General features: G+C 42.4%; 1 protein-coding gene, 1 non-coding gene and 1 pseudogene across 2 annotated transcripts; 2 read left to right on the top strand and 1 right to left on the bottom strand.

The window, feature by feature from the left end:
• The first annotated feature begins 27813 nt into the window (after window positions 1–27813).
• ARHGAP31 (Rho GTPase activating protein 31) lies at window positions 27814–141376 on the top strand. Its single transcript, XM_047099665.1, has 12 exons — window positions 27814–28051; window positions 92710–92812; window positions 95477–95621; window positions 107966–108048; window positions 108990–109097; window positions 110239–110381; window positions 114901–115102; window positions 117149–117273; window positions 123972–124034; window positions 126089–126664; window positions 129975–130255; window positions 134201–141376. The coding sequence occupies exons 1-12, from the start codon at window positions 27952–27954 to the stop codon at window positions 136628–136630; spliced, it is 4359 nt and encodes a 1452-aa protein (XP_046955621.1). The 5' UTR covers window positions 27814–27951; the 3' UTR covers window positions 136631–141376.
• LOC124527427 (small nucleolar RNA SNORA42/SNORA80 family) lies at window positions 113861–114002 on the bottom strand. Its single transcript, XR_006965877.1, has one exon. It is a non-coding gene; the product is annotated as a small nucleolar RNA SNORA42/SNORA80 family (small nucleolar RNA).
• Window positions 132373–132471, top strand: LOC124527398 (uncharacterized; annotated as a pseudogene).
• Window positions 141377–144179: the final 2803 nt, after the last annotated feature.

Here is a 144179-nt window from a genome sequence, read left to right as displayed (position 1 = left end):
TTGCCTTTCTCTGACTGACTAATTTCACTTAGCATAATACCCTCTAGTTCCATCCACATAGTTGCAAATGGCAAGCTTTCGTTCTTTTTGATTGCTGAGTAATACTCCATTGTATATATTTACCACAACTTCTTTTTAATACTTTTTAATTTATTTTTGAGAGAGAGAGAGAGAGAGATCATGCGATGTCGGGGGCGGGGGGGTTGGAGGGACAGAGAGAGAGGGAGACACAGATTCCAAAACAGGCTCCAGGCTCTGAGCTGTCAGCACAGAGCCTGATGCAGGGCTTGAACCCATGAACTGTGAGATCATGACCAGAGCCCAAGTCAGATACTTAACTGACTGAGCCACCCAGGTGCCACTATATACCACATCTTCTTTATTGCTTCATCCATCAATGGATGGATTTGGGCTCTTTCCATACTTTGGCTACTGTTGATAGTGCTGCTATAAACATTGGGGTGTATGTGTCCCTTTGAAACAGCATGGATGTGAAAGATCTTAAACTGAAAAGGACAAAACATTGCTGAGAGAAACTCAAGAGACCTAAATGAATGAGATACATACTTTGTTCATGGGTCAGAAGACTCAATATTGTCAAGATATCAACTCTCCCCAAATTGATCTATAGGTTCAATGCATTTCTAATAAAAATCCCAGGAGATTTTTTTTTCTTCAGAAATTGACAAGCTGAAAATCATAATAAAATGCAAAGGACCTAGAACTCCTAAAAACAACTTTGGAAAAGAATATTAGATGATTATGAGCATTACTGTAAAGCTACCGTAATTAAAACAGTATAATATAAGCATAAAGATAGATTAATGGACTATAACCAAGATTCCAAAAATAGGGTCAGTTGGCTGGTTCAGCCAGTAGAGCATGCAACTCTTAATCCAGGCTCTTGTGTTCAAGCCCCATGTTGGGGGTAAAGGTTACTTAATAATAATAATAAAAGAAGAAGAAGAAGAAGAAGAAGAAGAAGAAGAAGAAGAAGAAGAAGAAGAAGGAGAAGAAGAAGAAGATTCCAAAAATAAAATCATGTAAAAATGACTTTTGACAAAGGTACAAATGCAATTTAATGGAGAAAGGATGGTTTTTTCTTTTTTTTTTTTAATTTTTTTTAACGTTTATTTATTTTTGAGACAGAGAGAGACAAAGCATGAACGGGGAGGGTCAGAGAGAGGGAGACACAGAATCTGAAACAGGCTCCAGGCTCTGAGCTGTCAGCACAGAGCCCAACGCGGGGCTCGAACTCACGGACCGCGAGATCATGACCTGAGCTGAAGTCGGCCGCTTAACCGACTGAGCCACCCAGGCGCCCCGGTTTTTTCAATAAATAGTGCTTGAACAACTAAATATTCCTTAAAAAAAAAAAACCCCATCTCAACCATGTACAAAAATAACTCAAAATGAATGACAGACCTAAATGTAAAACCTAATGTATAAAATATCTAGAAGAAAATCTTTTAAACTGGACTTAAACAAAACCACTCTTTGAAAAACACTTAAGAAAATGTACAAACACCAAATCAAATAAAGATACCACAAAAAACAAGAACTACAGGCCAATATGTCTTATGAATATAGATGCAAAATCCTCAACAAAATATTAGCATACTGAGTCCAACAATATATTTTTTAAAAATCAAACATTATGATCAAGTGGGATTTATTCCCAGGATGCAAGTGTAGTTCAGTATTTGCAAAACAATCAATATGATACATCACATCAATAAGAGAAAGGATAAAAACCATATGATCATTTCAATAGATGCAGAAAAAGCATTTGACAAAGTACAACATCCACTTGTGATAAAAACCCTCTGCAAATTAGGTCTAGAGAGAACATAACTCAACATAATAAAGGCCTTATATGAAAAAAAACACAGCCCAAATCACACTCAATGGGAAACAGCTGAGAGCTTTTCCTCTATGGTCAGGAACAAGACAGGGATGTCCACTCTACCACATTTATTCAACATAGTACTGGGAGTCCTAGCCACAACAGTTAGAAAACCTAAATAAAAGGCATCCCAGGAAGGATGGTAAGGAAGAAGTAAAACTCTCATGATTTGCAGATGACATGATACTATATATAGAAAACTCCAAAGACTCCACCAAAAACATACTAGACTTGATAAATGAATTCAGTAAAGTCATAGGATACAAAATCAATGTATAGAAATCAGTTGCACCCTATACACTAATAATGAATCAGCAAAAAGGGAAATTTAAAAAACAATCCTGGGGTTGCTGTGTGGCTCAGTCGGCTAAGTTTCCGACTTTGACTCAGGTCATGATCTCACAGTTAGTGGGTTCGAGCCCTGCACTGGGCTCTATGCTGACAGCTCAGAGCCTGGAGCCTGCTTCAGATTCTTGTCTCCCTCTCTCTCTGCTCCTCCTCCACTCACGCTCTGTCTCTCTCTCTCAAAAGTAAACATCTTTTTTAAATCTTAAAAAAAAATCCCATTTATAATTTCACCAAAGCCAATAAAATACCTAGGAATAAACTTTACCAAAGAGGTGATGAAAGACCTGTACTCTGAAAACTAAAACACTGATGAAAGAAATTCAAGATGACAAAGAAATGGAAAGACATTCCATGTTCATGGGTGGTAAGAATAAATATTGTTAGAATGTCTATATTACTCAAAGCAATCTATAGATTTAATGCAATTCCTACCAAAATATGAAAAGCATTTTTCACAGAACTAGAACAAACAATCCTGGGATGCCTGTCTGGCTCAGTCAGTAGAGCATGTGACTCTTGATTCCAGGTCATGAGTTTGAGCCCCACATTGGGTGTAGAGATTACTTAAAAAAATGGAGTAGAACAAACAAACCTGAAACTTTTGTATGGAACCACAAAAGACCTCAACTAGCCAAATCAATATTGAAAAAGAAAAACAAAACTGGGGGTATCATAATTCCAGATTGCAAGTTATATTAGTTATATTGCAAAGCAGTAGTAATTAAAACACTATGAAACTGGCATAAAATATACATACAGATCGATGGAATAGAACAGAAAACCCAGAAAACTGGTCAGCTATGTGTGAAAGAATGAAACTGAAACACTTTATTTCACCATATACAAAAATAAACTCAAAATGATTAAAAACTTATTTATTTTTAGAGAGAGATTGAGAGAGAGAGAGTGCAAGTGTGGGGGTGCAGAGAGAAGGGAGGGAGAGAGAATCTTAAGCAGACTCCACACCCAGAGCCCAGCAGAGCCTGATGTGGGGTTCAATCTCATGACCGTGAGACCACGACCTGAGTCAAAATCAAGAGTCAGATGGTTAACCAACTGTGCCACCCAGGTGTCCCAAATGGATTAAAAACTTATATGTGAGACTTGAAACCATAAAAACCCTCGAAGAGAACACATGCAATAACCTCTCTGACATTGGTTATAGAATCTTTTTTCTAGATAGGTCTCCGGGGGCAAGAGAAACAAAAGCAAAAACAAACTATTGAAACTACATCAAAACAAAAAGCTTCTGCATAGTGAAGGAAACAATAAAACTAAAAGGTAACCTACAGAATAGGAAAATATATTTGCAAATGATATACTCAATAAAGGGTTAGTATCCAAAATGTATAAATAACATATACAACCCAATATCTAAAAAGACAAATAATCCAATTAAAACATGAGCAGAAGATGTGAACAGACATTTCTCCAAAGAAGACATACAGATGGCCAATAGACACATGAAAAGATACTCAGCATCACTTATCATCAGGGCAATGCAAATAAAATCCACAGTGAGATATCACCTCAATACCTGTCAGAATGGTTAAAATGAAAAACTCAAGAAACATCAAGTGTTGGTAAAGATATGGAGAAAAAGGAATCCTCATGCACTGTTTGTGAAGATGCAAACTGGTGCAGCCACTATGGAAAATAGTATGGAGGATTCTCAAAAAATTAGAAATAGAACTACCCTACAATCCAGCAATCACACTGCTGGATATTTACCCAAAAAAATACAAAAACACTAATTTAAAGGGATACATGCATCCCTATGTTTATTGAAGCATTATTTACAATAGCCAAATTATGGAAGCAGCCCAAATATCCATTGATAAATGGAGTGGATAAAGAAGATATGGTATATACATACAATGGAAATTATTCAGCCATAAGAAAGAATGAAATCTTGCCATTTGCAACAAAATTGATGGTTCCAGAGAGTATAACGCTAAGCAAAGTAAGTCAGTCAGAGAAAGACAAATACCATCATGATCTCACTCAAATGTGGAATTTATGAAACAAAACAAATGAGCAAAGGAAAAAAAAGAGAGACAAACTAAGAAACAGACTTCTCTTTAGAGAACAAACTGATAGTTACCAGAGGGGAAGAGGGTGAGGAGATGGGGGGGATATAGGGAATGAGGATTAAAGAGGAATGAGGATTAAAGACTCAGGTGCCTGAGTGGCTTAGCTGGTTAAGCATCTGACTCTGGATTTCTGCTCAGGTCACGATCTCACGGTTTGTGAGTTTGAGTCCCATATCAGGCTCTGCGTTGAGTGTGGAGCCTACTTGGGATTCTCTCTCCTTCTCTCTCTGCCCCTTTCCCACTCTCAAAAATAAAATTAAAACTTAAAAATTTTTTAAAGAGTACATTTAACACGATGAAAAAAATTTTAATAAAGAAAAAATAAATAAAAGAAATTTTAAAATAGAAAAGAAAATGGAAAAGCAGGCCCCAGATGAGGGAGAAATTCTTGCAACAAATGTATTCTGATAAAAAACTTGTACACAAAATATACAAAGAACTCTCAGAACTCAGTAACAACCAAAACAAAACAAAACAAAACAAAAACCCCCAAGTTTTAAAAAATGGGCAAAAGGTTTCAATAGACATTTCACCAAAGAAGATACGCAGATGGAAATTAAGCTTATGACAAAATACTTAACAGCATTAGTCATTAGAAAAATGAAAATCGGGGGCACCTGGGTGGCTCAGTCAGTTGAGTGTGGACTCTTAATTTCAGCTGAGGTCTTGATTTCATGGTTCATGAGACTGAGCCTGGCTAAAATTCTCTCTCTCCTCCCCTTTGCCCCTCTCCCCTGTTTGCTCTCTCCTTCTCTCCTTCTCTCCCTCTCTCTCTCTCTCTAAAAAAATAAATAATAAATAATAATAATAATAATAAAATAAATCAAATCACAAGGACATATTACTACATATCTATTTCACATGGCTAAAATTAAAAATACTGACCAAAGCAGGTATTGGCAAGGCTATGGAGCACCTAGAAGTCTCATATACTTCCAGTGAGAATGTAAAATGGTACAACCATTTTGGAAAACAGTTTGGCAATTTCTTAAAAAGATAAACACACACCTACCATGGGATCTAGCCATTTCATATTTAGATATTTAATTGTAATTAAAAAAAATTTTTTTTTCAACGTTTATTTATTTTTGGGACAGAGAGAGACAGAGCATGAACGGGGGAGGGGCAGAGAGACAGGGAGACACAGAATCTGAAGCAGGCTCCAGGCTCTGAGGTGTCAGCACAGAGCCCGACGGGGGGCTTAAACTCACAAACCATAAGATCATGACCTGGGCCGAAATCAGACATTTAGCTGATGGAGCCACCCAGCCACCCCCCATTTTTAGATATTTACCTAAGAGAAAAAAAAATATATGTCAATACAAAGACTTGTACATAAATGTTTATAACTTCTCTACTGATAATCGCCAAAACCTGGAAACAGCCCAAGTAACCATCCACAAATGAATGGATAAACAAATTGTGGTATATCCACATGATGGACCTTTACTCAGCAGTAAAAAGTAATCAACTATTAATAAATGCCACATGTATAGATCTCAGATTATGCTGAGTAAAAGAAGTCAGACCAAAAAAAGAATACATACTGTATGATTCCACTTATAGAAAACTCTAGAAAATTTGAACAAATCTATAGTGAAAGAAAAGAGATCAAATAGAAAAAACAACAGTTGCCTAGGGTAGGGCCTGGGACATACTAGAGGGAGGAATAATAAAAAAGGCATGAGGAGAATTTTCAAGGTGATAGATATGTCCCATGTCTTGGTGGTGGCAATGATTTCACATGTGCATACATAGTCCAAAACGTATCAAATTATGCATAGCACTATGGAAAAACATGGGAGAATATTGCTATAATCTATAAGTGGAGGGTATCTTTAGAAGCATGATTCAATACTCATAAGTTACAAAGGAATATATGTATAAATTTAAAACACTTTAAAATTCCACGGCAAAAGCATAAAAAAGTTAAAAAGATAAATAAATTTGGGGAAAGTGTTAGTAACTCATATTACAGATGAAACCTTAAATTCCTTAATGTAGAAGACTTCTACAAGTTACTGAGAAAGTTCAACTAACTGATAGTAAAATGGGAAAAATATGTAGTAATATGAAGTAAAACTTACAGTTAAGGAAATGTAAAGGCATCTTTATTTTATGAAAAGACGCTCATTCTTATAAAATAAATGAAATTCAGATGCCAATTAAAACTACACTGGGAGGGGCGCCTGGGTGGCTCAGTCGTTAAGCGTCTGACTTCGGCTCAGGTCATGATCTCGTGGTTCATGAGTTCAAGCCCCAAGTCGGGCTCTGTGCTGACAGCTCAGAGCCTGGAGCCTGTTTCAGATTCTGTGTCTCCCTCTCTCTCTCTGATCCTCCCCCGTTCATGCTCTGTCTCTCTCTGTCTCAAAAATAAATAAACGTTAAAAAAAAATTAAAAAAAAAAACACTACACTGGGAGAATTAGTGGCACTGATTTTTAGCAATTGCACTGATGTGAGTGTGGGATAACAGGCAATCTTTCTTTTATTTAACTAGTAAGAGTGTATTAAATTAGTATGACTTCCAGTGAGGACAATTTGGCAAAATTATCAAACCTTTAAAAAATACACATTGCCTCTGATCCAACCATTCTCCCCTAGAGATTTATCCTACAGATATTCAAGCATATATGTCTGCAAAGATATTCAGTAAAGTATCATTTATCATAGCCAAATCAGAAACTAATCGCCATCAATAGGACCCAAATATACTTGTATGCTTGTACATGTATAAAACATCTCAAAAATAATACATAAAAACTAATAAGAGTAGTTACTTCTGAAAAGAAGAACTGAATGGCTGAGGGACAAATGTGCAAGAAGACTAACTTTTCCCTCTATGGCTATTAGTACCTTTTAAATTATGTAGTGTGTACATTTATTGCCTCTTCACGAACAAAATAAAAAGTAGTATAATTAAAATCTGGAAGTTCTAAGCGATATTAATGAGGAAAGCATATGTCAATTCAAAGAGAAAGTCAATTGCAAACTCTAGGTAAAACAAAAAAGTTTTTTAAAAATGTAGCATGAAATATGAAGCAAACTATATGATATGATTTGAGCAAGTTATGCAGAATAGGAAAGAAGAATCCATTCAACCTTGATGTTTGTTTCATTCTCCTTTGAATAGTTCAAGTTTAAAGATGTGGAATTAGTTTATCTTCTGAGTGAATCACTCTGTATTCTGTGGGAAATAATATTTGCATGAGCATAAACTGTAAGTCATAAACTAATTTATTGATTTCAATTCTTAGAATCAATCAATAGATAACATGCAGAAAAATTAATTATACTAACAGAAAAAATGCAAATGTTATATAAACCCTAACATTGTAAATGTAAAGGTAGAAGAAGAGAGACACTGGGTGGTGGGTAGGAGCATAGGGTGGAAGTGAGCACACAAGAAGAGGTGAATAGCAGTTTGACGGTGCTATTTTTCTCATACTACCTGGTAGTGAATCAAGATTTACTACCTACATTAAGAGAACAAGAATCATAGGTTAAGCGTGGTATTTAAATTTATAATGACAGGGGCACTTGACTGGCTCAGTGGGTAAAGCGAGGGACTCTTGATCTCAGGGTTGTAAATTCAAGCTCCACATTGGGCATCGAGTCTCCTTAATAAAAAATATACATATATAATGATAAACAATAGGAGAATGGGAAATAATATAATTAAGAAAGCACACGAAGAGAGAAAAAAATAGAGTCTCAATGAGGTATATTTCTCATCCATAGTGTGGGGTTAACAGACACTGAATAAAGTAAATAAATCAAGAAAGTGATATAAGCATGGAGTTTACAGTTACAATACTAACTATCAAAAGAATTAAAAACAAACTCTGGAAGGTGATAAGACACGGGTGTGAAGGAGAGGTTTGAGGAGTGAGGCAGGAAACTTTTCTCTTTTTCCATTGAATTTTTAAACCAACTGCACAGATTACTTTTGTAATAGATATTCCTTATACAATTTTATCACTTCAGTTTTGTTTAACTTTAGGTGTAAGGCACACGAGGAAAATATAATGTACCTAAAGTTTTATGGTCTGACCGTTTGTGTTTTCCAGATAAAGCTACATGCCACTTGATGGCCTGTTTCCACAGTGTTATTTTATCCAAAGAAATGCTAACCTGCATCCAAAGATAACAGTAAGGCAATTTAAGACTTTACTGCACTGCTTGAAAACATGAAAAGGGGATTCCCCTCTTAATATATAACAAGACCTCTTAAAATCTTCTTTTCCTGACCCTCTCTCGATATCTCACACATATGGTGCCCACCCCAAAATCTCTATCCTCCTTCCCTTGAAACCTCCACAGAACATGCCTCCAGTCTCCTTCACTCACCACTTCCCTCCCCTCCCTTTTTGGGCCTGTTCTCTTCTAAGTCTCTGCCCACTCAAATACAAATCAAGCTCCCCCTATATCCATTTCATACCTTACAACAAGAGTCTTTCTTCTTAGTCTGGGGAAACTAACATTTTTGTAATGTTACCCCTAAAAGAAAAAATTCGAATTTCCAAAGGATCTGCCCCAAACAAACATTTGAGACTCATTCTGCTGGACTTTGGTGATAAAGCTTTTGTTTCTCCCCTGTAAGCATCTTAAAGATAGGATCAAAACACATTCTTGTATTTGGGTAGACGAGGATGTGCTTCACACATATAACACCTCACATACTAAATACACATTTTACTGTTGAATTGTAATTTGGAATTGAGCTCTTATGGGAGAGAATGGGGGAGAAGAGGAGGAAGGAAGATAATGTCTACTGAGTATCTACCATGGAGCAGGCACTATGCCTTTATGGTGACAGTGCATTTTCTAGATCAATAATTCTCAAATTGGAGCAAAAAAAGCAGATGTGGAGGAATACATGTAGTTTGAAAAAACCCTCCACGTGCTATTATTCCATACTGTGTGTATAAGCACACACGTCATAAAACATTCACTTACCCTGACAGATATAAACTAAGACACTTTTACAAACAGTAATGTGTCCAAAATACTGTTTGACCTTAAGTGTTGAGGATGGGGGAGTAAGATGAAGAATCATGGATGGAAATTCTGTGTGTGTGTGTGTGTGTATATATATATATATTGTATGTGTACGTACAATGCATATTCACTCAAAGATGCCCACTAGATGGCAAACCCACATTCCAAATGTTGACAATTACTGTGATGCCCCTTCTGGGCGTTTTAATCATTCAAGCCAAATCCCTATAAGGCCACGATATTATGTACAGTTTAAGCAGTGTGGAAGTTAATTTTGTGAAGGTCTTACAAATAATTTCTAGTATTTCTAGAGGCTGAATTTGTAGTTCCATGGTTTCTAAAATCTATTGTGACTTATTTTTCAACCAAGATGTAGTATTAATGAAGGTAAATTAAATTACTTATTAGATCATCTGATTTCATATTTAGGCTTCAATATGAATTAATTGTGGGACTAAAGCAAGTGACAAGGCCAGGATTTGACCCCAACTCCAGAAGCTAGGCATTAATTAGGATGCATCTCCTCCCTTCGCTAGGGTGAGAGGAAGGCTCCAAAGAGGCATGCTAGTGCCCTTCCCCCTAGTCTGGTCTCCTCCCTCTGTTTCTTCCTTCACTCCTACATCACTGCCAGACTTAGCTGACACTGTCTGGCTCAAAATTCTCCAGTGGCCACCCATTATAGGATTAACTCTAAACTAGCATAAGCTACATATGCTACCAATCTCTCCCACACCCAACCTCACTGATTTGTTTTCATTCCCTTAACAAGTTCTGGGCTCATTCACCTCTAAGTCTCTTGAAACACTATCCTTGCTATCCTAAAAATCCTCACCCCTACTATCTGCAGGAACAACTAGTCATTCTTGAGGTCTCCACCATAGTTACTTCATCTAAGGTGCCCACACTGGCTACACCAGGCTACACACTGGCTACACCCACACTAGCCCACCAGGCTACATCAGGCACTTCTATTTCAATACTCCCATTATGCTATTTATCTCATGATTTGGCAATAGCCAGTGTGCCTGGCCCTTTGCCACTAGATTGAGTACTCCATGAAGGCATGGATGGTGTTTTTCCAACGTTGTGTCCTCAGCACAAAATCCTGTGTCTGGTATATAGAGGACACACAGTAAATTTGACTGATTGAATAAATGAACAAATGCGGAGTGTAAATAGTCAAACTGCAGACTCTCTTAAAAGCTCCAGCCTTTAGGTCATGGGATATAGAAGGGAGATAGTTCCTACACTGAATCCCTTGCAGAGGAAGGTGGATGGAGGAACAAGGGCCAGAGCCAGAGAGGCCCAATCAAGGAGGCTGTGGGCTATTACAGTGGGCCCACAAAGCTTCCTTTCTCTGGTGTCCCAAGAATAATCCTTCAAAACATTAAAATACATGAGAAGGATTCCCCCAAACTCCTATATCCCACCATCCTCTGCAATCAACTGACTCCCTGGCTATTTCTGGAACTATTCTCCTTGCCCTCCTTTGGAGTTCTCCTTGACTTCCTTTGAAATGAGTGTTCATTGCTTAACGTCAATACCACCCAGAGATTCAGATATTTTCTGGGAGCTCCACAAAGAGACATCTGAGATTACTTCGACTGTTACCAATTTGGCCATGAGAATAACAGGTTTCAGTGCAGAACTTGGGGGTTAGCTCTGCTCACTAACTATGTTGGCTTCATTAGTCTGCTAGTGCTGCCATAACAGAGTACCACAAACTGTGAGGCTTAAACAACATAAATTTATGATCTCACAGTCCGGAGGCTGGAGATCAAGATCAAGGTGTTGGCAGAGTTGGCTCTTTCTAAGGGATGTGAAGAAGAACCTATACCGTGCCTCTCCCCTAGTTTCTGGTGGTTTCCTGGCAATGCTTGGGATTCCTTGACTTATAAAAGCATCACTCCAATTGCTGCCTTTGTCTTCACATGGCATTCTCCCTGCGTGCATGTCTGTGACCAAATTTCCACCATTCCTACATAAGATACCAGTCATATGGCATCAGGGACCCATCCTAAACCAGTTTGTCCACAATTTAACTTAATTAGTTACATCACAGCCACCCTATTTCCAAAGAAAGGTCACATTCCGAGATTCTGGGAGTTAGAACCTCAACATATGATTTTTGAGGGGACACTATTCAACGCATAACATTGACCATATTTTCCAAAGCAAAAATTAGGACCCCTCCTTTAGCATATGGTTTGACATTGGGACAGACTGTTTGAAATCAGGACTGTCTGGGAAATGAGGGAGTTTAGGGAGCATCATTTTTAAAAGTAAATCCAGGCATGTGCATGTTAATCTGAAGGGTTTTAAAACACTGATTCTCATGAAATCATTTCAATATAAAATGGATAGATGGTAGATAGGTAGTAGACACACACACACACACACACACACACATCTTACTTTGAAAGAGTACGCAAGTAAATGAGATTTGTGTACATTCAACTGGCTTATTTTAGGATCAGTATGAAGAATTAACTACTTGTGTATTAAGGATTGAAAAAAGCAGAATGTTCCCTGAAATAGATGTACGAATTTTCAAGTGTGATTTTTATTACAAACTGGTACCATTTCCCCACCACCAACAAGCCCCACAACTTTGTAAATGTATATCTAAAAGGCATAATGAAAAACAGAAATATATTATTTAGTTTACAAACATCCACAATTTCAGGGATACAATTATATACTGAGAATAACTTATATCTGTAACCTATTATAACTCCTGTCCTCAAACTAATTTCTGCATACTGTGTTCCCAAGATAGAAATAAAAACAGGTCTGGGGACACGAGAGATGCAAGAAAAGTGTGTTAAAAAACCTCACGGGGCCCTAATGGATCCACTTAAGTTAAAGCCCCAAGTCAGTAAACCAAGACTTAATACCTGACCTAACTGCAGTACCCCCCCCACCCCACCCCCAGCAATACAACCTTTAACAAGTTAACATGAGAATTTCCTGGTCAGCACTAAGAAGTTTACTGATAAGCCCCTTTCATTCCCCTTTGGAGGGCAACTTTGACTAAAACAATGAATTCTTTGCTAATAATTTCCTTTTTTCTGCTCCTTCTCTACCTTTAAAATCCTTTCCTTTTCTGCAGCTTGATGGAGTTCCTTTCTATCTGCTAAAGGGGATGCTGCCTGATTAATGAATCATGTAATAAAGCCAAATCTTTAAATTTTACTTGTTTGAAGTTTTGTTATTTAACAGACTTGGTGGCAGCAAAAGAATCCAAAGTGAATTCTGGCCACGTTCAGGAACAACAAGAAACACAGGTGTGGAGCTCTGTGAGCACTTTTGAGTTCACTGTCTTTCTCAACATCTCCAAGGACCACTGGTAGGTTCCTCTCGGTTGAGCTCCACTCTTTTTGCGTTTGAGCTCCCGATCTAATTGGCTTTCCTTTACAGGGCAGATCAGCTTGGGCTCACAGATGGTTCTGCCCAATGCCCAACTGAGCTGGCAGAAGTGCCAGCCAGAAGCCAAGCCCATAGACTATCAGACCACAATTCCCCAAGTGGAAAATCCCAGACCTTTGCTCTGACCCTAGGTTCCATGTTGGGAACTGTTGGTGGCAGCTGCAGTTCTCCATCGTGCTTGAACATGGGGTTTGCTAGATCATTCCCTTCTGCGGTCCAATGTTCCATGGAAATTGATGGTGGTGTGAAGAGGGTCTTCTTGTGGGCAGGATACCACCATGTCTCTCGGTTACTGCCGATATATTAAGGTGCACATTTGTCTGTCTTGTTTTGTGTAAATAACAGTTATTGCTAAGGGAATCTCAGAAACCAGAAAGCAGCAATAATTGGTGGGCACAGGTCAAGTGTTTAAAGGCTTGTAGAATGCTTGCCACTTCAAGAAGACTCCCTTGATAAGATAATCTAACCTGTAGGAAACAGGTTAGATTGACACTAGGTCACCAGCCAACTTTAAGAAAACCTTCATGCATTGAGGTACACTATAAAATATCCCACAATCCCCAACCCAGAGTCTGTCCCTCTTTTAGGTATTCGTTTGGCTCTGAGAAATACAAGTCTAGGTAAAAGAATGGGATCCTTTAAATCCAAAATACTGAGGGGTACCTTGGTGTCTCAGTCGGTTGAGCATCCGACTTCGACTCAGGTCATGATCTCACGGCTCGTGAGTTCGAGCCTTGCATCAGGCTTTGTGCTGACGCTCAGAGCCTGGAGCCTGCTTCAGATTCTGTGTCTCCATCTCTTTCTCTGCCCCTCCCTGGCTTGTGCTCTGTCTCTCTCTCTCGCTCTCAAAAATAAATAAACATCAAAAAAAAAAAAAAAAGCTTTAAATCCAAAATACCGAGCCCGCCACTTTCCAGCACGCCTGCTTATTTTATGTCCAAGCGCTATAGTCCTGGAAGTTGCAGATTATCTAGTAAAATGGCTAAATGCTAGTAAAAGCAACCTAAAATTACATTGACCATTATGGGGAATGTTTCAATTAGATAAAAACATGTAAGAAGGGCCTTAAAAGCAAGGGTTTTTGCTCCACAAATATCAATAACTATAAGGTCTTTATGTCTGTCTATATGTTTGTGCATTATCTATCTATCTATCTATCTATCACCTATTTACATATGATATATATACATGTCACAAAATATATATGTTATAAACATAAGATACTTTTTTACTTCTGGGTGGTATTAATAAAACTAATTTGTAAAAGAGCCCTTGTAGTTGGTTTAAAAACCAGCGCTTGTAGGTATGGGCATTCTAAATCAGCATTTTTTTTTCAACTTTTTAAATGTTTATTTATTTTTGGGAGTGGGGGGGCAGAGAGAGGGAGATACAGAATCTGAAGCAGGCTCCTGGCTCCTAGCTGTCAGCACAAAGTCCAACGCAGGACTTAAACTCAGGAACCACGACACCATGACTCGAGCCAAAGTTTGACATTTAACCCACTGAGCCACCCAGGTGCCCTGGTTTGGGTATTCTAAAAGGCTCAGAAAGATCTAAACTAACCCAAATGTTTCTCAAGTGCACATGACCTGGGAAAATACTCAGTATTAAAGCAGATTTAAAGTTGTTGGTTTAATTACAATAAACAGGTCCTTAGGGTTATCAGCATTAAATATAAAACTTTTATTCTGTCTGGATTTACTGACAGTCAAATAAGTTCATATTATTTATGTTGCAAAAAGTTGCCAGAAAAAATAACTTAGAATAATGGTTGAATTTGTCTAATGTGTCATGAAGTTTTTGTGGGTAACCTAAACATAAGAACAAGTAAATTAAATACATATAAATAAGATAAAAAGTTTTTAGGTAAACTTTCTATATAGTTTCTTCCAAATCTTTTGGGTAACCTGAAATCTAAAAGTTTTGTTAAGTTAAGGGATGAGTTAAGTCCATTAAATATCTAAATCATTTCCAAATAAGATAAAATAGTGACACAGTAATTACTGAAGATTAGTTCATTGGCTTTTGGTTTCCCTATTACAGAGAAACTGAAGATAAATCTGGATCTGTTAACAGACATGTTTTGTGCTTTGTTCAGAGATTAGATGATGAAGCAGCATGTTTCTAGATGTTATAAAATGTATTCGCAAATTTATCTAAAGAATACTGGTGTAACAGTTCACAACTTCTTACTTCTCAGCTTCCACTAAAAATTAAAGCTTCTAAGGGTTAAGAATTCGAATTCATATATGTGGTTAAAACTATTAGAAATAACAAGGGAAACATCTCTGTAGGCAAGAAAGGTAGGATGTGTGTTTTTAGTAAAAGAAGGTACGAGAAATGGAAATGCATTTTTGTGGAAGGAAAAGAAAGTAATTTTATCCCAAAGTGAGGAAGAGGGAAAACTTAGGACAAAATCTGAATGTAAAAAGAAAGTTGTAGAAGATTTATGAAAAAGGAATCTTTGGAAAGAAATTTTATGTGTGGTCAGTACTGGCTAAGATTAAACTAAATTTAATTAAGTAAATGAGTTTTGGGGCATCTGGGTGGCTCAGTTGATTAAACCTCCAACTTCAGCTCAGGTCATGGGCTCTAAGCCAATGAATTAGAGCCCTGCATCAGGCTCTGTGCTGACAGCTCAGAGCCTGGAGCTGCTTCAGATTCTGTGTCTCCCTCCCTCACTGCCCATCCCCCACTCATGCTCTGTCTCCGTCTCTCTCTCTCTCTCAAAAACAAAAATAAACATTTCAAAAAATTAAAAATCAAGTAAATGAGTTTTAATATCAAAAGTACACTGGTGCAAAATTAAAATTTTGCTTTTTTTTTTTGGTAAAAGAACAAAGTTTACTTGAACTACTGGTCTGCTCTTAATAAATTGTAAATGAAACTATTTCTTTACCTTTAACATTATCTCTGTAGAAAATAAGGATTCTGTGTTTTGCCAAAATAATTTCTTATGTTTATCAGGGTTTTTGTTTTTCAGGTCTTTGATTTCTCAAGAACATTAAGTCTTAATATTAAAAGAGTCAAACTTTGCTTTCAAATATATAACCTTCTGCATTTTCCTTTAAAATCTTTTATTGTCATTTAGGTTAAATGGATAATTAGGTATTGTTTCATAATAATCTGTGATCCTACTTAATCAAATGCTGAAATATTTTGATAATTTTGATATACTTCCAAAGATCAAATTCTAAAATGAAATCTTTTGACCATAATCTAACTGAGGAGATCCAGAAGACCCCTGCAACATTTCAAGTTTTGTTTTCATCGTGAGAGATAATAAACCATCTAGGCTTATTTATTTATTTATTTATTATTTATTTATTTATTTATTGTTATTTTAGAGAGAGAAAAAAAGAAGTATGTGAGGGAGGAAGGGGACAGAGGGAGAGAGAGAGAATCCTAAGCAGGCTCCACACTCAGTGCAGAGCTCATGGCAGGGCTTGATCCCACAACCCTGGGATCATGACCTGAGCTAAAATCAAGAGACACTCAACCAACTGAGCCAAACACCCCTAACTAGGTTATTTAGCATGTTAAATCACATGGGAAACATTGTCAAATAAGTGATACTAAACTTTTGATTATATTTGTATAGATATATGTTGTTAAGATAAATGTTCTAGAAATGGCATGAAACTCCTAGAAATCTGATATGTCCTAACATGTTATTAACGTGAAGTGTTGTGTGTCATAGAAATAACCAAATTTCCTTGTCAATTTCAATATAAGGACCTCCTATCAGATCTTTAGCCATGGCCATTTTTAAGTCTTTTGTTACTTACAATTATTGTTTTACTCTGATGCTTTTGCAAATGTGTTTCATCATCAGTGAAATTCATGGGAAGAAATCTGGCAAGTACTCTAGAATACAGATTTCTGATAACTTTCAGCTCATACAACTGAACTGGAATTTAGAAACTCTCAAACAAAGACTGCCCTTGAATCTCCTTGGAAGGGACTATACTAGGTCCTCATCACTAACATATGGCAGCCAAACTTCAGGGACTTACACCTTGAACATACACCTCACAGCTAAATATGGCTCCACCTGACATCTGCTCCTATACAAAAGTGAAAACCTCCAAATCAAATTGACTAGGAAGAGAAGTAGCTGACATCAGGGTAGGCTGCTTCTGCCCAAGATGCTGAATCAAGACTTCATACTAACTAAACATGAAACACTTCCTTCCCCTTCTTTCCTTTACTCTGACCCTGGCCTGGAAAGACAATGCCATCATCTGTATCTTCCAGGTTATTGCTAAAGGAAGTAAGCTTTGCCTTTCAGACTGTTGGATTTGTCATCAAAAACTTTTATCTGTCCATCAACAGCGCCATGTTAGTGAAAGTGGTTTTGTACCCTTAGTGAAAGGATTTTGTCTTCATCTGTGGTGGTTATCATTCTCCTTGGGCCTGTGAATGCTAGATTCCTGGTGCCTGGCCATGCAATGCCTCCTCCATTACCTAACAGTGCTCCTAATTTTTCACAAGCAAACTAAGACATCTCATTGGTCGACTCCCCTGGATTTACATTATCTTGTTAAAAAAAGACCTAGTAGGAGATATTCATGATTCAGGATTTGCTTCCTTTGGCAGGGCCAGACTTCCCTGGTTAGGAGTAAATGTAAATGAGAATATGATCAGGAATGTCCCCTTAACTCTTAAAGATATTGCAGAATCCATTGCTAAGACAATAGCTGCCCGACAAAGATCCTTGATTTTTCTGGCCAAAGTTGTTCTTGATAATAGGATAGCCCCTGATCATCTTTTAACTGAGAAAGGAGGTATCTGTGCTATGGCCAGCACTGCCTGCTGCACATTCATGAACACTTCTAGGAAGTTAAAACGCAACTCATGAGACCACTGAGCAAGCCACTTGGCTTAAAAAGGAGACTCCTTCAGCAAGGTCTTTCTTTTACTTCTTTGATTTTGATTGGTTTGGGTCTTAGAGACTATGGTTTCAAAATGTAGTCCAGACATTGGGAATTATCTTGCTTTTAGTAATCATAATAACCTCCCTGGTGCATGGTATCTCCTAAAAGCTTCAAATGCATGTTTGCAGCTGCTAACATCCAAGCAAATGATCTCCCTGATGATGTTTTTGAAGTGATAGTGGAGTTCATGGGGTCCAGAGCCGGCGACCAAGAAAGAATTCTTGAAGATGTCTTTGGTGCAAAAAAAGAGGTGATTTTATTGAAGCATGGGGATAGGACCCATGGGCAGGAAGAGCTGCCCCAGGACCAGGAGAAGAGACTTGTTTTATACTATGGGGTTAGGGGGTGAGGTAAAGTCCAAAGGAAGTTTCCAGTGAGATTTTCATATGCTAAAGAAGACTCACAGGATACTGGAAGCCTAGCTATTATCAAGCTAAGGTTGTTTTTCCCTCTGGCAAAGCATTAACATTAAGACAGTAAGGAGTTCCTGGAGAAACATTTTACTCTGCCAACCTCAAGTATTTGTCAATCGACTGCAGGTTATAAGGAAATGTAGTTCTATCTGCCATTTCCTTCTGCCTTTGTTTCCCACATCACTATAGAGGGGTGATGGAAACTTAGGTCCTGCAGGACTATGATATCTACTAGTTAACCATTTGTTTTTCCCCTTTCCTTTGTTCCTGGGCAGCCAGGAGTGCCCACAGGAATACCACACATATCCCACCTGGTTGGGGTGGGGGTGGGGAGGTGTTTGCGGCCTGTTAGCTTGCCTTATGCTCCCTCATCATCCCTAAGACTGGAAGGTCAGAAAAGGAAGGAAGTGGATGATGGACTTAAAAACTGTGAGTTTGAAGTCATAATCTGTGAATATCACAGAGATTAAGCAAAAATGTCATGACCTATGAATAGCACACACACAAAACAACAAAAAGCTTGGAGAACTCTGAGAGTGGCACTAATGTCTTAAATTTTGATCACATTTCAGTTAAGCTGAGAGCCTGATCAAAAAGGAGGAATTATTGAAAAGAGAACCACAGGGTCATAATGGAGCTACTTAAGTAAACCAAGACTTAATACCTAACCTAATTGCAGTTTCAACCCCCCAGGAATGCAACCTTTAACTAGTTAACATGAGAATTTCCTGGTCAGCACTAATAAATTTACTGATAGACCTCTTCCATTCTCCTTAGGAGGGCAACCTTGACTGAAACAATAGATTCTTTGCTAATAACTTCCTTTTTTTCTGCTCCTTCTCTACCTTGAAAATCCTTTCCTTTTCTGCAGCTTGATGGAGCTCCTTTCTATTTGCTGGATGGGATGCTGCCTGACTCATGAATCATTTAATAAAGCCAGTTAGATCTTTGAAATTTATTTGTTTGAATTTTTTTTATTTAACAAGTGAGAGCCACAATCAGAACTGCTTCCCCAATAGCCCACAAACCGCAATATATCTTCCCTGTTAGAAGACTGTTTAACAGGAGGCCACTTTACCGTTTCTGAAAAATTTTCTACATTCTAACACATAAATGTAAATCATCACAAATCATTTCTGAAACTAGGAAAGATAAAACAAATAAAATAAAATAAAATAAAATAAAATAAAATAAACTTAAAGTCTTACAAATGTGTTTTATATGGGACACCCTTGTAACAGGAAATAGGAAAAGACCCCAAGAAATTGGATAGTGATGAAGGGAATAGAAGAATTGCTAAGGAAGATGATAATAATCACTCTTCATATATGAGCACTGACCTAGATTCAGGCAAAGCGTAGGTTATTTCCTTATCTTATTTAACCCTCACACAACCCTATGGGTAGCTATTATGACTTCATTTAACAGGTGGGACAACTGAGGCTCAGAGAGGTTAAATAATTTGTCCAACCAAGGCCCTGGGGCAAATAAGTTGCAGAAGCAGGCACAGAATCAAGGTTAGCCTGAACCCATAGCCCATGTGGCCAGAGCTGGCCAGGGGACTGTGGGGATCTAAAGCTTTCATTAAGTGCTTCTACAACATCTCCCTCTCAGAGAGAATAGAGGAGCAACACCAGGCGTCTGGAGAAAGGTTGGAATGGACTGGGAGAAGAGTGAGGAGCTAGATTAAGGGGCATCAAGGTTTCACAACAACTGTGTATTGGGAAAACAATTTTGTTCAAGAGGGCTATTTATAGGGATGTTTTTCCTCAGCACTCCCTGCCCCCATCTCCTCCCTTTTGTGTTAAAAGGCGCCTGGCAGAGTGGTAGAGGGTTACAGGCAATGCACAGGAAACTCTGGAACACAATGAACGGGGCGGGGACAGATCTCCACCCACCTAAGAACATCACTAGCTGCAGTATTCAGAGACCCTGCAGGGGACAGATGGAACTCAGAACTGTGTCTCTGCTCATTTTATCGTCTTTCTCCTAGCCAGAAAAAAGGCAACATGCCCAAAGGGGTGCGGAACAGAGTCAAAAAAGGAAGCAGGGGGCAGAGTAAGAGGCAACAGAACAAAACAAAACACCAACATAACGGAAATCAGTCGGCATCCCCTATCCAGAGGACTCCCGAATTCACGGATCCAGGTTTTTCCACCCAAGTCTCCCTGTAGCTCTCAAACTCAAAAGATGCAGAGCATGAAGGGAGAGAAGGGATCCCAACTGCAACTGCTGATAGGGATGCTTGAACCTACTGTTAGACCCCCAGAACAGACCTAGCCAGGCTTGTGGGGGCTGCTGCTCATGGGAACAGCCTGTCGCATCCTTCCCTCTGGGCCACCAGACAGAGGCCTCCAGCCAAATGGATCCAAATTCAGACTTGGAGGTTAAGGCCAGACCCTGGGCAGAGTCAAATGTCTGTATTACTAGTGATTCAAACCACGGCACTTGGCTCTCCCTCTGGTCTTGTGAAGTCTCCTCTCCACATGAGACTAGGAAGGATGCTTCCTGCTGCTCTTTGGCAGTGCCCTGTGCCCCTGGTGGAGCAGGACAAGGCAGTCTTGTGCTGCCGGGTTTACTCATTGTTTCTGAAATGCTGAAGACTCATTTAGTGCAACACTGTGCATCATGGGTCAAATGTCATTACAGTTTTTAAAACACTCCGCAGAACACAAAAGATTTCCAAACCTCTTGATTTTGAACAACATTCAATGCAAAGAAATTAGAGTGTAACTAAAATACTGGTAGGAGAAGCCTTATTTCTCAAATAATTTCAAACTTTGTGCAGATGTCTCATCTAATTTCTAGTCCCAACCTCTTCACGTCTACCCAGTCCTGCATTTCACATGACCAAAGGGCATTTCCTCCTGAAAGCTCTCATAGTGTCACCACCTGTACCCCAAGACCTGACCTTTACTGCCTACCTGCTTGTACTCACCAACCTTTGTCCCACATTTTCCCTTGAACTCTTCTTTCCAGCTTATCTCTTAACTCAGGCAAAAGACCCAAAGGACACAACATCCTGTGATGGAAACCGAAACTACTCTTGAAGCAATAAAGACTGCCCAGAAAAAGAGCTCCTGCTGGCCCAGACCACCCAGACCAGTATAGGTTTTTTTAAATATATATTTTAAGTTTATTTTTTATTTTGCGAGGGGGAGAGAGAGAGAGAGAGAGAGAGAGACGGGGGGAGGGGCAGAGAGAGAGAGAGAAGGAGAGAAAGACAATCTCAAGCAGGCTCTGCCCTGTCAGCACAGCCTGATGGCTCCAACTCACCAACCTCCAGATCATGAGCTGAGCCAAAGTTGGACGCTTAGACGACTGAGCCACCCAGGTGCCCCAGCACCGGTATGAATTTAACCCCCGACTCACACCTGCCAGGATGGACCATGGAGCAACCGAGTGATCCTTGGAGTGACTGACTGTTACCTTTCTCTCCTTACAAAACTAAAATCTCCGCCCAAGGAAGAGCACAAGCCTCATTAACATAACATATGAAGCATGTATAGGCACGGCTTCTCAAAGTGCTCCTGCCACCTTATGCCTGCCTTTACCTATGATGATAAGGCTTTCCTATCTAAATAGTCATCCTAATCTGAAATAAAAGGAACCCATTGACTCTTGCTGGGGAGTGGTGGCTTTGGAAGTTATTCTCCACGATCACCTTATTTCCTGCAAATAAGGTTTCCTTTGTGCGACAACTCAAATGGTGTAGTTACTATATGTGACACACCATGGAGTGAACTCATGTTAGCTCGGTTACAATAAGGCCCTTGATGTATAGATAAATATATTTTTCTGCAAAAACTAATTTTTTCCCTTACCAGCCCCCAATTTTATAAACTTGGCATCTCTCTTACATTTACTCTTTTACATAAAAGGCTGAGGTTCTGAATTAGTAGGGAGGGAGTGGTCAATGCAATTTTATCATAAAATGTTAGGAGGGCTTCCTTTTTTATGGAGTGTTTTTCTTTTTCACTATTCTCTCACTTTCTGCCCTTTCTATCCCCAAACGCTTGGTTGATGGTGAAGCAACTGAATTGCATTCTCAGCTGGGCAACTGTGGCTGTAGTGTTTCCCAACGCCTTTTTTTTTCCTCCTGAATAATGCAGTTTTGCAATTCTAGGAACTGAAAGGGAACTAAAATATACAATGCTTCAGACAGAGAGAGAGAGAGAGAGAGAACATCATGTGTAATAATAACTATGTCTGTTCTTCAACTTCTGAGCTGGGAGTGGGAGCATTTAAGGCTCTCCTCCTTCTCTGTTCTTATCACTGTGACTGCTTGGTCTTGCAGGCCCACTCAGAACCAAAACTGCCTGGGATGCCCGAGTGGCTCAGTCCATTAAGCATCTGACTCTTGACCTTGGCTCACGTCATGATCCCATGGTTTGTGGATCTCGTGGTTCATGGGATTGAGTCTGGCATTGGGCTCCATGCTGACAGCACAGAGCCTGCTTGGGATTCTCTCTCTCCCTCTGCTCCTCCCCTCGCTCGCACTCTCACTCTCTCTAAATAAATCAACTTTAAAAAAAAAAAAGAAGAGGAAAAACTGACTTTCCTGGTCATAGAGGTGGTGAAGCAATGGGAGCCCAGCTGGCATGTTTCAAGAGGTACTGCTAGCAGGATATCCGTGCTTCTAGGACTGAGAGACTGATCCTGGTTCTTGTTCCTTCTCTTCCATCAGGTGGACCTCTCCTCCACTCTGTTCTGTTTGATTAGAGATTGGTAATGTGGGCCTCCTCCAACCTCACTAGGGATGCTTGTTCCTCATTTGAACACCTAGAAACAACAATTTACAGCATAACCTAGATCTGGGAACACATAGCACAGAGAAATGCAGTAATAGAGCTAGAAGCCCATTTTTTCTAGAAGCCCTTTTGTTGTGGCGTCTTCATCCTCTACTAGCTTTAGACCTTCAGGGCACTGGCATCTGGGCCCAGGGTGGGCACAAGGCCTCTCTCATAGAAGAGTCTCACCCAATATATTAGTCTGCTAAGGCTGCCATAACAGACTACCATAGACAAGGCAGCTTAAACAACAGACATTTATTTTCTCACAAGTTTTGGAGGCTGGCAGTCCAAGATCAAGGTGTCACAGTTTTGCTTTCTCCTGAGGTTTCTCTCCTTGCCTTGTAGGTGGCCACCCTCTCATAGTGTCCTCGCGTGGTCTTTTCTCTATGGGACACATCCTTGGTGTCTCTCTGTGTCTTCATCTCCTCCTCTCACAAGGATACCAGTCAAGTTGGATTAGGACCCGCTCTAAAAGCCTTGTTTTAACTTTCAAGGCCTTATCTCCAAATACAGTCAGGTTCTGAAGTACGGGGGGGTTAGGGCTTTAATATATGAATTTGGCAAGGGAGGCACAATTCGGTTAATAACACCCAACAACCAGTGACAAGACCAACATTTTTAAGCTGGGAACAGGGGAGAGGGAAGAAGAGGAAATGTACCCAGGAAGAGGATAAACTGACATTCTCCACCCCAGAACAGAGAATTCAGAACCTGTTAATCATGTCCACGGACAAGGGATCATTTATGAGTATTTAAGTGGCTGGGCACTAGCACAGGAGGGAGAACTCTAAAATTGCTGATTGATAAGTCTAGTTTTATGGGCAAGTAAAAGAAAGGCTAGCTCACAAGTGATACAAAAATCTCCCAATACCCATCCTCTGTCTTCTGCATCTATTTATTTATGGCAGAGAAGACTACTACCATCATTGGTGAGTGAAGGAAGCAGATGGCACACTTGGATAGGCATCAGTCTTAGTTGCAGATAAATCCTAAGCCATGACAAAACTCTATGGTGGTAGCTCCATGTGAGTGAAGTGCTTTTTGTTCTATCATAATCTGTTGAAGGGATAATTTATATTATCAACAAACAGCTTAATTATTAGGCTGTTCACATTCCTACACAATCTCCATATAATCTTGCTTTCTAGGAAATCCAAAGTCCAACGGAAAAACCCTTTGAAACCCAAATCTGATTTTCTTCCATAGACTCAGGAAAAGGTACACATCTTAGAGTAAGCAACTAGAAAGAAATACGGGAAGAGGAAGAGGTGAGCAGAGGAAGGAAAGAGAAAGAAAAATACAGTGTCCAGAAGAAGGGCTAGATTCAAGTTTGGCATCTATCACAGGGCACACTCAGCAATGAGAGGGGTCAGGGAGCAAATGGGGAGGAGGACAGCTTTCCAGCTTCTTGAGTCTTGCTGTCATTATGTGGTTCATTATCTGGCTTGGTAAATTGTGAGTTTTTCCAACCATAAGGTGTAGATAATTGAGAGTTATCAAATAAAGACAAAGAGCCACCATGCATATATATCAAATGTTCAGTCAGCCAGGCATAATGGACACCTCGCCCAGTGTTCAGTATCATCTCAACCCTGAACTCTATAAACAATGTGAACCCAACTTATCGTGACTTATCATGACACATTGTGGAGTCCCTCTGGGGAATCTTAGGGCTGTGTGGAGGTCACTAGCTTTACTGTTTTACCTAGGCAGTTCTATTTTGTGATAACCTACACTTCTGCATTTGATGGTGATTAAGAGGACCTGGTACATAGCTAATGTTATACTGTGAAGTGTATGTGAATCATTTGTAAATTACTGGTGGACTTTATTGTGAGAAAGACCCTACTTAATAAATATTGTAGGTCATTAAAGTTAATTGATATTTGAATAAGGGCTGTTGATTAGTTAATATTATTGTAATAATAATATTATTGTAATAATAATATTAACTAATAATAATATTATTGTAATAATAATATTAACTAATATTATTTAATATGGTTAATATTAGTTTTATATAGTTAATTTTAGTGTTATATATTTATGTATAAATATATTAATATAGTTAATATTAGTTTAATATAGTTAATGTAGTTAAATATATGATATATTACATAATATATTATATATTAAAATTATTATATTAATATAGTTAATATTAGTTAATATTATTGTATAAATTAAATATTATTGTATAATATAAATTTCCTAATTTTGGATTTTGATAACTGTATTCTGATTATAGCAGACATTAATATTAGGGAAAGCTGCGTGAAGGGTAAATGGGAATTCTTTGACTATTATTTGCAAAATTTTTATAAGCTGAAATTACTTCAAAATGAAAAGTTAAAAGAATGTTTTTAAAGATTTAAAGAAGCAATTCAAGAACTTGACAATTTATCCATATTTTGTGCCGTGGGGGCCTGCACCCAGGAGAAAAGCACCCCTTTGGCCTCTTTCCTTGGCTACCTAAGCGATGAAATCTACTGTAGGTCAGATGAAATAAAAGAATATGAAAGTCCTTGCTAAAGTAAACTCCCGAACAAATGTTAATAGTAATAATTACAGTCTTGTATGGAAATGCTTCTCTATAAATAAAGGGAGGAATAAGCCATTACACTAAATATCCTACCGAATATTCTCCAAATAGCTTACAAAATGCTTAGAAACCACTGTCCTGGCACTAGAAAACAGGGAGTCCTTCACCGGTTTTGAACAAAGCAGGAATGTAACAAGAACAATACTTCAGGAAGGTTCATCAAGTCTTTAGTACATAGGATGGATGAAGTGGGCAGAGACCGAACTCAGCAAATCCCACTAGGAGTTATTCTGAGGAGTCACCGATCCTCACTGAATGGGCGTGGAAAAGAAGAAAACCAGAGGAGAGGCCTTTTGAAGGACTCATCGGTCTGGGCAGGACTAGCCTGGAGGTGGGGGTGGAAGGAAAGAAATGAGTCAGTTGTTACTTGAAGATGTCTAGCCAAGATGACAGGGCAACGCTGGTGTCGCTGAGAGACAGATGGAAAATGGAAGGAAGGAGCCACCATACTCAGAGCTTGGGTTAGGAGCTCTGGAGGTCAGGCAGGTACAAGGTGGGAAGACAGGCAGTGGGGGCTGTCACAACTGGGCATCAGCAGTCCTTGCCATGTGGGAGTGCACTTTTGGTGTTATCAGATCTGCATCTCATGTGCAAGAGAAGCCAGAAACTCACATCTCTTAGGTGAAATCTCTTAACCCTTTAAAGTTAGCAATTGATTTGAAAAAATTTTAAAGGATTGTGTGTGTGAAACCAAACACCTCTGTGGGCCAGATTTGCAAGACAGGCTATCACTTGTGACCTCTGTCAAAGAGAAAAGGTGAAAGGTCAGAGTTCAGTGTCACCAGAATACACAGGGAGACCGTGTATAAGTGACTATAAAGGGATTCAGTAAGTAAAATAGTATACTTAAAGCTTCTGTCAGCAATCTGAGCTGTATGAATGTCCCTCCCCTTCACGTCTATATATGGATTTGAATTTGTACAGGAAGTTTAATCTAATCTTCCAATGGTTAAATCACAAGGATTTGAGTGCTTACTGTGTGCTGAATACACAGAAGTCAAGGAATTTCAGATCTAACTGGAGAAGAAAAGAACATGCCCTCCTGAAAGCTTGAGGACAAATTATGGAACCTCCTGGGAGACTCCTTTCTCCACATTATGCTGGAGTATCAGTCACCTTAAATCCTGGCCACCCCGCAAATCACTTACATTGTAGTAAACTTGCAATAATGCGTGTGACGTGACGTGATGTGTGTGTGTGTGTGTGTGTGTGTGTGTGCGTGTGCGTGAATCTGTAACCAGAAATCTGATTTCCTGGGCAGTGGTTACAAGGCGGCAGCCTCTAGTCTTCCGTCAGCGTGGGAGGGGAGCTAACTGGGTTGGGGGTACCTGGGCGCGGGAGAGGAGGATGGGAGTGGCCGGCGGAAAACCGCTCCCGGGCAGGTCAGGTTTCTCTGCTGGAATCCCTGTCTTTGTCTCTGTCATTACTCTTGAAGGGTTTGTGTAGGATTAGGCAGGCACCGAAATAGAAAGTGTCAACGAGATGATGACAAGGAGGATGAAAAGGAGGCAGGACTTTTTTTCGGTCCCACCTAGCACCGTCCGTCCCGAAGGCTAGCGCGCCTCCTCCTACCCTCCTCCAAGGGCCGCGGTGGGGCAGGAAGCGGGCGGCTGGGGCTGCGGGTCCTCCTGGGAGCGCGGCGGTTTCCTCCCGAGCTGCCGAGTTATCTCCAGAGCCGCAGACCGGCTCTCCTAAGAGCGCGTCCTACCCCCCCCGCCCCGTACTCCTCAACCCACCCACCTACTTCCTCCGGCCCCATACACACGCAGCACTGAGCTGCCAAAAATTTCCACCCTCCGCCCCCCTCCCTAGCTAACTTCCTTCCAGCATTTCCTGAGCTGGATGATCCTAGGATTTGTAAGACAGGAAAAAAAGGAAGGCGTGAGGGCGGGCGAGAGAGACAGGATGCTTGTTTTTCGCGTTCCCAACGCCGTCTGAAGGCAAGACAGCGGGCGCTGGGCAGAGGAGCCACGCAGCCCCGGGGCTGTCTCCTCGCCCCTGGCTGCTGCCCGCTTCCCGCGCTCTCGTCCTCTCCGGGGCGTCTCTGCAAAAGCCGAAAGGAGAGAGCTAGCCCTCCCTCCGGAGCGGGGGAAGACGCTCGGAGATCCCGCAGGAGCCCGTGAAAAGTCCCTGGGACTCCAAGTGAGGAAGTGACACTCCCGCCAGCCGGCCCGCGGCCGCCAGCTCCGCCCGGCCTCCGGCACCGCGGCCCTGGAGGAGCGCGCCGTGGACTGCAGGCTCCGCGGCCGCGCGGGTCTCAGCGCCCCGCGGGGTCCATGCGCGCTGCCCCGGGCCGCACTTCCTCCGCGCGCCCATGCGGGCCCCCGGAGCCGCGCCGCAGCCAGTGATCTGACCCCGGAGACCATCCTAGGCGCGGTGCCAAGCACAGGGGAGGGAGAGACGGAGGGGCAACCTCTTTGGGACTAACTCATGAAGAACAAGGGTGCCAAGCAGAAGCTGAAACGAAAGGGAGCCGCCAGTGCCTTTGGCTGTGACCTGACCGAGTATCTGGAAAGCTCAGGACAGGATGGTAAAGTACCTTTGCCTTTCCCCCCACCCCTCCTTTTCTTTTTGTTTGAGAGTGAGATGGACTTTTCTGGAGCGTGTTAGATTCCGTTCGCAAGTTAATGTATTCCAGGCCTGTGGGTTCAATGTACTTTTTTTCTTTTTAAAGAACAGATATGATTCCTAAGGTGCACAGCGCTGCCACCTCGACGTGCAGAGGCTGTGTGGGTCTTTCCGTTTGTCGCACACAAGCCGTTATTGGGCGGTGCTGCTGCAAGTTTAACCGGCTACCTCTGCGGGCTGGGGGTGGGAGCTCCAGAGATCCTGATCGAGGATTTTGGATGTCGGAGGCGAGGGATTCGGGCAGGACCTGTGGGATGATGATGATCAGTGGGCTTCTCCGGGTACATAATTACGACCGCCTTGGGTGTCCCTCCCGGGCTCTCCAATTTCATCCGCTCACATCTTTTTTTATTAATGTGCTGGAAGGCAGGGGGTGCGGTGGATCCTGGCTGGGGGAGTGGTTGCACAAACATTTTCTGAATTTCTGAACGGATGCCAAATATATAGTACCTCCCTCCCTCCCCTTCCCAACCCCCCAGACCCTTTACCTCCTCTTGGCTTTCAGATTAGCATTTGGTGTGTCAGACAAGAAGAGTGCTGTAAAAAGGTCAGAAGGCCTGGATCTTAAAATACTATAGGGTATGTAAAAGAAAAGGAGAGCGTCTGTGTTTTCAAGGCCACATTGGGTAAAAAAGGGAATCCTGCAGAGTAGAGACAGTTTAAACATTTGTTGGGGGAGAGGGAAAGAAAACAATTTAGAATACAATAATAGCATTTGAAGTTAGAAGTTTTTAATCATAGGAAGGCTGGGGAAATTGAGCGGTAAATGACTCCTTTTGTAAGGTTGACTGACCCCGTGCATACCCATGACAAAAAGGCCTTGTCTTTAGAAAGTTAAGTGCGGAAAGAAATTAGACCACTATATAGGCCTCGTATTTACACACAGCTAGCTATAACAAAGGAGGAGACTGGAGGGCTGTTTAACTGTGCAGAATAATTCTGCCTCCAGGAAAATAATCTCAAAAATGATTTGATTAGCTCATATCAAATGTGCATCTCAAAAACAGCGCAAAGATTTTGTTTCAATTACGTTTTTTTGAGACTCAGCACCACCTAGTAATTTGCAGTGGTGTGATATTCCTGTGGTATTCTGGAGTTCAGAGTCTGCTGTGTCATTAGGACAAATGGCTTAGTATCATAGAGCTTGGGGTACCACAGGTTTCAAAACTGCCTCTTTTGAAATCAAGGCATAACAGTCAACTCATTTAATCCTCTCCAATAATCCGGGAGAGGGCGATTTGATATAAAATTGCTTGGACTGAATTATTTTGAATGTGAAAGAACTCCACATGTGCATCTTAACCACTACCCTCGAAAGTTCAGAAGGAAATATTTCCCTCCCCCTGTTTTTGTGAGGAACTTGAGGTTCACTACAAATGTTCGGGATGCCCCCTTCCACCCTGTGGGTGTTTTTCTGGGACCCCCTCCAAGCATGGGGGTGCTTGCCATTCCTGCCCCATTCTTATGATGTCATAGATTGTAGGATGAGCCAGGAATGTCAGCATTCTGTGAAGACACCTCAAAGGCTGCCTTTGGCAGCTCTTCGTTCACCTGCTTTGTATTTTGGGCTTCTATATAGGTTGCGTTTGGAAAAGAAGGAAGGGAGCTACTGCTCAGAGGAAAAAAAAATGAAAACCAGTGCCTAATAATCCCAGCCTTGGGGAGGAGGCAAGGAAGCCCAGACAGGTAAATTGACCTGCATAAGGTCATACAGTATAAATCATGAAGGATGCAGAGAGGCTTGGCCTACCAGGCTCCTCTTCCCTCCCTAGCTTCCTTATCCAGGCCAACACTCTCTTCTAATGATTTTGTTTCCCAAATTGAAAGACTACACAGGCAAGATCCTGTCACAGGATCAGCAAACTTTCAAGTCTGACATACCTGAATAGAGTTTAGCTTTAAAACAAAAGGAAACTGACCCACTTAATGATCCAGACACCATTCTTGTGCCACATGAGGATTAGGCATGCATAATAAACAGCTTATATAAATAAGAGTAATTAGGATTTCCTTTTTGCTACATGTAAAAACTAGTTATGTAGTCCTCTTTTAATTTGACTATAGTGTAGTATCAGTAAGCACAGTGCTAATGTTTTTTTTTTTCCTAAAACAATGTGTTTTCCTCATGGACTTTCTGAAACATGTACTAGTTAATAGACAAGGCCTGGACTCTGCTCCCAGGGAGGAAAGCTGACCTGGGCACTGCCCCTTTGCCCACCACCTTGGAAGTTCAACCCCAGAATCCAGGTGACAAGTCAGCATGGTAACTAGAAACCAGAAGGCTAGGGAGGGCCTCACAAGACTGACATCATGATTACTGAGCTTCGGAGTCAAGGGTAAGGTGATGGTCCTGTATAGAGATAAAGAGAAATGCTTTCAGGTCTGGGAGCACAGGAGCAGAAGAGAAGGACCGAGATGTAGGGAAGCCAAGAGAGCCCTTGTGCTTGGACAGGGAGGGAAAGCCCTAAGCTGGGATGGTGGACAGAGCTGGTGATAATAAGCTGTGCTCAGGCCATCCGAATGTGGGGAAGCTACAGCCCTGAGGCTGAACACAGATCATGAATGTCATCCACTTCAGTGATTTGCCATGGCCCAGCCCTGCTACCTTCAGCTGGGCAAATCTGCCAGGACAGGATGTGTGGGTGACAAATAGGTGTTCAGCTCAGAGCAGAAGCTGCCCAGGGCCAAGTGTCATTCTTAATCTTTAGGAAGCTGATGAAAACCAGAAACCCTTTCTTAGAGAAATGTGTGTGTATGTGTGTGTGTGTGTGTGTGTGTGTGTGTGTAGTTTCCACAGTTCAGACCCTGCTGTTGATCATCCCCAGAGGCACACAGCCCTGATGTGAAGGGCCGTTTTCCCCCCTTTCACTTCTTTGAGGACTTTTCTCCAGTCTGGTAAGAACACTCAAGAACAGCACAAAGTTGCTCCTGACCAACGTGGCCGGAACAGTGACCACCACCCCAACCCTCAGCTCTTCCTTAGGAACCAGATAACTTTATCTTCCCATCTGGTATAGAGGGAGAAGAGCATCTCTTCTTCACTGGTATGCTGAAAGTAGTAGTTTTCTTTGTCTTCTTTTTGACAACTGAATTGAAAGAATCCCAACGAAAACCACATCATATTGTCACCTGTGGTTGGGAAGCTGCGGGTGAAGCCGTGTGAGGCCAGAGTGCATCCAAGAGCATTTTTTAAAAATTTTTTTTAATGTTTATTTATTTTTGAGACAGAGAGAGACAGAGCATGAACGGGGGAGGGTCAGAGAGAGGGAGACACAGAATCTGAAACAGGCTCCAGGCTCTAAGCTGTCAGCACAGAGCCCGACGCGGGGCTCGAACTCACGGACCGTGAGATCATGACCTGAGCTGAAGCTGGCGGCTCAACCAACTGAGCCACCCAGGCACCCCGAGCATTTCTTATTTCATTGTGAGCCAAGTGCCCCTGGTCTTCCCACAGGACTTGGAAATGCTGGGGCCAGCAGTCAAGGGACCAGAAAGAGAAGGTTATTGGAAAAGCTGTCTTCTGCCTCCATTTGTGCCTTCTGTCTCCACTCTGAGGGCTAAGGACTTTCTCACCCTTCTGAACAATCTATGTCATTTTATTCGATTCCTGGGAAAAGGTGATATTGTGTCACCCAGTGGTTTGCCATGATGGCAGCACATTAGAATCCCCTGAGGAGCTTTAAAAAAAAAAAAAAAAAAGGTGAAGCCCAGGTCCCCTCTCAGAACAATTAAATCAGAATTTCTTGTTGTGCAGGCATAGGTATGTTTTAAAAGCTTACTAAAGGGGCACCTGGGTGGCTCCATGGAGCCTCCATTGGGCTCCATGCTGACAATGCCTGCTTCAGATTCTGTGTCTCCCTCTCTCTGCCCCTCTCCCCGCTCTCAATCTGTCTCTCTGTCTCTCAGAAATAAATAAACATTTAAAAAAAATTTTTTAAAGCTTCCTAGCTGTTTCTGATATGCAGGCAGAGTTGAGAACCACTGCTTGCAATTTAGGCATTTATAGACCATTTTCCCCTTGGATAAGCAGCTTTGACTATTCAGAATGTCTCCTCTGAATGTTTGGTAAGAACTGTGAGCCTTTTTATTGCTAAAGTTTTTTTTCTAGTTCTTATCAGATTGAAAAGGGAAAAAAATGTGTATATACATATATATATATATATATAATTTCTTTTTTTTTTTAACGTTTATTTATTTTGACAGAGAAAGAGAGCACACATGTGCTCAGGGGATGGGCAGAAAGGGGGGAGAGAGAGAATCCCAGGCAGGCTCTGAGATGTCAGCGTGGAGCCCAATGCGGGGCTCAATCTCACAAACCGTGAGATCATGACCTGAGCCAGAGTCGGGTGCTTAACTGACTGAGCCACCCAGGTGCCCCTTTATATATATTTCTGAGGCTAAATCATTCTCTCAGTTTGTTTATTCATTTATTTCACAAATAGGTACTGAGGCACTGTGGAGGCACAGTGGGAGAGAAAGAAACAAGCCCTCCAGACTTGAGAAATTTACAGTTGAAGGGATGTGAACAGACTTTCAGAAACCAATGGCTCAGGGTGCCTGGGCGACTCAGTTGGTTGAGCTTGGGATTCTCTCCCTTTCTCTCTCTCTGCCCTCCTCCACTCATGCTTTCTCTGTCTCTGTCTCTCTCAAAATAGATAAACTTAAAAAAAAAAAAAAAAAGAGAGAAGCCAGTGGATCAATGAAGCTTTGAAAATAGCTGTCATAACTGAAGGAGAACACATAAAAGCTACTATCTACAAGTAAATAGATAAGATACCCAAACATAAACAGGAACAAAGTCTTAGCAAGGAAGGTAGGTAATATTTTTTTTGTTCAAGACAGGATTTAACACTGACTGGAGAACCAGGGCTGGTACTCTCTTTGGCTTTAGTCTTTTCCTCCCCAGCATCTTACCTCACACATCCTTATCACACCCTCCCTACCTAACTCTTCACTCTTTTTTTTTTTTTTTAAGTTTATTTATTTATTTTGAGAAAGACAGTGAGAGCAGGGGAGGGGCAGAGAAAGAGGGAGAGAGAGAATCCCAAGCCGACGTGGCACTTGATCCCACGAACCAAACCATGAGATTATGAGCTGAGCCAAAACCAAGAGTTGACGCTTAACGGACTGAATCACCCAGGTGCCCCCTGAGTCTTCATTCTTTAGGTCTCCGCTGCTTCTGGAAACCTTCCCTGACCTCCCAAGTTAGGTGCCCCTGCTGGGTATTCCCATTAGGAGTTCTGGAGACTTCCTGTCCAGCACAGAATCCCCAAATCTCAACTTTGCCTGTTCCCAACCCTGGAGTAAATTACTTACCCCCGCTAGGCCTCAGTTTCCTCATTTGTGAAATGGGGCTAAGAGGACCGATGTGAAGATAAATGAATTCATATAGGCAAAGCACTTGGCAGAGGGCATGTGTATATGGAAAGCTATAAAAGTGTGGCTGTTATTATCATAACACCCTGGACTTGCCCTGGTATAACTACATTACACCCATGACTGAATGAGTGAGGGCTCCAATGAAATGGGTAAATGATATGGTCAGGTGGTTTCATCAGTCATGAAGAGGAATGGGAAGCAGATTGGTTGCCCCAGTGAATGAAGAGGCCATTTCATGCAGGGATTTCCCAGAGCTACCGCAGAGTGGATGGACCATCGTGTATAATGGTGGAAGACCAGAATGTCCATCTGAATGGAAAGGGCCCTCAGAAAGATTTGAGAAAGATACCCAGCCACTCCTAAAACCAAAGGGAACCGAAAGAGAAGTCAGGTCTTGGAGGCAGAGTTTGTGCAGACAGAACAACAACTTCATAAGCTTGCGTTTAGAGGGGGATCCCCATATCTGGGTCCCAGAGTTAAATAGGCAAAACCAAAAGAGGAGAAAAAATGCTTTAAACCTGGAGCGAACTGACTGATAACACAAAGCCTGACTGTAACTTACTCTGTAGGGTCTGGATATGACAAACAACCCACACAGAGAATAGAAACAGCCACCTCCATCTACCCACACCCCTCCCTCCTGCCACTCTCCAGACCTATACCAACAGCCCCTTGACCACAGGCACAGCCTCTCCCTCTCCCTCTCCCCACACTCCCCCACAGGCGGCCCCTCAAATGCCTTCCAAGCTCAGGAGGCTCAGGCATTGGGACCGCTAAGGAAGCCTACTCTCTTGTCATCCCAGACATTCCCTGAAGCCAAGTGAACCATCTGCTGGGGTAGAGGGAGCTGGAGGCTGGGCCTTATGCTGGGGCAGAGGGAAACATGTTGAAAGCGGGAACATGTTTTCCCGTAGACCATGCTGTAAGTGGAGGATAAGCCCCTCAATACCAGTACAGCTGCAGTTTTTGTTGCACTGTTCCCCCCCTAATTGTATTAGGCATCTGTAGGCTAGCTGGAAACCTTTTCTGTGGGAGTGGGAGGAGGGGAGAACGCATTCTGAATTCCAGAAGCTGACTGACTTAGGCAGTTCTGAAACGCTTGCTGGGGACTGTTTGTTCCTGGGAATCACCTCCCTGGAGAAAGTTTCCTGGGATTTTGTGGCTGTGTGTGTGGCTGTGCAACAGAGGGTGGAGAAGCGGGTGGGCTGAAAGATCCAGGACTTAAGTCTGAGAATAAGAAGTGCCCCCCCCCGCCTTTTTCCATTAGATATTGTAGCTAAATATTTTTGAGACAAAGTAGTGACAGACCCTTTTAACTGGGGCGACCTGATGCTCGTTCCCTCCAGAACAGACGGAGTGAGCTGAACTGTCTGCCCCCCCCCCCCCCCCCCCCCCCGCCACTGGCCTCTGGGTTTCAGAACTCAGCTGTCCTTTCCGTGGTTCCTTCATGCCAGTCTTGAGGCCCAGGAACATGGAGCTACTTGCTTTTCAAGCCCAATGCGGGGCTGGAACCCACAAACTGAGATCATGACCTAAGCCAAAGTCAAGAGTCAGATGCTCAACCGACTGAGCCACCCTCGTGCCTGGAGCTACTTGCTTTTTTATTGTTTTGTTTTGTTTCTCACTCATCACTTGCCTTGAATTTAAGCCTTGAAGTAGCTTTTTCCCCACTTATCCCACCCTTCAAATTACTTTTCTTTTTGCATATGGATGCATGTCCCATTCAATTGTCTGAGCTATTTCTATGCCCCAGTACAAATGCCAAGCTTGAGTTTAATTGGTCTTGGTGCTCCTCCCTCAAAGGGCAGGCCTGGAGGCTTTACTGAGGTGGGGCCATAGCCTCATAAAGCTTCAGGAGTCTAGATAGTCACCCTGTCCCTCTAACCCTGTCCCCAGCATGCAGTTTTAGGTACAGCTTAAAATAAGAGCACCCAGAAGAAATATGCTGACTACAATTCAGAGGAGAATAGATACTGGTACTGGACTTTTTTCTAAGAGCAACTTTTAATGGAGGAAGAGGAGATATATCATTAAGCTGCTGGATGGCTAAAGGAAGGAGGAGGAAAAGGAGGTCTCTTGGAAAGAGAGAAGGGACGCAGAAATGAAGGCTGAGTCCCACATCAGACCTGCTTGTTATTTTTATTAGTAGAGTTACTGTCTGCATTTATTGCTTACTGTATGCCAGTCACTTTATACCTACCAAGTAATATTTTTGACATCTGTAAGAATGGGGCATTTTTATCCCCTTTTTATAGAGGAGAAAACTAGATGAAAGAGGTTAAAGATCTTACCAAAATTATGAAGATAGAAAAGGGAGGATTTAAATCCAGATCTGCCTGACTCCCAAGGCCAGAATCCTAAGCACAAACACAATTTCTCAGACTAGCATATTTTGTAATTTGGCATTTACACTACAATTTTGTAAAAAAAAAAAAAAAAAAATCTGTAAAAAGTAGCTTTTTCTCTGTTTTTGCCCTAGCCTAGATCATTAATAATAATAATAATAATAATAATGATGATGATGATGATGACAGCGGACATTTGCATGGCACTTTACCCTGTGCAAGGCACTTTTCACACACATCTATTCTAAACCTACTAGCTTTCAAGACCAACCAGACCCCACCTTTTCCTCCTGGCCCATTCCTGCCGGCTGCAGCCCCAATCCTCCTTCCCTTTTGGAACACCCTTTCCCTTAGAGTCAGAGACACGCAATATGATCTTCATTCTCCTTATTACTCTATTTTCTAACTGATAAGCCAGTGATGAGCTCTGCTGAAGGCAGGTGGCATTCAGCAGCTCACACAGATTTGGTAGCACACTGTGCCTCTCAGGGTGAGTCCTATGGCCAGCACACAGCACTTGATTGATTGACCCTATTTCCTCCTCAGGAAGCCAGTGTTAGAGCCCTTCTAGGAAGCTCAGGACCAGTGACACTGCTAATGTGCTGAAATATCAGGAATCCAAGATAATTGAAGCTTCCCCATAGGGACTTACAGCTACTCTAAGATAGAAACTGACCCAGACTTTGCACAGGACGCCCCAGAAACACTGCCTTTTCCTAGTGCCTCACCAGTCACTCCTTGGTATGAACCACATTCTTGGCGGGGCCCCAGAACCAACTGAGTTTCTGGGATGGAGTCTCAGGCACTCTTTGTTCTAGTTCAAGCTTGGCTGATGCATACCAGGCCCTGGTACCACGCCCATGGCCTGATGCTGCCCCAGAATGCCTTTGGGACCCCCTCCACCCCCTCCCCCCCCAGAGACAGGGATGAATGTCACCCCCCACCCAAAGCAACATATACCAGCTCTTACTGTGACAGACACCAGAAAACAGTTTGACATATAAAGTAGGATTCTGGCAAACTATAAATAAATCTATAGCTTTCGTGACAGGCAACTGAGCTAATTTGTGCAATTATGCATATTTCTCTCCCTGGCTTTGTTCACATTTTTATTCAGAAACCATCTTGCGTGGGGTTTTCAATTCAACGCAACAAGTATTTAATGGGACTCTAATGTGCAAGACACTCTTGGATTTATGAAGATGCTCTCAAGTTCTCAGCCTAGTGGGGTCGTGAGAGGGGAAGACAGCTAAAAGAAGTACAAAGAAAAATGAAATGAGGGCTCCTGCTGATGTGCAAGCAGGGGATACCCACATGTAAGGCAGCTGAGTGAGAGAGCCATCCGACAGAGTGGATCTCTTGTAAGGGGGAAATTCAATAAAATGATAGACATCATCTGACCATGAGGAACGACAGGGATGGGGGGAGATGGGATGCTTGGTGTCTACAGACAGGAAACCACATGTTTTTGCCTGATACTTGTAATTGGTCACGCCTTCTTGCACCCTGAAGGGGAAGATACTTTATTCTGAGAAAGGTAGTTGAGTGGCCAGGCTTGGGGGTGAGGGGCCCTGTTGGGGTGACAGAAACTGTCTTCAGTGGCAGAAGAGTCAAGCTAGAGGAGGCAGAGTAGCTGATCATAACAAGAGTAGCCATTGGGTTAGCTGTAGTCTGTTAAAAGAGGGAGTCTGTTAAAAGAGAAAACTTTTTTTGGAAAAATTTTTTTAATGTTTATTTATTTTTGAGAGAGAGAGAGACAGAGCACAAACAGGGGAGGAACAGAGAGAGGAAGACACAGAATCCAGAGCAGGCTCCAGGCTCTGAGCTGACAGCACAGAGCCTGACACAGGGCTTGAACCCAGGAACCATGAAATCATGACCTGAGCCAAAGTCGGAAGCTTAACCAACTGAGCCACTCAGGTGCCCCCAAAGAGAAAGCTTTTTGTAACGTTAACTGACCATCCTAATTATGGGTCAATTAAATCTAGCATTATGGCATCAATGCACAACCTTGACCTGTCCCTGTTGTGTGGAAATTCTGTTTTGTCCCCCATTTTTAAAAAAATGTTTTTTTAAATGTTTATTTATTTTTGAAGAGAGACAGAGACACCATGAGCAGGGGAGGGGCAGAGCGAGAGAGAGACACAGAGTCCGAAGCAGGCTTCAGGCTCTGAGCTGTCAGCACAGAGCCCGACGCGGAGCTTGAACCCACGAACTGTGAGATCATGATCTGAGCTGAAGTCGGACGCCCAACCAACCGAGCCACCCAGACGCCCCTGTCCCCCATTTTTTATACGAGGACCAACTCAGAGAGGTTAAGTAACTTGCCTAAACATCACCCAGCCACAAAGTAGGGAAACTGAAGGCATTAAATTCCCATTCCACAGCTTTGTGTCCTCTTAGCCACAGACAGGTCAGCTGGCAGTAAATCTGATATGCAAAGCTCCATTTTACCATGCATTGCCAAGGTGATAAGTTCAGCAGGATTTAGCTAGACTTTAATAAAACTTCTGGCAATGGAGTTCTCATGCCCAGTTTTTCAAAGTAAAACATTTAGGTTCCAAATGGCAGGCTTCTACACAGAGAGTGTGCCCTGTTACCATAAGTGGTCCCTTCCACCACTTCTTTCCCATCTGTTTCCTGCATGCAGAGTATTATTGGGAAACAATGATGTCAGCTCTTCCATATAAATCTACACCTCCCTGCTTGCCCCTCCCCTACAATGCATATTTTTGTTCCTCTTTCTGGCTTTTGTCTTGCTGTTCTGTTCCTTAAGGACTCACGCTTTTGGCGTCAATTGTTGGCTTTCTTTTTTAATATGTTTTAGCTATTTAAGCTTTTTGTGGCCTTCAAAGTGCACATGCTTTTTTTGGGTCCATATTTGGAAAATCTTTTGTTTGGCTAATAGCTAGAACATGGGCCTGATGTTAATGGAGAGGAGCCATTTTGCTTTATGGGAAAGCAAAGCTAGATGCAGGGCTCTGAATCAGCTCAGAATTGAGGACACAAACCCTGCTTGGGGGCCCTTAGGGGCTGCATTAAAGCTGTTTGGACCCTGGGTACAAAGCCTATAGGTGAAGGTCAAGGATATCTACTCATGGAGTAATCTGTGTTTTCTCACCCCAAGCCTGACTTTCAAATGGGACATGGTTTCCTCAGTTCCCCTTTCTTTACTGCCCCTAATGACAATTTGGTTTCAGAAAGGAAAGGGGAGTGGGTAGGCCTTGGGGATAGGGGGTGGGGAGTACGAGCTTTGAATTCTGGATCTAAAAATTCTGGACCTCTCTTTTTAAGCCTTGGGCAGTGATACTCAAAACTTTACTGGGCATAAGAATGACAAAAAAATGCAGTTTTTACTTTTAAAATTTAATTTAAAATCGAACTTCAAAATTAAAAAGAAATATCGGTTAAATTTAGTACACTATTAGTACACTATAAGGAGCATTAGAAATGTTCCTTAAATTTCATTTCAGTCTCCTTGAAACAAAATGGACATCTAATAAAAGTTTCCTCTAGGCATCTGCCTAGGTCCTATAGTATCTGGGTCTGTGGACATCAAGAGGTTTCACAGAATGAGTGCTACGGTTTACAGGGCTCCAAGCAGTAGAGAGCTGCTGCATAGTAATATCCTGAGGTCAGGCCTCAGAGATTCTGCTTTTGTAGGTCTGAGATGGGGTCTGAATCCCCATTTTTAAAGACGAGCTCCAGGTGATTCTGGTATCTTTGGTCTACTGATCTCACTTTCAGAAACATGGACTTAGCCCACAGAAAGAAGCAGCTAAGTAAAAACCACATGACTTTTATTTTCTTCGTTATATTTTATATATTGCCCAGTTTTTCCATAGTGGACATATATGTTTACGATTTAAGTTGGGAAAATAATCTTTTAAAATTATTATGGGGATGGGATGTCTTGACTCATTCAATTTTTCATAAAGCCTTTTCATTTTAATCCTTGGGGCGCCTGGGTGGCGCAGTCGGTTAAGCGTCCGACGTCAGCCAGGTCACGATCTCGCGGTCCGTGAGTTCGAGCCCCGCGTCGGGCTCTGGGCTGATGGCTCAGAGCCTGGAGCCTGTTTCCGATTCTGTGTCTCCCTCTCTCTCTGCCCCTACCCCGTTCATGCTCTGTCTCTCTCTGTCCCAAAAATAAATAAAAAACGTTGAAAAAAAAATTTAATCCTTATAAAAAAATCTTCATAAAGTCTGTTCGTTCCCTTTCCTGCCTTGATAGGTACAGTTTAGTGATATCAATTAACTTCTTCTCTGAGAAGCAGTGTAGCCAGGTGATTAGCATGTAGCTTTTTTGCTGGTAGTCTGCCTTGGTTCAAATGCCAGCTCTCTCACATGCTGGTTTTGTGACCCTGGACCAGCTAAGAAATCTCTCTGTGCTTCAGTATCCTCATCTGTAAAGTGGGGATTATGATAGTAATAGTACCCATTGTGTAGGGTTATTATGAGGATTAAATGAACTCGTGCACTGCCTGGAATTTTTGTAAATCTTCTGTAAGTGTTGACTCTGTAAGTGTTGAAGTTATTACTTCCTTGGTGATTGGAAATCTTACCCTGTTTCAGCATTACTCAGAGTGTGGTTCCTGAGTAATGCTACAGATGTGGAAGTTGAGAGAGCTGAGAACAAACACTATTCCAAGGCTCCCATATATCCCTAGGGTCTTCCTCTTTAAAAAAAAAATTGTTTCATGTGCACCCAATTATTTATTTTCTTTGGTTGGTGGCATAAAAATGCTGGTTTTAAGACCTTTATTTGTTGATAAATATTTCTGGGGTGGGACTGTGGCAAACTTTCTAAATCTTACATGTCTTTAGTAATCAGAAAAAATAATCTAAAAACGAAATGAAAAAGAAAAAGAAAATGAGGGTTACGGTAAAAGGCCATAGTGACAGCCATCCAATCTTCTGGTTTCCATTTGTATTTCAGGAGGGCTATAAATCTGGAAAATGAGCCCATTTTCATCACTGAGGGAACAATGTAAGGCCTGGGTTCTAGTTGGCCCATATGATATATCTGTCTATTTCTTTGCTCCACAACGTCATTTTGACAGTTTACTGATCTGACTCAATCTTAGGATGTATGAACAGAATCTTAGGCTGTAGAGCATATGGATCCACACGGCACTCTTTGTGGGTTGACTCTGTTCATTTCTCAGTGCTTTATTTGAAGATAGAAGCTTGTACACAGAAGTATATTTAGGAAGATGATCAAGGTGGTGAAGTGTAGACCTTTATTACTTCTCACCTCCAACTTCCACCCATCATAGTTTCCTAAATTGTCTCCTCCCCTGAATAGAAAGAAAATTTTCTCCTTGGAGACTGGGACCATTTTCTGTTTATCTGTGTGTTAGATGTCTGCAGGACTGGTTCCTTTCTGGAGGCTCTCAGAGAGAATCCGTTTTCTTGCCTTTTCCAGTTTCTAGAGGCTGTCCTCATTCCTTGGTTCATGGCTCCTCATCACATCTCTTTGATTTCCTGCCTTTTTCTTATAAAGACCCTGTGATGACATCAGATAATTGGATAATCTCATCTCAAGATCCTTAGCTTGATCACATCTGCAAAAATCCTTCTAGATATATGAGACAGCAGGAATAAGGACATGGACTACTTTGGGGTGCCATTACTCAGCCTACCACAATCTGTTTTCCCCACAGCACGTTGGCTCAAAAGATATTAATAATGTGAATGAAAGGAATAGAGTGGTGATTATGCGAGGGGAGGAAGAGATGAAAATCAGCATTTACTAAGCACTCATCATGAACCAGGCTCTGGGTTAGGGGGGACACAAGGATGAACATGCATTGTCTGTCCTTGTGGGAGCTCACAGCCTCATGCAGGAGATGGACACATCCTCAACAGATTCTTACCAAACCACAATGGGAGGTGGATGACATTAAGTCTGACTCAGAGGAGCTGAGTCTTCTAAAATGAGTGGAATTTGAGAGGTCTCTCTGCCTGAAGGGAAGATATTCCAGACAGAGGGAAGAATCTAAGCAAAGGCATTGGGTGTAAAACAATATGGCAGGATCAACATTCTCAAAAGAAGAACAAAGAGAACAAGGGTGAAGCATGAGCCACCTACCTGCCTGGACTAGGTTTATAGGGACAAATGGCTTATTAAATGACCATTATAAATCTGCCAAAGAAAGAAAGAACAATGAGCACAAATGGGCCAGTTTAAATTCCAGTTCGATAAAGAATCTTGAGCCACATGTCAAGCTTCTGTGTCCTTTTTGCTATTTCTGTTTTTGCTGGTAAGAAAAAACTTGGACCCCAGTCTAGAATAAACTTCCTCCAGGTGGGGGAAAAATGAAGTGCCCCAAGCAGTTATAACCCAGAGTTTCAGTTTATTCCATCTATTTATAATCTTAGGAAATTTCACTTCTCTCTGTCTTGTGGATGATAACCAGAGCGATGTTTAATATTTCAAGTCCAAGTTTTATTTGAGTTGAAAAATATTGTAATGTTCCTTCCCACTTACCTCCTGGCTATACTTTGACTCCATCCCATCTCTTTTTCTTCCAAGTTTCCCTTCATCTTTGTCATTCCTCCAGTATTAGAAACTGTGGAGCAGGGGCACCTTGGTGGCTCAGTCCATTGAGTGTCTGACTCCTGATTTTGTCTCAGGCCCTGATCTGACAGTTCACGGGATTGAGCCCCAAGTCAGGCTTTGTATTGACAGCATGGAGCCTGCTTGGGATTCTCTCTCTCTCCCTCTCTCTCTGTCCCTCCCCTGCTCAGGTGCTCTCTCTCTCTCTCACTCAAAATAAATAAATAAACTTAAAAAAGAAAGAAAGAAAGAAAGAAACCATGGAGCAGCTATCAGATCCATTGTTCTTGTCAGTTTTACTCCCAGGTGCCATTTTGAGCCTGGCCCACTATGCTCCTCCTCCACTGTGGGATGGCTGTCCCCACCTCAGAGCAGTATCCTCCCACCCTGCTACGTCCCCATCTCTGAGGAGACCTCAGGGTCCTTTGGATGTGGGCCTCCCTGTCCAGTGTCCACCTCGCCTCTGCCAGATTCCACAACTCCAAGGACTAAAAATACTTCAGCCTCTGCTTTTCCCTCTGGCAGGAGCTCAAACTGATTTTGTCCCTTGTGACTGAAAAGCACCGAGGACCAGAAGGAAGCGAGACTAGCTGGATGGTCAGCTGCTTTCTGAGGGGCTCCTCCCAGAGGTGTATGCGCTCTGACTCTGGACAGTGGTCGTCTCCTTCACTCCCTCACCAGAATAGTTCCTCTGGCAACTCTGCCAGCACTTGACTCCTGACTAGAATTGGCAGGAATCATGAAAAAATACAGGATGTGATTTTAATGAGGAATAAACACCTGCCGGAGGTGCCATAGGTCCCCTTCTTTTGTAAAATTTTCGAAGTAATTGTAAAAAAAAAAAAAAATTCAAACGACATGGAGACTTATACAGTACAAAGTCCCTTCCTACATCCTTGCAATCCCATGTGTCAGTCTGGGCTGGATTCAGTCAGACTAGTTCTGTCCAGCGGAACTTTCTGAGGGACATGTGTTCTCTCTGCACTGTCCAATTTGGCAGCCACTAACCACATATGGGCTGTTAGCACTTGAATGTGGCTAGTGCCACTGAGGAACTGAACTGTACATTTTAGTTAATTTAAATTTACATAGGGGTACGTGGGTGGCTCAGATGGTTTAGCAGCCAGTTCTTGGTTTCTGCTCAGGTCATGATCTGATGGTTTGTGAGTTCAAGCCCCACATCAGGCTCTGAGCTGATAGTGGGGAAACTGTGTGGGATTCTGTCTCTCTCCCTTTCTGCCCCTCCCACTGTTTCTCTCTCTGTCTCTCCCTCTCAAAATAAATAAATACAAACCAAAAAAATACCCAAAAATTTACATAGCCTTATGTGACCAATGGCTATTGTATTGGACGGCACAGAGACCTTTCTCTGTGTATATGCTAAAAAATATACACATCGAGTGAGTTTGTTTTTTTCCCCACAAAGATAAAGTTACAACATAAATATGTTCTGAAACATGCTGTTTTAAATAACAGCAGGTTTTGGAGAACTATCCATTTTTGTAAGTATAGCTCAATCTCACTCTTTTTCATCACCACATGGGATCCTGCTTAATGGGTGGGTTTTTAATTTTAATTTTATTTTTTTAAGTCAGGTATCACATTCTTGTGTTTCCGAATCTAAAAGACTCTAAAGGGCATAGTAAAAACTGTCCCCCCATCCCTGCCCTCAGCTTCCCTGTTCCTCACCCCGGAAGTAACTAGTGTTAATTTTCTTGGAAATCTTTCTGTAGAAATTCTGTGCATACACAAGCAAATATGTATGCTTTTAATAAAATATCATAATTAATTTAACCATTTCTTTCCCTTTTTACAAGTTCCTATAAGGCTTCTCTTCTTGTCTAAATACTGATTAATTGGGGACACCTGGGTGGCTTAGTCGGTTAAGCATCTGACCTCTGCCCAGGTCATGATCTCCCAGTCTGTGGGTTCGAGCCCCATGTCAGGCTCTGGGCTGACAGCTCAGAGCCTGGAACCTACTTCGGATTCTGTGTTTCCCTCTCTGTCTGCCCCTCCCCTGCTCATGCTCTCTCTCTCTCTCTCTCTCTCTCTCTCTCAAAAATAAACACTTAAAAAAAATTTTTTTTAACGTTTATTTCTGAGACAGAGAGAGAGACAGAGCATGAGCAGGGGAGGGGCAGAGAGAGAGGGAGACACAGAATCTGAAACAGGCTCCAGGCTCTGAGCTGTCTGCACAGAGCCCGACACGGGGCTCGAACTCACGGACTGCAAGATCATGACCTGAGCCGAAGTCGGACGCTTAACCGACTGAGCCACCCAGGTGCCCCTCAAAAATAAACATTAAATGCTGATTAATTGACTTAGCATTTATTGAATATGTTGTATGAGCCATGCATCATTTTCATTGACAATTGTTATTATCTATAACTTATTAAATATTCATACTGCTTCCCTTTGTTTATAATGAGGGTAGAATTGACTAGTCCACATACTTCTAGTTATACTTCAAACTTGTGTTCCAATATTCCTTAGGGATGTCATCTGGCCAATCCATGTTCTGTCCGCTGGAGTCCGGGCCCTGGGTTAAAGCTGAGGCCGGGGGTAGAAGTTAGAAGCTATTTGGCCTGCATGCTGGCATACCCATGGCATCTAGATCACAGTGCTCTGGTCCTCTGAGCCATCCTGGCACAGGCCGTAGAGACCTAGGAAGCGGTAACAACAGTGAAACAGGTGGCAGCTTAAACAGGAAATGTGTCCTGAAGTTGAACATCCATATTTTTGCGGAAATATAGCCAGAGTATATCTTATAGCAGAATTGGAAAAGAGAATGTCTGATAAGAGCCTGTCACTAATATCACTCCCTACACCCTTGAATGGCTTCCCAATGCCCTCAAGACAAACATCTGCTCCATAAACACAAAGATGGTGTTTATTGGTTTACCAGCCGTCATTCTCAGAGAACTGCTTTCTCTGTAGCTTCCATGGATACCACCGCCCCATCTGAGCATGACCCTCGGCCACACTGTAGTTTTCATAGTTCCTCAAAAGTACGTGTTCCTCCTGCCCTCAAGGATTTGTACATGTTCCTCTCTCTGTGTAGAATACTCACCCTATCTCCCTTTTTAGCTCCACCAGGGCTCTTGCCAACTCCAACCCACCATTTGGGTCTCAACGTGGATGTCTCATCCTCCAAGATGCCTTCCCTGATCCTTCTGAGGAAAGGTCAGGTGTCTCTCCTATGTGCTCCCATTCTACCCCATACTGCCCCAGTGCTGCTCTTGTCACACTGAATGGGCCATCCTCACATCCACCCTGTCCCTGCCTCATTCTGGATGACCCTGGGTCAACTCTGTGAGATCAGGAGCCATGTCTCCTGGTTCATCACTTTAATCACTGGTGCCTACCATAATGCTCATCAATATGTGTTAAATGGGTCGAGGGAGCCAGGGAAGGGCAGTGCTTGCTCTCTTGGGTCCTTGCAGTGGTGGGTGGGGATTGAGGCGTGTGTCTGTGTGAATATTTTGCACATATGTGTGCATCTGTCATGTGACTGTGCATCCAGTGTGAAGACTGTGGGGGTGGAGGAGGAACCCACTGGTGGAGTGTGGGGTGGAATCTTCATTCTGCAAATAATTGCCCACTGGTCTTAGGCAAATCATCACACTTTTTGAATCTCAGTTTTCTCATCTGAAAGACAGGAATGAGACTTAGATGAGAAAAGTTAGGCCAAAGAGCTTTTAAAACAGGAGAGGAATTCCAGTATTTATGAATACTGGATACCATAGTTATCCTGCTGTTGAGACAGTTGTGCTCAGGGGACTGAATGGCCCCAAAGGCCCTGTTTCCTGATGTGCTGTGAATGTGAATCCTCTTAGTAGACATCACCTACTGCCATCTTGGAAGGAAACTAGGAGAGCTGTTTCCCTAACACAGCCTTCCCACCCACCCGTTCCCTGCCGGCCTCAACCATCGGCTACCAGCAGGGCTTCTTCTTCAGGCCGGGCGGTTAAGAACATCATGCGGGTGCAGCGCTGGGGCCTCCCCGCCATTCAGTGCCAGCATCATCCCGGGCCAAGGCAAATACAGAGATAAATGAACTAGAAGCTACTGTGTCATTTCAGAGCTGAGAGAATCTTAGAAAATTGTTATCCAAACTTCTCATTTACTATACAGAGAAACCTGAAGCTCTGGAGAATACAGTCATTTGCCTGAGAAGATACAGCTGGCCGGTGGAGTTTGCTGGCTGCCAGGGTGTGTTAGTCAGAAATAACAGGTCAGTGTGTTCCTCAGAAGCGCCCAGCATCAGGAACCCCCGAAAGAGGAGAAGGGGCTCAGATAATGCTGCCTGTAGGAGAGAAGGAGGATTCGTAAGACTACCTCAAAACTTGAGGAAAATATCCTTTATTATGCAGCTGGTTAAAAAGATGACATATATTTACTGGCATAGAAAGATGTCCAACATCTAAGTGAAAAAGCTTACAAAACAGATATACAGTATAATTAATTCTATTTTGGTAACTATATATATTAAAAAAAGTCTGGGGGGATATATGCAAAACATTAACAATAGCTTTTTTCTGGATGGATGCTTTTCTCTTTCTTCTGCATACTTCACTGTGTTGCTGTGTTTTTTGAGTGATTTGGTTTTTTTTTTAATGATGAATAATGTATAATGTTTATACTCTGAGAAAACAATAAGATATGTTCATTTTGTAAAAGTGTACATATTCCCTAAATTATCCCCAACTTTCTTTACTCTGATTTTGTTTTTATCAACAACTTTTATCATCTGCATCTTGCCCTCCTGAGGGAAGCCTCCATCTATACAGAGGCTACACCCAACTGTGAATTCCTATTTTAAAAAGATGAAATTGGGGCACCTGGGTGGCCTCAGTTGGTTAAGCATCTGACTCTTGATTTCGGCTCAGCTTGTGATCTCACGGTTCCTGGGTTCGAGCTCCGCATTGGGCTCTGCGCTGGCAGTGGGGAGCCTGCTTGCGCTTCTCTCTCTCTCCCTCTCTCTGCCCCTCCCAAGCTCGCTGTATAAATAAATAAATAAATAAATAAATAAATAAATAAATAAATAAGATGAAATTGCCATTAGATGTCATAAAGTTATCCCCACTGAACTTGATTGCAGAGAATGGATCACTCTCAGGTGAACTAGCCAAATTCAGGTTCTGATTCTGCCAAGGAGAAGACAAAGAAAGACCCTGGCCTGTGATGACTCCAGAGAGGCCCAGCTTCCCCCATGCCCGCATCCCTTGAGGTCCTCCTTAACACATCAGCTGGACTCACAGTCCTTATGGCCACTGCTTGGGGTTCAGAGTAAAGTACTCTTGGAAGCCTTTCGCAGCACATCCTTGAATCTCCAACAAAGGGAGAAAGAACTTCGGTTTGAGGTTGTGCAAAACTATGGCAGCTGGCTGCTCTGGCTACCTGCTGAATTTCACAGGAGACTTGCACAATATCAACAGACAGTGTGAGCCAAATATCTTTTGGTTTGTAAAAGTGAAGTCCAAGTTAATGGAAGGACAGAGAACCTGTTAAGATCAGGGGTGCGGGGGGTGGGGAGGGGGTAGGGGAGAAGTAACTAACCCTTAGGTGGCGCCTTACAAAGTGCTGTTACCAAATCCTCTCATTTGTCCTGAATAATCCTGTGTGTGAGATGAAACAAATAATTATTACATAGATGGTCCCCAAGGACACAGAACTGATAACCCCAAATCTGTAATCTTTACTTGCTACTCACTAGGATGCAAGATTTGTGTATATAACCTGTATGTTTAAAGCTCTACATTAGGAATCAGAAGACCTATGCATTTGTCATATGACCTTATGGGAGTCCCTTCATCTTTCTGAACCTTAGCTTCCTCATCTATAGAATGGGGATAATAATACCTGTCTAGCTTACTTTGTGGGGTGGGAATCTGACAAGATAATGGACACAAAAATAGTGTGCTTTGAACATAGTGAATTGCTAAAGGAATAAAAAAGTATAACTTTCCAGTGCGGGACTAAGGGATATGTGTTCAAGAGAACTTTCTCTAAATGAAACTATTATTTTAGAACTGGATAAAATTAATACAGCTCCCCCCAAATCCAACAACCTCCAAGGAGTCCTCTGGGAACCCAAACCATCTATTCTCATGCCTCCTACCCTGCTTCAGGTAGAATCTCGGCTTTGAAGATAAGGAACCAGGTTGAAGAGAGGCAACCCGACCAGCTGCCTCTTTTCTCTGAAACCCCCTGGGGTTGGAGTGGGCTTGAGTTAGGGGCTTTTGCTGAAATAGTTGTTTGGGAACCCATACTTGAATCCTAAGAAATTGGGCTAGCTTACTTATTTAGAAAGATATTTAAGTACAAATAAACCTAAATTTGTGCTATTCTTTTCCCATACGAGGGACCACTACAAGGCCTGAAGTGAGGACGCTGGGGTCCCCTACCCTGCTTAAGCAGAGCACTCTTGCTTTCTTCAGTTCTACTTCTTTTATGCTTTGGGGTAAAATTCATCTGAACAAAACAGTTCATGCTTAAAAATAAAGTTTGACCATCACTGCTCCTTAAATCTGCAAGTCGAAACTTTTTTTTTTTTTTTTTTTGTCTGAGGGTCAACCACCCAGCCAATCATTTATCTCTTGTGCCCCCTCCTGACCTCACTAATGCCTCCTTTCTGAGATCTGTTGCCCTTAGGTTTGCCCTGGAATCTTTCCTCTGGACAGTCCAGGTGTCATGTGTATTTTGTTTGGCTTGACTTGGTTTCACAAAGGGCCTATAGAACACCCATTCAAATCTAGTTCTTTGGAAAAAAGTGGTCAGCACCCATATGTAGTGTGCTGTTTTATGTTTTATAGGATAGAGAAGTTTCCATTTTCAATGGAAACAGTATAGAAATAAGGCAGAGAGAAGTGGCTCTTCTCTAGATTTCTACGAATGATTCTGAGCTGTCTTGCCATGGTGGACATAGTTTCTTTTGTGAACATTAGCAACGTAGAATAATTTCTGGCACTATAGAGGCATCTTTATTAATGTGGGAGGAAGGGGAAGACAAAAGAAAAGAGAGGGAAAAAGGAAGGAAAGGAAAGGGGACACAAAGGAAGAATGGAATTAGAAGGTGGTACAGAAAAGTAGCTTTAGAATTTTTGAAGCGGCCAACCAAGGTGCAAGAATAGCCTTTGCTAATGTTGTTTTGTGTGATGGGGAATAAGGAGGCTCCATTTCCTTAGCTATAATAAGAGGATAAAAAATATTTACCTTATAGTCCTCACAGGAATGTGGTGAGGATCAGCTGAAATAGTGAATAGGAAAGGAACTTTCAGATTTCAGTTAAGAGGTCATTGTTGTTCCCTCAGCTGAAGACTGTCATTTTTTTCTTTTCTTTTTTTTTTTACTGTTCTTTGAACAGATGGTTTGAGGGATTAGGATCTTTCCCTCTCTCAATTTAATTTTGGAGCTCTGAAACTAAACCCAGCTGTTTCTACAAAGTTTTCAAATGCTAGGTCTCAATAGTTTTTTACTGGGTAAAACGCAGAATCTTTATAAATGATATCCATTGGAAGTCTCAAATAATTACTCTTAAAAAAGAATATTTTAAAGATAGTACTAATGACAGAGAAGTAACAGTCTAATTTTTTAAAAAATGTCATCTAATAATTTGAATTTTGCCTTAAATGTAATGTTTCCACTCTGCAAATGAAGGCCTGCGTGATTTTTCTTGCAGGAAATATGCTTGAACCTCACATTATTTAGAAAAATGAAAAGATATTTTACTTAATGATCAGCTAATTTAATTGGGTTTCACAGAACTCAAGAACTAAGTTAAGGTAGTTCTTGGCTAAGGTAGTACATTTCCAAATGATATAGATTATTTACATATTTTACTTAGACTTCCTAAGACAACGAGATTTTTTTTTTTATTCTTGCATACTCCTAATTGAATACTGTAGAAACTGTAGAATTAGTCTGTCACTTATGGTTATTTTCAGTTAAACACTCAAAATTCTATCCAAAAATTCAAAAACTAAGCTTAGTGTGGAACGTAGCAATAATTCAATGAACAAATCTTTCTGGGACGAAAATTTGAGAAGTGGTGAAAACAAGCTAAACTACATTCCAATATTGGATGGACATCCATCTCTTGGTCCAGTGACCTACCCCCTCTTTTTTTTTTTTTTTTACATACAGGTCACATTACTGGGGAAAAAAAAAAGCCGTTTCAAAATAAGCAATGCTGCTGATCTAGTCTATCTTGGGACTCATTGTTAAAAATTCTTCTCTTCTGCTGTCTTCTTTTGGGCAATACCAAACAAACATTAACAACTGTGGAACAGATGTTCTCACTGGAGAAGATTCCAAAGCTGGGCTCAAACGTATCCACAACCAGAACAAGACACTGACCACAGAGATTAATCTTCTGGTATGGGTGTTATGAGATAAAAGCACCTTCTGGATTTCATCACGTATTTTTATGAAACAGTCTCTAGAGGGTTATGTGGGTTTGTTGTTGTTGTTTTTTTTGTTTTGTTTTGTTTTTTTGTTTTAAGGATAGAGTCAGAAAGTTCTTATATTTTCTGACCTAAGTGTCATAGAAATGCTTATATTCAGTGTTTTGGTCAAAGTAAATCAAAATGGTTTCTGTTTCTCTATTATAATTTTTAAGTAACACGATTTCTCTGCCACATTCTTTGATTTTGATGCAAGACATTAAGAATTCACTTCATATTGTAGCATAAGGCATTTTAAGAAGATAACATTTCACTGCATTCCATGAGTTGCAGGATATCAAGCAAGATGGGTTCCCACCTTCCATCTAGGCACTAACACAAAGTTAACATCCAACCAAAACATTGTGCTCTTTATTTCTTCATTTAACCAACAAGTGTTTGTAGAAATCCTAACATTGTTTTAGTGCTGAAACATCCTGTCTCCTGGCTCTAGGAGCCTTTCATTTAATTAAATTTTTATTTGAGAGAGAGCATGTGTGCATGAGTCGGGGAGGGGCAGAGAGAGGAAGAAAGAGATTCTCAGAAAGGCTCCACACTCAGCGCAAAGCCCAACAGGGGCTCCATCCCATGACCCTGGAATCATGACCTAAGCCGAAATCAAGAGTCAATCAACTGAGTCACCAAGGTGCCTCATAGCCCTTAATTTTAAAAGTCTTAAGAGAAGCACGAGTGATTCCTCCTGCCCCCCTCTAATGTATTTCAGTGATTGGAAAACAGAGTGATGAAGTTGGGAAGACTAGAGGGTGATGGTGTTGGGGAGACTAGGGTGTTGTTAAGGAAAGGAAGTGAATCTACAAGGCCCTCAACTGAATAGTCCCTCACACCTCATTCCCAGTATAGGATGCACAGCTTTCAATAGATGGGGGAGAAAAAGTGAGATCAGCAACAGAGGTGATATCAGCCAGGTATCCCCCTTGTCAGGGGAAGAACCAAGGAAGGGGAATTGGAAATACCCGAGACATCATTAAGCCCAGAAAGAGAGATTTTTGTATACGGTTTGTTAATTTTCACGTCCACCACCCAGAAAATCCTAGATTTCAATCCCAGAACAAGACTTTTGCCTCCTACCATAACATAGGTTCTTAACATAGTTTATGTTCCATCTGTTATTTTCATACCACATCTATTATTAGATTACTATAGATTAGTATCTATAGGATACTGCTATATTCTTCATTCTACCAGGTCCTTACACAGGATTGGACAGTTGTAAAACCAAGGAAACCTGCTTTTATCAATTAGCACATATTTTCTTGCTGCTACAGAAGGATCTCCAGGAACACGTAGTAGACATACAATTTTCTTGATTTTCTCCCCTTCCCTCCTTATAGAAAAGTTATGGGCCACAAATAGGGGGTTATTTTATTCTTAGGCATTTTCTACCCCCAAATGAACCTATTATCATCTGCTTGGGTTGAGATACCAGTATCAACAATCTTGGGCCAAACATGAACATGTTAAGTCCATTTTGCATATCTAATCTTCATGATTAGAAAATAGTGTCCTGAATTTACAATATATTTATTGTAAAATAAACTTTTCATGATGTCATTACCTTACCTTTTACTCCTTCACCTCCTTTCCTAAGTAATCATGTTTATTAATGTATTCTTTCCTTTGTCATTAAGAGTTCAATTCCAACTTGGTCCCTTCTGCCGATGAATCAGCATGTCCTTGCCAATCAGGAATCAGCTGCGAACTCACCATTTCCTTTTTATGTATTCTAAAGCTCAGATATTTGACCCTCCTTTGGCCCAACAGGGCATGGTCTTCCCTTTTGTTAATGTCTTGGATGTATAAAAATTGCCCCATCCCCTTTGACTTCTATATATGTTTGTTTGTTTGTTTGTTTGTTTGTTTCTTGAGAGAGAATCCCAAGCAGGCTCCATGCCCAGCAGGGAGCCCAACAAGGGGCTCAATCCCACCACCATGAGACCATGACCTGCACCAAAATCAAGAGTGGGTGGCTTTACCAACTGAGCCACCCAGGCAACCCTGTACATATCTTTTAAATTATGGACAATCTTTAAACTGATGGAAAAATCACTCAAGTACACCTTATCTTCTTTCATCCAGGCCTAGTGACTGGATTAGTGATTTCATATTTTATACATATATATATGTGTGTGTGTGTGTGTATGATATGCAAAGTTTTTGAAATAAATATTTTAATATTTTAGTTAATAAGACATATTTATGCTCATTGTAGAGAAATTGGAAAACATATAAACAGGTGCTTGTTGTCAATTCTACCACACAAAGGTATAATTTATTTCCAGGTTTTTTTCTATGTATACTTTCCATAAGGGTTGTGATTACATTGTGTGTATATAAATATTATATATTATATACATATAATATATACAATGTATCTTGCTCTTACTTAACATTATAACTTAAATCTTTATTCTAGTTATCAAACCCTACATTTAGCATTGTTTTAAGGCCTTGTAGTATTTTATCATATAAATAATTTACTCCTCCTCATTATTGGTCATTTAGATCAGAGTGTTTTTAATATTATAAAGAAGGCCACAGTGAATATTTTGAGGCATATGCCTCCTATGTCATAACATTTCTTTAGAATAGATTTCCAGAAGTAAAATGACTGCATTAAAAGGTGTATTATTAGGACCTTTTTGTTTGGAAGTGAAGGAACTCGAACTGCAGGAGAATAAAAGGGGGTGGTGGTGATTGATTCATAATATAAGCAGACCTTGGCAAAGGGGTACTGAGGGGGATTTGCTTTAGGGAGCTGGGACCAGAGACTGAAATTTTAACTTTCTGATTTTTCCCTTGTCTCTGGAATGGGATAATAGTATTGATCTTACAGAGATAAATGAAAACAAAGATAATGCATTTAAACTGCCTAATTCACAGAAACAACCTTGCACCACCTTAAGTCCTTTTTTAGAGCCAACATTTTGTTTCTGAACTTGTCTTGCCTGGAGGTTGAGCTTTTTTCACCCCATTCCCCCTCTTGCCGCCTTTTCTCCTTTTGGCCAGCTTGTGTTCCAGATGGGTTTGTCTTGGATGTCTCCCTTGTGCCCTCATGCAGCTACCCACAAGCTCCCCCGCCTCACACCCCAATCTTTGTTTCCACTGCCCAGCTCTGCCCAACCATCTTCCTCTCCAGCCTCCCACCATAGGGCTTAGAGGCCAACGTTGAAAACAAAGGAATCTCTGATACAGAACCGGCTAGTCTGGGAAGGGAAGGCTGGGAAGGAGAGGTGGGCGGGGGTTCTTCGGAGGAGCCCTCACAGGACTCCACTTCCCTCAAAGCCCTCTTGGCTCAGGGGCCCGGCACTCCTCAGCCTGCTCCTCGGTCATTTGTTTGCTGACCTGAGGCTGGGTCAGACCCTGCGCCTGGCTCCCAGCGGGGGCGGGGAGAGTCACGGGAGGAGAGGGGGGCCCAGGCGGCGGGGTCCCGCGACACCCTGCCCCATTCAAGTCGTCCACCCACCCTTCCCTTGCCCCTCCCTGCCCCCCACCTCCTAGCAGGGGCGGCCGGGGAGCCTCCGGAACAGGCCCTGGGGCCCCGCGTGCGCACTGCCAACGCGCAGTCCCCTCAAGGCCAAGTCTTTGGCTTTCGTTAAGTCAAGGCCACATTCCGTCCGATCCCTCTCAAAAAGGAACAGTGACGCTTGCTTCTGCTCCGCGCGGCTCGGCTTCCTCCCGGGCCACTCCGCCCACGGGTTTCTGATCCCCATTTTGGCGTCGGGAACGCGACACCCTGCGGCTGCGGGGAAAGCCCTGCGCCCCCGCGCGCCTCCCGCCGCTTCCCGGAACGCCTCGGCCCGTCTGAGTCACCGGGAGCCCGGCGGCGCCCCCACCGTGCCCGCGCCGCTCCCGCAGCTGCCCCACGGCTGCGGGAACCCCCAGGGGCCCCCGAGGCTCTGACTCCAGCCGCAGCTCGGGTAGCGAGGCACCCGGGGTAGGGTGGCATCCTCACACCCCGGGCCGAGGTGCGGCAAAGGAGAACACAGGGAGGAGGGGTGCTCTGGACAGCAAACGGGGGTTTCGTTGGTCTTTTAACCACATCCGGGAAAAAGGGAAACCTGCCTGATAACAGGAAAAGAAGAGAGAGAGAATACGTTAAAACTTTAGGAGATTGTTTTAATTGCCTCACGTGACATACTATCCGTTGTGAGCGGGAAGCCGTGGAAACACCAGTGGGGGCTCGTGCAAGCTTGGCCTTGCCATCTGGTATGAATGGCCTCGGGCAGGTCCTCTGAGCTTCAGGTTCTCAGGCAAAATGAGCTCATCTTTAACAGAAAATATTTATATCGCTTTTGTGGCTCATATCCTTACTTTCAAAGGGAGGGATTCTTTTTATTGTGAAAGTTTCAACTACAGTGAGAGAGTTCCTTTTGTTCTTCCTTCCTTGCATCTTAATTACATTCTAGTTTGTGTGTTGGGTTGTTAACACTGTTTTCACATTTCCTCTCCTTCATCCTTGCCCTTTCCTCCAGGGAATGGGGGGGGGGGGGGGCTGCATCCCCAGGGAGGTAGGCAGGGTACACTCATGAATGAAAAAGAAAAGCCCCAGTGCACTTGGCTTTCTTCAGGTGTAATATAGGGGGCTCCTGCCATCCCTGTTTTGTATCCAAGGGATGAAGTTCCCTTCAGATCCAACACAGTAGGGCTCTGTTGTCTATATCTGTACATAATCCTAGTCAGAATTATGGCTACAGAGTGTTCCTCTCTTCTCTTTCCCTTTTTGGAATATATCATCTTCTTTAGCCCCCCCACCCCCACCCCCCACCCCGCCCATCTCCAGGACTCTAAACATTCTCAATTCACTTCACATCCTCCCAGCTGTCTGGGATGGTGGCTCACAAATGGAGAGCCATGGGAGAAGTGGGAGGGATCATCTAATACATTTATCTGTACCTGTCATCACAGTTTTACAATTGCAACTGTCCCTTCTTAGAAAGAACACTCCTTTATTCTGAGATTATGCTCCTACGACTTCATTTATTGTGAACTGTCTATTCTATTATGAAATGGTGATAGTTGTTGTTAGTTGATGTCCTCTCTCAGAAAAATACAAAAATTAGTAATCCCATGAGTCCCCCCAAATCTTGGAAAACTGATTTATAGGGGTGCCCCACTGGCTCAGTGAGTAGACCATGCAACTCTTGATCTTGGGGTTGTGGGTTTAATCCCTATGTTGCGTGTGGAGATTACTTAAAGGAAAAAAAATTTTTTTAATTGTAAAAAAAAAAAATCGATTTACAAAATCCAGAAATCCTGGGTATCATTGCTCTATTCAGCACCTGGTTCACACCAAAGTGCTAGGGCCTTCTTATTGCCCCTCTCAAGGGCATTTGTATCCATTCAAAGAAACTGCCAGAATGAGAACCACAAAGAATTTCTAAAGAGAGATGTGGGGAAAATATATTTGGACAGAGGGGCCTTTCTGTACTCACTTAGCATCTCGCACTTGCTCTACATCAAGGTAGTACAGTAGGATCTAGTTTTAAGTTCTGGCATTTACTGTGACTTTTAAGGTACCATTCTTTTTAGTAAAACAGAGAACCTATGTGGAGTAAGCCAGGTTCTCTTGGTCTTTCAGTTTGCAGATCAGCAGAATGGCTAAATGAAGATGCTGTACTTTTCCTTAAAAGGTGAAACGTAGGTCATGGGGGTAAGCAGTAAGTAGGACTCCTTACTTCAGTAATCTTAACTTAGGCCTCACTGGCTAATATTTATTGAACACTCACAAGGTGTTTGGTGCTAATCGACATATCCTCAAGCCACAGGATCACTTCCTTCTGGTAACTGATGGTGCAGGGAGGTATAATGTGAATCACCCACCCGTGTCAGTTCAGGGACTGCAGAGGCATATTCCTCTCTTTTGGGGACTAAGATAAAAATTCACCTAAAATTCTTGCTTACATTTGAGAAATAGGGGAAGGGCAGATTTTCCTAAGTTTGAAATGGGTATCCTAGGACTCCTGGACAGGAAGCTGTGCCAGCTTTCATGTACATTAATACTCCAGTATTTTAAAAGCACTTTCCCAGATAGCCTCTGTCGATCTTCCCCCAAACCCTGTAACTCCATGAGGCACACTGGAGAGATATTTTTTCTCTTCCATTTCAGACAAGGTATTTAATAGTCTTGTGCAGGGCGCTTACCATAAGGCCACGATGAAGGGGGGCAGTCTGCTTTCTTTCTCCCACTACCCTGCTGACTCCTTCCTATTTTGAGTCTCCACACCCGTGAACGCATCCGCGAGGCCAAGCCCAGGGCCCTTGAGTCAGCGGACAAAGAAAGGGTGGAGGAAAGCCACTTCTGCTGGTTCTTGCCTAAGAATCCACCTCTAGAAAAAAAATGACCAGGCCTGAGATCAGGCTGTTTGCCAGTTAGGGAAAGAACAGTGGGGAGAGGAATTAGAGGGGAATGAAAGAGGAGCTAGCATTGATTTTCAGACTTTATATTAGAATCATCTGGGAAGTTTTCAAAAATCTCAATACCCAGTATCCACCCCATATTGATTAAATCAGATTCTCTGAAGGTGAAAGGAGGCATTGGTATTTTTAAAAGCTCCCTGGGGTTTCACAGCGTGCAGCCACATTTGAAGAAGTGGTTCAGAGCTCCTTAAACTTTAGTGTGCCCTTGAATCATCTATGGATCTTGTTAAGATGTGAGTTCTGATTCAGTAGGTAGAGAGGGGTCCTGCTAGTGTTTGGATTCAGACAAAGGAACCACTGAGTGCTGAGTGGTCAGGAAGAGCCCCCATAAAGGAGGAAAAGTTTGGGCTGGGTTTGGAAGGTGGCAGAAGATCATTCGATGATCTTGCAGATGTATGGGTAGAGGATTCTGGCTCTGTGGCCAGTCACAGGCCTGGAGGTGTGAACAGGCAAGGTGTATTTGGGGGGACAATGGCTGGTCCAGTATAACTAAAGAGTAGAAGTTTTTCAATGATCTGATCTACGCTATTTCACACATGACAGTTGACTGCCTATTGTTTTGAGTGCGGATGTGTTCTTTCCTTTTCAAGATCCTGCGTTACACAGACCTGTGTTTCACTTCTTTTGTTGTACGTGATACTAAGCACTCAGCTGGTGGTGTATCTTTGACTGAGGTTTTGCATTTGCACTTGATATTCCCCCTTCCTGGAATGTTCTTCCAATAGATACTTATCTTGCTCACTCACTTCCTTTGACACTACATTTTAACTGTCACCTTAGTGGGGCTCCTGCCATTTAAATAAAATGTAAAGGGACTTGACCACCCTGTTTAAATTGAAACATCCTCTTTCTTTCCCCTGTCCTCCCACACACTTCACCCTGCTTTATTCTTCTCCTTAGTAAGTGCCACTATCTAGTATATATTTTGTTTATCTTGTATATTTACTTTTTTATCTTGTTGACTGTCTCCTCCACTAAAAGACATCTCCACAGGAGCAGGGAATTTCATTTATGTAATTTACTGCTATTTTCCCAGTGCCTCAAACAATATTGGACACTCCACAAATATTTATTGAATGAATGAATTAATGAACTGAATTGAATGTATGTATGATACTATTGCCAAGGCAAGTAAATTCATTATTCAGGTGTAGGAGAAACTAAAGGAATTCATCTTGCTACTATTCCATTTGGAAGAGGAATTAATGACAGTATTTGGTCACTAAATAGGAAAATTTGGAATAATGTGTTCATAAAAATTAATGTTCCTTGCCAATGGACAAGAGATTTGCTTAAATATCCCATATTAGAAATCTAGGGTAGGGGTGCCTAGGTGGCTCAGCCAGTTAAGCGTCTGTTTTGGCTCAGGTCATGATCTCATGGTCAGGAGATTGATTTCCACATCAGGCTCTGTGCTGACAGGGTGGAACCTGCTAGGGACTCTCTTTCTCCCTCTCTCTCTGCCCCTCCCCCACTTGTGCACGTGTGTGTCTACACACACATCTCTCTCTCTCTCACTCTCAGAAATTAAATTAAATTAAATTAAATTAAATTAAATTAAATTAAATTAAAAAAAAGAAATCTAGGATAAATGTTTGGCTGATCAGAAAGATCAAGCATCTTTAAATTTTTCTTTAAGGAAATCTCATAAAACCACCAATGATTAACTTCATATTGAAATATTTTAAGATAGAATTGATTCAAGTAAAAGGAAAAAGTAAAGCTTACAAGTATTATAGATTAAATGCAGGGGCGCATGGCTGGCTCAGTTGGAAGAATGTACGACTCTGATCTCAGGGTCATGAGTTCGAGCCTCATGGTGGGTGTAGAGATTACTTAAATGAATAAATAAATTAAAACTTAAAAAAATAGATTAAATGCAAATGATATATTAAGAGAAAGAAATACAGAATCTGAGAGGACATTTATGATGGTAAATTAACTGATAAATTGTGGGATTTAGGGATTGGAAGGGACTTTTTTTTATGAGATTTTAAGCATTTTTTTTAAGTTTATTTATTTTGAGAGAGAGAGAGAGAGAGAGAGAGAGAGAGAGAGAGAGAGAAAGCAGGGGAGGGGCAGAGAGGGAGAGAGAGAATTCCAAGCATGACTTTAAAGATCATGGAGTCCTGATGCTTGACTCCCCTCCAGCACATGAACACCAAGTCCTGTCTCTAGTTGGGTATCTCCCAGTGATGGGAAACTTACTATCTCACAAAGCACACTATTCCATCTGTGAATAGCTCTCCAAATATTGGAAAGCTTTTCTTTCTGTTGAGCAGTTAGCAACATTCTTACACTAGCTTTACAAGTGTATGGAACTATTCATTACATACATTGGAGAACTGTATTCTTCCCTTGGACAACATTTCAAACTTCGAAGATACCTAAGATATCCCTTCTCCTTCCCCCACACCCCAACTCCTACATGTCACCAGAAACTCTAACTTTTCTCCATGCCAAATAACCTCAGTTTCTCAGTTTTTCTGCATAGGACATTGTGTAGGTCCACTTGCTTTCAAGGTCAGACTCTTCTGAATGTGGCTCAGTTTGCCTGTGCCCCTTTTAAACTGTGTTTCCAAGAATGGAACATATTGTCCCAGGTGTCAACCAAGGAGTGCAGAGTGGTGTTCTCCTTCCTCTTTCCAGATGCTATACTTCTGGCAATGCAGCCTGCGATAGGTCAATGTCCTTTTAGCCACATCATACTTTGGCCATAGTGTGCTTCCTGTCAGGTATAATCAACAGGACATGACTTGTGCCCTTGGAGATGAAAAGTGACACTCAAAATTGAATGTACATTATATGGCAATTAAGAAATTATAAAATATTTGAGAATTGAATGTAGTGTTTGCTTACTACCTTCTCATCTGTATTTATAATTATAAAGATACAAGCTTTGGGGTCAGACAAACCGAGATTTGAAAGCCATTTCTGCCCTTCCTAGTTGTGCAGACTTCACCTCTGAACCTCTGTGTTCTCATTTATTAGAAGAGATACTAATACCCACTTTCCAAGATTGGTAGGGAGAAGAAACAAAATCATATAAGTAGATGTTTGGTATATCATAGATGCCTTAAATGATAGCTACTAGAAAAATAAGAAATAAATATAGAAAAAAATAAGAAATATCTACTGGACAGTTAAATCACCCATGATGGGACTTCATGACATGATCATATAGCCACCTGACATTCCTTGGAAGGAACTAAAAATCTTATGGCAAGGAAGTCTTCCCAAGAATATAAGTGGGTCTGGCATGCAGAGTTTACCCTGAATTAGAGACTTTAGAAGGTCCTGTCATTTCACTGCCTTTTAGATCATGGCAGCCCATGGTCATAAAACTCATCTTTTTTTACTGCTTCTCTCACTCACCTCGGGTTGCCTGGTGATGCTCATGCACACGCACAAGCCACATCAACGACATGGGCACCAGGTCCTCCTGTGCAAAACCCTTGCAGCCCGTGTGAGTGGGAGCAGCTAAAAGGAAACATTCAAGAGGTGTTGAAGGGTGCTAGAAAACTTGGAGAGCCTATTGCAGTGGATTAATCCTGGCCTGGTCTTTTGTGGGCCTGCCGTTCTGGTCCCTCTTTCCAGTTCTTTTCCCTCCTTCTTTGCCAGGCCCAGAACCCAGCTGTCCACACCCTCCTTCTAGAAAGTCTCCAGGGACAAACAAAGGCCCCTCACAGGGCCTTCCCACCCCCTGCAGCGTCTCCAAGGTTACAGTAGGGAACTTGGAAACAGGGATTTGGCCCTCAGACAGAGGATGCCCTGCGTGCCCGGTCACAGAGCTTGCGCTCATTCCACAGTGGCCAGTGAAAGGACAGACTGTTCTGTGACTGAACCATGAGTGCATTGAGAGACCTCGTCCGCAGCGTCCCCACCGCAGTGTTAGCCAAGCCTCATTGTGTGGGTCTTCGCTGGTGCTGAGGAGCGGGTAAATGACGACCCTGTCTGGGTAAACAAACAGAGACACTGAGGAAGTCACATGGAGAAGAGAATGAGGCTGTGTCTAAGTGAGGCTCTTCCACTGTCATCAGCGACTCAGCCATTTGCTTCATAAAACCTACTGGTGTGGTAGATATTTCCATTCAATTGACTGATTGTTTGAACTGATCTAATCACCCCAGTTAGTATTGTGGTCCAAGCTTTCAGGAAAGGAGCAAACCAGGCTGAAAGGCAAGGGCTACCGGGGACATGTAGGAGGTGGCTTTGTGTGTCTTCCCATTTGACTCTTCATGTACTTAATAGATCAAAACAGCAATGATAGAGAACCCAGGGCTCACAGGAGATGGAGTATGGCGGGGCTAGCTCCGCTGTTTGCAAGCAGGCTGGTGACGGCAGCTCGGCCTGCTGGCTTCATAGGAACGACCAGCCACCTTGCCTTCCACGCCAGTGGCAGGACTGTTCTGTGACCCAGTGTGAGCACCCCTGGTTTTTGTTACAGTGGGACACGATGTGCCTGCCTTTGCTGGGATAAAAACCAGGCCTCCCCGCCCCCAGTGGCTTCACCCGTTTTTTAAAGTTGTTTTGTGATTTATAGCATAGATACTTTCTTTCTGCCGTCACACAGTAAACTCTAGTTTTAGAGTCAAGAAATCTGGGTTGTAGGCCTACCTCTCTGACAACCCTAAAGTAAATCACCTCCCCTCTTGGAACTGCGGTTTCTCCATCCGTCAAATGAGGAAGACTGTGACGGGCTGGAAGTATCTGTGAGATGGGGCATTCCCCTACAGTTCTGTGGAGAGAGGTTTTGCCTTTATCTCTTTATCCTTCACCCCGCAGCACTGGGGAAAACCATCACTAAATGGGCTTTGAAATGCTTTTAAATGGACTGTGGTGTATACATGCCATACGTAGAAACAGACCTGTGCTCTATATGTGCAATATATTTATAAAGTGTGTGCCTTTGAAAGCATCAGAAATAATCTTCGCTGTCAAACTCTCTCCTCACCAGGGCACTTTAAAGCTGCTGTGCTTATCAATAGCTCCTTCAGATCTGCCATGCTGCACATTCCTCAGGAGGTGGCCGGGCTGCTGGTGGGAGTGAGGTTGTTTATAATTTTTCAGATTAAAATGTCATTGGGTGCTCCTCTGAAAGTGCTGACATGTTTCAAATGTCCACTGCTCATGGTCTCGCCCTTGGTCTAATGAGTTTAAGGGGTGCTTGGCTAAGACCTTAGGGTCCCCAAATCTCCTTTAAGCCCCAGGGTCCCCATGCTGAATAATTGATCATTGTTTCAAAACTGAATCACATTTCTAGAGTGCTCCATGCTTGGGACAAGATAAATAATGTGATATACATGGCTCTTTTTAGAGAAAAGAGAGGATCAAAATCAGCCCTTTAATCGTTTCTTTCTATGTGTGCGTTCCTTCTGAACTTCAGAACAATTTCAGAGAAAAGAAGACAATGGAAGTGGTTAAGGAAAGCGATGTTGACATTTTTAGACTTTAAATTAAAAAATACTTTGGGACACCTGGGTGGCTCCATCGGTTGAACGCCTGACTTTGGCTCAGGTCATGATCTCGTGATTCATGAGTTCGAGCCCCACTGCTGCCAGCCTGTCAGCACAGAGCCCACTTCAGATCCTGTCCTCCTCTCTCTGCCCCTCCCCTGCTTGTGTTCTCCCAATAAATAAATAAATATTTAAAAAATAATAAAAGCAAAAAATACTTTAACTTTTGGGCAGAGCACTAATAAATAGGACTCATTGATTCCAGTCTGGATTTGAAGGCTGGAGGAGGAGTCAGGGAAGGTATGTATATAGTGCCTGGAAACTTTAGTTATTCATTAATTCTAGACTGGAATGAAAATCATCAAAAGAATTCTGAATCTAATGATAAAACATAGTCACTATTTCCTCTAACTTTTAATATGTCTCAGGATAATCACCTTCATGAACCATTTTGAAGAACTTAAGATTTATAAAATATGATTTAATTGTATAAAATGTGAACAAAAAATTATAACAGAATTTTTAAAATGGCTTTGTTAAAACAGGGCTGCTGTTGACTCAGAAGAGACCTCACAAGGCAGCTAATCTCAGTCCAGCCCAGTGCAGGAATCCTGGACCCAGGGAGTTGCCATCCGTGACATTCTCTTAGGGCAAGAGCTCACTTGATGGAGCTATCTCTGGGTCCTGAATTGCTAGTTTCTACAGCCACAAAGAATATGTCTTCACCTATTTCCACATAAAATCCTTCAAGTATTTGAGAACAGTTTTTACTTTGCCCTAAGACTTCTCTTTACCAGGTTAAACGTCCCAGTTTCTTCAACCAAATGAGGTAATGTTCAGGCCTTCTGGCCTCCTCTGCACCCTTCCGGATTCCCTGTATTTTAAGATGAATCTCCACATGCTGCCCCCGGAGCTCCAGATGTGGTCTAACCAGAGGAGAATGCACAGGGATGAAACACGCACCCAAGTTCCAGACCCTCTGCTCCCGTTCATGAGGCCTGGGCTGGGTTAGCTTTCTTGGCAGCCTTGTCTCACTGCTCACTCATGATGACTAGTCACAGCTATTGCCTTGTTCTTGGTCCCCAATTTCTTGTCAGTGCAAGGTGGAGGTCAAGGTGCTTTCATAGTGACAATGAAGCAGATGTTAAAATTGGTCCTCCGCAGCAACTACCATCTTCATTCTCCAGGTGAGATCACTGAGGCTCAGAGAGAATAAATAACTTGGATAAAGTCACAGAGAAGCAGGAAGGGCTGGCTTGGAAAGGAGCCTGGGCTTGTCAGATTCCAGAGCCTACACTTTTTTCTATAACATTACGCTGCCTTGATCAAAGGTGCCATTTGTTCCATCTGTTGGAAAGACTGGACTAAAACAGCCCAGCTCAGCATTCTGGTTCAAACCAGGAGTGTTCATTAGAAAGAAAAGCCTGTCCTTCCTTCTTCAAAAGGGGACTCTGAATTTCCATTACTATTTATATTCCATTATGGGTCCATCATCCCTGTATCTATCCCAACCTTTTGGGAAGATACTTGTATTTTCTAACTGTTGTATGTTTTCAGAGGGAGGTGAGGTTAGCAACTCCCACTGATGTATTCAAAGAGTGTGCAAAGGAGCATTTCTTTAGTGTTTGAAGTTGTCATGATTCTAATATAATGAAATTTATTTATTACATTCACCCCAGCTAGAGTATTTTTTAACGTTTTTTTTTTTTTTTTGGGACAGAGAGAGACAGAGCATGAACGGGGGAGGGTCAGAGAGAGAGGGAGACACAGAATCTGAAACAGGCTCCAGGCTCTGAGCCATCAGCCCAGAGCCCGACGCGGGGCTCGAACTCACGGACCGCGAGATCGTGACCTGGCTGACGTCGGACGCCCAACCGACTGCGCCACCCAGGCGCCCCTAGAGTATTTTTTAAATGTAATGTCATTTTTTCTGAGCTTTTTTCTTAATACAAATGATAAATTTTTTTTTATAAAATGCTGCTACTTTATTATCTTGTTGGAGCTATATAGTTTATCTAGCTGTAATTGTCCAGCTTATATGTGCTTGTATATTCATTAACACTCCATTGTCTTTGTAATGCTTGCACACCCAGACTCACTGTCCTCCCAATAGTTATCATCATTGACAGTTGAGACAGAACCTTGTTCTGACTCCTACCCCATTATTTCTTGTTGCCAACTAACCTTTTGATTAGTAGGGCTTTCAGTCATTCCACTTCATTTATGAGTTTTTTTCGACAGTTGCTTTGTGAGAAGTACTCAGGTAAAATTGCAGTAAGCTGCCAGTTCTGTTTCTTCAACGGAGAAAATTGACAGGGGCGGGTGCCAGAAACATTTGCCTCGGGAGGGCTGAGTGGCCCTGCCCACATTATGTTTGGTCCTTGTTGTCACCGGCAGTCTCCTCAGAGTCACTGGTTAACCCTGGCGCGTATGTGGCATCGCAGAGGGTGCAATCACATATGCCTTGGACAGCGCCTGAGCCCCTTTAAAGACTGTGGGGGGACTGACATCCAGAACCCCTTCCCTCACACAGTGAGTCCCATCGCCCTTCCGGCACTTTCCTGACCTCCCTTCCTGGTGTCCGTCGTCTCCTGGCTCACCCTCACCTCCCATTTGGCTTGCCATATTGGCCCCCTCTCCAGCCCCCACCCTGCGCCTGTGGCTCCTTGGCAGGGCTCCTGGCTGACTAGACACTTGTGTGATTGTTGGTTCCTTTGGCTGGAATCCCTAATCCCTGCAAGCTCTCTTCCTGGTTTCGGACCCTCAGCGGAACCCAGATTTCTGGAATCACCCAAATGGTAGCTCTCAGCTTCCTGGTGGTACACTCTTGACAAAGGCCAGATTTTCCTGTGATTAGGGAGCTCCAGCCTTAAGGCTGGCAGTGCCCTGGGGTCACAATTCTTGGGCCCTGCCAGCCAGCCTTCTGCAGGGAGGGTGATTTATCTGTTATCATCTGTATGGGGACACCGTAAGAGTGGAAGGGGGTGCTATTAATAATTTCATCTGCATAAGAGGATACACAAAGGCCATCCCGGCCAATGGGGACATTATCTGGGTTGTAATCAGTCTCACTCCCTTATTAAAACAACATTGCACATCTACTACAGATGGACTTTGTACCAACCATCGCACTGAGCACTTTACATGCCTGCCTCATTAATTTAGTTCTTACAGTATTCCTATATGTGTATAATGTTGCCCTTCTTTTATGGGGGAGGAAATTGAAGCTCAAAAAGGTTAGATATTTTGCTTGAGGTCACATCTAGTAAGTGGTAAGCCCAAGCCTGACTGCAGAGCTTTTGTTTTTAATCCTTTGGGTCTTGATCAGTATAATAATGGAATCAATAAAAATAAAACTTTCCTTGGAGGGATGATAGAGACAGCCCCCAAATTAAAATTGAGTTTTGCCCCAGAGAAACACTTGTACGTTGATCACTTGGAATTTGAAATGCATTTTCCCATGGAAAAAAAAAGTCTAAAATGGTGGGTAGGCTCCAAGACCAACCAACAAAAGTCTATGCAAACTGTAATTTCATTGCGGTTTACTCCTCTGTGTAATACTGAACTGGAATAGGAAGCAGAAACCATAGGCTTCTATCATAGCTCTTTCACTTATTGGCTGTGTGACTTCAGGCACGTTTTTTAACCTCTCTGAGCTTTAGTTTTATCATCAAAACTGAGAAAATATCTAGAAAATGTTCAGCTTCTAAAAATTACAAGAATCACAGGAGATAATGTGCATAAAATTCCTTTAAAAATAGCACTTGTAGTACTATAGGAATGGACCACCACTTATGACACGGCCAGGAGGAAAGTTAGGTTTCCAAGAAGCCTAACTGTGACCCTCAAAGTGGAGGCAAAAACTCCCATAAGCTGGGTGGGGTGGCGGGAAGATAGGTGACAAGGCCAGGGAAGGCCTCAGAACCTCTGGGGAAGTGTGTCCTCCTCAGGTGGAGCTTGTGGTGCTGTGTGTGGAGCAGAGAGGGACTTAGGAGGAGTGTGTGGAGGGAGGAGAACACATAGGTTCCTACAGGGACTTGGGGCTCAGTCAGGAGAAGGGAGGTACATGGCAGCCATGCTGAAGTGGAGATCTGGACTCTGAGGAGCAGGGACTTTGGGCCCTGGCTGGAGGGTGAGATAACCTCAGGAACAGTGTCTCCACAGCTGTGAGAATAGGGGATGTTACTACTTTGGGGGGTGGGGGGGGCAGTTAGAAAGAGCAACAGACACATCTATGGATCAGTCATAGTTCATCAGTATAGGGTGCTCTGTGTTGGTCAAGCGCATAGGGAATTTAGATCCTTGGGTTGAGTTTAAAAACAGTGATTTCTGAGTAACAAGTCTACAGAAGACTCACTTTATATAAAAGTTTTTATTTCTCAACTCCCCCCCCAAACAAGTTTCATCTCAGGTTTTTTATTTAAAATTTTAAGTCCCAAATTATACTTTTTTTCTTTACATAAACAATTTATACCAGCCAGTTACCAGGTGGGCCGTGGTGTAACTATACATTGAACATATCAACAAGATGCAGTGGTGGGAGAGGTCCCTCCTGTGTGGACCTTCCCCATATCCTTCCGCATAATAGTCTTTTATTGGTCCCCACAATTGCTATGTGTATTATTGTTTTTTAAGAAAAAGTTTTGTTGTGATATAATTGACACATCATTCAATTCACCCATTAATGACAAACTGATGGTCTATAGTGTATTCAGAGTTGTGCAACTATCACTGTAATCAATTTTAGAACATTCTCATCACCCTAAAAAGAAACTCTGTGCCCATTAGCAGTCACTCCCCATTCCCCCACCTCTCTACTTACTCCTCCTGTGCTAGGCAACCATTAATTTGCTTTCTGTCTTTATGGATTAGCCTATTCTGACATTTAATATGAATGAAATTATACAATACATGGCTTCTTGTGTCTGGCTTCTTGCACTTGACAAAATGTTTTCAAGGCAAATCCATGTTGTAGCACGTATCAGGACTTTTTTCCTTTTCATTGCCTAATAACATTCCATTGTATGGATACAAGAGGATTTATTTATTTATTCAACAGTTAATGACATTTGGGTTGTTACCACTTTTTGGCTATTATGAATAATGCTACTATGAATATTCATGTATAAGCTTTTGTGCAGATGTATTATTTTATTTATTTTGGGTATACCTAGAAGTAGAATTGCTAGATCATATGGTAACTCATTTTAACATTTTTTTTTTTAATTTTTTTTTCAATGTTTATTTATTTTTGGGACAGAGAGAGACAGAGCATGAACGGGGGAGGGGCAGAGAGAGAGGGAGACACAGAATCGGAAACAGGCTCCAGGCTCTGAGCCATCAGCCCAGAGCCCGACGCGGGGCTCGAACTCACGGACCGCGAGATCGTGACCTGGCTGAAGTCGGATGCTTAACCGACTGCGCCACCCAGGCGCCCCTCATTTTAACATTTTGAGGGACTATGGGTTTTCATAATATATATGCAACTATGTTTAGTATATGAACATACTTTTAAAACAATTTTTTTAAGGTTTATTTATTTTTGAGAGAGAGAGAGACTGTTGGGGAAGGGGCAGAGAGAGGGAGACACAGAATCCAGAGCAGGCTCCAGGCTCTAAGCTGTCAGCACAGAGCCTGAACTCATGAGCTGTAAGATCATGACCTGAGCGAAGTTGGACGCTTAACCGACTGAGCCACCCAGGTGCCCCAATTACGCTTTTATTACTTACCCTTTAATAAACATTGTATTCTACATGGATGTTGAGTTGGAGGACCTCCCACTTATAAGCCATCCCCAACCTATGTGGACTCAACTGTTGTAGGTATTCATTTTTAACAATTATTCATACTGGTTTGAATAGTTTGAGCTCATTTCAGGTGCAGTTTGTGTCTCCAACCCCTTTGGTACTATAGATTCTTGCATTTAAACAGTGGATGTGAAATAAATAATGATAGCACAATGATTACAAGCCAGGAGAAACAGATGTAAGTCTTTGTATGACCACTTGAGGTTTTTTTTGGTGGTTAAAACTTAAAACAGTGAAACAGTATAAACTGCAAGGTATATTTTTGCTTTATAAATGCAAATTTTAGTTCATAAATGAAATTTTTTACAGAATTTGATTATCTTTAAAATAAAGTTTTAATTTTTCCTTTTTAAGTAGATTGATTTAAAACTAAAGAACAAAATAAGAAAATAACTACTGCTATATTACTATTATATTATATGCTAATTACTGAAAATAAGGTCATTATATAAAGGAAGATGGTATTAAAAATGATCTGCTCTGGGGCACCTGGATGGCTGAATCAGCTAAGAGTCCAACTTGGGCTTGGGTCATGATCTCATGGTTTGTGAGTTTGGGCCCCGCATTTGGATCGGTGCTGACAGCTCAGAGCCTGCTTCAGATTCTGTGTCTCCCTCTGTCTCTGTTTCTTACCTGCTTACACTCTGTCTCTGCCTCTCAAAAATAAGTAAATGTTTAAAAAAAAAAAAAGATCTGCTCTGAATGTCAGATTATTTTTATTGATCTCACACTAGGCGTGGCACTGTGCATGAACATGTGCAAGATGACCAGGTTACTTAGAGAGTGTTTCTTGCATAGAGCAAGCTTGAATTGGTGGGGAAAAATGGAAACAGATTAGCCTGGCAGAGTGGAAGCAATTCCTGGCTATGTTCTAGGAATAGGGAAAGGTCCAGAGTCATGAATTACCTGGGCATATCAAGAATGAATGAAAAGTAGAAGTTTGGGGGAGTTTGCAGAAACGAATAAATCTGCGTTTGGGTCTGGAGTAGAAAGCCATTTGAGGCTCCCAGGTCAAAACTTTGTGGAAGAGGATTTGAGGTTCATTATTTTGGCAGCAATATGTAAGAAGAATGGGAACAACAGAAGACTACAATCCAAAGGCAACTTATAAGGTTGGTCAAGTAATTCAGACTGAGCTAATGACATTCTCCTTTGGGTGGTAGTTACAGGAATGGAGAAGGAACAAATCAAAAAAATCTTATGAACTCAGCTTAGGAAAGATGTGAATTTCCCCCTAAAATGTCCTAAAGGTTTAATGTAATTCTTACCAAAATCCCTGCACGGTTTTTTTTTTTTAGACATTGACAAGCTTATTCTAAAATTTATATGGAAAGGCACAGGCCTTAAAATAGCTAAAGAAATCTTGAAAAAGAAGAAGAAGATGGGAAGAATCACTCTACCCAATATTAAAGCCTAATGCATAGCTACCATATGAAGGAAGTGTGGTATTGACAGAGGGATACACACATAGAGCAATGGAACAGAATAGAGAACCCAGTAATAGCCCCACACAAGTACACCTAATTTATTTTTGACAAAGGTGCAAAAGCAATGTGATGTAGGAAGGATAGCCTTTTTGAAAAATGGTACTGGAGCAATTGGATATCCACAGGCCAAAAAATGAACCTGGACCTAAACCTTTTACAAATTTAACTCAAAATGGATCATGGACTTAAATGTAAAATGCAAAACTATGAAACTTTTAGAAAAAAAATAATATCTTTGAGATCTGGCACTAGGCAAAGAGTTCTTAGACCTGAGACCAAAAGCAGGATCCATAAAAGGAAAAATTGATTAACTGGACCTCATCAGAATGAAAAACTTTTGCTTTGCAAAAGACTCTGGTTACAAGGCAACGGAGGCTGGCTACAGAGGAGGGGAAAAAATTTGCAAACCACATTTGACAAAGGACTAGTATATAGAATGTATAAAGAACTTTCAAACCTTAGCAGTGGGGAAAAACCAAACCAAACAAACCCCCCCCCCCAGACAATCCAATTAGAAAATGGGCCAAAGACACAAGCAGGTATTTCACTGAAGAGGGTATACAGATGGATACACACATGAAAAGATCTTCATTATCACTAGTCGTCGGAGAAATGCAAACTAAAACCGCAATGAGATACATGTCATGTAGTTATTTCTTATTTTGCTGAGCCACACATTTATGGCACACGTTGAGGGTCTGGCGTATGGAGACTAATAACTTAGCCAGCAAAAGAGCTTCGCTGACCCCAGTAGCCATCTCCTAAGGTAATTTGTTCTCTTCATTGTATCATACAAATTAAGTGCTCTGGTGGTATCCCCAAATTTGGGGATCTACAAAGGTCTCCAGATGTATCTCTCCCAAATGCCATATATAATTCTAGTAGGATTCAGTGACTAAGTAGACATAGGAGTAGCTCTAGTGTCTATGAAAATCGGCACCATTTGACCCTATCACCAGTTGACTAGCAGTGGCTATGTGAGGTGGTCAGTGTCTGGGCTACTTCCCAGCTGTGTGATATGACAAGGGACCTCTCTCTTTGAGACTCAGTTGCCTCCTCTGGAAATGAGAATGATAATTCTTACCTTACAGGGTGTTGTGAAGCTCAGGTTAAAACCCATGTATTTGAGGTACTCGGCCTAGTTCTCAGCGTGGGTGTGGATATTGTCTCCACATGCAGCCAAGGCCGCGGTCTCCAGGAGGAATTTAAGTGACTTTCTGGAGCAGCTTAATTTTGTTGACCATATGGCCAAGAATATCGGAGTCAATTCCATGTTTACTATTCTGCCTTGTTCTTCTCTTGAGTATTCTAATGTTTATCCAAGCACATACATACCTCAATTGAAAAACCCATCACTGATATTATTATATAACCACCAGAAATCTGTGTGCAAGACATTCCTGCTACCTCTCAGGGATCTTCCAGATGTCTTCTCACTTTCTGACACAGACTTAGGAGTTGTGGGCACTCCTGGAATGTTGATCGAAACCATTCCAGGCTGGATATCACAGCTTGTACCCAACCAGGTCCCTGCCACTTTTTTCTGAAGATGGTGATTGTTTTACTTTTTCATATTCATTGTCACATTCCTTAAAGTAGCGTCCCTCTGTGTTTCACAGCCTGATGTCCTATGACTCTGTGTGTGTGTGTGTGTGTGTGTGTGTGTGTGTCTAACAGAATGTGTGGTATAAATGTATGTGCTTTGAGAAAGCACTTCTATCCTAGGCCAGCAGCTTCAAGGACTTTTCTGTTAATAAGCCCTGCATCTTCATACAACTCTAGCAGTGCTCTGCTAAAACCACACTGAGGTCATTCGTGTGTAAATGGAAACACACTGAGAAAAAAATTAATACCAAATGTACATCAACATCAAAAGAAAAAAATAAATTTCTCAATGGAATATGCAGACCTATCAGAGACCATTGGTTACTGCTGGTTCACATAAAATTGAAGGTCAGAGCATGTTTTAGTAAAGTTTTTTAAAAGGCATGGACCAGCCAGAGGCTATGATTTGAATATCCCACAAGGATGATTTCCCAAAAAGCCAGCTGAATCCTGAATTACACAGGGAATACATTCCCCCGAAACACTATAATAATTGTAAAACATAACTAGGAGCATCAAAGTCTGTGGAACTCAGGACCTATAACCACAATATCTTAATTTAAAAACAAATATACAGAGGATTGTAATGATATTAGCAGCCATGAAATATTTAATCACAAATTATACCCTGGTGACTTTTTAAAATAAAAAATGTATTAGGGGCACCTGGGTGACTCAGTCGGTTAAGCGTCCCACTTCGGCTCAGGTCATGATCTTGCAGTCCGTGAGTTCGAGCCCCATATCGGGCTCTGTGCTGACAGCTCAGAGCCTGGAGCCTGTTTCAGATTCTGTGTCTCCCTCTCTTTGCTCCTCCCCTGCTCTCTCTCTCTCTCTCAAAAATAAATATACATTAAAAATTTTTTAAAAATTTATTAAACACATCACGACAAGTCATCTTCCTGCTGAACATTGTCTAGGGGGTCTATAACGGTATGTGTGGCTCATTCAGTTGTCAGTCATTTAGGAAATAGTTATTGAGAACCTAGTAGGTATGAGAGTGAATTCTGAAAGAGGAGCAGAGTAGCAGGCTGGTTGAAGAGTGGGCTTTGGAGTCAGTGAGACTTAGATTAATCACTGCCTCCACCATTTGCAAACTGAATGATATTCAGCAAGGGAGTAAAACTCCTGGTCCTGATTTCTCATCTGTAAAATGAGGAGACTTATACTTGCCTTGCAGGTATGGGTTGAATGAATAATACAAATGAGCTATTTAGCCCAGTGCCTAAGTAAAGATTGGAAGGAAAGGAGGAGCAAGGGGAGATGGTACTCCACAAATTTATACTTCCTAAACTCAGAGATACCCTGGTTTCTTGCTCCCTCCTTTTCTGAAGAATGCTGCCAAGATACCCCCAGCCACCCGTAGACTCATATCATCAAAAATATACTTGGTAACCAAGGAAAAGAGCCACCAGGAGGTGGGAACATGCAGAGACAGGCTTAGTAGACAAACGTATGGGAAGAGAAATCCTGTTTAGATGCCAAGACTGGCTTTATCTCTGCTATCCCTTTTCTCCCAGAGACCAAGTGGGGAAATAGCTTTCCCTTATCTCAACAGGGAGGAGAGCCCATGGACCCTTCTGGACATCCAGGGTCCTCTGACCAGTGAGAATTCTGGCTCCCTGACACCCATACCTGCTGCTTCTCCCCTTTCTCAGTTCCCCCTCATGTTGGGGTGAGCTCACTCATGAGTGGTGCCTCATGGATAGGTCTAGGGTTGGCCAACAAGGCAAAGAGGGAAGATTTGTGGCAGTGGCTTTGTGAATATGAGGTTGAAAGGGAACACTGCTGCGGGCCAGGCAACAGCCAAGAGTGGGAAATTGACTCAGAAAGAAGGTTACCATACTTAGCAAATAAAAATACAAGATACTCAACTAAATTTGATTTTCAGGTAAACAAAAAAATCATGTTTTGTTTGTTTCTTTTTTTTAAAGTGTATTTATTTATTTTGAGAGAGAGAGGTGGGGAGAGGGAGAGAGAAAGAATCCCAAGCAGGCTCTGCTTTCAGCACAGAGTCTGACTTAGGGGCTCAATCTCATGGATTAGAGATCATGACCTGAGCTGAAATCAAGAGTCAGATGCTTAACTAACTGAGTCACCCAGGTGCCCAAATCATGCTTTAATATATGTCCCATGTTGGGGCACCTGGGTGGCTCAGTTGGTTAAGCATCTGACTTTGGCTCAGGTCATGATATCACAGTTCCGTGGGTTTGAGCCCTTGGTTAGGCTCTGTGCTGACAGCTCAGAGCCTGGAGCCTGCTTCGTATTCTGTGTCTCTTTCTCTCTCTGCCCCTCCCCTGCTTGCATTCTGTCTGTCTGTCTCTCTCTCTCTCTCAAAAATAAGCAAACGTATATATATATATATATATATATATATATATATATATATATATATCCCATGCAATATTGGTGGCATACTTATACCAAAAATTATTTGTTGTTTATCTGAAATTTAAATTTAACTCAGTATTCTGTATTTTATCTGGCAGCCCTACTTAGAAAGGGAATTAGGACAATATTCTCCATTTTCCTGTGCTTCTGTCTGAAACCAGATAGGAAGCAGCATCTCTGGACAGACCACCAATCTACTATTCTGTGAGTTTACCCTACTATGGCTAAAGTCTGTGGTCTGGTGCCTTTTTTGTTGTTGTCGTTAAAGAGAAAAAAAATGTTTAAGAGTGGGGGAGGGGCTGAGGGGAAGAGAGAGAGAGGGAGAGAGAGAATCTCAAGCAAGCTCCACACCCAGAGCAGAGCCTGACCAGGGCTAGATCTCACCGTGTGAGATCATGACCTGAGTTGAAATCTAGAGTTAGATGCTTAACCATCTGAGCCATGCAGGAGCTCCTGGCCTGGTGCCTTTGAGTAGGCTTTGATTCATAATCTCCATTGTGCAGGGCATGTTGCTGGGTCCAAGGAATTCAAAGAGGAGTAAAATAGTCCCTGATATAAGGACCCACTCACTCTAGAGTACCAAAGTCCAAAGGTACAATAATCTCAATAAAAACAACAATGGCGGGACACCTGGGTGGCTCAGTCTGTTAATCTTCCTACTCTTGATTTGGGCTCAGGTTATGATCTCACAGTTTGTGAGTTCAAGCCCTGCATTGGGCTTTCTGCTATCAGCACAGAGACTGCTTTGGATCCTCTGTCCCCCTCTCTCTCTGCCCCTTCCCCACTCGTGTTCCCTCTCTCTGTTTCTCTCTCTCTCTCTCTCTCTCTCTCTCTCTCAAAAATAAATAAACATTAAAAAAAAATAATGGCAATCGTTAATATTTTCTGGGGGCTTTACTGAGATATTGTTCCAAGCACTTTGCAGATTATTTTATTTAAATCTCACAGCTATGAGATTTATTATTAACTCCAGTTTATAAATAAGGAAACTGAACATTAAAAGGGAGGTAACCGTATCATTTTTTTACACAAATTGGGAAACACTTTTAAGTGACAGGGATTACTATTTGTAGTTACACAGAAAACGGGCATAAACGGGAACCAACCAAGGACACCAGGATTACGGCATCTACTTATAGGAGAGATGCCCAGGTCTCACCGGTAGAAAGGGGTAGTGGGAGGATTTGAACCTAGGCAGAATGGCTTCAGAACTTGTTCCCTTAACGAGGAACAGTAGAAGAGGAGATTAATTTCAATGAATTCCTTCCCACTAGATTCAAATCCCTGACGATAGGGCCTCTTGTTTCGCCTTCCATTGTGTTCTTGACCCTAGCACCCACCGCCGACCCATAGAGTGGGAACCAAAAAATACTTGACTGACAAATGAATCTGGGAAGCCGTCTTGGAGAGAGTGGGACACAAGCATAGCTTAAATAATGAAGAGGACTAGGGCAGGGACTCCTTTCTCTTCCTTGACCTGTCCCTGTTCCCAGATGTTTGAGGGAAGGTAAGTGAGAGATGGCCACTAAGTGAGCTAGCAAGTGATGTCAAACCAAAATGTTGGGACATGACCAACGTGAAGTCTGTGCTTGAGACTAAGTCATGAAAGGTTCTTTCAGCCTTTGGTCACCTCTTTTTTGTGGTCACCCATGTGCCCCACTGCTTGCCCTCTCCGGTTTCTCTTAGATCCCATGGATTGAGAACTGGTCATATTGCCTGGGTCCTGTGACCCCAGGGCTGCTCTGCCCTCCATATAGAGCTGATCTTCTCAGTAAGTCCCCCAGAACCTCCCGAACCAGCTCAGGTCTGCTTTCCTCTGTGTTCCGCTCAGAGTCCCTAGCCTGAGGCAACCCTCCCACACCCACGGGCTGGCCACAGCCTGCTCTGAGAGTGTCTTCACAGCCTGCTACTTCCACATCTCTTCAGGGAACTTGAGCCTGGGACAATTCATTGCAAGCCAACATCCTATTAAACAGGAATCAGGAGGTCTTTAAAACAATAAACAAAGCCCTCCTTCTTGCTGAGGATCAGCTACTCACTTTTTAGGAAGAGAAAGCAAATTTGTAGAAGAGAAGAGATAGTCTCTGGCAGCTGACTCCCTTTCCTCTGTCTCCAGAAAGATATCATTAAACCCAACTGACTCCTGCCTGACAGTTGTAGAATGAACAAGAAAGGGCTCTTCTTGACATTTTTGTTCTACCCACAATTTAACTGCATGTAATTGAACTAACTAGACTGTAAGCTGAGGTCATAAGCAGCACCTTATAAGATATTTCTTTGGATCCCAAAAGTTTGGCATAGTGTGTTACACATAGGGATCCAATAAACACACTTAATTTGTTTGACGCTAAGGGTGTGCCTAAATGTAAATGCCCTAAATTACTTCTGACACCAAAGTGTTAGTTAGTCTAGGACAGAGGGAGGCCTATAAGATATTTAAGCCCTAATCCTCAGAATTGAAAAGAGAGGAAATCCTGCTCACTTTTCAGTACTCCTGCCCTCTTTTCTCAGGCTGTCTCCAATTCTAGGACTTTACCACTGTAGAGCTGGGTGACCTTGAATAGGTCCCCAAACCTCCCGGAGCCTTGTTTACCTGGGACTGAATCAAGCAGGTTCAACAAGATAATCTTAAGGTCTCTTCCAGCTCTGACATTCCAAAATTCAAGGATTCTGGCATTGATGGTATAGTGGTGAGCATAGCTGCCTTCCAAAATTCAAGGATTCTGGTCGACCAGGCAATGGAGAGCAGGAATAGAGGATGGAGTAAGTGCTTGGGGGTGGGGATGGGGTGGCTGGGAAGGAGAAAATAAATAAGGGGTTGGGAAGGAAAAACGCACAGGAGACAAAGGTGCATTTCGCCTCTGTTTTGATCTTCATGAAGATGATGACATCTTGCCACGTCCCACGTGAGGTCCAGTTGATGTCTGCACGTGTGGGCCAAACTTTCCTTTCATTCATTCCTCCACGTGCATATGCTGCCTTGTTGCAGGTGCTCCTTGGGAACAGGCCAATTACTAGACTGTAAGCTGAGGTCATGAGCAGGGTAAGTTGGGTAAGATGGAATAGCTCCTCACAGAGTTTACAGAATAGATAAAAAGCAGATGTTTAAAAACACAAAAACAAAAGCCACTCAGTTAAGTATTAACTGTATATCAGTTGCTTTAAAACTATGTAACAAGTGCTCCCTCCTTTTGGGGATCTGAGATGGCTTGCCAGAAGAAGTGACCTGGAGGTGAGTCCCTCAGTGCCTGGATTTTTTCCCAGACATTCTCTCCACCTCTTGGTTCTCCTCACCATAATTGATCCTGATTGATCTTTTAAAACATCACTTTCTTGCCATTGTTTCCTTGATGGAAGCTTTACAGGGGCCTCCTTGCATGCAAGTTTGAATGGAGACTTAGTCTCCATTTGGAACTCCTAGTCTGTTGTACCCAGGAGGGCCTGCTGCCTTCTGGTGTCCAGAATGCCCTGGAGGCATCCCGGACCCCTCCCAGACCCCTTCCACGTGCCCAAAAAGGGATCAGGATTGAGCCTTAGCGTTTAAAAGCTGCCCTTCCCTGGGCTACCCTTGGATCAGATCTGACAGCTGACATTTTCTCCAGCCGTTACGGGAAAAAGTGAGAATAGAAGTTTTAGAAATTTAAAGCTAAAGAGGTCTGTTTGATATCTAGCTCCTCTAACTCTAGAACTGAGGGTATCTGAGTGGTAAACTAGTATCTTCTTTAGCAGTTGTTTACATCTGTTATATACTATTTATAGTATATAAATACACCTCTAAGAAGTGTCCGGAAATTTGACAGCAGTCTTCTGTGTCATCTTCATTACAGGGCCTTAATTCTAGATACACCTGGTGAAAATTTCTTGTAAAGACAGAGGTATAACAGTGGTGAGTAAGGAGAGGAGTGAACAGGTTCTGGGAATTGCAATATACAGTCTCTGAATGAATACTGATTCCTTATAGAAGACATTCAGAGAATAGGAGGTCATTTTTGAGTTGCAAAGCCTCAAGATAAAAACTTGAATGTCATCATCCTTTGCTGTTTTAGCAAAACACAGATTGCTAGTAATTTTTGCCTGATTTTATGTGAAGAGTAGTACATTACCTGCAGAGGTAAACATGCAGTCCCTCTGCAGCAGTGTATCTTTTTGTTGAGATGTGTCTGATTCATAGAAAAAGTTGGGGAAAGGGTGAATGTTAGTCTCCAAAATACTCTACATCATATGCCTCAACCGTGTTCCCTGGGACCACAAAATAGAAACTCCTAGAAATTAGGGTATCTTGATTTGCATCTTAAAATAACATCCAGAATTCTAGAAAATACAGCAGAGCTTTGTGTCCTGTTTTTGGCAACTTATTCTATTGGAGGTTACAGGAAAGTTGTGGGATGGTGCATTTCAAAAGGAGGAAGGAGAATGTAAGGGATGAGCCATGGTCTTCACGGAACTTGGACAGGACTAGAGAAAGTGGTGTTGGGGGTGGGACTACAAAGACCCAGCTGGCCTTGCTATGGACCTTGGTCTTCACAAGGGAGAGACACCATCAGATCTTTGTTTTTGAAATCTCATTCTGGCAGCTGGCAGTGAGATGGATTGAGGGGATTCTGATCCCTGAACACCCCAACAGTGTCACCCCTCTGCCACCTCCCCAATCCCACCTCCCAAATTCTGTTAACAAACTTCTTAAAGAGAATCTCTCCCTGAGTTTCTCTAAAAGTAGTCCTGAGAATTTGAGGAGGAATTTCCTGGAGTCTGTACTTTCCTCAAGCTGCCAAGGCCTTTTGCTTGTTCATGTATGAGAACCTCAGGGAGGCTGGTTTCCAGGCAGGCCTCCTTGCCTCTGTTTCAACCATTGGGAATGAGCATCTCTTCAAGCCCTAAGTCTCTGGGTAAATTCTGTGTATGTAGATGCATGATGCAGAGTTTTAGAGTATGAACACCAAAGAGATTTTAAGTGCTAATAGAATGGGTGAGATTTGGTGATTTTTTTTCCTATGCTTCTCTATATTTTTATATTTTTTACATTTGCAGTACTTGCATAAGCATAACTTTTAGAAAGAAAGTTAAATTGAATAAGTTGAATGTGCGCCTGGTATTTGCAAGCACAGAACAAGCTCATGTAAGAAATGAGTTGCCGCAAAAGGGTTACATACTGCAGGGAAGTGCGGCTGTTTTCAGCAGGAAAGAGAGGCCTTGTAACAACAGGAAGCACTGGGAGGCCAAGGTACCCAGGCTTCCAAGCAGAGCTATTCTGGAAACAATGGCTGCCTGTGGCTCGGGAATATTGGGCAGGAAATGAAAGGATGCTGGGACAGGGGGTACAGCGAGGAGCTGATAAGCACTACCTGGCTCTTCTTCGCATAGACCTAGAGGGCCAGTGATGAAGTTGTTTTTTTCTAAATGCTCCTCATCTTTCATCAGCATAATTGATTTTTAGAATAACACAGAAATGAAAAGAACCCATGGTGCCATGGGTCTGGAAACCATTAGGAAGCTGAGCCTCCTGGGAAACCAGAAGGTACAATAAGCAAGAGAAGGTATTTCTCACCCTCAGGGCATGGTCACATCAGTTGGGGTTGGGGGTGGGGAAGGAGCCTTCAGATGAACTCAGCACCATTTAAAGCTAAGTTCCTGGAGGACTCCAGTATCCATGATAATAAAAATCACATTGGGCTAATAGGAGCCCAGTCATACCAAAAGGAGATATGTGTAGACCTTCTGAGAGAGAAGTTTATATTTATTTAACACAAATTTCTATTCATATGGGAAGGGCAAGTTGTATTATTGAATACAAGTAAGAAACAGAAACAAAACTAACACTCATGCTCATGTTTTGCCTTGAAGACCTAGATATAAACCAGCAGAAGTGCAGACTCGAACACTGCAGGTAGAAGTGAAGTCTGCCTTCTAAATTTCTAGCCTAGCTTCATCCAGGAAATTCACAGGTCATGGGGTGTAAGACCTGAAAGGAACATTAGCAATCATCTAGATCCAGAACTTGTTCCTGGTACAGATGAAAGTCTGGGGCTGGGAGTGGCAGGTTTTTTTTTTTTTTTCCCTGGAAGAGCTGATTCATGTGGCTTTAACTGATAAGTACCCAGCACCTAGTACCTGTGGGGGAATTCATAAAAGGAACAGTTACTTTCTCCTCAGAGGTCTGAAATCTAGTACCTGGGGGTCAGAGCAAAAACCTAGCTTCTTAACTCATTGTTTTATATCCTTCTCCATCATCGGGTTGCTCTTGGACAGGAAGTCATCTCTGCTCCCTGCTGCTTTCTGGTCTTCCCCATGCCTGGGATGTGCCTCAGTTTCCCTATCTTGGAGGTTACAAAATATACTGGAAAGTGTGTGAACTTTGGATTCAACCAGGCGTGTAATTGTATGCTAGGTTTGCCACTAGCTGTTTGACCATGGACTAGTCATCCAACTACACTGAATCCTAATTGCCCATCTATAAAATAGGAATAGGAATGCCTATACCTCAGAATTGTGACAATTTGAGAATTAAATGAAATAATGATTGTTAAGCATGATACCCCACACAGCATTTGATGAGTGCATCCCGTGACCACCCACTAGGCATGTAAAAACAAAAAACAACAAAAAAAAAATGTGGCCAAGACATAGATGAGAGAAGAAGTTACATTGTCCTCATTCTTAAGATGATTGGTGTTAGTGAAGCATACAATTCAAGAAGTGGGTGTATTTTCCATGTTTATCTCTTGTTACCCTGCTGGACTCCTATCCCTTCTCCCCCTGGGACTCTCTCTCGAGGCACATGTGATCATCTGCTTTATCTATTACCGAGGTAGAGCCTCTATCCGTGGCATCCCAAGGAGCAGGTGGCAAGAAAGAGAGGGGCTGTTGGTCCAGGAAACAAAATCTTGATCGTGTGATTGAAGCTGACTGTGATCCTCATGCAGTTAAATTGAGTATTTAAATGATTTGTTGGCAATGAAAAGGAAACTGATGCTCACAAGCTAGGCCTGGGAGTATGCTAGGGGTGACTGAAAGGTCAGCCCCATGAACTGAGTGATGTCTGCCCCACAAATACCCTGGGGACAAAGTCAGAAAGTAGGAAGGATGAGCCAAAAAAAAGTCTGCAAATGACACAAAGTCCAGAGGTCTCCATTTTCAGCAATGGAATGAGATCCTTCTGTACTTTTCTTGTGTACAAGGTGAGCTGGGCCAGCTAAGCCCTGGGCCATGTAGGAGCTCCTCAGTCTTCTTGTCATCATGCCCCACCCTTTTTCTCTACCCGGCACTGTCCTTCCTTGGGGCCACAGCCACCTCCGTTCCCCAACACCCACCTTCACTGAGGCTGTTTCCACTTGCCCATTAACTCAAAGAAATTTCAGGAATCAGCTAGAATCACCTTCTCTTTCATTCTCAATAAAGCATAAAGAGGTCCTTTCCACTAACCTTCATTTTTTTTGGGGGGAGCAATAGGTTTGTGGTCTTTTCCCTCATAGGATCTCCTCTCCCCACTCAGCTTTCTCAAAGGACTATTATTCCCTTGACCGGAAGAATTCAAGGGTCAGCCCTGATGGGACAGCTGAGTCTGGTCCTAGAGCTGCCGGGATTGGACATCATCCTACAGGCAACAGGGAGCCACTGAATGTTCCAGAGTAGGGGAGTTTTATCATCAAGTTAGTTTTTTTTTAGAAAGATTTGTCTGGCAGTGGAGCTCAAGATAGAACAAAATCTTCCTGGGCTGTCATTAAGAACTCCCCTAATTTACCTGAACTCTTCTCCACCAGACTGGTCTAGTCAGCATTCTTGGAATTCACTACATTGTTTCTTGCTTTCCCACCTTGTTTATACCATTCCCTATACCAGAAAGTGGGTGGCATTTACTAAGTGCTTATTATATGCCAGGCGCTTAACCAAGTGTTCTGCATGTATTGTATATATTACATCACGTTGTATCATATCGCAGCATAGCATCTCAAATCATCCCCTCGAACCAGTGTTAGAGTTCTTACTTCATAGCCTGGATTTGCCCTTCTTTATCCACTTATGTCACAACATGTGAGCCCTTCAGGGTGAGGGTCCTGTCTCGGCACCCTCTAGTGTGGTCTCCCTGTACCGTCGGCACCCTATAAATAAATGCACACAGTCTCCTCTTTTTGTTCAGCACATAAAAACTCTGCTTGACCTTGCCTACCATATGTAATCTCTTTAGAAGGACTTCTATCACATTTTTTGTGCCTCTCTAGAGCCCTTAACATAGTTTGCTTGATATTTTCATACTGGCCATGTTATTTATACTTGTGAGCTTCAGTTTCCTCATTTATAAAGTAGGAATAATTCCTCCCTCATAAGGTGGTTGTGCATTGGGTATAAATAATGGATAGAGCTCAGGGATCAGCACAAAGTAGGTGCACAGTTATGCCCATTCCTTTCTTGTCTTCCGAGGACAAAGGTCTTACCTTCTTGACCCTTTGGCTAGATGGCTTCTGTACACATTTCAAGGGGAATCATTGTCACTGGGAGAGAGTAGGTGCATTGATAGTGGCTGGGGTGAGTCAAGGATATGCACCAGAGGGAGGATCCGGTCTGGACACTTCTACAAGAAAGAGCTGACTTGACTTAGCATCTGAGACTCTAAAAGTGGGAAGGGCAGGGGTCTCCAGAATGCAATCCACCATCAGGAGCTCAGTTGTGGAACACAGCTAGTCCTTGGCCACACCAGGCTAACAGGTCAGGCAAATACTTCTATTAAACAAGGAGTAATTATCTCAATGGGGTTTCAACATCTAGATTTCAACATCTAGAAATTGCCTCACTGACTTCAGAAGGCCCTCTGACTTCTTTAATGAAACTTGTTTTTCAAAAACCCATGTCTTTCTTTAAAAAAATTATTATAGAAAATTCAGAAAAGCAAAATTAAAAATACAGAAAAGCAAAAATAATTTATTTTCTACCACCTATAAGTAATTACTATTAATAACATATCAATGTGTTTTATTTTTTATCATTTAAGATTTGGGAAAGGGTGGTATAAAAGAGACACTGTCAGTCTATAGTCTTTATCTTTGTTTCTTGCCTTCCAGCTTTTTTTTATTCTTTAAAAATGTTTTCTAGTTTTATTGAGATGTAATTGACATTACTATATGAGTTTAAAGTATACAGAATAATGGTTTGACTTACATATATTGTGAAATGATAACAGCAATAATTTAGTTAGCATCCATCATCTTATATAGTTAGGATAGAAAGAGAAAACAGAAAAAGAAAAAAAAAACTTTTCTCTGTGATGAGAAGTCTTAGGAAATACTTTCTTACCAACTTGCCTATATGTCATATAGTAGTGTTAACTAGAGTCATCATACTGAACAGACATTCCTAGTACCCACTTATCTTGTAACTGGAAGTCTATATACCTTTTGACCACCTTTCTCCAATTTCCTCTTCCCCTGCTTCCTGTCTCTGGTAACTTCAAGTCTGACCTCTTTCTCTATGAGTTGTTTGTTTGTTTGTTTGTTTTAAGATTCCACAGGTAGTGGGATCATACAGCATTTGTCTGACTTAATTCACTTAGCATCATGCTCTCCGGGTCTACTATGTTGTTGCAAATGGCAGGATTTCCTTCTTCTTATGGTTGAGTGATGTTCCATTGTGTGTATGTGTGTGTTTAATCCATTGATGGACACTTGAGGTATTTCCCTGTCTTGGCTGTTGTAAATATAATGCTGCTATGAAGGGGGGGGCGGTGCAGATATCTTTTTGAGTTAGTATTTTCATTTCCTTTGGTTATATTCCCAGAAGTAAAATTGCAAGATCATATGGTAGTTCTGGTTTTGTTGGGTTTTTTTGTTTTTTTTTTTTTTAGAACCCTCTATACTGTTTTCCATAGTGACTTTACCAATTTACAATCCCACCAACAGTGCACAGTTTCTTTTGTCTCTATATCCACACCAGCATTTGTTATCTCGTATCTTTTTCACAATGGCCATTCTAACAAGCAGGAGGTGATATCTCATGGTTGTTGGTGTTGATTTGCATTTCCCTGATGATGAGTGATGTTGAGCATCTTTTCATGTGTCTGTTGGCCTTTCATATATCTTCTTTGGAGAAATGTCTACTTTTGTCCATTTTTAAATTGAATTTTTTGGTGTTTTTTTGTCTTTTAGTTTGTTTATTTTTGTTTTTATTTTTTGCTTTTGAGTTATATAAGTTCTTTGCATATTTTGGCTATTAACCCTTGATCAGATATATGGTTTGCAAATATTTTTTCCTATTCTGTAGGTTGTCTTTTCACTTGATTATTTCTTTTCCTGTGAAGAAGGTTTTTAGTTTGATGTAGTCCTACTTGATTATTTTTAATTTCTGTTGTTTGCACTTAATGTATCATCTTCAAAAAATCATCACCAAGATGCATGTCAAGGAGTTTTTCCATATGTTTTCTTCCAAGAGTTTCAGGTATTACATTTAAATCTAATTCATTTCAAGTTAATTTTTGTAAATAGCGTAAGATAGGGGTCTACTTCCATTCTTTTACATGTTGGTATCAAATTTTACCAGCACCACTTATTAAAGAAACTATCTTTTCTCTATCAAATATTCTTGGCTCCCTTGTAAAATATTAGTTGACTGTATATGCTTGGGTTTATTCTAGGTTCTTGATGCTGTTTCATTGATCTATTTGTCTATTTTTATGCCAGTACCATACTGTTTTGATTACTATAGCTTGATAGTATAGCTTAGAATCATGAAGTGTTTTTCATTTTTTTATCAACATATATTGCTTTTGTAACTTTCTCAAGAAGAATTTTGGTGTTTTTTTTTTAAGTTTTTAATGTTTATTCATTTTTGAGAGACAGAGCATGAGCAGGGGAGGGGCAGTGAGAGAGAGAGAGAGAGAGGGAGACACAGAATCCAAAGCAGGCTCCAGGCTCCAAGCTGTCAGCACAGAGCCTGACGCGGGGCTCGAACCCACAAACTGTGAGATCATGACACGAGCTGAAGTCGGACACTCAACCGACTGAGCCACCCAGGTGACCCTAGTTTTTTTTTTTTTTTTTTAACATTTATTCATTTTTGAGAGAGAGAAAGAGCACAAGTCGGGGAGGGGCAGAGAGAGAGGGAGACACAGAATCTGAAGCAGGCTCCAGGCCCTGAGCCATCAGTACAAAGTCTGATGTGGGGCTCAAATTCATGAACTGTGAAATCATGACCTGAGCCAAAGTCGGTCACTTAACCAACTGAGCCATCCAGGTGCCCCTTCAAGAGGAATTTTAAAATAAATATTAACCACTAGGTGTTGAATGCCTAAAAGCCATCACTACCATAAGGTAAGGCCTGCAGTGGGAGAATTTCAGGCATTTGAATAGTTAAGGGCACAGAACCAATCAGCTCTTCTTCAATGGTGTCACAACACTTGGCCACCAACTCATGACAAGGAGGCTTTTTCTATTCCTCCCCAATTATACTACTATGAAAAAAATAGGAACTTTGGAGTCAGTCACACTTGGTTTGAGAGCCCAACTCTGCCATTTACCAACTGTGTGATTTGGGGCAGCTTACTTAACCTATCAGAATCAGCTTTCACATTTTCAAAATGGAGAATTTCACCTGTTTCATGGATTGGCTATGATTATAGAATGGGGAATGCCAGTTTTTTTTTTGTTTTTTGTTTTTGTTTTTTGTTTTTTAAAGCGTCTAATGCAGTGCCTGACACATAATAAGTGTTTCTCCTTGAGGGATTCAGGTATCCATGGAGCACAGAAAACCCATCTGGAGAAAAATGACCAATCTTCTGTCCAGTAAAACATTTTGAGCATTCATGTTTTCAATGCTATTCTAGACTAATGAGACAGAGTATTGTCCTCAGTGTCTCCAAGGAGCTCACAACTTAGTGTTGGGTAGGAGTAGGCTTGCAAAAAAATTTGTTAGATTTCATTTTTGTTGTTAAATCTTATTTTTTATGAAAAAATTTTTCTCATAGTTCAACATTCAAAAGTATAAAAGAATATATAATGAGAAGTCTCCCTCTTATAGCCCTAGTCCACCCCCTAGTTCCATCTCCTATAGGCAGCTAAATTTATGACTTCCTTATGTGTCCTTCCATAAATATTTAATGCATAGATAAATGAATTGCATATCTGTTCTAGTCTCTCTTTTTAAGAAACAGATGCTAGGATACCATTATGCCTGTCTGCACCTTGTTCTCTTTGCTTGACAATATGCCTTGGAGACCACTCTGTATCTGTACATGAAAGTTTTCTCATTCTTTTTAATAACTGTATAGTATTTCACTATATGGGTGTTCTAGTATTTATAAGAGGAGCTTCCTATGGATGGGCAATCTTGTGCCATTACAAAAATTGCTGCAATGAAATAAGCTTGCATATATGGAAATATCCTGGAATTGAGACAGTGAAAATGTTCTGAAACGTGATGGTTGCTTACCTCTGGAAATATACCAAAAACCACTTAACTATATGCTTTAAAGGGTGAATTTTACAGCATTTGAATTATACCTGAATTTTTTTAATGTTTATTTATTTTTGATTTTTTTTTTTACATTTATTTTTGAAAGACGGAGAGAGACAGAGCGTGAGCAGGGGAGGGGCAGAGAGAGAGGGAGACACAGAATCTGAAGCAGGATCCAGGCTCTGAGCTGTCAGCACAGAGCCTGCTGCGGGGCTCGAACCCATGAACCGTGAGATCATGACCTGAGCCAAAGTCGGAGGCTTAACCAACTGAACCACCCAGGTGCCCCATGATGTTTATTTATTTTTGAGAGAGAGAGAGACAGAGAGAGAAAGAGAGAGAGAGAAAGTGGGGGAGGGGCAGAGAGAGAGGAAGGCACAGGATCCAAGGCAGGCTCCAGGCTCTGAGCTGTCAGCACAGAGCCCAACACGGCACTCGAACCCACAAACCGTGAGATCATAACCTGAGCCACCCAGGCGCCCCTATATCTGAATTTTTTTAAGATTAAAATAAAAAAACAAAAAACAAAAAACTTTTCTCTAAGGAAAACATGCCAAAGTCAAAATATATTTAAAAGTTTAGAGGGGCGCCTGGGTGGCGCAGTCGGTTAAGCGTCCGACTTCAGCCAGGTCATGATCTCGCGGTCCGTGAGTTCGAGCCCCGCGTCAGGCTCTGGGCTGATGGCTCAGAGCCTGGAGCCTGTTTCCGATTCTGTGTCTCCCTCTCTCTCTGCCCCTCCCCCGTTCATGCTCTGTCTCTCTCTGTCAAAAATAAATAAACGTTGAAAAAAAAATTTTTTTAAAGTTTAGAAAAGTAGAAAGCAATTACTTTGCTTTTTTAAAGAACAGAGAGCATAACACTTTTTAAAATAAATACCACACATTTTCAAATTTCTCTTTAATTCGGCACTAGGCCAGGAGGAAGAGAGTAGAAAGAAATTACAAGGCGGAGGAAGATCAGAGGGGAAATTGAGGGGGACAGCGACCGCTAGGCAAGCGGAGACTCCCAAAGGCTAGGGAGAAGGAGTTGCAGGACAGAAAGGGTAGGACAGAAATAAAATGCAGGAGCTAGCAGAGAGAGAAGTTTCGGGGAGCCACTGTGACAGCTCTTAGATTCCCGGGGTCAGGAGGGGAGGTAGGAAGTTCTCTGCTGACAGCCAAGAGTAATGGAAAAGTAATTGAAATCTTTACTCCATCTCTTGAAAAAAATGCCATTTTGCTGCCCCATTCACAGCATAGCAATGCTGCTTGAAGTCCTCACTCTGCCCTATGCACGGCAGTAGATGTTCAGAAGATTTCTCCCCTGTGCAGTGGCTTGTTTCCCTTGCTCTTTTACCCTCCTCCTGCAAAAATCAAATCTTCTTCACCCACCCTCTTCACCCACCCTTGGCCCTTGGTCCCTTCTAGCACCTCAGTCACAATGAATATATCCTTCATTCCTGAAAGTTTTCCCCAACTGCTTCCCAATTCCTACCTCCTGCCTCTTCCCTGCTTTCTTCCACTATAGTTTGCATTTCTAATATAAATGGAATAGTACAGTAGGTACTCTTTTTTTTTTAAATTTTACTTATTTATTTTGAGAGACAGAGTGGGAGGGGCAGAGAGAGAGAGAATCCCAAGCAGGCTCCGCACTGTCAATGCAGAGCCTGATGTGGAGCTTGAACTCACCAACCATGAGATCATGACCTGAGCCAAAACACAGAGTCGGACCTGAGCAGAAACCAAGAGTCAGACGCTTAACCGACTGAGCTACCCAGGTGCCCCTAGTATGTACTCCTTTATAGTCTGGCTTCTGTTGCCCATATGCTTTATCATTTATCATTTATCATATGCTTTTGATGGCTGAGTAGGATTCCATTGTGTGTATAGACCATTAGACTTCACTTTAAAGATTAGGAATGCAGGACCCAGAGAGGGGATGAAATCTGACCAGTACAAGACCTTAACAAGAATCCAGAACGGGGGCAAGGAGGGCCATGTTTCCCTAAAGCCCAAATGCAGTTTGCACTATGAAATCATACGGTTGCCATGACCACATAAGTAACCAAATAAAACTGTGCTTGTTCCAATCTCTGTCTCCAGATCTGATCAGGTCCTGGCCACACAGGGAACTGGGGCATCTTACCAGACATTTCTTCTGGGGGGACTCAGAAATTATTTAACTGCTGGACTTTTCTGCACCAAATCCTTGAAGAGTTAGGAGTTGAGGAAAGAAGTGCCCCACATTACTTATAAGTATAAAATGTCTGTTAGTTGTACCAGGTTGGATCAAATCAGACAAAGGCTTTAAAATGTTGTGTAAACTATAAAGCATAAATCAAAGGCAAAATTATCTTCTCTATCAGAAACCACCTCAAGATTTATTTTGTGCTCGGATTAAAATTTAACATTTAGGATTGCTGATCCAGGAAAAACAAAACATAAAAGGGTCTTCGAGAACCATCCGTGAAACAGTTCAAAGAAGTTACAACATTCTATCACAATCAGCAACTGAACTGTGTGTACCTCTGTAGGAGGAGACTTGAAGTTCTTTGGGTCCATGATAAACCCTCAGAATTAAACTAGCTCTGTGACTCTGACTTCTAACATTACTCCTGCCCATGCCTAAATTGACAGTGAAAGCGTTCTTTCCATCTATGACTACTCAGCTATTTTGTGTCAAGCTTCTATCGTATCCACAATTCTAGGGTGTCCTCAATTTGGCTGGACCCCGGAGACAATAGTCTACAGAATTCTATAAACTCTTAGTACCCTGTGCAGCACCACTCACCAGTATTACCTTTAGACCCTTGCTACCCTAAGGGTGGGCTGTAGAGGGGCAGTATTCCTATCACCTGGGAATTTCTTAAAAATGCAAATTCTTGACACTCTTCCCCCATTGGAACCCCCATGTTAACAAGATCCCAGTAACCTGGGTCACATTAAATTATGAGAAACTCATGCCTAGACTAGTGGTTCTTCAGCCTTAGCGCGGATCAGAATCTCCTGGAGGCAGCTGCTGCTGGTGCACCTGGTCCAGGGACTGCAGTCTGAGAACCACTGCTATGGCTCTCAAGCTAGATGATTATGGAGATTCAGTGGATCCTCTCCCATTTACTGAGTATGATGGGGAATTCCTTCATCTTCCAACTCAGCCCGAGACAAGAATCCAGGAAAGCTAACACTCCTCAGGGACCCGGAACACAGCCTCCTCCCCTGAGTTGTTTCACTCTTGCCTCTTGTTTAAACAGAGCTGTGGACGAGAGGTTCTAGGGCCTCTGTATCAAAGCCAGAGTAAATTTGTGGTGGAGGCTCCATCCGGGAATGTGTTTTCTCCACCTTTAAATCAAACAGACCTGAGGTACTGCACCTAAGAGCTATGGTACTGGAAGGGCCCTACCTGAGAGTGGGATAGGACAGGTTGGTGACCCCACACTACACCTTCTGTAGAGTGTTTCATAAAGGCCCTTCAAATCCAGGGCTTTGTCTTGAGTCCTTCTTGGGAATGCTCAGAGCTCTTAAGTCCACTTGTGCCCTGCATGGCACAATAGCCATATACCTCGGTACAGAGATGTGCTGTGGACCACACCAAGGCCAAGCATAGCCCCGGGACTCTAACTCAAAATCTGTGCACTGTTGGATCCTGCCGCCTTTGTGTTATAGAAACACACCTAAATGCATAGAAAAGAGACTTCAGACAAGCAAAATTACCTTCAAATAGAAATATTTAATCCAAGAAGGACACAGAAGCCATTCCAAATAGTAGATATGAGTGTCGACTGGTAAGTGGTTGGTCCGCTCTACCCCAATCATCCATTGGATAGGAGGAGGTAAATTATTTTCACCAAGATTGCATCTCACAAATTACGAATTTACATCACAGAGAAGCTTCCAATAGAAATAATAACTGTCGTTGTAGAATGCTTATTATATGTCAGGGTCTGTGCTAAATGTTTACAGGTATTACTTCAATCCTAACTATGAGGTTAAAATCACTGTTATCCTCATTTTACAGATGTGGACACTGAGAAACAGAATTATTACATATGTATCTTGCCTAAGGTTACAAAGGCAGTTTGACATTCAAACCTGTGTTCTCAACCATAGACCAAATGTGGCAGTCACAAAACAATAGCTTGGTGCTGTAGGGAAAGAGTTGGCCATTATTGTGCACAATAGGGATTAAAACAAAAATGCAAAACATTTTTTTTAAAACATTTAACTCTGTTTGCTTGCTTATTTATTTGTTTATTATTTAGCAACATGGGGGTGGGAGACAAAAATCTCACCGAGAAAACTATTTCATAGATACAGAGATCACAGATCAGATCAGAGTATACACAGTATACACAGATCAGAGTATAGCTCTTTTGGGTGGAGCCAGGCAGAGGTCCTGGACCCCTCCCCATTCTCACAGCCCCTCCCCCACCATACTCTGCTCCCACCTTGTATTCACTAATAGTGAGTGGTTCCACCTTGCTGGTTTCTGGTCTCAATATTTCCAATCCCGAGCCCATTGCCTGCCCTCTTCCTACCTGAGATAACTAAGAAGTTTTTCCCCAGTTCCAGTCATGAAAGAGCAGGGCAAAACATGGATGTGTCCTGGAGGGGAATGGTCCTGGGCGTGCACGGCCTTTGAGAGGTGGGTGAAATACTTTAAGGATGATGAATTTTACTAAACATCCAATATTATAGTTGGTAGTTGAAAGAAATGGTGGGAATTGTTTAAAAAAATATTGTAATATAGACTCTAGGAAGAATGTTAAGTCTGAACACCTGGTGTCTACTTATGTAATGTCCAGCCCAACTTGGAATTGTGTGCAGGCATGATCATGCACATTAAGCTTTAATAGATTGGCATTACTCTGATCTAAGGCATTAGTGGATTAGGTATATTTTGGGGGAGGGAGCACAGTGCTAACCCAAGCACTAGTTCATGAAGTTCCATACCACCTCCATGACTGAAGACTTCAGCACCCAAGGCTTTGGTGCTCCATACCAAACCACCATTCACAGCACTGTCATGGAGGGACCTCAGGTGGATCTCTTCAGGGACCAGGGTGGCAAGAAACTTGTTCTCTCCATGCCATCCAGAAGGCCTACAACTGCCATTCTGTCACTGAACTGGCTGGGCCAATCAGGGTCAGCTTTGAGGAGAGGGTGGCATAGTCAGTCTTTTCTACCCAGGCAATGAACTTCTGAAGTGGCAGGAATTCCAAAGGCCATGGTGGTCCCTTTTATGTGGTCCATTCAATCAATGACTGGTTTGGCCCATTCAGTGGTCTTGGTGGAGGGCGGTTCTCACCTTTAAAAAAATACTTCAGGGGTGCCTGAGTGGCTCAGTTGTTTAAGTGTCCAACTCTTGATTTCAGCTCAGGTCATGATCTCTTGGTTCATGAATTCAAGCCCCACATTGGGCTCTGTGCTGACAGCGTGGAGCCTGCGTGGGATTCTCTGTCTCTGTCTCTCTCTCAAAAATAAATAAATAAACATTAAAAAAAAATACTTTAACACTTTGACCTTTTAATCACTTTTAACGTTCTGGTGGACATCTTTAGTGTTTTCTCCTTTGCATTTTTTTTTAACATAGCTAAATTCACAATGTATATTTGATTTTGTGCCTTATTTTTCTTTTGCCTACTTATATCATAAGGGTTTTCCCACGTTAATTACTTTTCATAAGCAACAAATAATCTTGAATGAGGTAAGTAAATCTATCTGCACCTTGGTTTCTTCTTGTGTAGTATAGGCAATTGTATCGTGCTAGCATTCACATCAAAAGCTTTTAAAACACAGATTGCTGGGCACCACCTCCAGAATTTCTGATTCAGTGGGTCTGGAGTAGGGCCTGAGAATTTGCACGTCCAACAAGTTCCCAGGAGATGCTGATGCTGCGGGTCAGGAGACCACACTAGGAGAACCAGTGAAATGAGGAGATTGAGTTGTGGGATTTCCAAGGTCACTGCTGGTTTCAAAATCTAAGTGTTTGCATATTTTTCAAATTTTTTAAAAAAACCCAACCAACTCTTAAAACACATGACTTTTCTAAAGTTTAACAAAACCTCATGATTTTTTAAATACAAAAGAATATCATCTACCATTTAAAAGTAATTGTTTCCACTTGTAACTCACATGCATTCCATACTTGCTTCTCTTTGAAGTTACCTGGAGTTTTAAAAGGATATCTTTAAAGAACAGTTAGACTTATATCTAATACTTTATTGTTTCTCTTTTCATAGTTCCATATGTATTGAAGAGCTGTGCAGAATTTATAGAGACTCACGGCATTGTGGATGGAATTTATCGGCTTTCGGGAGTCACCTCAAATATACAAAGGCTAAGGTGAGCTAAAAGAAGAGCCCCCAAAGAATTCTCCCATGAGCCTTCCTCTGTCCATACCTCTGTTCGCCAGAATTGGGAATATTAAAAACCTGAAGCAGTTGAGAGAAGGGTGGCAGGGCAGAAGATCAAGTGTGATGTTTTCAGATGCCTAACTGTTCTTAATCTAATCAGGAAATCCTCTAGTCTGATGTAATTCTTTCCAACAAAAGCTCCTGAGAGTTTTTAATCTGTTTCTTTGTCTTGCACCAGGTTTAGCCTTCTTAGGTGGATTCAGCTGAACTCAAATGATTTAAAATACAAGTCAGGAAAACATGATTTATTATCATTCACTTGTCTACCCAGAGTTCAGTTAGATCCCAGTTACATAGTGTTCAGAACTTGGAGATGATAGGAGTTTTTCTGTTGGCACACATTCAACATTGGATATTTCACTTGGTCAGGGAATCACAAATCTTCATGATTGTGCATTTCTTTCATTGAGTCTGCTATTTTATTTAATTTTAATTTTTATATAGAGAGAGCACAAGTAGGGGAGAAGGGCAGAGGTAGTGGCAGAGAGAGAGAGAGAGAGAGAGAGAGAGAGAGAAAATCTTGAGCAGGCTCCACCATTAGTAGGCTTGATCCCATGACCCTGGGATCATGATCTGAGTGAAAATCAAGAGTCATTCGCTCAACTGACTGAGCCATCCAGGCACCCCGAGGCTGATATTTAAAAGACTATGGATAGATGGGTTATTTCCAAATGTATTGCTTTTTCCTAAACAATTCTAGAATTTATCCTAGAGTTTTTTGGAAGAAATTTCTGTCACATTGAATTAAGAGTATAATAACCTTCACACAAAACACAGATATGTGTATGTTTTATATGTATTACATATATCAAATAAAGGGAAAAGATATACAGTATATATACAGAGTGTTTTATCAGGTGGTATTTTTATATATTTATTATATGTTTAGTTATAAATAAATGTAGACTTTTGAAACAATAAAAGCATTCGTGTTACCAGAATAGTCTGTTAAATTTAATAGATTGTAAAGTTAATGTATTTTGTCTTCTTCCTCTGACTTGGTTTTCTGTCCCTCCCCCTCAAATCGCAATTATAATGAAATTATACCAAAGGAATAAAACATCTTTTTTATTCCTGGAGAAGTGGTGACTGTTCAAAACTAATCAGCTTATTGTAACCATAGATTTTAACAGATCTATGTGCTTTTATAATTTCACTAATTTACTGACATTTTTTAGAGTTTCAACAAATACTTTTTAATGTTTCACTCTTAGCTCTGAAATATACCAACTACATGGTAGTTAGTACCGTAGGAGAACATTTGAGCAATGGCCAATTCTTTTTCATTTAAGGACCAACCCTATTAGCCTCGACAGGGAAATTTTGGCTAAATAAATGAATAAGCTCCAAATTATTCTTGTTCTGGTATCTTAAAGAAACACACACACACACACACACACACACACACTTGTGAATTTATAAGGCCGTTGCATGGTTTTCTTTTCAGGGCCCCACTCAGCTCCTTTCAGGTTTGGCCACCATCAGGGATTTCCCCACCCTTTGTTGAAGATCTAGAACCAGGTGACAGGAAAATGGGCAGCGAGCTGTTTTGAAATGCTGGTCCCGAGAGTCCTGTTGACTTTGCCACTACTTGGCTGACCAAATGAATACTGTCAAGAAACCTAATTCCTCCTCTATGTTAAAGCTGAAAATTGTCATTTCTTAAACAGATTTTTAACTTATAAGTGTATACTATTTGAGGCAGTGTATTCACATAAGCTTGGTAAGGACATGTTTTATAATCAGAAACAAGGCCTGGAATCTGATGATGTTCCCAAACACCTCACTATACATTGCTTATAAGAAGATATTTATGGGACGCCTGATTGGCTCAGTCAGTTAAGTGTCTGACTTTGGCTCAGGTCATGATCTCACAGTTTGTGAGTTCGAGCCCCGCGTCAGGCTGTGGTCTGACAGCTCGGAGCCTGGAGCCTGCTTTAGATTCTGTGTCTCCCTCTGTCTGCCCCTCCGCTGCTTGCACTCTGTCCCTCACATTGTCTCAAAAATAAGTAAACATTTAAAAAAAATAAAAAAAAAAAAGATGTTTAGAAGCTGGTCTATACTGTGGGAGTCCCTGTCAGGCAGCTTAGAAGTTTCCATTTAGCAGCAAGGAGATAGTTGCTTAAACCTTGGGTTTGAGTCTCCAGATAAAACAAGTTTGTTGACGTAGGTATATGGAGATGAATGATAACAATCTGACTCACTCTGGTTTTGGTCTCTCCTCCAAGAAAGAAAAGTTCATTTGGAACAAAATGTTGCAGAATTGAAATCTCAACAGGCTTTTTTGGCGGATTGTTTTCATATTTCCCCACTGTTCATAACTGAAACTGCAGACATAATGCGCTGAGAAATCCATTTGTAAATGGGCATTATGTTTTCCTAATGACAGCAGCTTTTACAGGGAAGATCCAGACCTGACTTGATAAGTCTTCCCATAGCTTCCTTATGCCAGGAATAGAAGGTCATTTTGAATAGAGGTCAAAATGTAGTCAGATCAGCAGTTTAGGGTCTTTTTACCCCTAAGCAGTCAAGCGGCTGCTTACATAGAACACATGTTCCCGAGGTTGTTATGTCTCTGTCTGTGTTGTTTCAGGCAAGAGTTTGGCTCAGATCAATGTCCAGATCTGACAAGGGAAGTGTACCTCCAGGACATCCACTGTGTGGGCTCACTCTGCAAGCTGTACTTTAGGGAGCTGCCCAACCCCCTTCTGACTTATGAGCTCTATGAGAAATTCACGGTAAGTGTTTGGATTTCCATTATGGTTACTGAGTGGGATATGTGGATGGGCTAAGGAGAGTTTCAGCACTAAAATAACAATAATAATACTCACCAGATGGCTGGCACTGTCTTAGCCAGGTAATGGAAATAGGATGGTATAGGGAAGAAAGTAAGGTAGTGGGTCTATTGGCTAAATTTTTCCTTTCTTAAATTTTCAGAATCGTGGCTATTTGTTTCAAGAGCTGGATTAAAATTACTTCTATGTTTATTTAGCTGAATGTACCTCATAGTATAGGGGGAAAACTAAGAATGAGAGATGTGAAATGACTGGCCCAAGGTCACACAGCAGGACAGGAACCTGAGACTCCAGATGTACACTCACGGCTAGTTCATTTTTATCAGGCGACTTCTTCTGTATTTCTTTTGGGGGTTTGGGAATGAGGTGGGCGGGTAGAGAAGGGAGAGAGAACAAACCCAAGTCAAGAGAGAGATCAGAAAGCTGGAAAAAGAAAATAATCTGGGAAATGCAGCCAAGAGGAAGTGCAGGCCTGTGAGTTGGATTGGTGAAAGATAGATGGACCGAACACCTAAACAGCAGCTCTACGGTTACCAGATAGGGGCACCTATAGGAAAAGTAGAAAGCATAAATGCTTACAGGATGTCTGTAGAGACAGCATTAAAAACTGGGCTTGAGCATTTGGCTGCAGGGATGGAGGTACAGAGTAGGTACATTTGGATTTAACCAAGATTGAGGGTGTATTCAGCTAATAAAGGGGATGAGGAAGATGAGGGTACATACAAGAGAGTGACTGAAATAGTTGACCATGGAATTTTGTCTGGATAAGAAGGGAAGTGAGGCCTTAAGGCAGTGTGTAACAGTGAAAAAAATAGTATTGATGGATTATTGAGGTCAACAGACTGTTAGTATGAGGTGGTCAGAGGTGATGCTTGAAATAAAGATTTGTAGGAGTTGCAATTATGGGTAAGGACCAGATCTAGGCTCTAACATGGGCAGCAATCTTTCTCATGGCTCCTGTTAATAAACTTCCTTTGAGCATATAAAATGTTCTTCAGTTCAAAATGATATAGGACTAAATGGATGCATTTTAAATGTTGAACTTGGACCATTAAAATGTATTTAAGAGTTTTCAATGATACAGAGAAACACTCATAATGATACCTGGAAAAGAACAGATACATAATTGTATATTAAAATATGATTAAAGAAAAAGATGTTCAAAGGATTAACAGCCATTTATTTCAATAATGAGGTTATAGTTTTCCCTGCCTCTTTAGACTTTAACTTTCAAAATCTCATCTACTAAAAGGACATTAACTTTTTAATGAAAAAAAAAATGAGGCCAAAACACAAAAAACTTGGGCTTAGTCGTTGACTACTAGGGAAGCCAACATATACCAGCTGATGTGAAGTGTCAGTGGTTTGTGGACCCTAAGAGAGCTAAGTGGACCTTGAGAACTAAGGCCAAAGCCACTCCGAGTGGCTAAGTCAAAAACAATGGCAGTCTCTGACCATCAAAATCACAAAGGAGTCTTTCCCAGGAACCAGGAAGAAAAGTTGTGGGTCTCATGTGAGTTTGCCAGATTATAATACCATCACCATATGTAATTATTTCCTCATTTTAAAAGTAATCATATTCAGGGGGCACCTGGGTAGCCCAGTTGGTTAAGCGTCCGACTTGTTTTTGGCTCAGGTCACGATCTCATGATGAGTGAGTTCGAGCCCCGCATCGGGCTCTGTGCTGACAGTGCGGAGCCTGCTGGGTATTCTCTCTCTCTTCCTCTCTCTCTCTGTTTCTCCCCAGCTTGTGTTCTCTAGCTTTAAAAAATTTTAACAAAAATAAAAATAAAAGTAGTCATATTTGCTAAAAGACAGTTTGAAAAATGGAGGAAAGTGGAAAGGAACCCTTCGTCTCTTCTTGTAAAGACCAAAAACAACTACGGTTAACATGTGGGGTTTTTTTTCACTCTTACTCCTTGCACAGTGTTTTTGTTTTCCCAGATGAAAATAGAATTTTATTGCAAAAATGAAAGTAATATAGAAACGTATAAAGGAGAAAGTAGAAATCCCTGGAAATCTCACACCCCAGGCATATCTGCAGCTGACATTTTAGGAGACATCATTACAGATTGCTCCCTCTCCCTCCCCTCTGACTCTTTCTCAAGCTCTCTCAATCTGTCTCTCTATTTCACTCTCCCCACTTTCCCTTCTCAATACTATATATCACTGCTTTGCAGTGTTAACTCAACAATGTGTCCATCTTTCCGTGCTGACAAATAGACACTTTTTACAGAGTATTCTCTCATATGCGCAGTGAATTTATAAAGCCAGTTTCCTACTATGGACATTTAGACTTTTTGTTTCTCAACACTTTGCTTTTACAAAACAACATATAATAAACATTTTTGTATATATATCTTTATCCTTTTGCCTGCTTATATCTTTAGGGAAAAAATCATAGAATTAGATTTACTGAGTAAAAAGCTTTTATTTAAAATTTTGTTGGGGGGTGCCTGCGTGGCTCAGTCGGTTGAGCGTCCGACTTTGGCTCAGGTCATGATCTCGGGGTCTGTGAGATCGAGCCCCGCGTCAGGCTCTGTGCTGACAGCTCAGAGCCTGGAGCCTGCTTTGGATTCTGTGTCTCCCTCTCTCTCTCTGCCCCTCCCCAACTCATGCTCTGTCTCTCCCTCTGTCAAAAATAAATAAACATTAAAAAAATAAAATAAAATAAAATAAAATAAAATAAAATAAAATAAAATAAAATTTTCTTGGGGCGCCTGGGTGGCTCAGTCGATAAAGCCTCCGACTTCAGTTCAGGTCATGATCTCAATCTCATGGTCCGTGAGTTTAAGCCCTGCATTGGGCTCTGTGCTGACAGCTCAGAGCCTGGAGCCTGCTTTGGATTCTGTGTCTCCCTTTCTCTCTGCCTCTCCTCCACTTACGCTCTGTTTCTCTCTCTCTCTCAAAACTGAATAAACATTAAAAAAAAAGTTTATTACTGCAACACAGACTTTGGAGAAAGACTTTTATTTTACTAACAGGAAAACATATTTTTCTCAATTGTGATAATTCCTGTTAGTGTTATCTGGTAGGTCTCAAGGTATTTAAGTGCTATTTGTCAATACCTAAACTATAAAAGTTACATTATGTATTTCATATAGTAATTCATAATCTTTTTTTAATCACAGATCCTTTGAGGGAAATGATGAAAGCTCTGGATCCAATTCTCAGAAAAATGCATATTCACACAAAATTGTGCCCAAAACTACAAGTGATTCAGGCTTCAGATTAACAATTCTATGAGTGTCTAGGAGCTACTTGTATCTTTAAATATATGTATATTTCTTAAACATATATCATATAATATTATATATATATATATATATACATATATATATATATATATATATATATATCTCCTCGGCAACAACTTGAGTTTGAGACTAGTTTATAGAAGAAATCACACTTTAATGTTATCATTTATTATAAATTAAGATTACAGTAAATAGAAGCTATTTAAAGTTTATGATCTAACTAGTAGGGTTTCACTGATCTCTGGTGGATAATGTAATAACATAACAGAAAACACTAAACAAAGAGAATAACATTTTAGTAATGAGCAAATTTAGAATATATTAGGATTTGAGAAAACTTACTTTCATTTAGCATAATACACCAAATATCTATGAAGCAAGAGAATATATAAACAAAAGAAAAATCCAGTTTGCTTATTTAAGCAAACAATTATTTTAGGATGCTAACTAGTCTTCCACCCTTTGCTTAACTGTGACATTTGAACTTGTTTCATCACAGGGGCAAGGAAACATTTTTTCATTGTATCCTTTCATTCTGTCAAAAACATCCCCTAGGCGTACCTGGGTGGCTCAGTTGGTTAAGCGTCCTGCTTCAGCTCAGGGCATGATCTTGTGGTTTCTGAGTTCGAGCCCCACACTGGGCTCTCTGCTATTAGTGTGGAGCCTGCTCCAGATCCTCTCCCTCTCTCTCTGCCCCTGCCCCCTCTCAAAAATAAACATTAACGGTTTTTTTAAATCCCCTTATCTTCCATGGAAACATGGATTGTCTCAGCTCAGAAGCTGTCCTCAGAACTCTACCTTGACCATTGTGCCATGTGCTGCTGGTGTGAAAAAAAAACAACAAGGTTAAAATTTTGTGATGTATTGCCAAATTGTTCTCCAGAGAGATAAGAATGGTCTTTCCCTGCAGCCTCACCAACCAACACTGGATATTTTTAATTTGTTAAATTATTTGCAATCTGAATCAACCAAAAATATATTTAATTTTTGTTTTAACTTGTGCATAAGACTTTATTGTTTGTTTTCTACATGGTTTTAATCCTCTTTTCAGTATAATAGTGCATCTTAGAATATGATAGAATAGAATATCATCATGTTAAAGAACAGAATGAGTCTAATTTATTTTAACTAAGTTTAATTTTATGATAGTTGGGGGATAGATAAGAATTCTTTTTTTTAAGTTTATTTTAATGTTTATTTATTTTTGAGAGAGAGAGAGAGAGAGAGAGAGAGAGAGAGAGAGAATGAGTGGGGGAGGGGCAGAGAGCAAGGGAGACACAGAATCTAAAGCAGGCTCCAGGCACAGAGCCCAACGTGGGGCTCAAACCCACAGACCATGATATGACCTGAGATGAAGTCAGACACTTAACCAACTAAGCCGCACAGGTGCCCCAAATTCTTATCTGGAAACTTTAGATATACAGTTTCTTCATAAATCTTGCTTTTAGGCTCAGAACAAAATCTATATTTATCTCTTCTCACTTTCATTCCCTAACATTGCTAATCATTTTGTTCTCCCACAGTAACACAGTAATACCAAAGCAACATTATTGTCAACTTGTCATCATATTTCCAGGAAATCTAACATGGTATTGTTAGATCTAACATGGTATATAACATGGGAAATCTAACACTAAAAAATAAAATAAAAGTATTTTGCTGTGCAACTGACTTCGACATAGGTAGGACCTTAGTGAAGTTAACTATGTTGAAAAATTTATCACTTAACTAATTTCTTTGATCACAATAACAAATTATGATGATATAAGCAAACCTTCTTCAGGAATATAGAAATAGCTCTGTTAACAGTGTCACAAATTCTTACAATGATTTATTTAAACCCACTTGCACGGCTAAAGTAGAATACTATGTCAATGGAATAATAGGACTAGAAAAATATTAATGAAATTATACTAATGGGCTTATTTATTGAGTGCTTACTACATGATAAACTTGATAAACTTATTAAAATGTTATACTTAATCTTCATAATAACTGTATGAAGTAGGTTTTATAGTCTCTTACAGATGAGCCTCAGAGACTCTCTTGTCTGGGTTTGTACAGCTAATAAATAGAAGGAAAGGTTTAATATTCTGTCTCAAAAGTACCATACTATTTTAAAATAAAGTTAACAACTCCTATATAGGCCCAAGCATTCAATAACTTAATATGAAGTAAAGAAAGCATCCCAGAGTAACAAAGGAACAATTCAATCAATGGTAGTAGGAAAATTGACTATTAGGAAAGGAGGAAAGTCCAGTTACATTCTTACCATTTAGCAGATTTTAGGGTAAAGAAAGTCTTTCTAACAACAAAAGCAAAGGGAAAAAGATCAGCAGAGACAAATGTAACAAACTAAACTACATATAAATCATTTTTCCTATGTAAAAAACACCTTAACAAAATTAAAAGGCAAATGGCCAACTATAAAAACCATCTACAGTAAAGATGATGGGAGATTAATATTCTTTAATTATATGGAATCCTACCTATTAATAAAGGGGAAAAAACCCATAAATAACCACATAACAAAAAAGCCATCCGCTAAACAAATGAGTGAAGAACCTCAACAAACAATGCAGAGAAGAAATACAATTTAAAAAAAATTATAAATGGACCCGAAACTGATGTAACATTGTGTGTAACTGTGCTTCAATTAAAAAAAAAAAAAGTCAGATGGGGCACCTGGATGGCTCAGTCGGTTAAGTGTCCCACCTTGGCTCGGGTAATGATCTTTTGGTCCTTGAGTTCAAGCCCCTCAGTGAGCTCTCTGCTGTCAGTGCAGAGCCTGCTTCAGATCCTCTGTCCCCCCCTCTCTCTGCCCCTCTCCTGCTCACACTTTCTCTTTCTCAAAAATAAATAAACATTTTTTAAAAAGTCATATAGGTAGACAGTTTTGAAATGTGAAAAAAAATTATTTATTTATTTATGTATTTATGTATTTAAGTTTATTTATTTTTGAGAGGAGAGAGAGAAAGAAGGAGAAGGCCAGAGGGTGGGTGGGGGACAGAGGATCATAAGCAGATTCTGGGCTAACAGCACAGAGCCTGATGTGGGGCTTGAACCCACAAACCGTGAGGTCATGACCTGAACCAAAGTTGGATGCTTAACCAACTGAGCCAACCTGATGCCCCTAAGAAATTTTTTTAATTAAAAAAAAATTATTAAATGTATTAGAAAAATATATTTGCATATTAAAGAAAATTTTTTAACATTAGTATTTCATGCTGGTGATCCTGTGGTGACAGTGGCTCTTGTATGGTTTTTTATTGGAAGTGTGAACTGGCTGGATATCTCAGAAAGTCATTTGAAATTACTGTCAAGAATCCTAAAATGCTCATATTTTTAATATAGTAACTCTATTTCTAGAACTACATTCTAAGATAATAATCAGATGTGTACATAAATGATTGACTTGTAAATATTTCATTGCAATATTATAATACCAAAATTTGGGGAGTATCTGTGTAACAATAAGGGATGAGTTAAAATAAATGATAATAAATCTACTATTTTTAATCCTGAGTAGCCATGAAAAGTCTCATTTCTTTTTTCTTTTTTTTAAGATTGCATTTCTTAAGTGTATTTATTGGCCACAATATAAAGTTAAATGGAGAAAAAAAAATAGTATATGCAAGTGAATAGGAAATGATGCCAGTATTCATGTTTGGTGCTGGGAAGTCCTGGCAGATTGCTTCTTTTATGTTTCACATGTGAGTAGGTTAACAGCAGTTAACGTCTGTATGGTAGGATAGCAAGTGATGATAATTCCCTCATTGTTCATATTTTAATTTTTAATCACATATTAGTTTCCTATAGCTGCTGTAACAAATGACCACAAACTTAGTGGCTTAAACAACAGAAATTTGTTCTCTCCCAGTTCTAGAGCCCAGAAGTCTGAAATTAGTTTCACTGAGCTGACATCAAGGTGTGTGCAGGGCTGTGCTCCTTCCAGGGAGCCTAGGGGAAACTGTTCCTCACCTCTCCCATCTTCTGTTCGCTTCTGGCACTCCTTGGCTTGTGGACACATCACTCCCATCTCTGCCTCTGTGACTGCACTGCCCTCTTCTCTCTCTGGGTCAGATCTCCCTCTGCCTCCCTCTTATAAGAGTAGCTGTGATTGCATTTAGGGCCATTGAGATAATCCAGGATCATCTCATCTCAAAACCTTTAACTTAATCGCATCTACAAAGATTCCTTTCCCAAATAAAGTAACATTTATGGGTTCCAGAGATTAGGACCTGATATCTTTGGGAGCAATTGCTCAACCTACAACATTACATTTCCTTTGCATCGGAAAAAAAGTTCATTTTAGGAAAAATTCAGTCTTCACCAGATTGATTCAGGTAAAATTATCACGCCCAAAAGAAAAGTTGCTGATTTGGGATTTTTAGAGAAGGCAGTTTGGGGAGGTGTTTAATTTTATACTGAATTTATATTGAAATAACTCTTTTGTGTATCAGTCTCCCTCATTCAATCCTAAGCTTCCTGAGGACAGAAACAGTGTTTATTTTGTTCATTATTATGTTTCCTTTCCCTGCTCTCCAGCTGCTGGAAAATGTTGTCACTGTTTACTTGGTAAATGTTTGCTGACGGGTTTGCGGATCCACACATATTTGAAATGCCACTTGAGGTGGGGAACGAGTGTGTGGCAAAAGCCGACTGACCGTGAGCTCAAGATAGCTACAAAGGGGGACAGTGGCCAGCTGCCCTTGGTTTGCCTAGAACTCCCCCAGTTTTAACACTGGAAGTCCTGTGTCCCAGGAAACCCCTCAATCCCAGACAAAGCAGGATCATGGAGAAATTGGAGATGGGACAGGTCATGTAATTGTAGCCAGGGCCCAGGGGTACAAGAGCACCTGCCTCTGGAGGTCCCACACAGACCAGGTTCCACCACCACTGCTGACAAAACCCAAAGGCAGAGACAAGTGGTGGTGAAGCAAGAGAGGAATTATTTCAGAGAGGCCGACACTGGGAAGACAGCAGCTCGTGGCTCAAAGACTGTCTCCAAAGTGCTGAGAATACTTTCAAGGTTTATAGAAGGAAAATGTGGGGCAAAGGTGGGTGGGTACAGGCACGTAGGTAGTAAAGGTCAAACCGATCCTTGTCCTGGGGTCAGTCACTCCCATCTTGCTGACTCAGGGCAGTCCTTATTGCTTGAGGGGCAGTTTTGTCCCCATCAGGGGATGCTTTGCCCACAGGGTGTTTTTCCTGAGTTAAGAGATAAGCTGGAAAGAAGAAAATCAATTGAAAGTCTGAGGTCAGACGGAGGTAGTTGAAGTTCTCTTTCATAATCATGCTTGTTCCACATGTGTGACAAAGATGGAAAGGAATAACAAGTGCCTGGAAGGACACACTGGTTGCCTCTGGAGACAACCTCTGAAGGTCTGTGTCTGGGAGGAAGACTTTATTCTGTATATTCATTTGAATGCTTTCATTTTTAAAATCATGTGCATCCGGGCACCTGGGTGGCTCAGTCAGGTAAGCATCTGACTTCTGCTCAGGTCATGATCTCGAGGTTCCTTAGCTTGAGCTCAAGTTGGGCTCTGTGCTGACAGCTCAGAGCCTGCAGCCTGCTTAGTATTCTGTGTCTCCCTCTCTTTCTCTCTCTGCCCTTCCCCTGCTCACACACACACACACACACACACACACACACACCCACGCTCTCACTCTCTCAAAAATGAATAAACATTAAAAATATTTTTAAAAATAAAATCATTGCATGAATTACTTTGGAGTCTAATAGCTTAAAATATTTTAAGATAATAAAAATGGCTTTTTAATGATTTTTAAATAATTGATGGAAAGTCAAGGGCAATACTGAGTTGCAGTTGGATTACAGTTGGAAAGGATAGGCACGGGTTGTTTGCCCACCATGGTGACAGGGCTGCGAGGTAGCAGGACGTGAGCTGTAAGTAAGGGTGCTGGTGGTGTTCAGGTAAACAGATAAAACAGGAGCAAGGGGCCCACCAGAAGGGAGAGAGTCTAGTCTTGGACGGAGTCCACAAAGGGCAGAGAAGCAGTCTTCTTGATACTGATTGGAAGAGAGCAAATAGTCGCAGATTCATCCTTAAATCTTTTAAGATTTAATTGCTAGCCAGATTAGCTTGGCAAAAGTTGAGTGAAATTCTCTTTCAGGCAAAAAATTGGCATAGGCAGAGTTTTAACTCCCCTTCCCCAATTTCCCAGTGGTAGGTTCTGCCAACCTACTGGGGAAACATAAAGAGTGCTAAAAACAAGTTTTCAAGGACTGGACCCTCCAGGAGAAACTACAGGATCTAGAGGGCTTCTGAATGGGATGGGGAGAGGCTGTGAACAATGAAATAAACAAGAACCCCAAATGGGACTTACAGGCATCAGGGGATGGGCCCGCCCAGCCTCTCAGAACAAAGATGACTAACAGCTTCCTAAAATATCAAAGAAACTTTCCATGAGGGCTGTTAAATTGACCTGCACCTTTATTCCCCAGACACAGGTTTAGGAGGGTGTGGGCACTTTACAAAGTTCGCTGGGGGGAAAAGAGACCTCCCACCCCTCCCTCCCCCTTTGCAGGATAGAATGTGGGAGGACCCGTACTACATTCCACAGTCCCTCCTTCCTCTGGAGCTTCTCTCCCTTGGCTTCCCTTATGAGGTTCTCCCTGCCTTGGGAGTCTGGGTCTTCTCCACAGATCTACTTTCTAAATGACTTCTCAGAAAGAGCAGAGATGTCAAGGTGCTTACTCCAGGCCTTATTCTTGTTCCCACCCTCCACCTCCTCCTTATCTCAAAAATTGAGGTTTACAACAGAGATCGTGTTTATGCTGGCTCGCTTCTCAGGCTTGCACACCCACCAGAAGATTGGGACACCTGTGACTGTGACCCTCCCGGACCCTCATTTCTCCCACCAATGCTCAGGAAACAAAATCTCAAGTTTTCCTATGTAGAGAATTTTGATTGCCTTTTAAAACAGTTGGTTTCTGTGTATGTTTTATTTCAATTAAATTAAGAGGGGAGAGCAGAGAAAAGAAGGGGGGGAAGAAACCACTTGGTTGACAAAGCCCTGGCATGATGTTCAATAAATATGGAGGGAGTGCCTCCTGGGTGCCAGGCCCTGCTCCAGGCACACGGACTCATCACATCCCTGCACTTGTAGAGTTTATATCTAGCATGAGAGACTGACAATAAGCAATAAACCTAATAAGTAAGTACATTATATTGTATAAGTAATGGTGGTGAATTCTGTGGGAAAAAAATGGAGACAAGTAAAGGAGTTGGGAGGTCCAGGCTGGCCCCAGTTAGGACTCTTTAATTTAGAACAGAACAGACCCAGCAAGTGTGACCTCAAATAGGGCGTGGCATAACAGAAAGTGCCCAGTAAAGTTAATTTCCTTCTACTTTTCTGTGCTTAAAACTTCTCACTACTGAGCATTTGAACTTCAGCCTTTATTCACAAGCACAAAATAGCACCTAAAATCTGAATCGAGGTGAAGGATATAAGAAAACCACACCACACTTAGGAACTTATTTTTGGTTGTATTACAGGGGGCAATATTTATCAAATTAAAGAATGCATTTCCTGATTTTACTTTTTATTATATACAAATGTAAAGCAAGTTTCTAGCACTGGGAGGAAACACAAGACTATGTAAGTTACATACGCCTGTGAATTCAGGGTCATAAGATTGACATGAGCTCAGGAGCCCCCTTTAAGGTGTATCTTGATCTAGGTGGGGGTACATGGGTATGTGCATATGAATGAATTCATGGAGCTCTAGCTTAAGATTTGTACATTTTTAATGTATGTAAAGTGTACCTCAGTAAAAAAAGAAAGATGTGATTACCATTGACCTTGCACTTAGCTACTGCTCCCATGCTTGAGCACTCAGCCACCGCACTGGAAGGGGCTGGGCACAGGCAGAACAGTTTCTCAGGACAAGGCACAGGGGCATCTGCTCAGGGATGCCTACATTGTGCAGGAGTTCTGAACAAGCCTGTGATCACACTGCCTTAACTGATACCCTTGCCTCTCCTTGAGGGCCCTGGGCCGAGAGGAATGATGCAGGATGGCTGGGTCCAAGGACCCAGAGGGGGGCTCACGGGACCAGCCAAGGTTGTCCTCGGCTTCTCACAGGGTGGAAATCAAACTCACAACGAAAGGAAGTGAGAGTAGAGTTTATCGAAGACATAGAGAGTGTAGATATGGAGAGAGTATCACAGAGACTCAGAAAGGAAAGAAGAGTGAATGTCATCTTTGCTTGGGGCCTGGGTTTTTGTTGAGGATGGTTGTCTAGTGCGTGTGTCTTCTCAGTAATCCAGGAACAAAGATAGGTGTTTAGGTGTTCTCCGTAAGTCACTTATGCCCTAGAGCCAGGGGCATTGATGAGTCAGTGGTCTTGGAAAATGGTCGTGATGACCTCACCTGGTCACTCTTTAGATGTCATCTCTTATGCTGAAAGACTCCAAAGAGATCATTAACTCCTTGACCTTTGCAAGGAGAACATACATTACCTGTTCTATAAGGTATGTGTAAGGCGGGGGTGTAGGTCCTAGCAAGAACAGAAGCAGGAATAGGAACAAAGAAAAAAAAACTCAGCTTTTTTCATGAGGTCCCTTCAGTTTCCCTGTCTCAGGAGAACAAAATACCCACACAGGAAACAACCAGAGAGTAAGTCCAGGCAAGACCATCAAGTCGCACCTGTCATCTCCACGTCTCTCTTTCCTTCTCCCAGTGTGAATCTCTGTCACTCTCTCTGCCACACCACACACCCAGCATTCTGCATCTTTACCAGATACCCAACAACATTCTGAGGACACACAGAGACCTAAACAGTCCACATGTCCCCACTCGCACTCACTGTTAGATACTTCGCATCACGAACTGTCAGATTTTAGTTGTTTGTTTTTACTAGGAAAGCATGCTTCTTAGAAAGACGATCTCTAGGCCTAGTTGGGAGGCTGGAGTGCCAGAAACCTAAAGAAGGCCAGCAGACGCAGGTGGGTGGCCACCCTCTCAAGCACTCACTCGCCTACTTCATGTTCTTCTTCACAGGAGGCCGTGTCTCATTGCCCGGAAGAAGGCCAACTGGCCCGAATCCAAAATGTTATCCAGGAGCTTCCCCCATCCCATTACAGGTAAGAATCCTTGGTAAAAGAAGCCCACAGCCTCTCAAAGAGGTGTAATACCAAAGAAGCAGGCTGACATCATAAAAGGGAAAAAGTTCAGCGGACAGTGACTTTCATTTTGAGGTGGATGAGCAGGTCAGCTTTATCAGAGTGAGTTGGTGCCTGACCAGGGACACTGACAGGAAGGGGCAGCCCTCAGAGTCTCACAGGAAGTCGTTCTGGCCATACAAGCCAGCCTCACTGGCTGTGATAGCCTAGGTTCTTACCCAGATTCATAGTATACACAAATCTATGGAAACCAGGATGATTTTTAAATAGGGTTTGGCTGTACCTTTTGAACTTTTGGCAGACTGCTCTCTCTATTTGCTCAGCAGTACCACCCCTCACATCAGCTCACCCTTCCATTTTGTTTTCACCGTTTAGCCCCTCATCTAACCACCTTTCCCAATGTTCTCTGAGCCTCTTTTACAAGGGGACAGATTCTGATGTGGGATAAGAAAGAACTTCCTATAATAACAGATGTTATTCACCCATGAGGTCAGCTCTCTAACAAGAACCAAGTTACCTGTAGCTGGAGTAATTACAGAAGGGGCAGAGATAAGAGCCGGTTTCAAGATTGTGTGGTGGCAATGGTGACCTGCGTAAAAGGAAGCCAAGGGAGCCACTGATATCTCTCGGGCTCTGGGTGCTGTGATTCCCGGGTCTGTCTCTGGCTCTCCAAGGGCCTGAGCTGACTTCTGACAAAACCATTCCCCTTCTCCACCTTCGGCCAGCATGCCTAGGATGAAGAAAATTATTTCCATCAATCTTGTTACCTTCCTGATATTCCTCCAAAATTCATGAGATAGAAATATTTAGACTCTCTTAAATCCAAACCCAGTCGTCAGGCTTTGCACAGGCACTGAAGTTTCTTATTTTGTTAAAAAAAATTTTTAAATGACCCATTACAGGACCTTGGAATACCTGATTCGACACCTGGCCCACATTGCCTCCTTCAGCAGCAAGACCAACATGCATGCCAGGAACCTGGCCCTGGTGTGGGCACCAAACCTGCTCAGGTAGCCACCACAACCTCACCTTCTCATCACCCCAGTGGGCTCAAGGCAGCCCAACAACTGAAACAAAGACCATATTCTTCAACACTGAAGCTACTGGAAGACAAACCTGTAGCTAAGTGGTCATGTGTAACACATGTAAATTAAAGATGTTTTTAGGGGTGCCTGGGTGGCTCAGTCAGTTAAGAATACAACTCTTGGTTTTCGGCTCAGGCCATGATCTCACAGTTTGTGGGCTCGAGCCCCTCCTAGGGCTCCGCACTGACAGTGCAGGGCCTGCTTGGGATTCTCTCTCTCTCCCTCTCTCTCTGCCCCTCCCCTGCTCTCACTGTCTCTCTCAAAATAAATAAATACACTTTAAAAAAAAAAAAAAAAGGTGATTTTCACAGCCTGAGCTCTTTGCTTGCTAACCTGGAAACTCTGGGTTCCAAAGGCATTTTCTGGCTATAATCAGGATGTGGCTAAAGTTAAGGGTCTGTATATTATAATTTCTTGAAAAGGCCTTTCTTGTCTTTGGGGCTTATTGGCTTTTGTTGGTTTTGGTGGGGTCACAGCTTCATGTGGCTTCATAAATGATGACCTGCCCCATAGCACAATTGGATGGGGGTGGAAGGAGATCCTGTGAAGAAAAAAATATATTCCTGCATATTCAGTAATACAGTGTTTATAGTCTAACAATGTATGATACATGGTATACATGGTAACTGTTTTTAAATTTGTTCATGGAGTGCCTGGGTGGCTCAGTCAGTAAAGCATCCCAACTTCGGCTCACGTCATGATCTCATGGTTCATGGGTTGGAGCCCTGTGTCGGGCTCTGTGTTGACAGCTCAGAGCCTGCTTGAGATTCTGTGACTCCCTCTCTCTCTCTATCCCTCCCCTGCTCTCTCTTTCTCTCTCTCTCTCTCTCTCAAAAATAAATAAACATTAAAAAAATTTTTTTAAAATAAGTTTGTTCATTGTGTTAGGCCTTACAGACTTTGTAGAGTCCTTTTAATAGGTCTTACGTAGTTAAAATAATCTAGAGATGAACAAAGCATATACATTTAGGAGATGGGGCTTGTACAAAAGGCCCACTGGCTCCCCTTACTTGCTTTCAGTTATGGGGCAGACTCACTCACTGAGTGTCTTTCGTCCATTGTTTAGGTCCAAAGAGATCGAAGCCACTGGTTGCAATGGAGATGCTGCTTTCCTTGCAGTTCGGGTCCAGCAGGTGGTGATTGAGTTCATACTGAATCATGTGGATCAAATCTTTAACAACGGCACTCCTGGGTCTTTGGAGAACAATGGTAACGGCTCCGTCTGGCAGACTCGCCACCAGGCCATCCTTCTTCCTTGCCTTAGTCATGGGACCCAATAATAAGTTAAGCTTCTAGCTCCAAGTGTTGGCTGTGTATGTGTGCTGACTGCTCTGTGCGTCAGTGTCTGGGGTTCGTGCATACATGTGCATTTGTCTGCGTGCAGCAAGATGCGTCTGTGGGTGGCTGTAGCGTGTTTCTGGTCAGCTGCATACCTGGCCTATCCCATGAATGCAGCATGCAGCACTGGATCTCCCATTGGTTTTAGTTAGTTATTAAACCCTTTGGGTTATTATCTACAGGCAACATTCCTCCCTTTTAACTATTCTATTTCAAATTTAATTTCAATGTGGTATTTTGGAAGATACTTCTGCCTTCATCTTGGAGTTTTTGAGTTAAGAGGCAGCATGTTCATACTCGTGTGTATATTCAGAATGTGTTCCCTTCATAAGCATTTAATGAGTGCTTACTTTATTCTTCCCTGCACCAGGCACTAGGCTTACAAAACTGAGTGTGTACTTGTGGGCATGCGTAGGCAGAGTAGTTAGCATCGATCTCTGTAGCTATGTTGGCGAAAAAGACAGCTATTTTAGGCTGGGTGTGATAAGATGCAAGAATATGATTTCCTAATGACATAATGAACCCTAGGGATGAATTGGTTTATGTTGCTTGAGCTCCTGTGAGCCAAATTTGTAAAACTAAAAAATCTAGATCAAGAAGCCTGTGACCACCACTTGTGTGAGTTTTCCAACATTAGCATACATCACGATCACCTGGAGGGAGGGCTGTTAAAGCACAGTTTACTGGACCTCATCCCCAGAATTTCTGATTCAGTATGTCTGGAATGCTGCTGAGAATTTGTACTTGTAGTGAGTTTTCAGGTGATGGTGCTGCTGCTGGTCAGGGCCACACTTGGAGAATCCGTGGTATATGAGAACCCTATCTGCAAAATATTTGTGTTAGCTGATTAAAGCATTCTTTGCTAGTTCAGCTAATGTATTTGGAGAAAACAAGTATAACCATCAGAATAATCAATGGCAGTTAACATCAAATTTTAATTCCTGGTATAATTGTTCCCATCCCCACCCTGTCCTCTATGTGGTTTATAAACCTTTCTCAAAAAAAATTTTTTTTATTGAGATAAAATTCACATAGCATAAAATTCACAATTTTAATCATTTTAAAGTATACAATTCAGTGGTTTTTAGTGTATTCACAGAATTGTGCAACTGTCACCACCATCTAATTTCAGAACATTGCATCACTCCAAAAAGAAACCCCATACACATTAAGCAGTCTCTGCACATTTTGCTCTCCCCCGAGACCCTGGCGACCATGAATCTACTTTCTATTTCTAGGGATTTGCCTCTTCTGGACATTTTATATAAATGGAGTCATACAACATGTGGTCTTTTGTAACTGACTTCTTTCACTTAGCATATGTTCTCTAAGGTTCTTCCATATTTTTGCATGTATCAGTATTTCATCCCTTTTTAAGGATGAATAATATATATCCCACTGTATGCATATACATTTTGTTTATCCATTCATCAGTTGAGGCCATTTGGGTTGTTTCCACTTTTTGGTTATTATGAATAATGCTGCTGTGAACATTTATGTACAAGTTTTTGTGCGAACACATGTTTCCAATTCTCTTGGTTATATTCTTAGGAGTGGCTAATGTTTCCTTCATCTTTACTTTAAATCTCCCATTATTGTAAGCTATATAAATCCTTTTTGAAGGTAGGTGAGAATATGCATTCATCCATTCATTCATTCATCCATCCTTTTGAATCAACCAATAAATTACTGGGGACTTATGATCTCTGAGGAGGTGATCTTTGAACTGAGACCTTATGACAAAAGGAACCAGTCATGTGAGGATCTGTGGGATGAATGTTCCAAACACAAAGGACAGAGAGTCTAAAAGCTCTGAAGTGGAAAGGGGCCCATAGTAGTACAGAAAAATAGGTCAGTGTGACTAGAGCCAATGTGGTCTCCAAAGTGGGGTGCCCCACCCGAGGGGACACCAAAGACCAAGATACTGAACTACAGGCGTTGGAAGAAACCATTAGAATTTTTCTCATTTCTTTATATTGGATACTTTGTAATTTCTATGATTTTGTATTTGTATATTTTCTGTTATATATAACACTAATACAGTAGTATAAATGTATAGTTTATAATGGGAGTATACATTTAAAATTTTTTACTGCATATTTTTGTAGCCCACTGGGTCAGTGGGCAAACAGGACAGGGAAAACAGATGGAAGGTCCTTGTAGGTCAAGCTAGGAGTTTCGTTTGTTCTCAGTGCCATGGGAAAGCATTTGAGGATTTTGAGCAGGGAGTGCAGGGTCTGAGCATTCCGATTGCTGTGTGAAGGAGAGACTGAAAAGCAGCAAGTCTGGAAGCAGAGAGACCAGTTAAGAAGCAATGGCAGAAATCAGATGGGCAATCATGGTGGCCTGGACTAGCATGTTAGCAATGGAAAGAAGGAAGGTGGCTGGATTCAAAGTACATTTTGAAGGTAGAGTTTTCAGACTTGCTTATTGACTTGATGTAGGAGGAGGTGGTGCATCAAAGAAAGGAATGAATGAAAAATAACTACTCCAGGTTTCAGCTTACACAGCTGGATGGTCCATGGTGCCACTTACTGACTTGGCAATGATAGTAGGGGTACCAGTTTAGAGGTGAAGAGCAGAAATTACAAGCTTTGTTATGAAATGTGAGGTTAGAGATGCCTGTTAAACATCTAAGCAGAGACAATGAGTAGGCCTTAGGACACTGCAGCCTGAAACTAGGGAGAGAGTGGTTACTAAACCAACTGAGGTCTCCTGGCCCTGCAGTGTGGGTTCTTCCCGTTGATCCAGTTGCTCCTGGAGTGATTTCATTTTTTAAGTAAATAAGTAATTAACAAATCAGAAATAATCTAGAAAGCAAATATTGAGAGCATATAAAATTCAAATATTTTAACCTCCTTTGGATTAAGTTGGAAAATGGTTAAAGTTGGAAACTTTACTGAAAAGTTTTTGGGCTCATGGATTTACTTACTTGAAGCCCCGCTGAATGACTGCCATGCTCTCCTGCCTGGGAAAACCCCAGTGTCACACACTCTGTTTTCTACAAGGCCCTTTATCAGTGGTTTTATTTCCCTCCACTCAGAGAGGGTCATGTTCTGCAATGAGAAAGAGTGCTGTCAAGGTGCTTTCTGAAAATTATGTGAGTCTTATACCAAAAAAGATTGCTTAGTTTCAGTTGGTGCAAGTTATCTTTGAGTCTCTTCACACCTTCTGAAGTTATAGAAAACTGGCAGGGTTGCCAAAGGCTAAATAGAGGCCAACTTAGATCTCTGCTTTTTTTACTTAGACCAAGATTTCTCAATCTTGGCACTGTTGACAATTGGTGCTGGATAGTTCTTTGTTTGTTTTATGTTTGTTTGTTTTCCTTTTTTTTTTTTTTTTTGTTCCCACATTAGACAGCACCCTTCAGTGCTCACAGGCCAGGCCACCAGTGAGGAGGCTGGGCAATGGTTTGGGGTTGCACACTCCTCTGGCATGTGTACACTATGAGAGGCCCACAGATAAGGGCCTGCCGTCAGTGCATCACCATGCACTGGTGCTGGAGAGTTCTTGTTGTGGGGCTGTGCTGTGCACTGTAGGATGCCATCCTTGGCCTCTACCCACTAGATGCCAGTAGTACTCCTACACTTACACTTTGTAGTGTAGTACTCTTACACTTTGGTTGCTTATGGCAACCAAAAATGTTTTTAGACATTGCCAAATGTCCCTGGGGAAGTGGGGTGGGAATGGCAAAATTGCCCCAAGTTGAGAACCAATGACTTGGGGAAAAGAGATGACTCTGGACACCATCGATCTCTCATTATGACTTCCATTTCTTAAAAAACAAAAAACCAAAAAACACCAAACCAAAAACAAACAAAACACAGAAAGAAAAGATTAGCTTGCATGCACTTAAGACCACTGAGTAGTGAGTAAAAAGCCACCTATCTTTTAGGGAATAATATAGGCTATAAAATACCTTTTTACTGCAGAGATATAAATAAACCTTAGTGATCTAGGGAAAGTATAGGCTCCCACGTTAAATTGCCTTGGAGTGTGTGTTGTACAGCTGCAGAGAGCAGGAACAGTCTCCTGCCTTGTTCTAGCTGAGCAAGGCTACCCCTATGGTTGGACATAAAATTCCCACCTGGCCAGAGTACTAGGCAGGAAGTGTTCAATAAATGTTTGTCACATGAATGAATGAATGAATGAATGGTCCCTCTCTGAAAAATGCAAGAAATATAGGTTACCTGCTGAAGCCCTGTGTGCCAGCTGGCTGTCTGGCCATGAGGTTGTTAGTTTCCTATGTACAGCCTCTGCCCTAAATCCCCCAAAACTCCAGAAGCCCCCTGCCAGGAAGTCAGGAATGGAGGGGCTGTGGATGGGAAATCTGGCTAGACCTGATGCACAGGACTCCTTCCATAACTGAGGACTTGTCTTTTCTGTATAGAAAACCCGCCAATCATGAAGAGCCTGACCTTGCCAGCCCTCTCCTTGCCCATGAAGCTGGTGAGCCTGGAGGAAGCTCAGGCTCGGAGCCTGGCTACTAACCATCCTGCTCGGAAAGAAAGGAGGGAGAATAGCTTGCCTGAAATTGTCCCTCCTTCCATGGGCACCCTCTTCCACACAGTTCTTGAGTTACCAGACAACAAGTAAGCAGCATTCTCTTAAATTCTGGGAAACGTCTGGGTGGAGGGGGATAGAGGAGGAAGTTATATAGTCTCAGAGCTACAGTGGCAGCATGGGTTGGGGATACTGGCTGGGTTGGGATGTAATGGAACATTCCAGAGGAAGAAAAGGGAGCTGTCTCCACAGCTCTTTTTCACCAGTGATTGATGTCTTCACTCACTGTCCCTAAGTTATCAAGACCTGCTCTCCCACCAGACATCCTTAAGTACCATGACAGGGATGGGGCTCATAGGGGTCAAGGATCATGGCTGAAATCCCTTACTCCTTAGTTTAGATAAAACAGCCTTGATATTTTCAGAAGGAAGTTTGCTAAAATAAAAAACTTGACCCCCTGCCCCCATCCTTCACCTCCAGGTGACATTATAAAAACTATAGAGATGAATGGAGGATAAGCTAACAAATAATGCCACTCTAGACTGAGAGCTCTGGGCATGCAGCACCTGGGGACACATATTCCTGGCTTCTGTTCCTTCTTCCATGCCTGTCAGAACCCTCCTTGCCCTCCCAAACCAAACTGAATATCATTTTTATTCATAGGACATTTTCTTTCTTCATTGCTTCCTCTGTTGTAACCCTGGTCTCCACACATCCCTCCTCCCCTCTCCCCTTCACACCCCACTATAAATAGGAGGCAGTGAATGAAGCAGGAGTTCTAAACTTTAGGCAGACAATAGGTGGAGGGGCTGAAAGGCAAACTTTCACTGGAGATGGTCATTCTCCATGTTTGGTCAGTAGAAAGAGGCGTGAAAATAGACACCTCAGACTTCTTGTCAGTGTCATCCCCAAGATGGCGGGGCTGCTTCCCATTGGGGAGGGAGAAAGTGCTACCATATTACACAGCAGTAGGGGCACTTCTCACAATTCATGTTATGGGAATGGTACACCTAGAACTCACCTGGCAAGAAACCCTTCCATTTCCTAAAATGCATTGATCATGCTCTGTCTGGACCAAGCCCCAGTATTTGCTCCCTAAATCCCTGGAAAATAAGACTTCCACCCAGGGATCAGGAAGAAGAGTACCTCAGAAGGACCCTCAAGTGCATTTCCTCTGTGCCTTAACTACATAAGGGGCACACCATACCCCAAGGTATGTGACCCTATAAGATACATCCTAGACCAAGTGCTTGAAAAAAAAACTAGGCCAGATCCAAAAGAAACCACCAAGTGCTGCAGATCTATCTCTGATTGATTGTAAAAACATATTGCGCTTGACATCTGGATGTTCTATGAGAACCTTATGGAGAAAGGGTCCTTTGTGGAACCCACAAGTTGTAGGGTTTCATCAGGAAACTTTTTGAAATCTGATAGTTGGGCAAACCAGAGCAGGGCAAAGTCTCTGTGGTGACCTCTGGTGGCATCAGGCTCTCCAGACCCAGTCTAGACCTCTCCTTTTCATGCCTTCTTGAGGCAGCCTGGTGAGAGGCATCAGGGAAATGAGTGAAGCCAGAGACACACTAATTACCCTCTGCCTTTCTCTGCAGTGATCTTTGACTACACCTGGCAGCCTCTAACTCTCACAGGCCAGTCTCTTTTCCAAGTCACTTTCTCCTTCACCCCCTTTACAGTCTGCAGAAGTCTTCACCAGCTCTTTCCTCACCTGTGGATGACCTAGCAGTATGGCCCAAGTGCAGCACTGAGTTCTGTGGTCTTTAATGTTTACTCCTGCAAAAAAATAGGTGTCTTTGAAAACCCAGGACTGCACTGCTTACCAGAATCCCCAGAACTGTGTGCTTGCTTGTGACCTCTGAGTCTCCGATGCATCCCTGCCTCTGTCTGCCCTCGCCCCTGCCTTTATAGCACACCTTTGCCCCTTCCCCTGGGGAACATGAAAGCCTAGCTTGGTCATCCAGGGCATCCCCAGACAGGGCCAGACTCAGGCTCAGACTGGATTTTAGAGAGGGATTTCCTGAAATGTCAGAACATGACTGGGCTATTCCTTCTCAATTTAAAGGTCCCACTGAAATGACCAGTTACCAAACTAATGCTGTCTTATGGCTTGGCTCTTTTAGAAGAAAGCTCTCCAGTAAATCAAAGAAATGGAAATCAATATTTAACCTGGGACGTTCTGGATCAGACTCCAAATCAAAGCTGAGTAGAAATGGGAGTGTATTTGTGAGAGGGCAGAGGCTCTCAGGTAAGAATCAATAGCAGTTATGTTTTATGAGATATATATTGTCTTAGAAAAACTCAGTTGAGTCTTATCTCCTGCATAGGGAAAACCCCAGTTCTACCCTACTGTTCCCCTCCCGTGTGTCTCCTCACTACCCACACAGCACTTCACTTCTGACACTTCTGGTCACCAAATGTGTGGAGGTTTTTCCTCACAACAAGCAATTTTCTGCTACACCAACTGTGTGTCCTACAATGTAACTCAATTCTGACACTGTCTATCCAGAGACAGCATCAGATCCCACAGGTTAAGGGCTCAGTCCCACAAGACTGCCTCCCACCCTGCACATTCTCACACTTCAGGTGCCAGTTACAAGCCTAGATTGTCTGCTGTGCTTCTGACTTACTGCTATAGATTGGAGGTTCGAAAGACCCCCTCCTTAATTTGATTCATTTGCTAGAGTGGCTCGCAGAACTCAGGGAAACACTTCATTACATTGACCAGTTTATTAAAGGGTATGATAAAGAATACAGATGAACAGCCAGTTGAAGAGATACATAAGGTGAGGTCTGGGAGAGTCCTGAGCACAGGAGTGTCTGTCTCCTCCATAGAGTTGGGGTGCATCACCCCACTGGCGTGGATGTGTTTGCCCATCTGGAGACTCTCTGAACCCCATAAAATTGGGAATTTATGGAAGCTTCATCACATAGGCATATTTGATCATTAATTCCATTTTCAGCCCTTCTCTCCTCTCAAGAGAATGAGGGGCAGGGCTGAAAGTTCCAAGCTTCTAATCATGGCTTGGTCTTTCTGGTGACCAGCCCTCATCCAGGAGCCATCCAGGAACCCATCCAGAGTGCCCTCATTAAAACAAAAGACACTCCTATGACCTAGGGAGTTACAAGGGTTTTAGCAGCCCTGTGCTCCTAAACTAGGGACAGAGATCAATATATGTTGTCTATTTTATAAATAAGTATTCATCATAGATATGTATGTGTATATATAATTTTTTCCTAGCTCTGCTTCTTAGGTCTTTGGTTTGGCCATGTCAACCTCACTAGACCTGAAACATAAAAATTAACTAGGCAGTCTTTTTAAAAAAAAATAATTTTAGATTTACAAAAAAGTTGCAGAAATAGTAGACAGAGAACCCTTGTACCCTTTATGCAGCTGCTTCTGATGTTAACCATAATATAATGAGCCAAGCCAGAAAATTAACATCAATATAATCCTACTAAATAATTTACAGACCTTATTCATAATTGACCAGCTGTCCAACTAATGTCCTTTTTGGGGTCCAGGAATGCATGTTGCATTCAGTTGCCATGCCTCCTTAATTGCCTCCAGTCTAGGACATTTTTCTCAGTGTTTCTGACCATGACACTTTGGAAGAGTACAGCCATTTATTTTGTAGAATATACCACCTCAGGCTGGATTTGTCTGATATTTCCTCATGATTCAGTTGAGGTTGTGAATGTTGTGCCTGTCTCAGCGGGTCATGTCAGGAGGCATATGATGTCAATATCTTATTGCTAGTGATGTTAACTTTGATCACTTGGTTAAAGTACCATCTATAAAATTTTGTTACTATTTTTTCCTTTCCAATGAACAAGTAGGTTGTAGGAGACATTTTGAGACAATGCAAATATCCTGTTTCTCATCATACTTTCATTCCTGAATTTCAGCATCCATCAATGATTCTTGCATGCAAAATTACTGTTATTACAACAGTTATTACTGTGGTGTTTGCCAAATGGTCATTTTCTGTTTCCATCACTCTGTCTACATTTATTAATTGAAATGTACTATAAGGAAGATCTGTCCCTTCTCCCCTCTGACTCATGCCAGGGTTATAAATTTTAAATGACAGTGTTGCCTTGTGGGAATTATATCTGAATAATGAATAGGAATTGATATAGGAAAGAACTGAGGGAATCAGGGGTGCCTGGGTGGCTCAGTAGGTTAGGCATCCAAGCATCCAATTGTTGATCTTGGCTTAGGTCATGATCTCACAGTTTGTGAATTTGAGCCCTATGCAGGATCTGCACTGATGGCTCCGATTCTGCTGGGATTCTGTCTCTCCATTTCTCTGCCTCTCCCCCACTCGTGTTCCCTCTCTCTCTCTCTCTCTCTCTCTCTCTCTCACTAACTAAATAAATAAATAAACTTAAAAAAATAAAGAAATGAGGGAATCACTGTACAATGGGGAATGTAACCAATCTAGCTGAATACTGTGTCAGAAAGGGAAATCCAAAGAAATCTGCCACAATGACCTTTAGTGTGATAGATTGAAAGTCTGATTTTTTTAAAAAAATGAGGGAAGTAGTTATGAAAATGAATTGTAAAAACTAAATGTACAAATGTAATGAGCAAACCTCGATTGGATCCTTTGAAAAAAAGGACTACAGAAGATAATTTGGGGGACAGATAAATTATTAGATGATGTTAAGGAATTGTAAATTTTCATATTAATGGTTTCAGATTAATGGTTCTTAGGAGGCATATGCTAAAGTTAAAGTATTTAAAGATGAAATGTCAAAATACTGAAACTCATTTGCATATGATTCAGCGAAATATAAGTGACTAGGTAGATACAGATATAGAAATACATGGCAATATAGAGAAAGCAAATATATGGCAAATGTCAACCTGGGTGGTAGGTTTAGAGATCTCCAAATTTTGTGAATGTTTGAAGTTTTTAATAATAAAGATTTGGGGGGGAGGAATTAATGCTTATAGGAAAAATGAGAAGAAATACTTTTAAGGACTTCCCTTGAGCCCAGTGATAACTGTATGCCAAGCACAGATGTTAGAAATCTTCACATTTGCCTCCTGGAGTAACAAGGGATGCCACAGGGGATAGACAGCAGTTAGAATGATTTAGGCTGGAAACAATTGCACATCCAACTCAATTGGCCAACTCAATGAGGGAACTCCTGGGTTTTGTAATTGGACACCCAGACGTAGGGAAGGCTTCAGAGTGGTTTAGTGGCTCTGTCTCCACTCCCTTATGTTTTCCTCAGCTGTGCCCTCCCAAGTAGGTCAGCTTCATCCCCAGACTGGCTTCTTTGCTGCAACAAAGTGGCTATAGTACTTGTAGGCTTTACCTTTGACTGTCACTATGTCCAGAAGGAGAAAAGACATCACTTCTGGTGGCTTGCTCCTAAAAGCAGGGACCTTCTTTTCCAGCAATCCCCCATCAGAACACCCCAACCCCATCTCAGTTGCCTTCACCTGAGTCATATGGATCAATCTCTATGGCCAAGGGAGTGCCCTCTGCTGATCGGCTTAGCCATGGCTTCCTAAACCAATCACTGGCATGAGGAATGGGATTACAGTCAGATGCACCCAAAAAGTACAAGAGCTCTGTGAGAAGGAGGAAGGGAAATTGGTTCTGGGTAGGCACCTACAACATTCACTATATGGGGAAACATGTCTTTCTCCAAATGGAAAGATATCTCAGGTGAAGAGGGCAGATTGCCACAGGTATCGTGGATCAGATACAAATCAGAAATTAAGATTCTCTAAGGAGAATTTGAGGGGAGTTTTGGCAAGAAACTCCTGATCTAATAATAAAGAGATTTGCTTAAGCACATCAAAGAGAGAATTTCAGTTATAGAATCAATGATGTAATGAAAGAAGTTTACCAAGGAGCAAAAGGTCAAAAACAATAGAGCAAAACAAATGAGCAAAAGTGAAATGAATGATTTGCCTTGACCTTGACTTGGGAAGATTTCTACCCTGTGGTTTTCAAAAGGAAGGAGCTCGAGGTGCTGGATCAAAGGTTGGTCAACGCTCGGAATTCACAGGGTGTCCCTGGCCAGGGGGTCTAAGCCTGGCTGTCCTCAGAGGTTCACACCCATGGCAGCTTTGCCTCAAGAGATCTGTTGGGAAACCAGAGTACTGGTCATTTTTAGAAAGTCCCTCGGGTGATTTTGAAATGCAACCAGGCTTGAAAGCTACTGGTCTAAGACCACATGAACAAACAAATCAGGGATAGATCACTAGAATGGCTGAATTTTGATGGGATGCAGAGGTGAAATTAAAGAGCCAACAGTGCCAATACAAGTGGCTCTCTGACTTTGACTATTGCCTCAGTGACCACTGGAACCCTCACAACTAAAGACTGGGGGTGGGGGCAGCTTATGGTCATATCCACGAGGGTGGTCTCTGTTAAGTGACTCATAGACTCACTATTTGTTGAAATATGCATGTGAAAAAAGTCCATCAGTGGATTAATATGCTTAAATTATTTTTAAAATTTCTTTTAAAAATGTTTATTTATTTTTGAGACAGAGAGAGATAGAGAGAGACAGAAAGTGCATGACTGGGGAGGCGTGGGGCAGAGAGAAAGGGTGACAGAGAATCCCAAGTAGACTCTGCACTGTCAGCACAGAGCCCAACACAGGGCTTGAATTCAAAAATCGTGAGATCATGACCTGAGCCGAAATCAAGAGTCAGATGCTCAGCCGACTGAGCCACCCACATATTTAAATATGATTTTAAAAAGATTTTTAAAAATCTTTTATAAATTCCATCAACTAAGGGACTTTTAAAAATTGATTCACCATGTACAGCATTGGGGATTTTTTTGGAAGGGGGTAGATGAAGGGATGTTAACCTATATTTAGAAAGTTGAACAGAAATAAGAAATGAAGGATAAGAAAAAATGGGGTATTGAGCAAATGAAGATGCATCACATTGGGGTCTCCCAGTCACTTATGTACTGGAATTTGTGTTATCCAACAGGGAGAGTCCAAGGAACTCTCCAAAGTGAATGCCTTTGAGCAGGGAAATCCGAAAGCCATAGGGATCATCTAAAAGAGGGGACTCGAGGACCCAAAAGCTGCCAGAAAACTGGCAGATGTACCTCCATGAGGCCCAGACAAGGTCCGAGACAGAAAAATATAATCTAAATATATTAGATATATCTATATATCTAGATATCTATATTAGATAATCTAGATATATCTAATATCCATATTGTAATCTAAATATAGACACAGGCCAAGGAGTCCTGAGTGCTTAGTTACTATCCAGAAATGGAGCCAGGGAATCCTTGAGGACTGTTCCCAAAATCAGCTGCTGTGGCCACCAAGGCCACAAGGAGCTGCATCATCAGAAAGAGAGTCCAACATGAAAAAGTGAACACTGGTGGCTGTGCAGAGACAACTGTTGTCCATCCTCCATGACACTTAGTGTCATCTGGTCACTGGCTTTAAAGGCTATCGCATGGAAGCCAGAAGAAGTCCAGAAATGCAACCTCTGGAAAACAAAGGCAAAAGCTTGTCTCAAAGGAAGGGACACTGGCCAGGCAGTCTTAGGGTAGTAAGTTAGTTTGTAAACTTGTGAAAATAGCAGATCTTGAAAGGACAAGAGATCTAGCCCTACTAGTAGAAGTAAGGAGGTTGAAGGCAGTCTTGCTGTTTCCAAGGGTTTGAGTGAAGATGGCTCTGTCCTCTCTCTCCGGGCCCCAGGCAGAGAGACGCCCCAAGCAGGGAGGCCAAGGGGCTAATTCAGAGCCTCTCAGAGGCAGCAGGGTTTGGGGCAAGGAGGAAAATGGGGGAACTTTAAAAGAGGGCTGAAACAGCTCAGTCTGAGTTGGGGCCAACACTGAGTGCTTCTTCCAGACCATCTCCTGATCTTTCCTGCTGCTGAGCCCTGGTTTATCCTGAAGAACAACAGCAACAAGGGTTATTGTTTGTCGAGCATTGACTGTGTTCTGGGTTAGTACAACCTGATTATTTAAATGCACGGCTCATGCATTTCTCATGACAACTCTATTTTTCCTCATTTTACATGTGAGGAAACTGAAGCTTAGAGAAAAGGTCAGCCACATATCTGAGTTCACATGGCCCAAAGTGTCAGAGTTGGGATTCAAAGCCAGATCTGTCTGAACCCAGAGTTACCTTACAGCCACAAGTCCTAGGGCTCCCACTCAGCTCCCAGAATGCCCTCTTTCCCCTCCTACAAAGCCTGCTGGGAGGAGCTATCTTTCAACCAGTTCAGCTCCCTGAGAAGAGATGACATTTTGAAGTGCCTAATCCTGTCCCTGGAATAAGTGTTTACTTCTTTAAGCTACACTCTTCCCCAAATCTGCCTAGGTGGCTTACAAAGATGCACAGAGGACACCAGGCACATAGTAAGTGCTCAGAAAAGGTTGGTTTGGTCTGGGTCTGCTCCAGGGTGAGGTTGGTGGGTGAGATCATTTGGAGAAGCAACCAGTCTACAGAGGGCAGGAGCAGACCTGCATGGGGGAGAAATGGGACTTCAGTCCCTTGGGCCCTCTCACTTGCTGTACCCAATTCCTGGGTGCTGTCAGATGGGCTGCAGCCAAGAATCCTGCTCTCCCACCTGCTAGATAGAAGGGGTGGCCGGGAGCCCCATGGATTCTATGCCATGGATGAATCTTGGTATAATAAAATTGGGTTCAAGGCTCCTCACTTGCTAACAGCTATTTGACAAAATTGTAATTTACCTGTGCTTGTAAAATGTTAGTAAAATGTTGATCTATGAATGCCCTGTTTTTATAAGCTCAGTCCAATCATGAAAGTAGGAGCATCTAGGGTGGAATGAGGAATGTTTTCTAAAGGGGAGAATTATAGGTACTTGGAAAAACTTTCCTGAAGAAAGTTCTCTCGTGTATGTACAACCTGACCTATTGTTCTGAACGTTTCCCCTCAATATGCATTCATCAGGGATATTTTTTCTTTTGTCTTTAGTGGAAAAGGCTACTATCCGACCAGCTAAAAGCATGGACTCATTGTGCTCAGTGCCTGTGGAAGGTGAGATCTCACAACTACCTTTGGAACTGGGGATTACTACTGGGAGACAGAAGCTCCCACACCAGACTTGCCTTCATGAGCTACCTGCCTGCTCATCTCATCGCAATCATGCACATCCCCTAGTCCCAAATCTGCCCTGAACCCTGAACCCAAGGGGTTCACACAGCCGCTGCATTAATCCCTGCCATTACACTACAGGTCTTGGCCTAAAGGGCCATCCTGTTCCTCCAGCCTTCCTCTAACCATAGCTGGAGATGGCAGCCATTTTACACTCAAATCTCAACCAGGTAGAAGGGCAACTCCTGAGAATCAAGACAGACGAGTCTTCCCCCTTGGGCATAAAGAAGAGCCGAACACTGGTTTTTACCTCATGGTTTAGTTCCTATATACTTATGTGTCTTGAATTTATGTGCTCCCATAGGCTCTCAGGTCATGATTTTGAGTTGGTTAGATTCATTCATTCACTTATCAGTAAACAGTGATGGGCACCAGCCTGGCACGTAGCTGGTCATCCTTTGGTGGAGTAGATGTGTGGAGGGTTGCATGCAAGGTGACATCCCACCAAAGTGGCATCTCACCACATTGGTCTTAAGGGCTGACCTCCCTGCACCTCTCTCTCCTGTTTTTTTTTTTTTTTTTTCTTAAGCAGCCAACAACCCCTGCTACAAGTTGCGAGGCACAGGGCTTCCCCCGTTTATCCCATGACTTTCCAATTCCTTTAATACAAAACATTTTGCTCTTTGATAAATGAGGCAGCCTGAAACAATGCAGAAAGTCTTTAGAACAACCTTTTAAAAATAACTGTAAACGTGTAAAATAGTGAACTTTTTTTTTATGTTTATTTTTGAGAGAGATAGAGGACAAGCAGGGGAAGAGCAGAGAGAGAGAGAGAGGGAGACAGAATCTGAAGCAGTCTCCAGGCTCTGAGCTGTCAGCACAGAGCTCAGAGTGGGGCTTGAACCCACAAACTGGGAGATTATGACCTGAGCCAAAGTCAGATGCTTAACCGACTGAGCCACCCAGGCACCCCAACAGTGAACTCTTTTTAAGCTGACACGATCCTTTTAGCATTGTCTCACCTTTCTAGTCATCCGTTTGCTTTGGTTTGGAAAACTTTTGAGGCAGGTCTTGCCCTGCGCCACAGAATTTAATATTTCAAAATGTAGGTCCTCATTTGGATGAGCATTGGGCAGGTATCTGCCCCTCTGAGTCTCACTTTCCTCATGTGTTAAAGGAGGTCATTACACTTCCCCTACAGAACATTCAAACCTCACGTTACATAAGATGTCCAGCACAGCCCTTAGCCTGCTGGGAATCATTTTCCCGATCCCAGACAACTCACTTGTTATCTTGCGGTTTATTTCCCATACAGATTTTTCTCTTCTTTACTTTCACTTTTAAGTCGGTTGGGAACTTGCTCCTCACAACTGGGCTTTCTAACTTTTCATTAATTTACATTTCTAGTTTCTCATCCCCTGAATCAGCAGGAGGAAGCCTGGGAAAAGGGAGAAAGGTCTAGCTGAGAACAACAGCATTTGTCTCCTTGCTGGGAAGTCAAACCCCTGTTTGGGTCCATCTGCCAGAGGAGGCTTAAAACAATACGTTTTCGAGTTTTAAAATAAAACAAAATTCTGTTAGTTTGCCCTTTTTGTCTTCTCCTTCCTTTTGAGAAAACATCATTCTGCCATCTCCCATCTGTCTTTTTTCTTTTTCAAGATCTACATTTACTGCTTGGTGGATGACTGTTCTGTTTAGCAACCTTAGCAGTGGCCGTCTTGGGGAAACCGCTCTACCTGCAAAGTTTAAAACAGATGCATCTGATGACAGCAAATGGTCCTGTCAGGGCATCGTGCCAACATTCTGTGCACATGAGAGGAAGCTTACTCTCTTGTCAACCAAATGTATCCACCTGTCTTTATTAGGAGGGCTAGGCCCTTACTAGAACACGATGCCTTTCCAATATTCAGGTGTTGTATACCTTCCCTTATTGGAAGGCTGTGTAGTCGTATGTCTGCCCCGGCTGCTGACCATGTGTCTGTTTGCTTTTTCACCAGGGAAAGAAACCAAAGGAAATTTTAATCGAACAGTCACCACTGGTGGATTTTTCATTCCAGCGGCAAAATTGCATTCGACCAGCCCTGGCAGCTCCTGTGACCTCAGCAAGCAGGAGGGCGAGTGGGGCCAGGAGGGGATGCCGGCAGGGGCAGAGGGGGGCTTTGACGTGAGCAGTGACCGAAGCCAACTCGAGAGTGCTCAGGCCCGGCCCCCACCTGAGCAGCTGAAGGTGTTCCGGCCCATCGAGGATCCCGAGAGCGAGCAAACAGCCCCGAAGATGCTGGGTATGTTCTACACATCAAACGACAACCCCAGCAAATCTGTCTTCACCAGCAGTCTCTTCCAGATGGAGCCCTCACCCCGTCACCAGCGCAAGGCCCTGAACATCTCTGAGCCCTTCGCCGTGTCCGTGCCGCTCCGTGTGTCGGCTGTCATCAGCACTAACAGCACCCCGTGCAGAACACCCCCAAAAGAGCTCCAGTCACTTTCCAGCCTGGAAGAGTTTTCTTTCCAGGGCTCAGAGAGTGGAGGTTGGCCTGAAGACGACAAGCCACTGGGCGCTGAGACTTCTACAGGTAAAGCAGGGAAGAAAGGGTTTCTTTTCATTGCAAGAGGTAAAAAGCTAGCCTTAAACTTGCTTGAACAGAGTTTGCAAGACAATATGGTGAAGTGGTTAAGACCATGGGCTGTGGAGCCAGATTGCCCAAGTGCAAGTCCAGTCTCAGCCATTTCACTGTATGGTCTTTAGCAGCTCAGCTGTATGCCTCAACTTCTTGATCTGTAAAAAGGGAATGATGTTCATAATCCTATCTTCTTCATACATTTGCTGTGAATATTAAGTTAGTTAATACATGTAAGGCTCTCAGAACAGTGTCTAATACATAGTAAATACTCAGTAAATAATGCCTATTATTTTATTCACTCACATAGTGAGAAGGTAGGGGGAGAAGCTCAAAGAATGGAATTCTAGCTCAAAAGCTAGAATTAGGGATTCAATTCTTCTAGACTCAACCTCTCTCCATCCACCCATCCCTCATTTCTACCTCATATCTGCAGAGAACATGGCTAGCAACCCTAGCGATGAGAAAGAACATCTTGCTCCCAATTTCCATATGTCAAATGTGGGGAAGACTCTGATTGGTCCTGCTTGGGTCACATGCTCAACCGTGGACTAGTTATGGTTGCCAAGCAATTAGGGTCCTATAATTGGCTAAGGGTGAGTCTCTGAACCATATTTGGAGTTAGGAGGGGGTTCTATGATGAACAGCCAACTGTGAGCCACATAAAATGGAAGTAGGGAGAACCTCAAAGGAGAGGATGACTGACAGACAAACCAACCAATGCTCCTTGTGGATTAAGAATGTTGTTTTTTTTTTTTTTTAATTTTTTTTTTCAACGTTTATTTTTATTTTTGGGACAGAGAGAGACAGAGCATGAACGGGGGAGGGGCAGAGAGAGAGGGAGACACAGAATCGGAAACAGGCTCCAGGCTCTGAGCCATCAGCCCAGAGCCCGACGCGGGGCTCGAACTCCCGGACCGCGAGATCGTGACCTGGCTGAAGTCGGACGCTTAACCGACTGCGCCACCCAGGCGCCCCTTAAGAATGTTTTTATTATTGAGGTGCCTGGATAGCTCACTAGGTTGATTGTCCAACTCTTGATTTCAGCTCGGGTTATGATCCCAGGGTCATGGGATTGAGCCCCACATCAGGCTCTGAGTTGGCAGCACAGAACCTGCTTGGGATTCTCTTTCTCCCCCTCTCTCTGCCCCTTCTCCACTTGCTCTCTCTCTCTCTCTCTCCCTCAAAATAAATAAATAAACATCTTTAAAAAGAATATTTTCATTATTAATATTAGCTAACCTTTTTTGAACAACTGTTATGGTATCAGGCACTGTCCTAAGTGTTCTACATGCATTATCTTCATTCTCCTCACAACAACTCTGTGAGGTAGAGGTAGTTACTATTATCCCCATTTGCTTAGAGAGGAATCAGTTAACTTGCCAAATGAGCCATAGCACGGAAACGGAAAAACCAGGATTTTAATCCAGGTTTTAAAACACTCCACCATGCTCCTTCACATGTTTATAATGGACTGTGGAGTTACAAAAATTGTTAAAACATGTTCCCTTGACCCAGCAGGCTCACGAACTAGGGAGAGAAATTAAACTGTACCGAAATGCCACACAGGTCAGCCTGTAGAAGTAGCAGGAGACCCTCCTTGGGCTTTTTGAATGAGGGAGGGCTTAGGTCCCTGAAACGTAATGAAAGATGTGTTCAGGAAGGATTTCAAGGGCATCAGGAAGAGGCAGTCCACTCAGGAGAATTCCAGGAAGGCTTCCCAGAAGAGGTGACATTTGGGCTGGGCCTTCTAACCTAACCTAAATGGTTAGGCTTTCTCCACCCAGAAAAGATGGGGAGGATATTCTGGGCTGAGAGGCAGCTGAATATTGTAGGAAGTGTGTAGGTTTTGGACTTCAACTGGGCCAATTCGCATCCTAGCTTCAGCACTTTTTGGCAGTGTGACAGTGGACAATGGTTGATATCTCTGAGCCAGGGGTGATTGGTATCTCAAGGGCTGGGGTGAAGTCTCAATGGGAGAATGTTCATAAAATGCTTATTCACAGTCTGGCTCACAGAAGATCTTCAGTAAATTCGTCCTTTTCTCCTCCCATTCCCTTCAGGACATGGGGCACGAGATGAGCGGAAGCTCAGGTGCATCAAGTGATGCCTTGTTTGGGGAATGCTCCGGGTGGTGGGTTGGTGTGGATCGAGCAGGGTGAGGGTTAGAAGAGGAAGTGAAGCCTTTGAAGAGAAAGTGTTTCCAAAGGCTTTTGTGTGATTGGTTACTGTCCTGGGTATTTAGTCTTTATCCTGCACTGTGAAAACAGCCTTATACAATGAGATAGGACCTTCTTCATGCAAGTAGCAGAGGTCAAACTTGGGGTCTGCCTCCCTCTCCACTCCCTCTGGTCTGTTTAAGACCAGGGCTTAGGGGCGCCTGGGTGGCTCAGTCGGTTAAGCGTCTGACTTCGGCTCAGGTCGTGATCTCGCAGTCCTTGGGTTTGAGCCCCGCGTCGGGCTCTGTGCTGACTGCTCAGAGCCTGGAGCCTGTTTCGGATTCTGTGTCTCCCTCTCTCTCTGACCCTCCCCCATTCATGCTCTGTCTCTCTCTGTCTCAAAGATAAATAAACGTTAAAAAAAAAAAAAATTTAAAGAAAAAAAAAAAAGACCAGGGCTTAATCATTTCATTTTAGATATATCCAGATTGATGTGCAGAAAACCCCTGGGAAGGGTCACACAGGAAGCTGTCAATCATAATCATAATACATCTTTGTAGCTTTGTGTAAATAATAGATTTCTATGCCCCGGGCAACTGCTTGACTTGTCAGGATCCGAATTTATTTATCTGTGAAGTGAAAGCTTAGATTAGAACAGGGTTTCTCAACCTTGGCATTATTGACATTGTGGGCTGGGCAATTCTTTGTTGGGGGTGGGGCTGTTTCATGCTTTGTAGGATACTTAGTATCCTTGGCTTCTACTCACGAGATGCCAGTAGCCACCTCCTCCCCACCTACTTGTGGCAACCAGAACTGTCCACAGACACTGCCAAATGTCTCCTGGGGAGGGGAAGAGCAAATGGTTCCTAGTCACGAGCCCCTGGACTAGATGATCTTCAAGGCCCCTCCCATCTCTGACAGTCTGTGACTTTGGGAACTGAAGGCAGGACATGGCTAGAAGGAAAGGGTAAAGAATGTGAGGGGCAGCAGGCTGGGAGAATTTTCTCCATACTTGGGAAGGAGGACTAGCCCAGGACGGTGACTGTGCTGGGAACAGCCTCTTTTCAAATGAAGTCTTCAACAGGTAACTCTCATCCTCATTGCAGCTTCTGTACCTAAGAAGGCGGCTCTCGAGGATGCCAAGCCAGGACCGGAAGCAGTGAGGACAGAGGAATGCAGCAAAGGCCTCTCCCTGGAGCCAGGCTCCCAACTGGAGGAAAAGAAGGCTCCAGAAATCTCCCTGGGTTCTCAACATCCAAGTGAATTAGAGAAGAGGCTAGATCCAGAGAAGGTGGTGGAGGAGGGTCGTGAGGCTGACCAGGGGAAGCCCAGCACTCTGCAGGAGAGCCCCCGGGCCAGAGCCGAAGCCGTGTTTCTCCACGAGATGGTAAGGTGGACTCATTGCCTGATCCGGCCAGTAAGAGTCCTCTTTATCCCAAGGGTTCTCGGACTAGCTGAAAGCAGTTTGTTTTTATTTTTTTAGAACCAGTTTCTGCCAAAGGGACTTTAGGAGACGGTCTTCTAATCAGGTCTGGGAGTCTTTTTCAGTGGACTTTTCAGAAGGCCTGTGATGATGGGAAGGAACCATCCAGCTCAGATTCCCTAGGACAGGCTCAACTCTAAATATTTCTGATCTGAGGTCACTGTAAACCAGTGACACGTCCTTGGAATACAATGACATTCGATCCCAGAAGCAGCACAAAACCAGTCCCAAATATGATGACCATTATGGGGTCCAGCTTTCCTTCCAGACATCCTGGATGGACGGTTGCCTGTGCACGTTTGTAAAGTCTTCTGAAAGATTTCCAGGATTCGCTCCTTTCCCCCATGGCTTCTGGAGAAGTTAGAACATGATGCCAGGGCTTATTACACCTCATGTACTTTTTAGAGGTGAAATTTTTCCAAGGTTTTATGGGATGTCCTTTTATAAAATGAAGGTGTGAGGAGGTTTTCCGGGGCATCCAGGGAGGAGTCCTGCCCTGAGGAGGCAGCTCTGTGACCTGGACGTGTATGTCAAAGGAGAAAGGAAGTTCTTTGCCTTTTAACTTGTTTCCGGGGATTTGGTTTCCAGGACATGCACAAAAGGACGATGTGCTGGGAGTTAGGGCAGTGCAGGAGTGCTATAGTGGCCTCAGGAGGGCTGAGAAAAGGTTCCTGATGGATGTGTTTGCCACTGTAGAAGGAGAAGGATATGGACATTCTTACAGGGATTGAATTCTGGGAATAGCACTGCTTTCAGAAGCAGATAAAATTAGTTCTGGAAGGGGAACCAGGCTGGATTCAGGGGAACAGGTAAAGGCATCAGTCCATTCCTCAGTTTAAAAATGTATTTAAGGGGCGCCTGGGTGGCTTAATCGGTTAAGTGTCCAACTTCAGCTCAGGTCATGATCTCTCGGCTTAGCTCGTGAGTTCGAGCCCCACATCGCGCTCTCCACTGTCAGTGCAGACCCTTTTGGATCCTCAGTCTCCCTCTCTCTCTGCCCCTCCCCCACTAGCTTGTGTGTGTTCGCTCCCCTCTCTCTCCCTCTCTCTCTCAAAAATAAACATTAAAGAAAAACAATAATAGGGGTGCCTGGGTGGCTCAGTCGGTTAAGCTGACTGCTCAGGTCATGATCTCACAGTTGTGAGTTTGAGCCCCGTGTCTGGCTCTTGGTTGACAGTGTGGAGCCTGGAGCCTGCTTCAGATTCTGTGTCTCCCTCTCTCTCTGCCCCTCCTCCGCTCACACTCTGTCTCTCTCTCTCTCTCTCTCTCTCTCAAAAATAAATAAACGTGAAAACAAATTTTAAACAAACCAATAAATAAATAAAGTGTATGTAAACACCTACTTTGGGCCAGGCACTCCTCTGAGCATGGAGATGACTGCAGTGTGCAAGACAGTCGCAGTCCCTGCCTTCTTCAAGCTGACAGCTTAGTGGGTGAAAGGTCATTAAACGCATGCTTTCTAGGATGATGTGGAAGTACAGCATGCTGTGAGAGTGTATAACAGGAGGACCTAACCTAGTCAGAGGGAGGAGGGGAGTCACAATGGTCAGGGAAGACTTCTCTGAAAAACAGACATTTAGACTGAGAACTTAGCTAGACTAAAGGGGCAGGGGACAGAATAGGAAGGGAGAGATTTCTAGGCAGAAAGAATAAGATGTGCCATGAATCTCAGGTGGGAAAGAGCATGAAACATTCAAGAAACAGGAACAAGACCAGAGAACAGGAATTTGGGCCAGAGAAAGAGGCCCAGAGGGAAGCAGGGGCCAGTCAGACAGGGCTGCTTGGAAGGGATTTGGAGATTAAGGAGCAGTGGGAAATCTGATCTGTGCAGAATTTTATACTTTAAAGGTCCCTCTGTTTTGTGAGGACAATGGCTCGGACGAGGCCGGAGAGGAGGCAGAGATGCCAGTTAGAAGGCTAGTATGTGACTGGCCAGGTGAGAAAAGATGGGGGCTTAGACAAGGGTGGGGGCAACGGAGATAGAAATGGAAGGCTTCAAGAGTTATTTAGAAGCTAGAGTGGCACTCCAGAAGCACACATACTAAAATTGGAGTGATACAGAGACGATTAGCATGGTCTCTGTGGAGGATGATATGCAAGTTCATGAAGCTTCCATATGTGGGGGGGGGGGGGGGTTGGTGGTGGTTCCTGGCTGGCTCAGTTGGTAAGGCCTGCGACTCTTAATCTCAGTGTCATGAGTTCATGCTCCGCATTGGGCATGGAGCCTACTTAAAATAAACTAGAATAAAATAAAGTAAAATAAAATAAAATAGCAATGTCTAAAATAATATTTTTATTTTAATAATTTTAACTATCACACAATTTTAATAATTTTAATTATCACACAAGGAAAGAAGCTAGAATGAACAGGACTTGGTGAGGGATTGGGTAAGAGTGAGGAAGAAGGAAGAGTCAAGACACCTCATAGATTTCTGATCTGAGCAGAAAGATGCACCATGGTCCACTTACTGAGATGGTAGAGAGGGGTGGAGGGGAGTTTACATGCTTATTTATTTATCTAAATTTATTGATTTCTTAGTAAGAGATCAATAAATGGAGGTGCTGAGGAGAGTAAAGAGATGAGTAAAAGGCTGCCCCTGCCCTGAAGGTGAAATAGAAATAGATACAAATGAATGCAACACAGTAGAATCAGATCCTAAAAATATCCCTGCCTTTTGACCAAGTAATCCTATTTCTGGAGAATTCTCTGAAGGAAATAACTCAAATAGAAATAACTCAAAAGAAAACCTCTTATTGAGCAACTACTCACAGTATACCAGGCTCTGGCCTTGAGGAATCAAAGACGAATGGACACAATTCTTGACCTCCAAGAGCTCATAGTCCATTCATTGGGAAAGATAAGATAAGCATCAAATTAATTGTAACATGAAACACATGATCAGAGCCGGATGAGAAGTGATGTCAGGTTGGCATGAGGTCAGGTTTCTCATAAAGGCCTGAACCCCCACAGGATGGATATGCCTTCTAGAACTGCTTCTCCCTGGGACAGAATTAGACCTTGAGAGAAGAACTGAAGGCCACTGAAATTTGTTTCCCAGGCCCCGACCAGGCCTCCCTTCATCCCTTTCCTGTCTACAGTTTGGGGCTTTGTGTAGGGTAAGGGAGGAGTCAGACAAAGAGAAACTAGACTTGAGGGGAGACAAAGGCAGCAAACAAGATGGAGGAGAAGGCACCCCTTCAGATCAACAGTGGTTATCTGTGGGTAGTAGGAATATAAGATTCTGCTGTTTTTGTATTCTCCTTTATTTTAATATGTGTTAAAACTTTTTTTTCCATGTGAAATACATATTTCTTTGGTAATAAAATAAAATCTGTATTTATTTATTTGGAAAGCAGATGTCAGGGCAAGACTTAACATTTACATTCCACTGGGAGAATCTGTTTCTTGTGTGCCATCTGGTAAACCTGAGGTTAAATGAGACCAGGGGTTGGTTTGTTTTATAAGTCAATAGTGCACAGGGATTAAGTGTTTCTGTTCTGGTGTAGACACAGCTGGATTTTAGTCCCAGGCTGCTGCTCTGTGATTTCGGTAAATTGTTTAATCTGTTTGAACATAGGTCTCCTCACCTCTACAATGGGAGTAGTTATAGTAGTGTTTACCTCTTAGAATTGTTGGGACAATTAAACAAGAAAATGCAGTTAAAATGTGTTACCGCACATCATAAGCACTGAGTAAACATCCATGGTTATTAATGCAGTGTCCTTTACTTGCTGGGATAGTGCAGCCTGGCACCTAGCCAATCCCTTTACTCTCCCTGAGAAACAGTTGCAGTTGTCGGTGCCGAGAGTCCTTGGCTCTAAAATAATCCGTTTCTTGGTGTTTTTCAGGATGAAGATGATCTGGCCAACACCCTGATCTGGCCCGAGATTCAACAGGAGCTGAAAATCATTGAATCTGAGGAGGAGCTCTCACTGCCACCACCTGCTCCAAAGATCTGCCCAGTTCAGCCAATCCTGGAGCCCAGTCCAGGGCCTCTCGCTTCCCCAGAGCCTCCTGGGAGCTTGTCCTGTGGCCCAACTGCTGTCTCCACCCCTGTGGAGGAGTGGACTAGGGATCCAACCAATCAGAGCACACAGGGGACTTCCACGGCAGCCAATAGAGAAAAGCCAGAGACTATGAACAGCCTCCACCCATCTGAGCCAGAGAAGGGCCAGCGCCCAGATCCCACCAGCCTGGCTCCTCTGGAAATCGCACCATTTGAGGCGGCTTCTCCACAAGCAAGGGTGGACCAGGGAGGCCCAGGGAATCTGTCTCCTCTGCTCCCGCCTGCCGCGCCCCCTCCAACTCCTCTGGAAGAGGTGCCTCGAGATCAGCTATCAAAGGGCAGCCCTGAGAGAGAAGACTCGTCTAGGAATTTGCAGACAAATCCATATATAGACCAGCTGAAGTCCAAAGGCAGCCCTGGGACCCCCAGACTTTGTCAGGGGGAGGAGGTCTCTCTAGGGGAAAGCGAACATCAAAATTCAGAGAATGCTGCCCCTGAGGGAAAAGGCTCTGGTCTTCGAAGCCCAACAAGAGAGGTTGAGATCTCCCCACAAGGAGAGGGGGATGTAGCCCATTCGGTGCAGGAGCCCTCAGACTGTGATGAAGACGAAACTGTGACAGACATTGCCCAGCATGGCCTGGAGATGGTGGAACCCTGGGAGGAGCCCCAGTGGGTAACAAGTCCCCTTCACTCTCCCACCCTGAAAGATGTGCAAGAGGCCCAGGTGCAGGGCGCCCAGGGCCACCGATTGGAGAAGAGGCTTCCCCACAGGCCCAGCCTTCGCCAGAGCCATTCTCTGGATAGCAAAACCACCTCTGTCAAGAGCCAGTGGACTCTTGAGACTCCCTCCTCCAGCAGCTGTGCTAACCTTGAGGCAGAGAGGAATTCCGACCCTCTGCAATCCCTGGCATCCAGGAGAGAGATTACTGAACAGGATGAGAAAACCCTAAGGTCCTTCAGAGAGTTCTCTGGCCCAAAAGGGACAGAGGCTGTTCCCAGCCAAAAGGGACCAAGTGGTTTGCAGCCCAAACCAGCAGAAATCAGCCCTGTCAGCCTGGCAGAGGGAAAGGAACTGGGGGCACACCAAGGGCACAACAACCCTCAGATTGAGCAAGGTAGTGTTCCTGGGCCAGACAATAGCAAGGAAAGTTCACCTAGTGTGCAGGACAGTACCTTGCCTGGAGAGCATCCCCCAAAGTTACAGCTGAGAGGCACTGACTGTGGACCCCCCAAAGGGAAACACAGGCCTTCTTCCCTCAATTTGGACTCTGCCATTCCCATCACTGACCTCTTCCGGTTTGAGAATGTGGCCTCATTTGGTTCACCTGGAATGCAGCTCTCTGATCCAGCAGACAGGAAAGTCACATGGATGTCATCATCTCACTGTAAAGTAGACCCATGGAGCATTTACTCCCAGGACCCTCAGGACTTGGACATTGTTGCTCAGGCCCTGACAGGCCGCCGTAACTCGGCTCCTGTGAGTGTGTCAGCTGTGAGAACCTCCTTCATGGTCAAAATGTGCCAGGCCAGGGCAGTCCCAGTCATCCCACCCAAGATTCAGTATACACAGATCCCACAGCCCCTGCCCTCTCAGAGCTCAGGCGACAGTGGGGCTCAGCCTCTGGAAAGGGGCCAAGAGGAACCCAGCTCAACTGGTGAGACCAATCAGAAATCTGCCAAAGATGATTCTGTCTCTTCCTCAGAAAGCCCAAAAGAAGAGAAATCAAAGCAAGATACAGGAACCACTGCATCCTTGCCAATGGATACCACTACATCCCACATGTGTGAGGGACCCACCCTTCCTCCAGAACCAGTCTTGGCTAACCTGCTCTCCACCCAGGATGCAACAGTGCAATGCAGAAAACGCACATCAGAGACAGAGCCATCTGGAGACAACCTTCTTTCTTCAAAAATAGAGCGACCATCAGGGGGTTCTAAGCCTTTCCACAGGTCAAGACCGGGAAGACCTCAGAGCCTAATCTTATTCAGTCCCCCTTTCCCCATTATGGACCACCCTCCCCCTTCATCCACAGTGACAGATTCCAAGGTTCTTCTGTCCCCCATCAGAAGTCCCACCCAGACAGTTTCCCCTGGCCTTCTTTGTGGGGATTTGGCAGAAAACACATGGGTCACACCAGAAGGGGTTACACTTAGGAATAAAATGACCATCCCTAAGAATGGCCAAAGACTAGAGACCTCAACCAGCTGTTTTTACCAGCCCCAGCGGAGATCAGTGATTCTGGATGGAAGAAATGGGAGGCAAATAGAATGACATCAGTTCACTGGTGTCTGAAAAAAATGTCATGATTCATCATCTGGAAGTTATTACAGGGCCAACTTGCCATTATTCCAGGCGTAGGTTATCCAAATTTGGGCTTATTTTGGCCTCTTCTCTTTCTTCAGACTTTTGACCATTTATTAATTAGTTCGTTTGCCAGAAAAGAGGTCAAGGGAAGGACCAAGAGATGAAATTTAGATAAATCCATAACGGCAGGTGGGAAAAGATCAGGTAACAGAACAGGGTGAAATTCTTGCCTCCAATGAGATTTCGGTTTGTTTGTGAGTTGCATTTCTCCCACATTGTCATTATCTATTACCGTTGAGAGTTGGCTAAAATAACGTCTTTTGAAAGACAGAGAAATCCTTTGCCTGTGTTGGAAAATGTTGCTGTTGAGGTTTGAAGGCCTCCTTTTTACATCATGCTCTTTAATGCTCTTTAAAGCATGTGTTCTTTTAGACCGGCTTTCTGATAAGCTTTGTAAAAGTGTACACTCCAGAATGGAAGAAGATTTGGAAGTGCAAACTAACACCTAAAGATCCAACTGGGTGAATTTCCCTGGAATCTCTGCAGACCTGTCCAAGATGGCTCCATATATCAGCATTGAAAATCAGAATCTATACACAAGAGCAAATTCTGAGACTGGAAAAATCTAAGAAAACTTATTGGCTGTGGCTTTTGCTAACTTGGGACTCTACCATTATCCTGACCTCTGATTTACAAATCCAGTAGCTGGGCAAGGTGGGGGCTGAGCTGAGCTGAGGGTTACCTCAATGAAATGTGCTGAATCTTCACTTGAGTATGCAATAGTGAAGTGCAGTGATCTGTTTTCTTTCCAAATCAGAGTCCAAGAACAGGATATCATCATAGAGAAAAACCTCACGCATGGGCAGAACCATACTCTAAACTTAATGTGTTTAAATTGGTTGGGCATTAGAGAAAACACCTCTAGCTCAGCTTCCCTCTCCCCCACACTAGGCTGGGAGTACAGGAAAGGATAAGTGGGGAACCCTGGCAGGGTGACCATCACTACCACTTGGTGAGAGCTGCCCTTCTGAATATGCATTTCATTTTAGCCAGTGGGTGCCTCCCCCTCTCCCTCTCCTTCCATTACTCAGAGCATATTTGAGTATCTTTCTCCTTTCCATAATCCCCCCTCATCCATCACCCACCCCAGCACTCCAACTTGCCCTTCTTCTGTCTATATGCAGGCAGAAGCAATAAACCAATCTGATCTCATTTCAGTTTTTTAGAACTTCCAATGGTTCTTTCCTTTTTGATTGGTGAGAGGAAGGAGAACTAATATAACCTGCTGGCAGATTTTTGGTGCTTCCCCCAAAAAGGGCTTCACAGGAGCCCTTTCAAGGCAAAAGCCATTAGAGTATCAGCAGTTTCAAACTTAAGACAATGATCTTATTTGAGAAACAAATTAAAATAGACCTGTTTCTAGCCCTATCCACGACTTCTCAGGGTCAAGTCTGGCTGAACTCTGTCCACAAGCTCAGTCATTGCAGAACTTTCTCTAGGGGCTAGCCAGTACCTCTGGGCAGGCCTCACAACCCATGCTGCTGCTGGGGTAGGTAGGGGCTGAATTAAAGTTACCTCGTCCAGTGAGAAATTGGAAGCTGATGCCCTGCAACAGATACATATTCCCCTCTCCCTTCTTCCCTGATAAACCTTACAGTTTTAAAATCTTGTCCTATACCTTTTAAGCCAGTGTCTGTGGTGGGGTAACTGGCAGGCCAGCTGATGAATTCTACTTTCAGAGGGCGCTGAGGTGAGTGAGGAGGGGAGCAGTTAATAGGTGTTTTGGGGTCTTGCATTCTCATTAGGTGAGCAAGACACTGGACCAACAGCTGAGGAGATGTCAACCCATTAAAAAAACAAAGTCCTAGGGTATAGCATTTTTCCTCCTTGGCAAGCAACGTGAAGAAATATAGTGGTGACAGATGAGAAAGGCCATGTTCAGGAGAGTTGAAAAGTACATTCCTGCCTTATCAGAAAATGTGGGCAGATAGGCTTTATCCCAATCGCAGTGCACTATGGTGTCTATGCTTTGATAAAGACCATGTTCCAGTTACAATGTGAGAGAGGAAGGGAACTGGACTTTGCCTCACCATCAGAACTCTGAGCCAAGTAATGAAATATTTAAACTGTTTTACGATTATTTTGAATTTTTGTTTGTAACACTTAGAGGATATATTTTTATTTGGGAATAGACTCAGAAGCCACTAAGTACATATTAATGAGTGGGTTCTGCTCGGGGCACCTAGGCACATTTCTTAAATGGCTGCCATGCTCCTTAGACAGACTCTGACGCCTTTTGTCTGTAGCATCATCTTCAGGAGTTTGGATATGTGGATGCCACCATGAGACACAATGACAACTGTCTGGAGATATTCTGTATCCTCAGCTTCCCTAGCCAGTGAATCCAGAAGGCTGTGGAAGCTGACTCACCCTCTCAGTCAGTGTCCCGCTGTGAAAATGTGGACTTCTTCTTCACTACAGCCCAGCCTGTCAGCTGTCACAAACGCATCCATAAACTTCCTGGGGACTAGGGCTAGCCTGGCGCTGAGGAAATTCCATTTCATGGCAGAGGACTCAGATTTTCCCCCCTGAAATTGTTCCCCCAAATGCCCTGAGATGACCTATTTGGTCATTCATTTGGGACGGAAAAATGACCCCCTTGAGAATGGCCGGCTGGAAATCAAATTGCCCACTTCCACCCAGGGGAGGGACAGAACAAGGGCTTGTGTTTTCAGGAGGATCTACAGGGTGCTCTGCAAAGGGCTGAAAAATCAAATTGGCAAAGTGCTCCTTCAAATCAATTACCAGTCCTCAAAATGGGGGTGGCTGGATTTAAATGTTGAAATGAAATGCATGCATCTCCTAATGTTTTCTTTCAGTGTTAGCAGTTGCTTGAGAGGATAATCTGTATTTATTGGCAAAATGGCCCTCTCAGGCCAGCTATTTTTTTCTTTTCTTTTTTGCCAAAACGGACCAGATAGAGGGAAATTTGATTTTTATTCTTTGCTTTAGATGGAATGTGAAGAGACCTGACCAAGAACTCCATTAAGACAGCTTAATCTAAGCCATAAAATTCAAAATATTGACCGACTCAAAATGCGGGATTCTGGGGAATTTAAAAACGTAATAAACATCATCATCCTCAACAGTATTTATCAAGAGCTTAGTAATATTGCACTGGGTGCCTTAGAACTTAAATCCTTGTAGAGTCTACTGAAAAAGGGGAGAGGCATGGTAGCAAATGAAATAGTCCATAAACAAATAGGCACAAGATTTAGAACCATTAAGTTATCAAATGACAGCTGAAAGGGAAACATGTAGCAACTAGCATCCTTTAATAGGATTGTTAATAGTGTTCGAGTTACCTACTGACTTTAATCAAATTAAACACAATTGCAAATCCAGCAGAAGGTACTAGGGAGACAGGCGTTGAGAATTTTGCTTTGTTTAAAAAATGAGAGAGTGGTAATCAAGAACAAATAGTTCTGAAGTTGTGTGTAGTCTTAATTGGTTTGGTTGTGAAGTCCTGCTGGATCTCTGCTAACGAGCCAGGTAATAGCATGCCATGCTCCTGAGAGGGGGCTTTAGAGACTTCCATCACCACAAAATGTATTAACTCCTGTTGATGATGAAGTCATAGGTCCAAGATAAGCTGCTCCTTTCATGCCTAATGTTCAGCGCATGATAATCACATTTGACTAAAATTGGGTGGTTTATTTATCTACACAGGTCTTGAAGGGGCAGTGGGGAGCATAAGATTCATTTGTCTGGAATTGGAGTAGGAGAGGTTCGGGACAGGACCACATTCTACCACCAGCTTGTCCTATCTGGTGACAAAATTAATCTTGGGGTTAAGTGTTGTCAGGAGTATGATTTTAGGCACTTCCAGCAGGAAGGTCAGCTCAAAATGTGGAATGACAAAGAACGTGTCCTCCTTTGTCATCACCTTCCAAGCATGGAGAGGCATAGGAGATAGAAAAAGGGTGATTGCCTGAGATCAGTGTCAGTCTAGATAGTATAAAACTGGGGGCCACCACAGACGAACTGACACAGCAGATCATTTAGCAGCCTTGAGGTTCATGAGCAATGCAAAATCACTTCTCTGTGAGGTTGAAGGAGGATGTAGCTAAATATAAGAAACCCACGAAGTAGGTAGCTGTGTGTTTTACTGGATGGATCACAATGCTTTGCAATAACAATGCCATAGTAATTCCTGGCTTATAATTCTGCAAGATAAAGCACTTTTTCAAAGGCATCTGTTAGAAATCTACATGGATTCAGCTGTTTGTTGAGCTCGACAAGTGTTTCCAAAGATATAGTCAAATTTTTTCTATTGATTAAAAAAGTATAAATATTAAACCTATCCATAGAGACATTTAAGTGTAATTAAAACAGATGTTATGCTTTAAAAATGTATTCTAATAAATGATATAAAGGATAATGCTTATGATGGCACTGTGAACTAGAGAAAGACCTGGGCTCATCAAAATCAATAATAGGAAAAGTAGATTATATGCATCAGGCTCATTGTTCTGGTTCGATGTTGGTTTTCTTTCTTCAAGGTTTGGTTTCACAGCTGGAGTCCTGATGATTTGCTTGAGTAAATTTTTCTTGTTTTTGTTATTTTACCTCTTAATATTGTCAAATATTTGCAACTTCTCTCTCTTACTGTTGTAATCATACATGTTACCAAAGATACCCATTATAAATCAATGGATATTGTCATGAAAATTAAGAAAAAAAGCTATTGCTTCTCAAAAGTCCACAGCTTACCAAGTTATGTGAATCCATCTGCACAGATGTGAACTCAATTTTTCTATTACTTGAATCAGTCAATTGGAGGGGACTGCTCTTTCATTTGAATGATTGTGTTAATGGTGCTCTTAGGGAAAGAAGCAAAATCCTGGCATATATTATCACAAAAAAAGGGGAGAAAGGCACTCAATGGGTCTAAATCACAGGCCCTTAGAAAAAAAAAATCACACAACCAAGGCTTACAATCTGGCAATGAAAAACACCACTGCCAAGGGGACAAAAATACTAGCCTTCTAAATAAAAATATTTAGAACTTCACACTACTCAGGTCTGCTCCTGTCATCCCTCATTACTACCCTAAATGCCTTTTCATCTTCCCTATTCCCAGATCCACACTTGCTCTGTTTCTCTTTCCTGGATCCGTGCCCACTGCCCCCCAAATGGCAGCACACAGTTGCCCTCACTCTTAATCTTTCCTCCAGCCTCTGGAGTCTTCTCTCATCACAGCCCTGGTATCTTCCCTCAATGTTGCCTCCACTTCCTGGATTTCAATAAAACTTGACTCTCCTCTGAGGACGCTCCTGTCCCTGAACAGTTAAGGCTACACATTTCTCCCTTGTTACACAAACTAGGTGTTCTCTAATTTCCCACTTCTGCTTTTGCACCATTGCTCCTGCCCATCTTCTACAAAAATCTATTACCAAAATTCATGGAATCCAGCTATTTTAACTTTTATCATACTTTGTGGCTACAATGTAGTCAATGTCCCAGATCTCCCAGTCTTTGGCACCGAGCTCCCTCTTTCCACCATTGTTCTGGATGATTTCAGTGTTCCTGAGGAAAACCCACCCCGCACTCTTGGCACAGTTGCTCACAGCTTTTACTTCTCTTTAGTTTGGGCCATTTGCCTCCAGGGTTTCACATTATGCTGTTTCACAACCCACAACTCTGTGATCCTAAACTCTCATATTCCATTCTCAGAATTTCTCCTATCCTTGCTCCTTTATCCCTTCTACTTGCTCAAGATTACTAACGCCTGGCTTACGCCTACTCTGAGAGACAGTACTCCCAACCAGACTTCATTCTTCCTTCCCTAGCCTTTCCAGACCTCAAGGAATAGCATCTCAACTACTCCCACCAGCACTACTAACTCCCTTGACCACTAGTACTTCAGCCATACCTCCTTTGCAAACCTCCAAACTAGGGCCAGGACTCTTACCGCCCATCTTCTCCACTCTTTTACTTATTGTTGAATTAGACCAGAGAAAAATTTAAAACCGTGGCAGGAGAGCCTTTGAAAATTTATGGTTTACCACCTCATCAGTACCCTCATTCCAGAAACTCACAAAAGATATTTCACTATTCTAAGCCCCCTCCTAGGTTGATCCACCCCCCACCCCCCCAATTTGCCCCTTACTTCACAAGTTTATGCTGTCAGATGTTTCTTCAATACCCCTGCCCCCCACCAGCACCTTCTCATCCATATATGTATGTACCTGAACTTCCTTCTAGCTCACAGGAATTGCTATTCCTCTTCCCAAGGGCTCCCAAGAACACCTTCTAATTCACAACTTCATTCCAATTCACTGCTCTGGACCAACTGCAACCTGACCTCCACCCCCATTGCTCCATTAAAATTTCTCTTGGCTAAAGTCACCAATGATCCAATAATCACATCAACAGTCAATTCTGTCTCTTGACTTCCTTCTTCTCTCATATTTGATACTGTTGATCATTTCTTCCTTGAAACACTAGTTCACCTTGTCTCTTAGACCTCCATTTCCTTAGTCTGGTTCACTTGAAAGCTTCCTCTTCCTCTCTGCTCTAAAATGTTTTTATTCACCAGAATTGTCCTTCCCTTTCACCCCACTGTTTCTATCACCCACACAACTTTGACACCTCACCCCACCCCCTCTCACCTTCTCTTACATGAACTTTTTAAATGGTTGGCTAACTGATCTCCCCGCTTTAAGTCTCATTGACATCTGTCCATTCTCCAGACTGTACATACTGCTGCCAAAGTTGTCTAAGGATGGTGGATCTCATCGAAATCACCTTGAGTGTGTTAAAACAGATTTCTGGGCTCTATCCAGAGTTTCTGACTTAGTAGGTTTTGGGTAGGGCTCAAAATTTTCCATTTCTAAGCAGTTCTCAGTTAGGTGATGCTGCTGCTGCAGACCCAGAGACTACATTTTGAGAACTCTCTGGGTCCTAACTCCTAAGTTTAAAATCTTCCATTAGCTGCCTTCAGTTCCTAGACTTCTAAGAATTACTTGAAGTGCTTGTGAAAGGGGCACATTTTTGGGCTTCACTCTTGATTCCGACTTAGATCTGATGTAGTATCCAAGGATCACACCTTTGAGAACCTGTGACCTATGTGGAATTCAAGTCTTTCTATAATCTATCCTTTGCCTATCTCGCTAGCATTATTGAACTGGTTATTTAAAAACTAGTCCAAGTCCATGGCATGCTGGGTGGCTCAGTTGGTTAAGCTTCCAACTTTGGCTCGGGTCATGATCTCACGGTTCGTGAGTTCGAGCCCCGCATTGGGCTCTGTACTGACAGTGCGGAGCCTGCTTGGGATCTCTCCTTCTCTCTCTCTCTCTGCCCCTCCGACTCATGCTTTCTCTCTTTCAAAATACATAAAAACTTTTTTTAAAACCCACTAAACTAGCCCAAGTCCGTGCCTTGGATTTTTGTATGTCCTGTTCGTACCACATGAACCTTCTTTCCCTCATCTAAGTGGTCAACTCCCAGTCCT

The sequence above is a fragment of the Lynx rufus genome, unplaced genomic scaffold (assembly GCF_022079265.1).
Source record: "Lynx rufus isolate CCGP_SWC_20201006 ecotype Redwood Valley unplaced genomic scaffold, mLynRuf1.p SCAF_5, whole genome shotgun sequence".
NCBI lineage: Eukaryota > Metazoa > Chordata > Mammalia > Carnivora > Felidae > Lynx > Lynx rufus.
The sequence above is the reverse complement of the archived record's forward strand: the minus strand, read 5'-3'. Positions and strand labels throughout refer to the sequence as shown.

Excerpts from the sequence above, each read along its gene's own strand:
- ARHGAP31 (XM_047099665.1), top strand. The coding sequence starts at position 27,952 with ATGAAGAACAAGGGTGCCAAGCAGAAGCTGAAACGAAAGGGAGCCGCC. Across the intron at positions 95,622-107,965 it reads AGCTCTATGAGAAATTCACG|GAGGCCGTGTCTCATTGCCC; the intron begins GTAAGTGTTTGG and ends TCTTCTTCACAG. Across the intron at positions 108,049-108,989 it reads CTTCCCCCATCCCATTACAG|GACCTTGGAATACCTGATTC; the intron begins GTAAGAATCCTT and ends GACCCATTACAG.